The following is a 137103-nucleotide window of genomic DNA, read 5'->3' on the forward strand; positions in this document are numbered from 1 at the left end:
TACATATATTATATATATAACTCTCATGCATGTCATGGTATGTGTGTGTTAAATTGTCTGATATAAACTATATTTATGTAACCTCTTAAAAAACCTATATGTATGTATCCTATCCATACATATACTAATAATGAATGTACAGAGTAGACGCAGATCAAGAGCAAAGAATGTAGGAGACAAGATTAGAAAATCAGAAAACAAGTGATGTGAAAAGGAAACAAGAAAATGGAATGTTTGGTCAATACATTTGGGATGTTTGTGGTTTCCCATGAACAAATTTAATTTGACATTTTCCATCTTCCCCAACAATTTTAATTCAATATACAAACCCCATCATCACCTTTCCATTTTTAGAATCTATCACTTTCCTCACTAATCTCTACCTTCCCGATCGATTCTTCCCTTTTCTATGAATAATAATTACAATGAGCTTGTTTGTGTTTGAGTGATGTGAAAGGTAAGAGTTTTTGGGTCATGCACTCCAATATTTTTTCTCTTCTTACATATTTTCCCCGAGTTTCTTAGATTTCTTATTCCTATATTGTCAATTCTACTCGCACCAGTTGATATACTATAAGAAAGTCTTTAGGTTTGGTTGTTGCTTCTTGTAATGTGAGGAATTGATTAGAGCAAACACATAGATTATTTGGCTAAAAATGTAAGACTTAAAGAATTTGTTAACTGTCCAATCACATTGACTTATGTCTCAATCTCAAAATCACATGTTTCTAGTTAATTGTTATGTCCTCTCACCGGCTCTTTTCAACCCAAGATTCTCTTAGTTACTTTGTCTACGACTCTACGGTGACTGATCTCTAGAACCGCGTGACGTACATAATTATACTCTAATATACACTAAAATATATATATATATATATATAGGAGCTGAATGTGAGGAAAAATGTTCATACTTCGACCAAAGAACACAAATGAAAATGAGAACGTTGCTATTTGAAATAAGAAGTTTTAGTGATTAACTGCACTAACAAAATTAACACCGAAGCACCAGTGGTCTAGTGGTAGAATAGTACCCTGCCACGGTACAGACCCGGGTTCGATTACCGGCTGGTGCAATACTTTTTAAATTACATATTTATGGAGCCATACTATTCAAGCCATTTGGGCTTCAACGGCCCATTTTTCTTTTCAATCCGTAATCACTATCAGTCCCTCGAATATTTGTTGAGAAATTATAGGGTTGTTCAATATGGTAAAACCGAACCGTACCGAACCGAACTGAAATAGACAATATGGTTTGGATATAGTTTGGTATATAACCGATTAAACCGAATAAAATCGATTAAAAATAGAAACATGTAAATATGTATCTATTTTATAACAATACATGAAAATCTATTTGTTATATAAGTTAAATTTGTGTTAATAACTATTACCATAATGTTATAGTAATAAAGAACCTTATATAATTTGTATAACACTTGAAATATAATTAAATAACAATACATCGCAATTCAGACATCTTATTTTCTAAGTTTTTTTTTTTATCTTTTTGCTTTATTTTAGTATTCACTAAATTAATATGAAGATGATAAATTTGATGGAAAATAATTAATGGAAAATTTTCACAACTTTTTTCTTATCTATAAACAAACAGAGTTTCGTGTTCAATCTAAAAAGCAAGACTTTAATGAACACTAAATATGGAATAGTGGAAAAACTTTTTTTTCATGTTTCTGTTTTGTTTCATATTTTTATTTTCAAAATTTCAGGCTCTGATTTTAATTATAGATTTGATGATTTTATTTGATGGTAGAAGCATTTTTACGTTTTTGTTCATTTATTTGAACATGTAATATATTTTTAATAAATGACTGTGTTGACAATATGACTCTAAAATTCATTTTATATGTTCTCAAACTAAATAATTATGTTTTTTGGTATAAAACCGAATAAACCGAAAACCGACGGTATATAAACCGAACCGAACCGAAGTAAATATGGATTTAGAATGGTAGTTATATTTTTCTAACCGAAATACCGAAAACCGAAAAAAAACGAACCTAAACCGAACTGATATCCGGATTGAACACCCCTACTTAAGGTGAACCATTCAATAGTGTTTGAGTATTTGATATTTGATATTTTTTAAAAAAGAAAATAAAATTGAATATCCAAATTAGATTATATTTTTAAAATAAAATAATAAAAATACATAAAAATAGTTACAAAAAATAAATTAATTAATATTGTTAAGTCTTCAGCAAAATATTAAACCCTATACCCTAAATTCTAAACCCTAAATCCTAACTTAAACTTTGGATAAACTCTAAACCGTTAGAAAATCTTAAACCCTAAATCATACATTAAAAACTAAATTTTAATAACACTAAATCCTAAATCCTAATCCCTAAACCCTAAACCCTTGGGTAAACTCTGAACCCTTGGGTAAACTCTGAACCCTTGGAGAAATTATAAACTCTAGGGTTCAATAACCTACAGCTGTACAAGTGCTCTGTAGAACCAAATATCCAAAACAATTTTTAGTGCTTTCCATAAAATTCTACAGCAATAAAATCTAAAGCCACATAAAAAAAATTTACTCATTTTTTTCTAAAACAAAAATTTTAAAACTACCGCTATTACCGATCAGGGTTAAACTATGATATGTTTTTTTCTTAAAGAGGCTTAAATTATGATATGCTGGATTTCAATTATTCCTATCATTTCTTTATCGAATTTTTTTCTGCATTGACAGTTAAACATATACTACCTTTTCATTTATTTATTTCTACATACTCTAGTGGTAAATATGGGGGTTAGACTATGATATGTTTTTTTCTTAAAGAGGCTTAAACTATTATATGCTGGATTTCAATTATTCCTATAATTTCTTTATCGTTTTTTTTGCATTGATAGTTAAACATATACTACCTTTTCATTTATTTATTTCTACATACCCTAGTGGTAAAATTATGCGTTCAACCATATTTACTTATTTGAAATTTTTGAAAAAAACTCTTAACTGAAATTTATAAATAAAAATAGATAATGCTAGTATTATTTTATTTTTTAATTATAATATTTTCAAAAATTCTAAAACTTAAATATGAAGTGCCCGCAAGTATTAAGCACAAAGATACATGTAAAAAAGTTTGACAAAAACTAAATTACCAACTATAATCATATCCACGTAATTTTAAGAAACACGAGTGCTAAGTGAAAGTCACATGCACACACTATCCGAGGTGTAATCACACGATCTCCCTCTCGTGTACCAAATCCGCAAGTACATTATATCAAATTCTTTTGGCATATAAACCATTATTAAACTTCTGATAATCTCCTCAGGTGATTTGAATCCTAGTCTGTACCAGCTATACACTCACTCCATGTAACCGAATATTCCTAAGCCACCTAAGCAGATCCAGCACAATCAATCAAATTTAAGAGCTTTATAGTGTTTTGTTTTGTCATAAAGGGATAATCAAATAGTTTATAATTACATACTTAACAATTATACTACATAAAATGACCTCCAAATACATTCAAGGCATTATCATTTGTCGGTACACCTTCACCGGCATTTGCCGGTTTATCCGGCCCCCCCACGTCAAGACAAACAGCAGCAGTTCCAATGTCCGGCGTTCGGCGGAAGAACTTATAAATAACTTTTCTTCTTTTTTCAATTAAGAGATTAAAGAAAGAAAGATGGAACAAAATAATTAAGTGAGTTTGCTTTGATAAAACTCCAAAAAACAAACGTATAAAATAATCCAAGAAAAAGTGATGGAAGACCTAAGACTACCTCATTACTAAAAATATGGATATATTTCTGTAGAAATCCACGAATGAAAAGAAAGAGAATTTGGACTAATTAAAATTGATTTCCAATAATTTATTTTAGAAAATTAATTATTAATAAAATAGAATTTCATGTTGCAATCTCCATTATTGGTTGTCTCCCTAGTATCCAACATGAGACCCTCCATTGTCTACCATTCACACCCTTTGGCTCACTCTAAAAATCCTTTATATTTATAAAAATATAATCTCACTAAATGTTAATTATCATAGACAAGGCAATTCTTGCTTCTTAAGCTTGCTATCTCGATATTATGGTCTGGCTTTCCACACTGTACCCTTAGTTCATGATCGATGTACTGAATAATAGTGTCTCAACTTGGCTTCCCTGAATAATCATCTTTAAGATATAAATTTTTTTTTACATATCGTACAGATAAATCTTTAGTGTTATTTGGGTTTCAAACTGTTAAACCAATAATGGTTGAGACAAGGAAATTTTAAAAGTAATATTCAAGTGTGGTTAGTTAAAACCAGCAAAAATATGATGTTTCAATGATGCTAGTTCGACGCTAATGCTATGAATAATTATATTGTACATTGCGGATAAATTAAATTTAGAAAGATTACAAATGTTATAATAGCTAATATGAACATTTATATCATAGAGTATTGCATATAAAATTCTAATTATTTTGGTTCGCTTCTATTTTTATACACTATTTATATGAAGAAAAAAACAGTTCTCATTTTTTCTGTTAGGAATGATCTATGTTTAAAATTAATAGCTCGAGTGATTTGATTTTAGTTTATATGTTTTCCTAGTGTTAGTTTAACGCTAAGAATATGAAGCAAGTATAGGTTTGTTTGAGTTGAAACTTGAAAGAGGATCTCACACGCAATTTGCAAATTATTATTATATACTTCTGCTTCGAATATTTATGAAGCATGTATAGATTTGTTTCAGTTGAAAGAGGGTTTCAGACGCAATTTGCAAATTAATATTACATACTTCTGCTGCTTATACTGAATACAATCATTTCTGGATAATTAGATTAAATATTATATGTAGTAATGTAACTGGTGTGAAACTGTGAAGCCAGAAAGACTGATTTATATATTAATTACATTTATACTGTCACCACATATTACAGTTTCTAAACGATATACGTATGATTCAAACTCTAGTAATGGAGAAATAAAGTATTTTACATACAAAGATGATACAATATGGTAGAAAAAATAACTAACTAAAAAGTACTATAGTATATGTGATTGTAAATGATCATTAGCGAACATATAAAATAAGCCGGCCCAAGAAAAAAAGCCATCTCTCTCATCACAATGTTCCTTTTATAAAATCCACCCAAAGACACCAAACTTCACCATCATCATTGCATTTCTTTTTCTTTTTCCTCCATCACCCTTTCCTAGTTCGCTCGTGCACATCTCCGACGATCCCAAGTCTAGAATCATCACTTCTTCCAATCTTTTCAACATCTCTTTAAAAATAATCTTACAAAAAAAACGATACAGAAGAGAACAAAAACAAGAGAATCCTTCTTTCTTTTAAGTACAAGCAACATAATAAATCATCACCTTTCGTCCATGGCAACTTCCGGCAACGGTATAACGACAGGGACAGGTTCACCATGCGGCGCGTGCAAGTTCCTGAGGCGTAAGTGTGCTTCGGATTGTATATTCGCACCTTACTTCTCATCGGAGCAAGGAGCAGCAAGATTCGCAGCTATTCACAAGGTGTTTGGAGCTAGCAACGTCTCTAAGCTCTTGCTCAATGTCCCAATCCATGATCGATGTGAAGCTGTGGTTACCATCGCCTACGAAGCTCAGGCTCGTCTTCATGATCCTGTATATGGATGTGTCTCTCACATCTTCGCTCTCCAACAACAGGTACGTATATCAACTGAGCAATCACTACTAATCCATCAATTTTGTAGTCACTTTGAGGATTTTATATGGTCGTTATTAATTGGTATGATATTAGTGCGTGTAGCTAATTTTTTTTCAAGAAAAGCTTGAGGATAAGTAGCAAATAATTTTTCCATCAAAACCTTTGTTTTCACACTAGTTTTGTTTTGTTTGATACAATAAATTTCATAACCGTTTGAGATTACAATAATATAGTTCATAGGAAAATGTTACAGCCATCAGTTTTTCAATAAATTTATGCCATGACGTTCTTCTTTGTTGCGTTGGCATTGACTGATGACTCGCCAAGATCTAATAAACAACACTAATTAAACTCTGTCCTTTTCATATAGATAGATGCATGTTTAATGACACTAACTCTTTTTATTTTACAAAATAGATGTTTCGGAATTTGGTGATATTCATAAAAGCTTATATAGATAAGCATGTCTCTTATGATTCTTTTGATTATTCTTGGAAAATTAACCATTAGAAATATGTACTACATTACATGAATTTATTTAGAAATATTATTCAAATTTACATATATCTTCATGAAGAATACGCTTTTACTAGTTCGTGTATATGAGTTTTCAACATTTTGAATAGAATTGAATCAACCTTGTTAACACTCAGCGTTTGATTCGGTTATACAAAGGTGGCTTACTTGCAAGCACAAGTCATGCAAATGAAGGCACAGATCGCCGGCCACCAGATGTCAGCCGCCGGAGATCTAAGAAACAGCTCGGAAAGTACTCATCAACAATACATGACGTGGCAACAAACTACTGGCTCTCCTATCGGCAATGCATACTCAACAGCATATAACCATCATCATCAACCTTACTACGGTCACGTAAACCCTAATAATCCGGTCTCGCCACAGAACTCGCTAGAAGAAACTTTCAGCAACACGAGCAGTGACGTCACTACTACAGCTAACGTGCGAGAGACTCAGCAAAGTGGAGGTGGCGTATACGGTCACGGTGGGTTAGGGTTTCACGAAGGATATCCTAACAAAAAAAGATCAGTGAGTTATTGTAATAGTGATTTAGGTGAGCTTCAGGCTTTGGCTCTTAGAATGATGAAGAATTAAGATAAGTTGCTAACTTATGTAGACAGACGTACGGCGAAGAAATGAGATGTTTTTTCCTTTGACAAGAAACAAAAAGATAATGAAACATTGGATGTTCACACATGATATCATCAATAAACATGATTTGGTTGCATCATCAATCTATAACATTTTCTAAACATAAAACCAACAGAATATGTTACTTATAGTTCAATGGTTTCGTTTGTCGATCAATATTGATGTTTCTATTGAATAATGCGAAAGTCACTCTCACGCACGATAATTGCATGTCTTAGATTATCATACGCTTTTGATTAGCCCCCAACATTAATCGAGTAGAATAGATTTAACTGATTGAGGACTACTCAACACTAACCTATTGTTTCTTCCACATGAAAACAACGCAAAGAATGTAATGTTATACGAGTTTAGATAATATATATATATATATATATATTTTATAATGGCCTTCTATTATTGTTCTATGTAGGCAGAACAGAAGTTTATGTCAGTAATAGAGATGCTTCTATTGTTCTATGTAGGCAGAGATTCATCACCATGTATGCGTTTACACAACACACTTATAGAAAATCTATTTTCCAAAAATTATTAGTACAACTTTTACAAAAAAAAAATTATTAGTACATAATTCATTATATATTAGTATTTCTTTTTTGCTCGTTACGAATGTATATGTATTCTGCGTGGATATATAACAGATTTTAACCAGCGTATAATTGTTCACCTTCTTTAACAACAGAAAGTATAAATTTCAACATAAATCACAAAGTATTTGAATATACAAAAATGTACTCCCTCTGTTCTTTGAAGTAAGATTTTTTAAAGCGTTCACCTTATTAAAAATTCAATAAATATTTATAATTTAATTTTTCTTTTACTTTATTATACACCAATGAAATTTAATCAATTCAAATATTTTCATTTAATGTTTTTTAAAAGTATAAAAAGTACCTTAAACATATAGAAAATCTATCTTTGTGGAATAAGTAAAAAATCTAAAACATTTTATTTTCGGGAACGGAGAGATCTAGTAACTTGAGGGTATCGTATTGTGGGTAGTTAAAACCTAAAAAAACATATTCTTATATCTATGAATTGATCTGCGTATGTGCTTGTAATTAAATGTCAACTAACAATTGCTTTTAGCATCTCTATGAAGGCTAAAAGGCATAAGGTCTAAAATATTTTTTTTAAATGACAAAAGTCAACTTTATTTTTCTGTATAAAATCTAAATTTTCAAGGTACGAATAAATAAAGAAGAATAAAACTGATAAACAAATCTCTCTTAAAAAACATTTAAAGAACATAGGAGGGATGAATGTTATGATTGTCTGTCAGAGAAGCAAATCATCAAAATCATTTCATTTATAAATTTATTAATATGATATAAATGGACCACGCAATAATATTACACATTAAGCAAAGATGTTTACCTAACATTAACTAAGCAGCGTCTAGTTAATTATGCTAGGACCAGTCCCCCATACAAATTGTAGTGGCAATATTAGACAAAATGTCCCCTCAATTGCATGCAATCTTCTAAACTAAATTCAATTAATTACCTTTAATCAGTTTTGCTTTGCCAACTCTAATCAATCTCAGCTAGTTCTTACCCAATTCTCCACCAAGAAGCTTCGGTTGTTGTCCACATCTAAAGTCACAAGTTCTCTTTTAGTCTTTTGAGAAAGGACTTTGTGATTTTTAATCTCGAGATAACCTAATCAATGCATTGTAAACGACTTATTTAATACTCGCTCCGTTTTTTATATATGAGGCTTTAGGATTATGCACATAGATTAAAAAACATTTAATTTTCTAAACAAAAACATCATTAATTGTTTACCTAACCACAATTTAACCAATAATAAAATAGAAACTATAATACCATTGGTCATCTACCAATAATTAGTAATAAACTTTACATAGAAAATTGAAAACGTCAAATAATTTGGAACAAAAAAATTCTTCTAAAACGTCAAATATAAAAAAGCGAAGGGAGTACTTTGTCTCTTCTAAAAAGTAAGATTTTCTAAAATGTTCACACTTATTAAAAATTCAATAAATGTTTATAATTTAATTTTTTTTACTTTATTATACACTTTTCAATAACTTTTTACCAATAAAATTTAATCAAATCAAATATTTTCATTTAATGTTTTTTAAAAGTATATAAAGTACCTTAAACATATAGAAAATATATCTTTGTGTAACAAGTAAAAAATCTAAAACATCTTACTTTCGAAAACGGTTGGTGTAGTAAAAGGAAAATAAGTTAAATTAAGCACCTGATCAGTGCATCCTGGTTTATTAGTCTGACAGTTGTGAACAAAGTATAATTTGAGTGTGTGTTTTGTTTAACATTTGGCATGCTAACAATATATTGAGGTAAAATGTCTCAATTTATTACTTTATTGATTACTTACTCATTATCATATCAACATGTTGGTTACTTCGACATTTATGCTAAAGATTGGAAATTTGGATAGTGGAACATCCTAAATTAGGATTCCTAATACATTCACCATTAACAGCTTTTCATATATATATACACAAAAAAATAGTTATCTTGCATGAGTTGATAACAATTAATGTACATAGATCATTGCGAAAGCTAATACTTATAGAGTGAATTCTCGTCGATCTTAAGATATTTTAAAGTATGACATGATCTAGGTGGGATACATGGAACTTGTTTCCAAACCAAATTTCTTATCAAAAGGTTATTAATTACGGTTGTGACTTGTGAGTTATGATTTATGAACAACAATACGTACGGCGATGCCTATTCTTAGTCAAGCCGTTTATGCATGTGTTTGTTTATTATATGATATCCTAACTCTTCGAGCCCATTACCAAAGACCAAATTTATTAACTCTTGCTAATATTATATAGAACAGATCAAAAGAGGGTGGTCAAAGCATGATATCACAACACCACTTAGACATTCATCAAGAAAACGTATATATGTTTAGAATTCATATATACAAGCCAATATGTATTTCGGAAATACATTAAAAATATCGAGAAAAGGAAAAAAAAGCTCATCATCGAGGTTAATTGGCTGTAGAAGAAATGTTATTTTAATTATCAGAGGGCATGTTATTATATTTTTGTGAAATAAAACAACCCTTTAAAAAAAAAGTAACTTCAACATTTTAGTGCGTATATATTTTAGTTCAGTGACGTGTCAATTGACAGGGAATAAACACGAACTGTTGTCATCTTGTAAATTATATGTTCTTTAGAAATTGAAGAAATAGATTGAAACGGCAAGAGTTAACGCATGTGGGCCCGGTAGCTTAAGTACATTCAAAGTCTTTGACTGTGTTGAAATATCACACGTGTGGCCTGGCCTGCTTTGTCATTTGCTATCGGGCCCCACCTCACAATTTCTTTCCTCAGGCCGTGATTAATGAATTAATTTTTGCAAGTTTCTTATTTTTTAATCTGTGCGCTGTAGGCTCACTATTCGTAAAGTAAGCCCATTGCAGTTTTTAAACGGCCCTGTTAGGTAGGTTTACAATACTTTTCTCCATCACTAATGCGAGATAACAAAAGTCACAAAACGCTAGTTCCTTTTTCAGATTGGTCTATATGTTTCACAAAACTTTTATGTGTTTAAACATTGATAACAAATCCCTAATGTGGCATATAACAGTTGGTCAGAAAAGATTCAATCAGATTGGAAATAATAATATAAAAATGTTTTTTGCTAGCAACATGTTTCACAAAACTTTTATGTGTTTAAACATTGACAACAAATCCCTAATGTGGCATATAACAATTAGTGAGAAAAAATTCAACCAGATTGGAAATAATAATATAAAAATGTTTTTTGCTAGCAACATGTTTTCGCATTACTGTGAATTCTGACTAATTTACAGAGTGAGTAGATGTCACGATCACTTTCTTCTCGTTAATAGCATATGTCTTGGCCATTACTATTTATACAATCACATTTTGTAACACATGAAAGTCCTCCATACAGAAATTAACAAGGAAAAAGGGACAAGAAACTGGAAGTCAACAATCTAAATGTGTTTTCAACTCCATTTGAACTAGAGTTCTTACTGATTGTTAAAAATTACAATGACAAAATCCCTGACATACTTATGTTCAAAAAGAGAGGTTACAAAGACAAAATAAAAATAAGGAAGAATCTTATGTATAGCCAAAGATATTATACTACTAGTAGATTAGGATTTGTTTAATAATTTTTTTTTATTTGTTTAAATATTTATTTGTTGCTAATTCTTATTTTTTTGGTTCCAAGAATAGAAAAGGAACAAATGATCAGTCTACAATGCCAAAACAGATTTTCCCCATGGCTTAAGTTGAGCTGCTTGGGGGTTTGCCATTTGTTGTTTCCCAGTAATATATTTGACGATTTGATTCCGATGTAAATTTTATAAAACTATCAAACAGAAACTAAATCGATCAAAAACATTTCATTCATATTAGTTATAAACTTGATATAAATTAAAACTATATATTAATTAATATGCGTCTTGATGTGTTCAACCCTATCTTCACCAAAATCATCACGAATACGAGATGTACCCGAAACTCGCGGATAGAACATCATTGCCGCCATTATGATACTGATTAAAGGTGTTCAAGTGTTGATCTAATTCAGAGTAAGACGTCATGATATTTCTCAGATCGGAGTCGGACTCTGTATCCAAACTTCTATCTTGATGATGTCTATTATGATGACGATGGAGATCTAGAGATTGTTGAAGTTGTTGAAGCTTAGTGTCTCGATAGTAATTAGGGTTTTCTAAGGATGGAGTATCAGTAGTCATCATGCTTTCTGTTGCCTGTTGCTTTAGAATCTCAAGCTGTGCTTGCAAATTCACAACCTACACATTATATATAGCAAACACCAATAATGATTAACAAGTCCATAATATGCATATATATATAATATATTTGATCACTATATGACATTCGCATTTTTCTTATACCCAAAATCAAGATTAGGGTTTATTGAGGAAGTATATTTACTTGTTGTTGGAGGGAAAATATATGAGCAACGCAACCATAGATGGGGTCTTGGAGGCGAGCTTGAGCTTCATAATAGATTGTAATGGCAGCTTCACACCGATCTTCCATGGGAAGTTTAGAGAGCAATTTTGAAGCATTGCTAGCTCCAAAAACTTGGTGAATGGCTGCAAAATGAGATGCTCCTTGATCATGGCAAAAGTATGGGGCAAACACACATCCATATATACATTTCCTTCTTAAGAACTTGCAAGCTCCACATGGAGAGCCAGAGCCAGTCATGGTCTTTTAATGAATGATGATTATAATTGATCTCGAGTAGCTTTAAGAATGGATGAGCACTAGCTTCGGGGAAGTTTTATAAAGACGAAGATAAAGGTGGGTGGGTTTCATATAATAATTTCATATGATATCAAATTGTCTATTTAGTGGCCTACACCTGTCTTGTTCATTATAACTATTTTAATAAAATTTAAAATCGATTAGGATTGAGGAAAGTAGAAAAACTACAATGTTGAAATGATAAATTTCAATTATGATGCATAGATGATAAAGTTTGAAGTTCCAATAATATTTAATTGATATTCAAGAAAAGCTTAACTATAGCTAGTACGAAAGGAAGAAGCTATACACAAAACCAACCACTAATATAGTATGAGTCATATTATATTAATTTTCTTGATCAATCATCTTGCCTTCGTTTCATCTAGATTAATGTTGGATTTGAATATCAACAGCCTTCTACTACTTAAAAAAACTCCTACAGATTTTCTTTAAACATAATCTTGAACTTATAGTTAATCTATTTATGTCTTATGTACTCTGAATATATACAAAACAATTCTTTTGACATAATGCTTTCTTTAATACATTTAATAGGGATGGGGCAATATAAACTTGACTGAAACATTTTAAAAAAATTCAACATATATGGTTTTCTAAACAAAAGTATAATATACCTGATATTTTACCGAATTAAACTAAAGAATTCAGTTGTAGTTTGGTACATTTCTAAAGAACAAAAATTAAAACCGAAATGAAAATCTAAAATACCACTGAACTTCGATTAAAATAATCATCTTACCTTCTAAAAAATCCGAACAAAATGAAAATCATATACCATTGAACATCTAAGGAAATAATCATTTTACCCTATAAATGCAATTCATTATCAAGCAACCCGAATAAGACTGGTTAACGTCTTCATTAATCAATGAAAGTTTTTTTTTTTGTGCATGGGTTATAGCCAATGAGCAAATAAACATATATATTTTTCGGAATGAGCTAACAAATACAGTAGAGACAGCGGAAAAATGTATTGCATGTGAAATATATTCAACTTTTAAATGGGTGCGTCAGGGTTGTCGATCCATATAATACGTGAAGATATTATTTTGGAACATTTTATAATAGATTGGTTGATATGCGATTCTAAATATTTTTAACTAAAAATTAAAAAAATTGTGTCACACTCTAACTGAGCTGTACACATATTTTCAAATTTCACGTCATTCCAGCTCTAGTGATCGGTATGTAACGTTAGAGAGGCACATGGTGTAACGAAAGAACTTAACTTTTTTTATTTTGTTTATTTAGTTTTGTACGTAAAATTTAAAACTTTTATGTTGAACAGATATGGAGAAGAACAAAAACCATCTTATTAAGTCATCTTTCATCTGTATCTTATTAAGATTTAAATGTATGTTATTTGAAAGTTAAGAAAAAATCATAAGATACTGAAAATGATGCTGACATGTTCAAGCATGACAACGGTCAACCCCGACAATATGTGGCCCGTCACACGTATATGGAATTTGGCTGATTTCTTAAGATGATTTGTTTTATACTCTATAATTCAAGCTACACACAAGTGTACCAATATATTATAAATTATAATAGAAAACGTACGATATTTGGCAAAATAAATAAATAATAGAAAACCATATATTTCTGAAGTATTATACCATGGATATCAGCAGCATATATATGTGGCAATATCTAGATTATAAACATACATAGGATTATGATAGAAAATTATACTCAACATATAATAACAAAACATTATGTGCGTATATTAGTGGATTCGTTTGGTGTATTACGTGCAAATGCGCATATAGGCCTTTAAGCAAAAAAAAAAGAACGAAAAAAGGTACGCATATAGGCTTTTCTATCATGTCGATGGGTTCTCAGTGATGTTAGGTACACTTGCTTCTCCTCCCTATTTGATATGTTTATGAGTATCAAACTCAATAATGTATGGATTTGAAACAATGATTACAAATTAAATGGTCTGAGTGTTTTTTTTTACATGGTCTGAGTGTTTTTGTGTTAACGTATCTAAGTAATTCTCCTTCATTTTTTTTGAGGTTTGGATATCCTACAATTTTTATTAAAAATATGAATTTAAACGTCATTAAGAAGTTAGATGATTTGCAATTAATCAAAAATAAGCTTAAATAAACAGAATTTTTTTTGACTAAAGGCTTAATAAACAGAATTATTTCATGCTAAAGAAATGAAAACAAAATATATCTTTTATTGCTAACCTTAAAATGATATATGCACTATAGTATAATGCATGCACTCTCTCTATATATGTAATGCACAATCAATATCTACATATAACTATAAAATACACAAGTTACTAGTTGAAAATTGACTTTGTAATTGATAGACAAGATAGAACGGTGAAAGTGATGTTGTTGGTTTATATATGCGAAATAAGTATTTCCTGTCAAATGAATGTGTTTCAGATCAACTAATATATTATTAATTAAAGGGTTTAGTTTAAAATTGCTTGCTTATAAGAAAATAGTTGTGCGTGTGTACTTTTGTTTAAATGAGAGGCAAAAATTCAAAGTCTAAACCTCAATATAAGGAAATGGTTTGGTTAATGTAATACAATCAATTAAGTTAGTTTTAAGGCAAACAATGGTTGTCCGTTGATAAAGATACTGGAACACAAAAATAAAATAAAAAATAAGATACTGGAACACCTATTTTATTTTATCTCAAGTATACAAAACATCATAGGTGTTCCAATACTTATTTCATGTTCTAAGGTACATGTACATCGAATTTACCTAATTAATTGCCTAGCTGAATGCTAAATCAAAATGAGCCAACGCTACTATTAATTCGTTTCTTTTTTTTTGTCCAAGCAAACTCTACTAAAAATAACGTATTTTCTTAATTATGCAATACTTAAGCTGATGGACTCTACATACTATACTAAGAAACACCCTTCGAAATCTAGTAAATGTAACTACGGAGCAGAGAAAACTTTAAGTGCAACTTCAATTCGAAGAAAAGAGGGGCGTAGCAGGATTATCGGCGCGTACCGTTAACTAACCGCTAGGACGAGCACGTCGGATTCAGTGACATCCACCGTCAACGAGATTTTTCAGTTTGGCTCCTAAAGAGTTATGGGCTTAACTGGGCCTTTTCTTCGTTAGAACTTGGTACTTTGAGGAATAAAACTCAAAGCAAATCCTCTGTTGAGAGGAAAGAAGAACAGAACTTACTGTAACATATAGTACCAGACTACCAAGATCTATCAAACCACTTATAATGTTAGTGTAAAGCACACTTAAGAGAAAATTTTCTAGGCACATATCCATCTGCTAGATATTCTTGAAATCTTGGTTTTCATATTTGCTTCATCTTCTGCTAATTTTCTTCCTACCTTAAACAAGAACTGCTTTCCTTGCTGCTTTAAAAAGGAACTTAAGGTTTGATTTTTTTTTTTTGAGAATATTTAACAAGCACAATCTAAAAAGACGAATATTGTGTTGAAAACAATTGATTTCTAGACATCAAAATATATGAAAAGGATATAATTGATCTAAATCAAAGCCTGTCAGACAAAAAAAGAATAAATCATAAGATATAATGAAAACTAGAAATACCTAACCAAATATCATAATATAATTAGCTCTCGGCTTTCAACTTGATCTCAGCTTTGAGATTACACATCATCAGCTCAAGACTCTTCAACTGTTTCTCAAGTTCTTTAGCCTGAGCTTCATAACCAGATAGTTTCTTCCTCTCCAGGGAAACCTTCTCAAGCTTTTCCCTCAACCATTCCAGCTTAAAACCAGCTTGTGTCAGATCAAGCAAACCCTTGGAAATGTTACTTAGTTCACCCTCGGTGAGCTTCTCAAGAGGACTGTTATATAGTTTCTCGTAGATTCTGAGGAGAATGTTCATGTATGCTGTCTTAAGCTGTGGATCTTGTGGTTGAATATACAATGCTATTTCCGGGTAAGTCTCAAAAATCCACTTTGCTGACTTTACTTGAGAATCACGAACTTGGAAGCCATTGACACAAACGGTCTCCTTCTTCTTTTCGGGTAAGACATGTGGATCTAGTCCACCATGAACAGAGATAGTACCTATGTAGACTTCAATTTTGAGTTTGTCGTTCACAAGAAATTTTTCCTCTTGAAGTTTGGAAAGACTCAAGTCCGTTCTAAAACCCCAGAATGGCTGTCCCTTGTTAAAGATGCGGTCAATAGATTCTGTGGATATATGGAGACATGAACAAAATTAAAAAAAAATCATGTTAGTGAAATTTAAAAAGGGCTTTTAAAAAGACAAATTACTGAAACTTCGGGAACTGTTAACGTCGGATGGGTTGACAACGACGAAGCGAAACGATGTCTGTCTCGACCAACACAAAGGCCGTAAGAGAGGATCTGGAACTTTTAGCCACAGAGACATATTTTTACTAATTTTATCTCCCTTGGGATATACGTAAACAAACCTAGAAAAAATAAAACAAAAGTTAGTTTAAATTAGTCAGTAACATGTGTAGAAAATATCTAATTAAAGCTATTGGCTTGATTCTTGTTTTTACCAGTTGCAGGATCGGGTTGAGAATATTGGAGTCCTAAATATAGTATTCCTTTGGGAGAAGTTGTCTATCTCAAATGAGTAAGTCATCTCATCAGTGTGGTTCGCCATGACTTTCAGAAGCTCTCTCTTAATTTATGGTTTGATACTTTCTTCGAGGGAGGGACTACAATCATATATATATATATATGGTTCCACTTATATTTTGTGTTTATACTTATCACCACGTTGTTCCTAAGCTTGAGGTAGGTAGTATTATATTTTTTGTAAAGCACAATAGTAAACGACATATATTTTGATTAACTCCAAATATATTTTATAGTTATCTCTTTTTTTTTTGTAAATATCAAATCTTTCATAATTAATTAACTAAATTTTGATAAATTTAAATAGTTTAACAAAAGATATACTTAAGCAAACGTAATTTTATTCATTTTAAAGTTATCTAATTCCATTAAAATTCGCAATTTAGTTTCCCCCTCCTATATATATGTAAGGAAGATTTGGCTTACGCATGAATCAATATATCAATCCTTAAAATCAACAAGGATGAGAACACCAAGTTATACTATGGAGATAAACTACTTCTCCCAAAGGAATGCTCCAATACGGTCGAACCTGTTCAGAAGCTACTCGTGCAACTGGTAAAAACTAGAATTAATGTAGATTTATATTCTAAAATTTACGTTTTAAGGTTTTGACCATGTATAGTTTTGTTTGATTTTTTTTTTTTAGGTATGTTACCGTATATCCCAAGGGAAACGGTATTAATACACACATGTCTATGTATCTAGATGTTGCAAATTCGCTCTCACTGTATCAAGGATGGTGGAGACGTGCCAAGTTTCGTTTTGTTATCGTGAACCAATCCAATGTCGCCAGGTCCAAACGTCTAGGTGATAAAAAAAACCCTATCTTTTAATTTCATATATAAATCACAATTATCATGAGAAAATATCAAATTAACTGGTATTCTCAAGAAATTACGTACATATATTGATATTACGTTTATTGTTTTTGTTAATATATCTCTATGGGCAGCAACTTCTTACACCTTCAACAAGACTTGGCCAAACCTGGGTTTCAAAAAGGCCTTGCGCCTTACCAAACTTCAAGAGGAAATGTTTCTTGTGAACGACAAACTTAAAATTGAAGTCTACGTTTATGTATATGATATTATGGGTATACTAGATACACATGTGTTACCTGAAAAGAAGGACACGACCGTGTGTGTCAATGGATTCCAAGTTCTTGATTCTCAAGTCAAGTCAGCAAACATTATTTTTGAGACTTATCCTGAAACAGCATTGTATATTTATCCACAAGATCCACAGCTTAAGACAGCATACATGAACATTCTCCTCAGAATCTACGAGATACTTTACAACAATCCTCTTGAGAAGCTCACGGAAAGTGAGCTAAGTAAAGTTTCCAAGGATTTGCTTGATCTGACACAAGCTGGTTTTAAGCTGGAATGGTTGAGGGAAAAGCTTGAGAAGGCTTCCGTGGAGAGGAAGAAACTCGCTGGTTATGAAGCTCAGGCTCTGGAACTTGGAAAACAGTTGAAGAATCTTGAGCTGATGATGTGTAATCTCAAAGCTGAGATCAAGTTGAAAGCGGAGAGCTAATTATATTATTATAGTTGGGTTTTAATAGCTTTTAGTATATCTTATGATTTCTTCTTTATTGTTTTCCAGGTTTTGATTTAAGATCAATCATAGATCCTAGGTTGTCCCTTCACTGGTTTTAAACCAAGTTTTATTAGATAAATACAATTATTATTCTCTTGTTATAATTAATTATAGCTAGTATAATCAAGAAATATCAAGATTCACGTTTAGCTATCCAGGAATACAAGTTTGGATATTCGAATCACCACTTTTGTTGTGCCTCTTTTTCAGAATTGTTGACTTGTGGTGCAAGGAGTCCGAAATGTTTGTGGACGTGTGTTGAGAATCATTGTCTACCTATTATCTAACAAGAAGTTCTTGGGAAACAATCAAACAAGGATTTGGTGATGACAACACGGCAAAGAATGACAGAAAAAAACATGGATTCAAACTTGTTTGAAAGAAAATAATGATAAGATTAAAAACTAAAACAATGAACTCAAACACTCCCCCAAACTTTCACTAGAAAAACGCAGTTAGTGTTCTGAGAAGCAAGACAAAAAGAATCTCTTTACCAAAAAATCAATGCACTCAAACGGAGAAACTCTATGAGAAGAAGCAGCTTGCTTCCTCTTCAAGGAAACCTCCTCAAGCTTTGGTTTCAGCCAATCCAACTTAAAGCCAGCCTCTTCTAGCTCGCTTAACTCACTTTCAGCGTTTGTTAGTTCAGTCTCAGACAAGCTATGAGGAGCCTTGTCTAGTGTTTCGACGAGGCCGAGGAGAATATTCATGTAAGCTGTCTTCACCTCTTTGATACCTGATCTGATATCTACTGCAACGTCTGGATGCAGTACGAAAATATTGCTAACTGAAACAGCCTGCCAATGATAAAAACATGTAATCATGGTAACAAGATCCAGAGACCAGACTGTATCTTTAAGTGGGTACACCAGAATGAAACTCATTGACTTACCTGTCTATTAAGAACATGGAAACCACGAAAATCTACCATCTCATTCCCAGTTAAATTTCCTTCAGCGACAACTTTAAGTACGTTAATGTAGACTTCAATGGTTAGTTTGTTGTCCTCTAGAAACCCTTCTTCCTGAAGCTTGGTAAGAGGCAACATTCTTTGACTACCCCAGCCTTCGGCCTCAGCGCAGAAGAATCTACGTTCTCCTGTGAATACAGAAAGAAAAATAATATATTTGAACTTTTCTTTTAATCATACAAACCCCTAAATTATGGAAAAAATTATATTTTTTTTTTAAATAATGTTTCAGGTCCCTGAAATCTCAAATCCAGTCATATCAGGTATATAATCACACCAAAGGTTCAGAAACCTAACAGAAGAAATGATCATATCATTACCAGCTGTTCTACGTAGCTCTTTGCCAGATTGATTCAACAAAACCAAGCGATAACTAGCTCGTCTTCTCCATCCAGGTAGCAATGATACAGGATTCACAGCGTGCAGGAAGAGGGACAAGTGATCATCCACCAAATTTCCCTTTGGGTGAATACAAAGAAGCCTAATATATAAAACCTTTTTTTATCAGCTCTAAAATCAAAGACATCTATCTAGACGAGTCGTGTAAGAAAGCTAAAGGACTTTTAATCGTTTTACCATTCGCAGCCGCCGCTTGTGAAAGGATCCGACCGTATCACACCGTTCCTTTCGGAAAAGTTGTCTATCTCCCAACTGAAAGCCTTCTCAGATAACTTCTCCATGTCCTCAAAAAAAAAAAATGGTCTCTCGATTTTACGGTTTAGTGTTTTGAAGTGAGGCAGGACAATGTTAATAGGGTGGAAAAATAAATCTTTACAGTTCCTACTTCATAGGTCAAACGAAACCTAGAAAATATTTCGTAAGATTTTACAATTTATGTCGATATATTCCGTGGATATTTCGGAAATCTTCTATAAAATCATGATAAATAATCATGTTTAAAGATTTTAATTTTGTTTTATAATAAATAATTTTTCATTATTTTAGATAAAATTTAATGTCATTTAAAATTTATAACCACTTTTATAAAATACTGTATCTTTTTTTAATTGATTGAACTATTTTTATTTAATGATATTGTTACGTTACAAGATAAACTACCTACAATTTTGTATTTTCTTAATCTTTGTGCAAAATCCATAAAAAATAACTGTTTAAAAATAAAGTACCATATTAATAAAATAATAAATTCAATACAATAATCAAAATACTTTACTAATTATTTTTTATAAAACATTACGCAAATATTATTACAGATAAAAACACGATTACAAAAAAAATACATATATGATACGAGGAAATACACAAATGCATATGAAACTTGATTTATTTAATATACTTACAAAAATTATCTATTCTATTAAATTCATATCATACAAAAATATGATTATACAAACACAAACATATAAATTATACTAGGCAAAAATTTCAAAAACAAAAAATATACCTGGGTCAATATCTAGTTATCTATTAAAATAGAAGTCATGACTTATTTCATATGTGATATTTCATTTTGGACCATCTATTAGAAAACATCATATTCAATTATTCTATCATTTATTTTTATAATAAATCACAAATATATCTTATTAATATCTTAATAAAATCAACATTATACTATATTTAAGGAGAATTTCAAATTTGTTCACTGTTAATATATGCTAAATTCAAAAATCTGTATTCAAGCCCAATCAATTAAATATAATTAAATATACCAACTTATTTATATATAATATTTTAACTCATTAATCTAATAACTATTTGCAAGATATATAATTATCTTGTAGGCCATTAACTATTTTGTAGGTCACGTCATTAACAATTTTTTTTAATATGTCATGCAATCATAATGTATAATTATTTATACATATGATTGTTTATACTATTCTTAGTTTTATGTTATGCAACCCTAACATATGGTTATTGTTATTATCTTGATGATGTCAAAAAATATCACAACATGTGGTTTTCTTTAGTATTATTAACAATATTTATTAAATTAATATCATTCTTAAACATATATTAGAATTCGTTTATAAACATATAACTAAATTTAAAATATATGCAATAATATATATTTAATAATTATAATCTATCGTATTTTGAAACCATGGTTTTAAAATTTATTGATTTCACCAATAATATATTTGTGAATCACAACAATATTATTTATATAATATTTATAACAAAAAGATCTTAAAATTTCTAAGAATATTATACCTTTAAAAAAATTAAACTTACCACAAAATTACTAAATATTAAAATCCTAAAGATCACTTATATCTCATTTTTGCCAAAACTATAAATACTTGCAAAGAAATATCAAAAATGATATTAAAATGATATTTAAATAGAGTTTATTAAATGTTTTTGATGATTGGAAAAGGTAATGAATACCATCTCTGTATACATCTAAATTATTGTTAGACATAACCAATTACCAGCTCAAATAATATCTAGAGTCTACAACGCATATGCTAAAAAATCGTCAAGTTCTCTCTGGAACGCTGTTCAAACGTTAAACCTAAATCAAAAAATATTTCGACATATAACATAAAATGCAATGATGACAAAAAAAAATTGTAATCTATATAAAAGAGAAAATATAGCATATTTTGTCAGTGAAACAAATGTATTTACAAATATATATGTACTAATATATATAATCAACTAAATGACATTATTTCAATTTTTTTACTTTGATATTCAGATTTTTTCACACAAATTAAGAAAAAAAAATTAATTTTGAATTTTGTCTAACCAAAACATTATTAACTATTCACCTAATCATAATCCAACCAATAGAAAAGTCAACTGAAGAATAGAAAAAGTTATATAGTATAAAAAAAAAATAATTTGGCATTAAAAAATGAAAATGTTATCTAATTTGAAGTGAACAGAATCCTGAAACGTCATATATTAAAATATAGTGAATATGTTTTACGAACAAAAACATTAGAAAATTTTCATGTCTAGAATTATAAAATTACCAGTTATTTATCTAGCATATCAATTTTAATGTTTCACCGTCCAAAACCACGCAACCGACATAACTTACAATTCTTTTAATTCAATTTGAAAAAATGATACGGAGGGAGTATTATTTTATTAACTAGGATTAAACCTATGCACAATATTATTTATATGTTTTGTATGTTGATTTTTTCACATCATAACTTTTTCATTAGTTGGTAATTAACATTAATAAATGTCATGGAATACTAAATTCTAATTGTTTTATTTTATTTATCTCTTTCACTTACCAGATTATTGGAAGTCGATAGTATAAGGGGTTGGTTTGGTGGGAGAGAGACTCTTGAGGCTGAAGAAGAGACGCAATCAAATTACCTATGACAGAACTAGTCATACTGCTCTATATTAATGTAACAACGATTCAATAAGTTTGTTAGAGTCTTGAATCTTCATTTATATTTCAAGAATAAAATAAGAAAGATCGTTCATTAGCATAAAAAGTGACCAGAAACATATAGTAGAGATGACGAAGCTTCCTTCTCTATAGAAGTTATAGTTTGAACTTTGAAGTGAAAATTTATTGAGCTTCTTAATTAAGGAGATTGACACAAAACATAACTGACTTAAAATGCTGAAAAGGTGACGAAGATACAAAAGAGTCAAAGACAATATATCCATCAAGAAAAACACTAAAGCAAAAGAACTCATAGCACTATTGTAGAGTCTTCTAAATGAACTAACAACTTGATATCTATATCAAGCTACCTCGTCGTCGCCCACCAGCAAAAATCCATCAGAAGAGGATTTTTCCTTGCCCTCGTCCAGTTTCACTTTGAGATCAGACACAATCTCCTCAAGATTCTTGAGGTTTTCCTCCAGTTGTTGAACCCTAGACCCATCTGCATCATCTACTTTCTTCTTCTCCAAGGAAACACCCCCAGATTTCGACTTCAGAGTCAGACTATCCATCCTGAAGCTGGAGTCCACCACCTCAAGGTTATTGACCCGTTCCTCGAGTGTTTTGACCCGAGACCCATCATCTTTCGCTTTCTTCCTCTCCAAGAAACACTCATCAATCTTTCTCTTCATCTTGTTTTCTATCTGCTCAAGATTCTTCACACGTTCCTCAAGCTGTATGACCTTATTACCATAGACATCTGCTTTCTTCCTCTCCAAGATAACTCCCTCAAGCTTTGACTTTAGCCAGTCAAGCTTGAAACCCACTTCTTCCAGCTCACTCAACTCGCTCTCAGCTTTGGTCAGCTCAGTCTCTGAGTGGTTATGTGAAGGCTTTCTTATTGTATTGATGAGACCAATGAGGACATTCATGTATGCTGACTTCAGCACTTGGTTCTTTGATTTGAAACCTAGTGCAATGTCTGGATGCTCTGCGAATATCTTCCTCACCAGAGTTACCTGAGAAGCAAGAACCTTAAAACCGTTCATATCCACAGTCTCATGCTTCTCTGGTACCTCTCCGCTTTCTCCGTCAACAGCTTCAATCATATTAATGTAGACCTCAATGATTAGTCTGTCTTTCTCCAAGACACCGTTCTCTTGAAGCTTGCTAAGAGGACATAGCTTTTCGAAGCCCCAGGATGGACCCTTAACATCAAGAACTTGGCATCGTACAACTGTTAGAAAAAAAACAAAAAATAAAGACAAAATTCTTCATCAACCACATGATTATGTATATAGTTTCTGCTTGTTGAAGATTCAAGATGAGTGTAGAAATAATTCTTAAGTTTTTAAATACCACACATTCCTCCTGGTTTACTATCAGTCTACTACAAAAACAAAACTATTTCTTCCCTACTTTCTCCACAGACATTACTACATCCAAGAATCTTGGTTTCTAGTTGTTCTTCAAACATTGCTAATGACAGTTGAGAAAAAAAGAATTAAACATGGAAGAATATAATTCATTACTTTTAGATCTGCAGAGCTCTTTGTCGGATTGATTCAACAGAGTGAAGTAAAAACTAACTTTCCTTTTCCACCCAGTTGGTAGCATGGTTCGATTTGCAACTTGCAGGAACAAAGAAAAGTGATCATGATCAGCAAGATAACCTCCCTTGGGAAAAGCGTTAAGATACCTGAGAGAATTTGAAACAAAATATTAAACGTATACATCATCAATCATCGAGATACAAGGAGGGTTCAACAAATCTAGCTTTAAGTTCTGGTTTACCATTCGCATCCGCCAGCCACGAATGTCTTAGATTGTATTTGTATGCTCGGCTTTTCCGAGTAGTTATCTATCTCAAACCTGAAGCTCGGCTTTTGATTCCACATATTGCTTTCGTAGAGTTTGTTACTTCGAGAAAAAAATATGTTTTTTTAGAAACTATGCTTGAGACTTTCACATTCTCTGTTTATATAATGAAGCAAAAAGATAAGAAAAGGAAACAAATCCTGAAAGCCCTAGCTCGGAAGGAAAACCAAAAAAAAAGGAAGAAGTAAAAGATATACACATATATACTTTTTTGTAACATATATATATACTTTAAAAATAAATACATATATACTATAAAAATAAAGCTCGTCTATGCATATTTTTTTATTAAAATAATATCTATTAATGTAACTTTTATAAGAAAAGCAGTAAGATATATATAACTAGTCGTGGACAGTTTGGTTTTTAATTCAACTTTTTAGTTCTCAAATATAAAATCTGTCCGGTTTCGATTTTTTTTATCTTGATTTTTAATTTGGTTTGGATAATAAAGTTAAAAGCCGAGTATATTCAAGAAATTTTTGGGTCTTGGTCTTATTCTGGGTTTTTGAATAATTTTGGTTAATTTAGTAAATTTTATGGATAATTAGGTTTTTGAAGAAAATATTTGGTAATTAGGGTTTTGCGAATAAAATAACTAGTAATTCAAATGATTTGAATTATTTGAAATATTTCAGATTAAAAGTCAGCAGGATAGTTCTGTTTTTAGGATAATTTGGTTTATAAATATTATTTTAAAAGATTTTATTATTTAAAAACTAAATGTAATTAATATTTTAAAGTATACATTGGTATTTTAAAGTATATCATTACCAGTTGTTCTCCGTCGAACTTTGCCAGAATGATTCAACAAAACAAAGCGATAACTAGCTCGTCTTCTCCATCCAGGTAGAAATGATCCAGGATTCACAGCGTCAAGGAAGAGGGACAAGTGATCATCCACCAACTTTCCCTTTGGCTGAACACAAGACGACACCTAATATATAAAACCTATTTTTATCAGCTCTTAAGTCGAAGACACATCTATCTAGACAAGTCGTGTAAGAAAGCTAAAGATCTCTTATATATTATTGAAACCCATAACAGCAATAAGATGCATATATATATATGAGAAATTCTCTGGATAGTTATTTTCAAGTTTCTGTCACAAAATAACATTCAAAGAAAAAAATGACTAAAAAAAGTTTTATTAAAGGATAAAAATACATTTATATTTTAGGGTTAACTAATATAAACTTAGAATTTAGAGTTAAAGAGCGGAGGTTTTGAGGATGAATTTTCAATTTTTTTTTAAAAAAAAATTAAAATTAAAATTTTCAAAATAAAAAAGAGATATTTTAGTCATTTTCTTCCTAGAGGGATATTTTGTGACAAAAACTTAAAAAAATTTATTTGAGAGAATTTTCTTATATATATTTCTTATATATATAAAATTCCAATCATATATACCTATCGATTTTCTAATCTTTCTAAACAAACCAAATCAATAAATTCAAAACAGTTAAATGCTCAGTGGCATTGTAGTGTAAATAACTTAAAAAATTTAGTTATATATATTTCTTTATATTTTAAATTCATAAACGTTTTTTTTCTATATATCGTATACAAAGCTCTAATTAAATATTTATGTTGAATTTGTTTATATGATATCAAATATTGTCCATACAATAAATGGTTTAATACGCATAAAATCATGAATTACATTGACGAAGTAATATTACAAATATATTATTTAGTACAAATAAAAAAAAATTAAAAAAAAAAAATCGAAAATTAAAACCCGTGCAGATGAAGGTCTAGTTAACATTAATAAATGTCAAGAGTACTAATTAAATTCGAATAGTTTTTATTTTATTTATGTCTATCACCTGCAAAAGTATTGGAACTCGATAGTGTATATGGGGTTTGGTTTGGTAGGAGAGAGACTCTTGAGGCTGAAGAAGAGACGCGATCAAATTACCTATGACAGAACTGATCAATAATTTTTGTTGGTGTCTTGAATATCTTCATTTATATTTCTTGAATGAAATAAGAAAGATCGTTCATTGGCATAGCAGGTGACCAGAAACATAGTAAGATCATGATCCCGAGTGATGATGATGTTAGTTTTATACTATGAGCCTTGAATCAAAAGACAAATATGTTCTTCTCCTTTAACCATTAGCGACCGCGGCTTTGGACTATATGAGATGCTCTCGTAGCTTCCTTCTCTAAGAAGTTATAGTTTGAAATGAAAATATTTTTGAGTTGCTTAAGGAGATTGACCCAAAACATGATTGAACCTAAAACGTCTAAAAACGTGACGCAGATACAAAAGACAATGAAACCATCAGTAAAGCTAGATTTTTTTTATTATAAAGCCGAGTCTATAGAGTCTAGACTATTAGGACTCAGAAAGCAAGAAAAACACTAAAACAAATGAACTCATAGCACTATAGTAGAGTCTTCTAAATGAACTAACAGCTTGATATCTATATCAAGCTACCTCGTCTTCGTCTACCAGCAAAAATCCATCACAAGAGTTTTTTTCCTTCCCCTGGTCCAGTTTCACTTTGAGATCAGACACAATCTCCTCAAGATTCTTGAGGTTTTCCTCCAGTTGTTGAACCCTAGACCCATCTGCATCATCTACTTTCTTCTTCTCCAAGGAAACACCCCCAGATTTCGACTTCAGAGTCAGACTATCCATCCTGAAGCTGGAGTCCACCACCTCAAGGTTATTGACCCGTTCCTCGAGTGTTTTGACCCGAGACCCATCATCTTTCGCTTTCTTCCTCTCCAAGAAACACTCATCAATCTTTCTCTTCATCTTGTTTTCTATCTGCTCAAGATTCTTCACACGTTCCTCAAGCTGTATGACCTTATTACCATAGACATCTGCTTTCTTCCTCTCCAAGATAACTCCCTCAAGCTTTGACTTTAGCCAGTCAAGCTTGAAACCCACTTCTTCCAGCTCACTCAACTCGCTGTCAGCTTTGGTTAGCTCAGCCTCTGAGTGGTTATGTGAAGGCTTGTTTAGTGTATTGGTGAGGCCAATGAGGACATTCATGTATGCTGTCTTCAGCACTTAGTTCTTTGATTTCAAACCTACTGCAGTGTCTGGGTGCTCTGCGAATATCTTCCTCACTAGAGTGACCTGAGAAGCAAGAACCTTAAAACCGTTCATATCCACAGTCTCCTGCATCTCTGGTACATCTCTTCTTTCTCCGTCAACAGCTTCAATCAAATTAATGTAGACCTCAATGATTAGTCTGTCTTTCTCCAAGACACCGTTCTCTTGAAGCTTGCTAAGAGGACATAGCTTTTCGAAGCCCCAGGATGGACCCTTAACATCAAGCACTTGGCATCGTACAACTGTTAGAAAAAAAACAAAAAATAAAGACAAAATTCTTCATCAACCACATGATTATGTATATAGTTTCTGCTTGTTGAAGATTCAAGATGAGTGTAGAAATAATTCTTAAGTTTTTAAATACCACACATTCCTCCTGGTTTACTATCAGTCTACAAAAACAAACTATTTCTTCCCTACTTTCTCAGCAAACATTCTTTTACATCCAAGAGAGTATTGGTTTCTCTCCCTATAGCTTTTTCATATTCGTTTGTAAATTCAAATTACTAGTGACCAGTGTTCTAAAAATCGATCTACCGAAAACAATTTTTAACAAATTGATCTAGGCGGCGGTTAGGAGCCTAGGATAATCCTAAAGAAAGAATATAATTCAAACATTGCTAATGACAGTTGAGAAAAGAAGAATCAAACATGGAAGGATAGTTCATTACTGTGAGATCTGCAGAGCTCTTTGTCGGATTGATTCAATAGAGTGAAGTAAAAACTAACATCCCTTTTCCACCCAGTTGGTAGCATGGTAGGATTTGCAACGTGCAGGTACAAAGAAAAGTGATCAGGATCAAGAAAACGTCCCTTGGGATAAACGTAAAGATACCTGAGAGAATTTGAAACAAAATATTAAACGTATACATCATCAATCTTCGAGATGCAAGGAGGGTGCAACAAATCTAGCTTTAAGTTCTGGTTTTACCATTCGCATCCGCCAGCCACGAATGTCTTAGATAGTATGCTATTCTCTATCTCAAACCTAAAGCTAGGCTTTTGCTTCCACATATTGCTTTCGTCTGTTATTTCGAGAAACAATGTTTTTTTAGAAAACTATGCTTGAGACTTTCACATCCTCTGTTTATATATGAAGCAAAAAAAGAAAAAGAAAAAGAAAAGGGAACAAATCCTGAGAGCCCTAGCTTGGAGGGAATACCAAAAAAAAAAAAAAAAAAAAACATATACATATATATACAGTAAAACCTCTATAAATTAATACTCGATAAATTAATAATCTCTATAAATTAATAAATTTCGTCGGTCCTAACTTGGGTCTGTATAAAATATGACACAAATTGATAAAATAATAAGATAATAATATTTTTAAAACTCCCATGTAAATATATAGTCCCACTAAAATCATAAATTAATAATATATGTCTATATATATTTTATATAAATACAAACTAATTATATTGTTGCTTTTATATTCACAATAAAAATAGTTTTATTTTTCTTAATATTTTAATAATATTTAGTAAAATTATATCGAAAACCACATAACAATTCTATAAAACATAACAATATACACCAAATAAGATAATAAAATAATATGAAAGTCAATTTTCTAAAATTTAAATAATTTATATACGGTAAAATCAAATATTTTCTTATTTTATTAATAAAAATATTTAAAATTTTTAAAAAAATCTAAAAAAGGAAACTTTTGTAAATTAATAAAATTTTAAAGTCCCAACATTATTAATTTATAGAGGTTCTACTGTATTTTTTTTGTAACAAGATATACATATGTATACGTTTTTCACAAAAAAATGATATACATATATACTATAAAAATTGATCTCGCCTAATATATATATATTATTAAAATAATATCTATTAATGTAACTTTTATAGGAAAATTAGTAAGTTATATATATTATTGGTGGTGGGCATTTCGGTTTTCAATTCAGTTAATTCAACTTCTTAGTTCTCAAAATATAAGATCCCTTCCGTTTTGATTTTGTTATGTAGGTTTTCAGTTTGGTTCAGATAACAAAGTTAAAAAACCGACTAATATCCAATTTTTTTTTGGGTCTACTCGATAGTGGTCCAGTTTTGGTTTTCAGATAATTTTGGTTAATTAGGATAAATTTTATGGATAATTCAATTTTGAAAAAAAAATATGGAAAATTGCCAGCAATACCACACTTTTAGTAACACTTTTCATATTTACACTAACCACTTTTACTTTCACTTTTAATGAAGGGTAAAAGCATTTATAACCCTAGGTTAACCAATCTAGACTTAGGATTTAGAATCGAGAGGATTGTGGTAGAGTTTTTGGAATGTGAAATTTAGGATTCTAATAAATATATAAATAAATACTTAAAAAAATTTTAAACTTTTTGAAAAAATAGTTTCAAATAATTTTCGATTTTTAAAAAGAAATTTTAAAAAAAAAATCGGAAAAAATTCAAAAAAATTATAAAAAAGTTTGAATTTGAAAAAGTATAATAAAAATAATATTTTTTATTTATTTAAATAATTATTTATTTATATAGAAAACAAGGGTATAAGAGTCTTTTGCCCCTTAATAAAAAATATATTTTTGAAAATGTCTCTTTAATGATGGTAAACATGAATAATGATAAACATGAAAATTCTCCAAAAAATATCTGGTAATTCGGGTTTTGCAAATAAAATATCATATAATTCAGATAATTTGAGTTGTTTCAGATTAAAAGCCAATAGGACAGTTCTGTTTTTAAGATAATTTGGTTTATAAATATTATTAAGATATTTTATTATTGAAAACTAATATAATTTATATATTTTTAGGTATACAAAGGTATTTTAAAATTTGGATATCCATTCAATTTTTGTTTCGGTACAAGCTTTTTGGTACCAGCTTTTCAGATATATGTAATCCATTTGCATATTTATGAAATTCTAAATGTCAGTTTTGATTACGGTTTGCTTCTTCGATTATTGGGATAACTATGTATTAGTAATGAACATTACTATCTGATTTGAGATAAAAAACCATAATGTTTAAGAAAAGCAAAGAACATTCCAATGACAACTGTCTTTTAGTTTGCAACAAACACACACCAAATAACAACGGTTTCCAATCCGAAAATGAATAGAGCAACAGCAGTGTCTCCAAATTATAAAAAAAGTCTTTCATGCTCAAAGCTTTGAAAGTAAACCAGGCTTGGGTGCTGCTACTACCTCTTTGACCTCACTGTCCTTGGTTTCCAATTCGCATGCTGGATTCGGTGGAACATCCACGGCTGGTGAGCAGTTGAAAAATCCATGTGGCTGTCAAAACCCAAGACATTTTAAGCAATGCTTGCCTTCTTTTTCTTAAGTTTATTGAAAGTTCCAGACAAAGATCTTGACTTACCATTAGTGTGAAACCAATATGTTCAACTGGCATAACCGGCCAATCTTCAAGTCTAGGAACATGTATGATCCCAAACACATACCTGTGAAACCAAAATTCCACATTGATATCACACAATTTTTCTGGTAACTAGTAGTAGTACTGTGTAAGAAGAAGGATACATACCAAAGAACGACGTCAGACTCTTCCAAGGAGCGGTTCTGTTTCACCCATGTGGCGAGACCTTCACCAGAACGTGGGTTTTGGTTTGGGAACTCTCCTCCTGGAAACTTCTCTTCAGGGTCATAACGGGTAACCCAAAGATTATGCTTCAGGAATGCTGCTCTTCTTAGAAACTTGGCCTCGGGTCGAGCTAATGGCAAACAGTTTGAGCCCGGAACAAGTTTGTATCCCGTTAACTGCCCCGTTCTGTTCACTGTCCTTGTGTTCCTTACCTGACAACATATTACAATGAGTAGTTGATAGCAACAAAAAGAAACACTTTTTCTTTGTGTATATTGATGCTATCATATGAGTAGTGGACGAGATCGTGAAAGGTACAGTTGGCTTACAATCCAATGCCGAGCACTAAAAGGGTCACAGTCACGCATCGCCTCTGCCTCAGATCTAAGTAACTTCTCTTCCGCATAAAACGCATTGTTGTGGATATTGTTCTCACCGGGCTCGTCAACTCTGACATTTACCTCAACTACCTACAGATAGAAATACATTCAGCTGACTAAGTCGTCAAATTCACCTGACCACACGTGTTTTTCACGGACTATAGAGAGTTGTAAAATTCATATGCTACCAATCCACTTCTAGAAACCTAGAAAAAAAATCTTTGTAAGAAGCAAAGCAAAGATACCTGATTAAAAGCTTCACCAGGTTTACAGTCAACAGACATATCCATGCGAGCGATAAAGAAATGTTGGTGAACTGGTGCGTACAGCCCAGGAGCAATAGTAGTACCGTACTTTCGAGTTTCTCCTGGCTGTAGCGCTCCTAAACTGAGGATACCAGTAAGTTTTACTTCAGCTTCGATTTTCCCATCCTACAGTCAGACATTCAAGACATTAAAAATGATATTGGTCTTCAATTATCTAGAAAGATGAAACAACACACATCATCGAACAAAGGAAACTCGAGTGGACACTTCAGCACTGTAAATCAATGTCCCCAACTGAACAAACACAATCAGAGTATTAAGGCTTAAGCAATTGTGAGCTCTGCCGCTTTAATCAAGGTTTATTCTTATGCAGAGACATATCATTGCCTTCCCTATAGAAATTAGACGCAAAGATGAGTAAAATCTGCTTTACGCTAGAATGATTAGCCACGTTTTCCACTAACCTGGTAGAAGTGCCAGTAAAATCCATACTCGTAGTTAGCAACAGTACATAAAAAGGAGACAGTTAGCCTCCTGGATCTTCGCACTTCAGCTAATCCTGTTCTCCAGTCCTGATGTTTCCACAAGATCCCATGGTCCTCTTCATGCAAGCATACACAGTTCTCAATTGTTTCAACCCCTCCAGTGAAATTTGTGAAATGAGCATCGAAGTACTTAATAGTTCCGAGACAGTCGCACCCCTATAAAACCAAATTGTTACACACAAACCGAGATATGATTAGATAATGAGAACACATAAATTGATTCCAAACCTTCTTAAGCGAATGTGCGTTTTTTCCAAGACCATCCTCCCCTGCATCAAAAGCATTTTTCCTGTAATGTGGCTCATTCGGATCACCGTAAGGCACAACCATCTCCACAAAACTTAGCCTGTGTGCAACAGGCCTGCGACCTCGACTGCCATCAACATATGCTACCGAATGTATGACTAAACCTTCCCTTGGAGTGAACCCAATACGAAAGTTCCACTGTAAAGAAAACGTTGAGACAACTTCCAAATAAGCTTAAGCATAATCACCTGGTTACAATTAGGCTAATACTGTAAAATTACCTTCTGCCACTCGACAAAGTAACCCCTTACGCGGAAGCTTGGACCTTCAGGCTGAATAATCTGGAGAGGCTTAACATCACTTCTATCAACACCTCCTCTACTCTCACCTGGTGTGTAATTCCTCAGAGGGTCAGGTGGGGGAAGTGGCACAAACTTACGGTCTTCAAACTCGATGACCACCATGTTTTGCATGTCTACAAGTACATAAATGCCCTCAACTGGACGAGCATAGCCATTTTCCATAGGGGAATCACTATCAGTACGACAGTATATAAGAGGCTTTGCAAGCCTACGACTTGGAGCGTCAGCTTCGCTATGATAACCCACACACCTGCACAATAAGTTCAGAGGCAGGCTCAGGGGACAAAGACTACACCTTAATTGACAACTATCAGTAACAATAACAGGAAGTTATTATCATACCAGGGATCAACCATCACTAGATCCATGTCATCAATACCTCTCCTCTTCATTGCCTCAATGAATGGGGGGAAGTCTTTGACAATTGCTTCACATTCAGCATATTCAGCCGCATCCTAAAATAACAAAACTTGAAACTGAGAAACTCATGAACAAGAGTAGCATCTAAATTAACATAAGAGATTAGATTTCTGAAAAGATACCATGGGTGGCTGTACATCAGGTATCACTTCCGAGGAAACTACTCTTCCCCTGTGATGTCCACCTCTAGTCACAGCATGAACCTCGGACAACTCAACAATCCACACACTCGTCTCATTAGACTTCTTGTTGTACACAACAAGTTTTGCTCGCCTTGGAGGAAGCCTCATAGGTATCACAGGTCCAGCTTTAGTTCTTGGAAGTAGTGATGGCTGGAACGGAGGGAAAAAGTAAGCATCTGCCAACGCCACAACATTCTTCTCCGGTTCCACAGACGCTACCTCAATAAAACGCATGCTATCCCTAACCTGACAAAGAGAAACCAAACAGTTTCAGTGATATCAATGACCATATCTTCTGCATCCTGCGTTCTGATGAAAAAAGAACAGAGTCTACGCACCTCAGGGTTAGCACCAGCCGCGCGAACTGTGGCCACAGCAACTGATATTTCTGCAGCGGATAGAGGATCCAAGGGGTGCTTTGTTTCCGTCCTTGGCATTGGCATCACAGAGATTCCTGCATTGGTACAAATAGTGATCACAACGTATATCAATTTCAAAGAGATCATAGAGTAACATAACCTACCATCATCAACAACTCCAGTGAACAACAAAGAACTCATCAATTCAAACAAATAGCCATCCAAGATCAGAACAATGATCAACAACCAGTATCAACCGCAAATGATGAATCTAACCGTCATCAACAATTCGAGTGAACAAGAAGAACTCAACACTCAAACAAATCGCGATCCAAGATCAACGATCAACAATCAACGATCAGTATCAACAGCAAGAGAATGAATCTAATCGCAAGATTCGCTAGATTCGAAAACAGTTATTCACTCTACGATAGCTAGGAGATTTTGATCCTATACCTTTGTTCGCAGGTTTCTTGGCCGTACCAGGCATCGAATCGACGGGGCGGATCACGGATTCCAAACCAAACTTAGAAGAATCTCGCCGATCCTCACCCTCGGACCTTCCGGCAACCGTATCCGCCGCAACGGAGACGAGTTTCGAAGAGCCTCCTCCTCCGTGAGCACAAACCGTCGCCGTTTTCGAAGCTGAGGCCATTGAATAGGGTTCACGAGTTCGCCAAATCCACCAAAGTAAGCCTCAACGCAATCCAATGACATACAGCAAAACCTATCTCTATCCGTCGGCGTGATCTCTCCCCCCCCTTCCCTTCTCTCCACCAGCTTCTCTCTCTTTAGGTATGAGTGTGATCGTACCTTGCCTTTCCCGTGGTGGTGGGAGGAAGAAACAAACTGATGATTCAATTTTGATTTATTTTTTTTCTTTATTTTTTTGTTTTATAGAGTTTTGATTTTGGATGTGGCCGCTAGAGTCCAAGCACGAGGTGACAAGGCATATTCGTGGGCTCCACTTTACTTTTTAACAAGTAAGGATGGACAGCAACATGTTATGAAAAAAGATATCCAACTTTGGATATATCGACGTGGAGGCACTATAGTTCATGTGATTCCTACAATTGCTTTACTCATTTAGCAATTATTATTTTTATATCCGCGGGGATCTCAGACGGTAAATCTAGACTAATCTCCACGAAGCATTTTATCTTGGTACGCACGGTTATAGGCAGGAAGGTGGTCAAGGCGACTAGAACTCAGAACGGGTACTCCAGGTAGAGTTCCATTACCACTAGACCACCTGGAGTTCCATTTAATTACTAATATACGATAAATATTTTTATACTTTAATTTAATTGATAAAACGGGAAGTAACAAACAAAGAAGAAAAATAATATAAGAAATGTAATGGTTGAAGAGATACTATCTTTTCTATATTATTATTATGAGATTTAGTTCCTAAAGTGTCTATTTTCTGTAAGTTATAAGTGTATAGACAGATACATATAGCTGTACAAGTTTGTGCTCAGCCAAAAGAATCAATTACTTATACAGTACAGGTAAATGGAGAATTATGGGGGGGGGGGGGGGGGGGGGGGGGGCATATAAACATTTAAGTATGGAAAAAGTGAATAAAATATTTTTTTCACTATAAGGTTTGTCTTTATTGGCAAAATCACTAAAATGTAGAAAGTAAACAATGTAACAAAATTAAATGTGTAGTTAGCCAAAAAAAAAACAGTTTGACTTTGACGTGTGTTTTACTTGAATTATTTTATTTTCCTATAAAAGATAAACTGATGATGTTATTGGAAACACACAATTTAGGGAAATGTCATTAACCAAGAAATATATTTGACTTGTCTCACCAAATTTTAGACGTATATACATATATATGTATAATTTTATTTTTATTTTGACGTCACATATATGTATAATTATATGTGTAATTTGGACATTCAATATTTATTTTAGTACGAGAACATTCGTATGCTACTATACACAAATATATAACATTATTTAGTGAAAAAACCTTGGTGACTTTGTCACGTATATAAATTACACAAAACTATTCAAAAACTTACGAAGTTGATGATCGACGTGTCTTTAGATATTAATTCAAAATATAGTTAATGTTGTAAAAACAAAAAAAAATGTGAAACCTAAATATAGAGCGGATATAAAATTAATAATTTACGTAAATTTTTATAAAATATATACTTGCAGTATTGATAAATTTTAATATATAAACAGATCGTGGAGTGGACCGCACACAATCCATGCAGACTCGAACCAGCTAAAAAACGCTGTCCACGACTAGTTGAGTTTGCGAGGCTCACAATATTTCGAATATTCTATATGAAAAGATCCGCTCGTGACGACAGAAACAGTCATACTCTCATTTATCCTCAAGAGACCCTTTTATTTCTGCACGTTATCATATTATTGTCTTGAGTGTGAGACACGTCATGTTTATGTACTTGATGAGTTAAAAACAAAACATTTGCTTTTATTCTCTAACCACAAACAAAGCATGTCGTCTTTGGGATTGGTTTGTTTATTCTCTACCCTATCAATGCTCTTTTACTAAAAACAAAACATTTAAAACTCCAACAGAATCTCCACCTAACTTATAGTAAGTTTAAGTCAAGTTACAAAAAACTTATATAGCAAGTTATTTTGCTTTATCCATATATACCCTTAATTGGCTAACAGTCAATGAGACATAGGTTCTTTTGATGTAGACAAAAGGATGAGATCCCTGCAATACAAAGGCATTTGCATGGTGTCTCTAGTTGAATCTGTTTCTTCAGTATTCGCTTACATATTAACTTATTGTTTACGTTTTGAGTGACTAATCTAATGGATTCAAATAACTCCACGGTTGTTACAGATAAAGCTTTAGACGCAACAAAACAACTACACATTTTGCAATAAAAAAAGCTTCACTAGATTTGTAAACTAAAAAATAGTGACATTTGGGTGAAGAATTACAATAAATAAAATTAAAAAGGATCTCTCACATGAAAACACAATCTGATGCAGAAAGAAGAAGAAAAAGAAGCTAATAACATCAACCAAACAATGTGCATGCATGATGGGTATTGTAGAATCAATCCATCGACCTCTTGTTCTTGGTTATAGAGGAAGATAAGAGAGGGCCTTCTTCGCCTATATCACACTATATTCTGGTGATGGGACTAAGTTGAACTTAAACACACAGCAAACTTGACACACATTGCATAGTAACCAGATTGTTGAGTTACCAACTGCGGCTTTTTCAGTTGTGACTGCAGCTGCTGTGATGACTCTGTGTCTAATGATCAGAGGAAGTAGTCTGGTGTTCTTCGAGTAACGTCTGGTTCTCCTCTCCTCGGTGCTGGTTCAAACTGCGCTCACAGTTTTATAAGTTAGTTATTTTCCTTCTAATGCTAATATCGGTAGCACAAAAGACATCTGAGTTTTGAGGCAAGACCTGAATGAAGCTGTGGCTCATGCAGTCATCAACCTCAAGAATCGAAGCCATGTTCCCACAACGGTAACAATAGTTCGGTGCACTGAAGATAGTTACCACCTTTTGCTCCTGTCGACGCAAAAAAAAAAAAACAGTATAAAGTGAGTAAAGAATCTTAAGACTCGCAAGGAACAGAGAACGGATGAGTTGAGTTATTACATGAGCCCAGTTGTATCCATCCATAACAAGCTGATGGGCTCTTGCGATCAGCTTCAAGCCGTTTGAGTGGTTGAACTGTTCGGATATGTCCTATGGAAACAACAATGAAAAGAGTTGAAAGTCAGTTAAACACTTAATATAATAAGGAGAGACAGGAAGAGATTCAGGACCGTTCTGAGATTTGCAGGTTACCTGACCAAATGTATATCCAGCACCACGTGGAGAGATTCCCCAACCACAACGGTCATCAGGATCAGACCATAGTAAGTCACACATCGGCCCTTCATGGGGCACTTCTTGAACTCGATCAAAGTTCCTTATGTTGTCAAGGGTTTCGATGGATGGAGACAATCCACCATGAAGGCAAAATATTTCTGACTCAACCTGCAACGGAATAACATAATGATTTGATTATACTTAAAATAACGTAAAGAAAACACCATCATTTTACTCAGATAAGTCACACATGTAACCTTCCATATATATAAGATCTTCCATTCTTTGCATTATTCAAAATACTAACATCTTGCAATTGATAGCACAATACAAAAGTAATTCTTTAGTTCAAAAGAATATTGCTAGCAGAAGATAAAAGGACTGAGCATCTATATTGAAAGACTACATGACTTAATACTCATGTGAACCCCAACATCATAAGAGGAAAAATCGTTTGAAAAATGATAGGTACTAACCAAGGCTGTCAATGGAAAATAGTCGAAGAGGTCCGTAAAGATTTTCCAAACATTTGCGTTGCCATACCTGCAAGAAAAGCAACCTTTGTTAAACAAGTGCCAAATCTACAAACCAAATAATCAAATGCAATCTAGGTAGAAGTTAATTAAGCACCAAACTCGGACGTGTAAGATAATACAATATAAGAACAATTTTGCAAGCAAGCAATTATAAGCTTGAAGGATTAATAGGCACAGCTAGGACAGGGAGGAAAATAAAATATAAGAAAATTCTCACATACACATGTAGCAACCGCATCTACAAAATAAGGATTTTTTTAAGAAGACTCACTTTCGCAGACATTCATCGTAAAATCCATAGACCTGAGTGATCTGCCAGACAGAAGAAAAAGAAGGAAAGTCTGCGTCAGATAAAAAGTATGATGAAAGAAAAGTACTAACCAAAAAACTAATGCGCACAAAATGTATGTTGCAGAGAATAACAAAATTTTAAGAGAATTGTTTTGTGCCAGCCAAGATTTTCACGATGGATAAAGGTCTGGAGAGACCATGTTGTCCAGTATTTAACCTCAGAAGGAGGATATTAAAGTGGAATCAGAGTAATAAGATCATAAAGCATTACTTTACCTGACGACTTTCATGGTTTCCTCTAAGAATGGTGATTCGCTGAGGATAGCGCATCTTCAAGGCGACTAACAGCTGAAAAGAGGACAAAAAGAAGATACACAATCAACATACTTCTCTTAAATAGGGGAAATAGAAGTCTGGATATATACTCCTCGTACCGTAACAGTTTCAACAGAATAATAACCACGGTCAACGTAGTCTCCCATAAACAAGTAATTGGTGTCAGGACACTGCAAAAGAGAGGAAAATGAATACTCCTAAACTTTAACAGAGAAAAAACTAGCATCCATTGTGCATCTCAGTAAGTTTTAAAGATGTTACCATTCCCCCAATACGGAAAAGCTCAGCAAGGTCATGGAACTGTCCATGAATATCACCGCATATTGTCACAGGGCTTTTCACAGGCTGCATACAAGAAAAAAAAATTAAATGAATTAATTCATGGCTAGTAGCACAGTCTACCACATTGAAAATAGAATCACCAAGAGAGGTGAGAGATGCAAGACCAAGAAACTAACCTGAACGTTGCTTTCATCCATTAAGATCTCCTTGGCTTTCTCGCATAACGATCTAACCTAAAAGAAAAATAAAACAACGCGGCATATTATATTCAACTCTTCAGCTTCCAAAAGAGATACAGGATCACCATTAAACACATGAGTTGAAAATGTATACTTGGCAAATGCAACAAACAGGAAAATCAACCACAGTATGATCAGGTTATTGGTTGTTATGAGCTACTTAAAGGTTGTTTGTTGAGTTGCAATAGCTCTCACACAGTAAGAAAGGGTTTTACTTTCACGTTTCTGTTCATTTTCCCCTAATTGAGAAGACAGTGATGAAGCTAAATGATGCGGAAAAAAAAAAAACAATCTTTATCATCTACATCAAATGAACAGCTCCATAGTCAGAGGAACCCACATCACCAGACACATTAAAACTCATCATCAAAGCTAATTCACGAACCCATCAAACTACGGTGAAAATGAACACCGATGAGAACTTATACACATATGTCAAGATCATTCATTTTCTGGAAAGTCTTCATTTTTATACGCTAACGAAAGCAAAGCGATTCGGAATCAAAACAAAAGAAACCCAGATCCAATCATCGATACAACACAGGCCCATAACAACCAAAAAGTAGAAAACTTTCGTCAAGGGCAAAGGAAAAGGCTATCATCTAAGGGGCACCTGTTGCTCGGAGAGGGGCTTGCACTGCATGAGCTGCGAGATCTGCTCATCAAGATCAATGGTTGCGTCCGTTGGTAGCGAATCCACTCCCATTCTCGTTCCTTCCGTCTCCCCTAAATTTCTACGCTTTTCACCACTTTCTATCTTCTTCTTCTCTCGCTTTGTGTGCAGTTAACGAAGATCGAGTTTTGGGATGGCGCGTGAGAAGAGAAGCGAGTGGTGCTTTTTGTAGACTTCGAGCTGTTTCCTCGGATATTACCATAATACCCCCCCCCCCCCCTTTATTAAAATCGTTACCGATAAGCAATCATAAAACCGGTTATTGGCTTCCGCAATTTTAACTTTTAATTGATTCGAGTAGGGCCGGGCATTTTATCCGATATCCGAACAGACTTGAAAAACCCGAACCTGAATCCGAACCGAAGTAGCAAAATCTCCGAACGGGTTTTGTATTAAATAAGTTTGGGTACTCGAACCCGATCGGATATATCTGAAACCCGAAGTCATCCAAACATATGTATACTTTAATCCAAATCTACATCTTTCATCAATATCTTAGCCGATTTTGGTTTAATTAATATTATATAAAATCAATACCAAATCGCTATTTTTCCTAACCTAAACGTGTGCACATATATATATATATATATATATATACATGAATATGTATATTTTTCTTAAACGTAAGAGATTAAAGCACCATCTCCATCTCTTATCTCTTGTCTTCTCTCTACAAGATCTTTTTTTTTTTAATATTGTTCTTTTCACAATCTATGTAAGGTTTCTCAGAGACATTAATTGTTGCCGTCATCAATGATAACCATCATAACGTCCCTGTAACAACCGGAGCCACCTCGAACCATCTTGTTGTTCTTCATACGAAGGGATAGTTTCCATCTATGAAGCTTCTCTTGTTACTATCGATCATGTTACATAACGAAATCAAATGAAGAAATTTTTTTTTACAAGAATTATGTGGTTTAAATTTATCAAATGCTTTGATTTTTTCGGTTATATCCAAAATACTCAAACCCGAACTAAAAATATTTGAATCCGATCAGAAGTGTAGAAATACCCAACCAGATTTTATACTTCTATACCGAAATATCTGATCATCCAAAATTTCTGATCCGAACCCGAACGGATATCCCCGACCGATAGAGTAGATTCGAGAACAAGGCTTTTGTAGACTCCGAGCTGTTTCCTATCGTTTTACTATAATACCCCCCTTTATTAAAAAAAAATCGTTACCGGTAAGCTAATCATAAAACCGGTTGATGATGGTTCCAGCTCTATTTAACTGATTCGAGAAGAAGGCTCTTGTTTCCTTTTCAGCTATTCATCTTCTTCATTAAAGGGTTTTGCGCTCATCTGTTTCTCTCTTTCTCTCTCCCCGTGATGACGACGAGATCTGATTCCGACGAATGTCTTGCTCAGAACCCACTAACCTCCTCTGAGAAAGCTTCGATTTTTCGAGATGGGTTTTCACAAGAGTCGCTAAAGGCCGTTTCTTTGCCGCCACTAGAGAAGGAGGACTCTGTTCGCGAGATGATGAGCTCAGAGAAGGAAGTAAAGTCTCCTCCTTTGGCTTCTGTTCTTGAGAAAGATGAAGAAACCATCCGTTCGGAATCTGCTGAAGCATCTTTCTCCAAAGAACGCGAGTCTATGGACGTGGATTGTCATGGAGTCTTCTCTGTTCCTGAAACCACCTCTGCGCTTCTTGAAGAAGATGGGATCCTTGAGGAGCGGCAACGGGTCAAAGAAACGTCTGCAGAAGCCGATCAAGTTGGAAATGATGTGCACAAGATGGAGGAAGCTGTTGAGGCTGATGGGTCCGTTGTTTGTATCTCTGAGAAGAAGGGACAAGAAGATTCCGATGTTCAGGCTGACGTGGACACGCTTGCAATGGCTTCTGATGTCCGTATCATCGAAAAGAACGGGAACCACCAGCATCAGAAGGTGGAGAGAGTGAGAGTCAAGGACAACGCTTTCGTTGGGAGATCGGTGAAGATCGATGTGGTTGATGACACTGCGTTGCTCAACGTTGTTCCTTTCTCCAAGAAGGCTAAAGACCATCCTAAGCATAAGAAAAACGGAGGGAAACACATTGTTGGTGAGAAGGGAAATGCTTCAAAGGATGTTGAAGGGAATGAGTTGAGGATAATGTACTCTTTAAGCCAGATGAAGTCGATGAGGTATGCTAACATGGGGAATCAGAAGAAACTATGGTGTGACGTGTACGCCAGGCTGCTGCCTGACCTGGTGAATGAGTACGAAGGTCTAGTAGTTAGCTTGAAGAATCAGAAGAATTCAAAGTCTAACATGAGGGAGAGCGGCATAGGTATTCTCGGGTTGTTTTTATTTTATCTTATCTGCTACGTTGTGTGTGTTATTGCCTGTTCTTGGTTGAACATGTTGAGATAAACGTTAGGTCTAAGAAAAATATGTCACTCCAGTTTTAGATTATTAGCTAACGTATATCACCTTAAGCTATATCTTGATGCATTTTGCGTATGTGTGTGTGTCTCCCTCTCTCTCTGCCTATAGCCAAATGAGTTTTCTTTTTTCAAATGGGTCATCAAAGACAAATCCAGTGACGTCAGGTTTAGTGTCAGTGAGTAATCTTTGAGCAGTAGTTATTCCTAAGTATCTCTGTTTAAACCACTTCAATGTGTTTCATCCTCTCTAGCCGTTTTGATGGCTGTTATCTTGTTTCCTGATATGTTCTTCATTTTCTCATCCTTTTCCAGAAACATGTCGGTTTTGATAGGGGCCTTTTTGATTTCTTTTCTACAGGTCCTGTATCGGCTGTACCAAGACGAAACCGTGTGAATATCTTTGTACATTGAGCCGTCACCTGAACAGTTCTGTCCCTTTGGTCACCAGTTTTCGCTTTTCTTAGACACAATATAAACCGTGTGTATACCTCGGTCATTCTTTCTGTATATAGATTCGTTGGTTCAGATTGTAATAGGGGCATATAGTGAGATTCTTTGACTCAAAGTGACCATAACTCTTTGGCTATAAGTGTACATATGTTCATACATATTCAATAAAAATCAAAACTTTCCAAAGCTAATTCTTCCTTTACAATGAAACTCAAAAGTTGACTTCTTAATTTGCTTCTCCTTGAGAAAATTTAGGCACCAAAGAAGTTATAGATGATTTAACTCTTGAAGAAGTAGGAGAAGAGGAGTACAGTGAAGAGAATGACGATTACAATAGCATTTTGAAACCTGCGTTTGCGGTTGATGGAGAACCTGATTTTGAATCTGGACCACCAGAAGATGGCTTTGAATACTTGAGACGAGTCAGGTGGGAGGCTAAGCGTGTTCCAAATGTAAAAGTAGCCAAGATAGATGAAAGCAAGTACATAACCAAAGAGCAAAGTGTTTACATGCCACAGATACCTGAAATCCCCAAGTGTCCAGAGCACTTATTACCTCTCAAGGAATGGGAAGACTCATTGCTTTCTGACTTCTCACACCTTCGCTCGGTACTTGATGAGACCATGCCATCAAATCAGTCCATAGAAGATGTGCTCATGGAGATATTCAACAAGCGTCTCCACACTGTTCCAGATGAGTCATTTGGTGGGTTGGTTTCAGACATACAAGGAATGGACTCGGTGACGCAAGTATCAAGGTTGAAAAAACGTATAGTTTTGGTTGAGAAGGAGAGCCGGTTAGAGAGGAGTGACTGCAAATGGGTGGTAGCGTTATGTGCATCGGTGGAGACTCCTTTGGATGGTGATACTTGCGCTTGTCTCAGGGCTTTTCTGAGGAAGTGTGCGAGTCTTCGTGCGTTAGAGGTTGAAGATGAACAAGTTATCATCATGGCTAATATGCTCATCACCATCGCAGGCAGATACTTTGGCCAAATGAAGTAAGAGACGAACTTAGTTGACAATTGATGCTATTTACTTTGAATCATTGCATGAGAATATATTATCAAAAAAAATCATTGCATGAGAATAAAATTTATGACTAATTTATTGTTTTAAAAATATAAAATATTATTTTCAACAGCAAAAATATAAAATTATAGATATAATATAATATCCACAAATAAAAAAAATTATGTATTGTTTTTTTTTGTAAACCAGAAAAAAAATTATGTATTGTTAAAAAAATTATGTATAAATCACTTATAACTATGGCCATTATGTATATTGATTAAGGTACTTTATTTCTACATCATACTGCATTATGTATAGAACAATACAAAAGGTTATGTAAGATAGAGAATATATATGCTTGTTTTGAAACGCTCCCAGACACTCTTCTCGAGAACGGTCCTTAACCTTTTCAGCTGTTTCTATAGTTGACTTACCTTTTTTGGATAAGTCCTCTGTTTTTTTTTCCCGGACCTTTTCAAATTATTACTCCTTATAGCATTATCCAGCTCTGTTGCCCTCTTGCCTCTCCACTTTTGCGGGTATCCTTCTCCATCACCGGCAGAGGGCCTCTCACAACCTTCGCCCCCTCCTGCTCCCGAATCTGTAGAGAGCTCAGGACCCCTTATGGTCCTCGTCACCCCCTCTTAGAACCACTGCAGCTGAGTGTAGAGTCGACTTGTACTCTTCTAAGTGCGTCCTCTTGTGCGCCCTCCTTTACGTCCTCGTTGCTACTTACTCCAGACCCCATGTCGCTACCCCCCACACGCTATCCACTTGATTCCTAATGGCTCCCCGTCAGTTTACTGCTGCTGAAAAACGAAAGAACATCATGCCCTCAGACCACGCTTAACGCAAGCGTATCAGAGCCCCCGAGTTCGACACTTCTACACTGATCAAAGAAAATGCTCTCACTGCTATTGGGAGAGTTGTGAAACCAAAAGAACAACCCATTGGAGCCCTCTTCTCTGCACTTCCCCGCAAATGTTCTCTCAAGGGAGGGGTCTCGGGATCTGACTTGGGTCTTCACTGCTTCCAGTTCAGATTCGAGCTCGAGGAAGATCTCCTGAAGGTCCTAGCACAAAGACCCTACCACTACAACCATTGGATAGTTATTCTCCAGAGGTGGGAACCTGTTATCTCCCCGACCTTTCCCTCTCAGATCCCCTTTTGGATACACCTACATGGCCTCCCCCTCTATTACTGGCACCAAAATATGATCTACAACATTGGCCATGACCTAGGGACCCTTGAGGACTACAAGATCACTAAGACTTCCGCTAGAATGTGAATCCTTCTTGATGGGTTAAAACCCCTTACAAAGGAGACTTTTTATCGATTTCTCTTCAGGAGAGGAGATCCCAATTTCACTGGAGTATGAGGACCTGAAGTACCACTACTCCAGTTGTAACATGCTCTCTCATCTCTCAAGATACTGCCCCTTGGCGCCAGCAGAGATTGAACCTTGCCCGTGAATCAAGACCTCCAAAGTCACAACATGCCACTCGTTTTGTTTTTTTTCAAAAAAGCTAACATAAGAAGTGAAATAATAAAAGTTTGATGTGAAGAAAGTTTCAAGGCTGTTAAAATTATAAATTTTTGATTAGAGAAAAAGTACATTTATATGGACTTTACAAATGCTGACAAGAAAATGACTTTACAAATAAGCTAAACTCTCTAAGATCTTGATCGGTTAGTAGACTCGGAAAGTTTAAAAATCTTAAATTTTACCAAATATGTGACGGCCCATATTGTAAAGTTTGGATGGACCTTTTTTGCTTTTGTTTGATGATCAGTTTGGGATTAAACCAAAACTTCAATTTCATTTTCAGATTGAACCGGTCTTGGAAGCAAGCTTTCAAAACGTAGCATCAGTCACCATAGTGCGCTCGAAGAACTCATTCATACCACTGACTTTCAAAGTCATATCTCTTCGGGTCATGCAAAATCAAAATAAAAAAAGTCTACATCACAAAACCTTCAGAAACTAACGCACAAACTAGTTGATACATTGCTAGAGAGCTTCATAGAGTAAACCCCACGAGAGTACGCGAGACCTTAATTCCCTTGAAGCAGCTTTTACTGTTCCAGAAGCATTTGATTGAAATGCCATGTCCCTGAAGACCACACCCACAAACATTCAAAAGAAATAAATTAGAACCGAATCGAAGCACGGAGAGCAGGATGAATCAAATGATGTATATAAAAATGTTCATGTACCGTGTCCTTTGCCAACTCTTCTTAGTTGAGCTACATACTCTGAAATTTTCTTGATTGCCTCCACCTGAAGAAATGTTTATTTTGTTTTCCCGAAAGCTCATATAAGATTCTCTTTGACAGCTTAGAAACCAAAGCATAATCTTTGCCACTAACATAGAACACTAAATCGTTTTACCTGCTCGGTCAGAAACTCGCTCTCAATAAAATCAGCCAAGTGAACATCTCCGTTCTTGGAAGCAACCTGTTGAACACAAATCATTACAAGATCTCAGTCAAACAGGATTTTAAGATGTGATAAAAATAAGAGATGTGGTTTTTACATTGTGGAGGTTTAAGAGCTTCTCATTAACCAGTTTCTCCAGTGACAGAGCCAGCTCCATCCCTGCAACAACATATAAGAGAGCTTTAGGTACAATTTTAGAAACATTGAGACATCACCAGTCTCCCTAAGAGAGGAACATTTTCATGATCTTTAAAAGCTTCTTATCTCTCCAAACTTTTATGAATCATAAATGAGAAGTTCTTTCAAAGTGAGAAATAGCAACGTCTGAGCTTACCATAGAGAGCATCTCCTTTATCAACGTGTTCAAACTCCGAGAGAGGCGCTACAATGAACTGTAACTTAACCTTCCCACCACGTTTGTTCTACAATCGAAGAAACATGTTAGAACCTACTCAACTCCAATACTAAAAAAGCTAAATAACTTTCTCCAAAGGACCTGATACTCCATCAACTTCTCAGCATGCTCTCTTTCTTCCACACTCGATTCCTTAAAGAACCTGAAACCAAAAATGCCTATCGGAGCAAGCATACATGGCGTGATACACATACTAAAGATTGTAGACTCACTTGGCAAGACCTTTGAGCGCGACGTTATCTCTATCCAAGTAAGCATACATGGCGTGATACACATACGAGAGATTGTACTCCACACTACAATACAACAACCACACGATGGATAAACCGTCAGCAGCAGATTCTCCAAGTACTAAATCTTGTAACTAATCCACACGAGCTGAGATTCGAAAACTTACTTGATCTGCTCGTTAATCGCGGATTCGCACTCGTCTGAGTACTTTTGACGAGCGAGCGAGACGTGAGCGCTGGTTGGGACGAGATCGAGCTCCTTCTTAACCTCCTCAAACGGCTGGAAAACGACGCCGCTTAGCTCGTCGGTGGTTGAGTCTTTAGTTGCGCGAACAGAGACGGAGAGATTTTCAGATTTTCCAGAAGAAACTCGAAGGTTCGTGGAGGATAGCAGAGGAGAAACGTCCTTGACTCCGCCATGGAGACTCACGAGCGAGAGAGCAGCGGAAGACGAAGAAACCGTCTTGAGAAGCATTTTTCACTGTTGAGATGCTTTCGCCAGAAAAACTGGACAAGGATGATCTTGATGAAGAAGACCGCGAGTGATGATGATGAGGCTGTGGATGGTTGACACGTGGATGGACACGATTGATACATGCGCGTGGAGAGCTTGTGGTTACTTTATCATCCGTATTCCCGTGAATAGATGAATATCATGGCCCTATTTGTTTTTTTTTTTATTTAATATTGACGCATATTTTTTTTTTTCTTTTATGTGAATTAAGTACTTTCACATGTTTCGTTACCTAATTGACCTACTATGTTTTCCATGACTATTTATAAACAATATTAATCACTTTAACATTTAACATCAGAACTAAAATGTGAAAAATTACTTTGCATATAATAATATAGATGTCATGGATATTTAAAAAATTAAAAAAACTAATGTATGATATAGTAGTAACATATAAATCAATTTTGAAAGAGGTCACATGCATGTTTTCATATATACAATAGATTAAAATTTTAGAGGAAATTCTAACTTTACCTTGATATTACTTTTCCAATTTACATTTAAATGATTATCATTTTAATAAATAACTTATGTTTATTATGAAAATAAAACAAAATTAACTCTCATAAATCATTTATAAATGTTTTTAAAAAAATTTATAAATATTTATAAACTTAACCTCACCCTTTAAAACCCAAATATTATAATATTTTTCGATAAATTGTATTTTTTTTTGATTAGTTGTATCCAACTTAGCGTATTTAAAGAAATTTCTCAAAACTTTATTCGTCTTACAATGGAATATAATTGTGTACTTCCATTGGGATTTAACTAGCTAGTTTCGTGTTGGATATTAACCGGTACTTTTAAGTTTAAACCTTCACTAACTAAAATATAAAATATTTTTATTAGAAAAAACATAGTAAAATCATTTTTCTCGGTGAGATTCCTACACAGTAAAATTTTTTTAAAAAAATATTATTTTTTCTTTCAAATTTATATGAAATAAGTACTAATTATAATATAATATTTGTTAATTCATGCTACCGAAGAAAAAAAAGTTAAAAGACGAACGACATATTAATATTTGTTATTTATATTTATAATTGGTAACATAATACAATTTATTATGCCACAAACACTAACAACAATTAATAATATTATTATTTTTCCTCTCACAAAGGCGTGTATTATGATTCACCTTTAGAATATGGCGATTTTATGGCAATTTTTTTCTCTCGATTCTCAAGATACTCCGCTAGTGATTGGCCCTCTGTCAACCAATCAGAATGGAGATAACATCCGGAAGGAATATTTTCTTGCCGCCCAATGGATTAATTTGGAATTTTTCCAAATCTTCGGAAAAGATTTTTCAAAATACTCGGAAAATAAGGAAGATTTACTTAAATCTTCAAACCATTTCAGTGTTTATCTAGGATTCTTCGTGAATTTAACCTCTTCACAAACATTACAGTGCATAAAGAACAAGAAACTTTTCACAGGAAAATCCTTGTTCTTGCTTCCGATGGATATTAACCTAGCTCAGGTTATGCAGAAGATGTCTTTAGAAGAAGACAAACCGGTGGACTTGAAAGAAGATGATGATGTCAACACGGTGATACGGAGTGCTAGAAGTCTGATCGGTAGGCTACTCAATCCGGAATGTCAGAACATGGCTCGAATGCTAAAAACTATGCCAAGAATATGGAAGATCTATGAAAGGGTTAAGGGTATTTCTCTATCGAAGGAGAGTTCTCAGTTCATCTTTGAACTAGAAACAGATCTACAAACGGTCATGAAGCATGGTTTCTGGACTTTCGATGACTGGGGAATGGTAATGGATAGATGGCAGGAGTTTCCACCTCCAAAATTCCTCCAAACAGCGCCGATCTGGATTCAAATCCACAAGATACCAGTTAACTATTTTTCTTTGAAGACAATGGATGCGATAGCTGATGCGGTGGGGCACGTAAAGACCATTGAATATGATCCAGATAAGCCACATCTACTGGAATATGTCAGAGGTTTGGTGATTGTTGACCTTCAGAATCCATTAAGGGATACCAAATCAGTTAATTTACCAAAGGGCCTCTCTGCAATGGTAGATATTGAGTATGAAAGAGTGCGTAAGAAGTGTTTCCAGTGTATGCGACTCTCGCATGAGAAACAGAAATGTCCTCTTCTCAAGAGTGCACGTAACAGAGGAGGTCAAAGCTCAGAACGGCACCCTGAGGAAGTGGTCCCAATTGTTCATCGTCAACACTGCAAGAATGTGGTAGAAACGATCATGCCGATGCTCGCACCAACGGTCCCACCAGGTTTCAGAGCTCCGTTAAACATTTTTGCCCCCAAGGTTTTTGAACAGATGCAGTTGTACATGAACTGTACTGATCCAGAGGAGAGGAGGATACGTGAATTCCGGATGAAGCAAGCTCTGGCTGACCTGGAGAGAAACCCATCTGCTCAACGCTCGTACCTGCGACTTGAAAATCCCCCCAACGTCTCGACGGCTCTAAACACAGACAAAGGAGACGTCTATTACCAAAGAGATTCTAGTCAAAATGAGAGAGTAGCAATGAATGAGTCTGTCGGGTTGATGGATCATCTTGTGACTGATAAGGAATTTCAGATGGTCGGTTCACAAACCCAAATAAGCCCAAAGCTAGCCCCTTTGCAGCTAAGAAAAGGAGAGGAGAGCTCGGAACCGGTAAAGAGGGGTGTTGATCAGCACAACCTAAATGTCATACAAGGAACAGTTGATGAGGACTCGGGAGACTTCAATCCAGTTCCTCACAATAAGAGCTTTGCTATAGGTTATGGTGAGACTTCGTCATCAAAATCAAAGGCCGGTTCTACAAGGAAGAGGCAATCAACGTGGACTAGAAAAAAAAACTCTCAGAGTGCTAAGCGTCAATCGGAGAGGATGGATAATACGGGTAATGAAGAGAAGGACAGCGAGAGTAACTCAAAGAGGAAGGCGAGGTTTCTTCTAAAATTTCCAAAAACTCAAACGGTTTGATGGTTCACCAGAAACCATCCAGTTCTCAATGACGACGCTCAGTTGGAACTGTCGGGGTTTGAGGAGCAACCTGACAGTTCGACGCCTTGAGGAAATGTGTCGTGAGCATTTCCCGGACTTCTTGTTTCTCCTAGAGACTAAAAACTCTAGTAGTCACGTGTCAAGTTTTCAAAGTTCCTTGGGTTATGACCATTGCTTTATGGTGGATCCATTGGGACTTAGTGGTGGTTTGGCGTTGTTTTGGAAGAATAGTTATGAAGTTGAGATATTATCTTCATCGAACCGGATCATTGATGCGAAGGTGAAGATTGGGTCCTTAGCCTTTTATATGTATTTTGTTTACGGAGATCCTGTCCGTCAGCGAAGACAAGAGGTTTGGAACAGACTGGCTGATATTGGAGTACAGAGAAATGGTGGCTGGTTTCTTGTTGGAGATTTCAACGAGATTATGAATAATGAAGAGAAGCTGGGTGGACCTGCATGGCAGGAAAGTTCTTTCTATCCTTTCCGTTCCATGGTTAGAGACTGCCGGATTAAAGAGATACCTAGCTCTGGAAATAGGCTATCGTGGGCCGGTACCAGAGAAATCATGACGAGTGGTGTAAAAGAAAATTTTTGGGTTCAATGCCGGCTTGACAGGGCATTTGGAAATGCCGAATGGTTCAGACTCTTCCCAAGAACTCATTCAACATATCTGGAAAAGTTAGGATCAGATCATCGACCTATCATCACGAGTTTGGCAAAAAGCATTCAAGGACGCACTGGGCGGTTCTGTTTTGATACAAGATGGTGTGCTAAACCGGAAGTTATGGAAATCATCAGGAAAGGATGGGATAGAAATGTCTCAGGAGTGGCTGGGAAGGTCTCGGAACGTATCAAATCATGCCGCAAAGCCTTATCTCGATGGAAGAGAAACGCTACTTGCAACTCCAAGAAGCGCATTCATGAACTCAGGAGAGCCATTGAACATGAGGAGGCCAAACAATTTCCAGACAATGGACTGGTGATGTCGTGGAAGATAGAGCTGGAAAAAGCATATAAAGAGGAGGAAACCTATTGGAAGGAGAAAAGCAAGAACACATGGCTCAAAGCAGGAGACAAGAACACTAAGGTCTTCCATGGGTGGGCTCAATCGAGAAAGATGAAAAACAGAGTATCCTCTCTTATGGACACGGATGGGAATGAGCATTTCGATGAGGAAAGAAAGGGTGACATTGCGGTGAACTATTTCACGAACCTTTTCAAATCATCCAACCCGAGGAGTACAGAGGAGTTACTAGAGGGTTTTGAAGCGAAAGTTTCTGAACGTATGAACCAAACTCTCACGGGTCCAGTCACGACAGGAGAAATTAAAAAAGCGGTTAAAGCAGTCAAAGGAGATAGCTCGCCAGGTGCTGATGGAATGACCGGTAAATTTTTCCAAAATTATTGGAACATCACTGGACCGCAAATAATAAAAGAGGTCAAGGAATTTTTTGCGGGAGGTGATCTTGCTCCGGATTGGAACTTCACACAAATTTGCCTGCTCCCAAAAAAGCCAAACCCGAACCTTATGACATACCTGAGACCTATAAGCTTGTGCTCGGTGGTCTACAAAATGATCTCCAACATCCTTTGTGCTCGTCTCAAGACAATTCTACCACATCTGGTGTCCCCGACCCAAGGAGCTTTCGTTGCTGGCAGGTTGATTTCTGATAATCTCTTACTAGCTCACGAGATGATTCATGGACTGCGTACTAATCCTAACTGCAAGGAGGAGTATATTGCAATTAAAACCGACATGTCTAAAGCCTACGACAGGGTTGAATGGGATTTCCTGGAGGTTTTCTTCGGTAAAATGGGTTTCAGCGACACATGGATACAGTGGATCATGAAGTGTATCCGCTCAGTCTCTTACACGGTTCTCCTGAACGGACAAACTCATGGTCATATCAAACCAGAACGGGGAATACGTCAAGGAGATCCTCTCTCACCTTTCCTGTTCATTTTGTGTATCGAGGCTCTGGTACATGTCATGCACAGAGCGGAGATCAGAGGAGACTTACAAGGGATGAAATTATCAAAGAAGTGTCCTGCAGTGCAACATCTACTTTTCGCTGACGACAGCTTATTCTTGTGTAGAGCATTTCTTCCTGAGATCGCAAACTTTCTACATTGTCTCAAGTTGTATGGTGATTCTTCAGGACAAGTCATCAATTTTCAGAAGTCTGCGATCACCTTTGGGGCTGATATAGATGCGGTAACAAGAAGAGTTATAGCTGAGCTGTGTGGGATTGAGAATGAAGGAGGGGATGGTAAATATCTGGGCCTCCCAGAGTGTTTTAGTGGCTCCAAACAGAAATTCCTAGCTTTTATTGGTGAGAAACTTAACAAAAGAATCAATGGCTGGTTTGCTAAGAAGCTCTCTCATGGCGGGAAAGAAGTTCTTTTAAAATCTATTGCCATGGCGTTGCCAGTTTACGCCATGTCATGTTTCCGTCTTACAAAACATCATTGCCGGAAAATTATGAGCGCCATGTCAAGTTACTGGTGGGATGCATGTAATGACAAACGGAAAATCCATTGGATCGCATGGGAGAAAATGTGCTTGTCAAAGGAGAATGGTGGTCTCGGTTTTAAAGACATTGAGCTCTTTTACCAGGCTTTACTTGCCAAACAAGCTTGGCGCCTTTTCAACAATCCCGATAGCCTTTTGGCGCAGGTGTATAAGGGGAGGTACTACTCATCGTCTGACTTCTTAGAATGTGGGAAAGGCTATCGGCCATCTTATGCCTGGAGGAGTATACTATATGGTAGAGATCTTCTCAAAAAGGGGTTGATACAATCGATTGGTAATGGTGCATCTATGCGGATCTGGTCAGAAAAATGGATTATGGATTCATGTCCAAGGCAACCAGTTAACAAGGAGATCAACATTGATGTGAATCAAAGGGTTAGTTCTTTGATCAATCCAAATGGTGAATGGGACATTAATATTTTGAACGAGCTCTTTCCAGTTAATGAAGTTGCAAGGATTGTCAAGATCCAACCGGGGAGAGTTGAGGATATGAAGATTTGGTCCCTCACAGATCATGGTGCATACTCGGTTAAAAGTGGATATTGGTTGGCAGTAAACAACTTTCAAAATGTTGGAAACTCTCGGCCTGTTATGGAGCAGGAGATCATTGAAGTGAAAAAGAAAGTCTGGAAAATCAAAACGCTTCCCAAGATTAGAACGTTCCTGTGGAGAGCTGTTTCAGGCGCTTTGGCTGTTGCAGACAGACTGAGAAAGAGAGGTATCATTTTGGATACAGTTTGCACACTATGCAATAGTAACACTGAGTCCATAAATCATATTCTTTTCCAATGTCTGCCGGCGCTCGAGATTCTTCAATCAGTTAATTTTCCGCCTGATCCCTCATCCATACGAAGTCTTTGTCAAATCATAAAGCTGGCCTTGGAGATGATGTCTGATGTAACAATATCAGAGACCAATCGGAGAGCTATTCCTTGGTTGCTATGGGCAATTTGGAAAAATCGCAACTCCATCATCTATGCTGGGACTCAAATTTCTGTGGAGGTTCTAACTCATCAAGCTGTTGAGGAAGCTACAATTTGGACGGAGGTAAACAACTCTGCTACGACTCTATCCTCCCTTTCTCCGGCTTTGGTTATTGCACCTCGTTGGTCCCCTCCAAGGACTGGCTTTGTCAAATGCAATGTCAATGCGAACTGGAGAAACTCATCGTCTCTGTATGGCGGAGCATGGATAACTAGAGATCACGAAGGTACAGTACTACACCATGCTAGAGATGCTTTCACAGGTGTTCCGAATAGGCTAACGGCAGAGCTGCGCTGCATTGTTTGGTCCATGAAAAGTCAAATCGATCTGGGGCATCACGAGGTGATCTTTGCCATTGATAATAAAGAGGCATTCGCAGCTCTTGCAAATGTAGCAGCTTGGCCGCGATATAGATCATCACTCGAGCAAATTATGGTTTTGAAAACGAGGTTTAGAACGACAAGTTTTGAACAAGAATCTGAGAGATCCAGTTCCATAGTGAGAGATATAGCAAGGAGTGTACTACGAGATGGCAGGTTCCAGTCATATTTAGCACTGGGCGGTCCGGCTTGGCTTCATAACTGGATTTAAGATGAGGCACACACCAACATCTGATAAATCTTTCCCTTAAGATTTTATATTGGTTTGAGTTGTTATCTTGTTTTGGTTTTTGTCTTCTTTACTTATCCCTTGTATTTCTTGATACTTTCTCTTTATTGAGTTGAGACATTTAAAAAAAAAAAAAATCAGTTAAGATCTTCTAAAATACCCAAAGCCATTTTTATAATATTTTTTAATTGACTAAAGTTTAGTAAGTAGCGGACATACAATCTAATACGACACCACAAAACCGACACGCAATGCAGCACCATCTACAAACAAAAAAAAATAAGTTACGTAAATTTGGATTAAATAAAATTTCGACCGTGTAAAAAACATAACATCGTATCATATGTTTTGGTTGTCCACATGTTTTTATAAAAACTTTTTCTTCCAATTCAACAAATGTTAGAAGTCTTTTAAAATTAAAGTCAATAGTAAGTAGCCGACATACAATCTAATACGACACCACAAAACCGACACGCTACTTTAAAAAAACGAGGAGTAAGAAAAAACGGCACGCAATCCTTAAAAAGGAAGGAAGAACAAAAAAAAAAAAAAAAAAGGTTTTCATATCTCTCCACCTCTCTTTTCTCCTCCTTATTGATTCTATCGCTCTCTTGCTCTCATAGACGTATCTCTCTTCCGATCCAAAAAGGTAACCCAAAATCGAAATTTAGGGTTTTTCTCCACCCTTGATTTGATTTCTCCTATTCGTTCTTAGATTCTCTTGACCAGTTTCTGAGGTTATAGGGTTTGCAATTGTTCTCTGTGTTAGCGTGATTCCTTTGGCATTAGTGTTTGTTCATATTCCCCTTTCATACTTTGTCCTCGTTGGATTATTCTATTCTCACAAAGTCTCTTCCTTTTTAGGGATTCGATTATGGTTTCTTCTTAGCTATTATTAATCTGTTGAACCCATCTCGTGATTTTGCAGGATTTTTGATAAAGGAGCAACCTTTGAAGGATTTGAACTTTGTTTTGTTTGCTTGCTTGCTGGGTTTGTTTGAAACATTATGAGTGAATCATGGGCTGACGTGGTTGACTCAGAGAACAACACTGCCTCTGGGTCTACTACTCAAAACTCTCACAACACTGCCTCTGGGTCTACTAAACCGTCACGACCTGCTTATGTTCCTCCACATCTAAGGAACAAGCAACCATCTTCCGACCCTGTTCCTCCACTTCCAGCTAATGATCGTGTTGGCTATAACGGTCCACCTTCCGCCTCTCGTTGGGCTCCTCCTGGTGGTTACAGGGCTGATGCAGGTCGTCCACGAGGAACTGGCGGTGGCTGGAACAACAGGAGTGGAGGGTGGGACCGTAGGGAGCGCGAAGTCAACCCCTTTGAGAACGCTGACGCTGAGCCTGAGCCTGCGTTTACTGAGCTGGACAACACTGGGATTAACTTTGATGCTTACGAAGATATCCCGATTGAGACTAGTGGGGATAATGTGCCTCCTTCTGTCAACACGTTCGCGGAGATTGATCTAGGGGAGGCTTTGAATCTGAACATCAGGAGGTGCAAGTACGTGAAGCCGACGCCCGTGCAGAGGCACGCGATCCCTATATTGCTTGCCGGGAGGGATTTGATGGCGTGTGCTCAGACGGGGTCTGGGAAGACGGCTGCGTTTTGTTTTCCGATAATTAGTGGGATCATGAAGGATCAGCATGTGTTGCAGAGACCACGTGGCTCAAGGACTGTTTACCCTCTTGCGGTTATTCTATCGCCGACGAGGGAGTTAGCAAGTCAGGTTTGGTGTTCTCTTCAAACGTTAAGACTCTATTCACTTTGATGAAAAGTCAGTTTCTTATATCTCATTTTGTGTGGTTTGGCAGATACATGATGAAGCTAAAAAGTTCTCTTACCAAACTGGTGTGAAGGTTGTTGTTGCTTATGGAGGAACACCTATTAACCAGCAGGTATGTTAACAAGTAAATAGTTTTGTTTTTCTGTTTTATATGCTGTCTCTTAGACTTGTTGTTTGGGTTTTGGAAGTGTGTTTTATTTTAAGAGCATCTCCACTGGTTCTAATTTCACTCTAAAATAGTTTTTATCATTCTGTTTTTACTCTATAATAGAGTGAAAAATGAGTTTACTCTATATATAGAATAATTTTTTTTTTTTTTATCACTCTATTTATCCAAATAGAGCACCATTGGAATATAGGCTATTTATAGCTAAACTCCTTAAGGAGTTACTCTATTTTAAAAGAAACAAATGGAGTAATGGTCTAAGGCTACTCACCTTTTGTTAAGTAAGCCGTGTTGGTTTTGGAGTTAGCAAGTTTTTGGCTTGAAAAGAATTTATCAATATATGACATGCAGAAGTATTGGGAGATTTTTCATTGATGTGTGTTTTGGTCTGTTTTGTTGATCTTGTGTCTTGTTGTTTTTTGCAGCTACGGGAACTTGAGAGGGGAGTCGATATTCTTGTGGCGACTCCTGGTAGACTAAATGATTTGCTCGAGAGAGCTAGAGTCTCTATGCAGATGATTAGATTCTTAGCTCTTGATGAGGCCGATAGGATGCTGGACATGGGTTTTGAGCCACAGATTAGGAAGATTGTCGAACAAATGGACATGCCTCCGCGTGGTGTTAGACAGACGCTTTTGTTTAGTGCTACTTTTCCAAGAGAGATTCAGGTTTGGTTTACTTGTCTCACCTTCTTGTTGGTTGAATGTTTCTGCTTTTGCATATTCATTTGAAAATCTGAAAAAATTGCATATTTGTTTCTTGTGCAGAGACTCGCAGCTGACTTCTTAGCAAATTATATATTCTTGGCTGTGGGTAGAGTAGGTTCAAGTACTGACTTAATTGTCCAAAGGGTTGAGTTTGTCCTTGACTCTGACAAGAGAAGTCATCTCATGGACCTGCTTCATGCTCAGAGAGAGAATGGCATCCAAGGCAAGGTAAAAAAATGATGCTCCTCTTTTCTTCAGCTGCTCTGGTATCAAACTTCTGATGATTATTTTATCTTCCATAATTACAGCAAGCCCTGACCTTAGTCTTTGTGGAGACAAAGAGGGGAGCCGACTCTTTGGAAAATTGGCTGTGCATCAATGGGTTTCCAGCAACCTCCATTCACGGTGACAGATCACAGCAGGTTTGTTATAAACTCTTTGGTCCTCATTTTCAATTTTCTATTGGCTAGAATCTTTACTAAGCTTTGTTGTGTGTTTTATGCATTTGAAGGAAAGAGAAGTGGCGCTGAAGTCATTCAAGAGCGGGAGAACGCCGATTCTGGTCGCAACAGACGTGGCAGCGCGTGGTCTCGACATTCCCCACGTGGCTCACGTTGTGAACTTCGATCTACCGAACGACATTGACGACTACGTCCACCGTATTGGACGAACAGGACGCGCTGGCAAATCAGGACTAGCGACTGCCTTCTTCAACGACGGCAACACCTCGATGGCTAGATCTCTCTCTGAGCTGATGCAAGAAGCTAACCAGGAAGTCCCTGCGTGGCTCTCGCGGTATGCGTCGCGTTCCTCCTTTGGTGGTGGTAAGAACAAGCGGTCTGGTGGTCGGTTTGGTGGCCGTGACTTTAGAAGGGAAGGTTCTTACAGTAGAGGAGGAGGTGGTGGTGGTTACTATGGTGGTGGAGGAGGAGGAGGCTATGGCGGTGGATATGGAGCTCCAAGTGGTGGATATGGTGGAGAAACTCCAAGTGCGTGGGACTGAAGTGCTTAATGTTTTTTTGTTTTGTTTTGGTCTATAAACTTTTGACTATTTATTTGTCTTCTACATTCCCAAAGAGAGAGTATGTATTGCCCCTTACACTTATGAGATGGATGAATATATATATATATAACTAAGGTTGCTGTTTAGGTGCTTTTGATCTTTGTAGGCTTTTTTAAGAGTGTCCAAAGCATAGCTGTCCAGTTTCACAGTTTTGTCTCCAATTTTTTTATCATGTTCTTGGATCTGAAACATGGTCTGAAGGTGAAATTAATTGATGCTCTTGTTCTGCTGGTGTGTACTAGGTTCACTTTTATCTTAAGAGATCCAAAGAGTAGATAAAAGACCAGTGGAGATGGTATTGGTTCACCAACCATTACATAACAGAAACAGAGCTTTTTGTTATTTACATACAAAAACCCTTTTAGACAACAACAAAAAACAAAACATGTCTCCTTTTTCACTTATCAACGACGTCCATGTTCCTGTCCCATATAACCAGCAGTTCCATGCTCATGTGTCCTCTCAGGAGGATCACCAATAACTATGTTCGTTGTAGTCTTTGCAATCTCAGCTATAGTCTCGCCAATAGCCCCAAGCACTCCACCCGCTCCAGCCCCTTGTTCTTGGGCATATCTCTCGTTCCTTCTCCCTCCTCCTCCGTAGAACTCCTCCTCCCCGACATCTCTGGAGACTCCTCCTTGTGCTCCATATCCGAAGACATCTTCCTCACTCTCTCTTCCTCTTCCGTACTCCTCCCTGACGTCTCTCCTCTCTGCTCCGGAGAAGCCTTTTGGTCCATACCCAAAGACATCTTCCTCGGTACTCCCTCTTTCTCCTTTGTACTCCTCTTGAAACCCTCCCCTTGGTTCCGTGACATAACCTCGTCCCTTCTCTTCCTCACCTCCCTCAAAACAAAACAAAAAAACAAAGTTGCTTGAGCCACACGTAACAACATAATGATACTAAACAAACCCAAAAAACAAAGTTCCTTGAGCCACACGAAACAAAATTGTGATACTACTAAACAAACCCAAAAACCAAAGTTTCTTGAGCCACAAGTAACAACATAATGATACTAAACAAACCCAAAAAACATAGTTCCTTGAGCCACACGTAACAACATAATGATACTCATAATGGGTCTAGTTCAAGTTGTGGGAAGTACCTGGTGCATCTCTTGGTCTCTGTGTTGAGCTTCCTCTTTCTTCCTCGCTGTGTACCCAACCACCGTATCAGCAGCCACTGCAGCTTTCTCCTTAGTCAAGTCCACCGCCTTAGAACCAACTTCCGCCGCCTTATGCCCTGCGTAACCAACCGCTCCTTCCACAGTACCAGCGACCGCTTTGGTCCCTTGCACCACTTTCTCCGTGGTGAAATGCGCCGCTGTCCACCCAACCGTACCAGCTTTCTCGGCCGCCACTCCAGTGTAATGCGCAGCTCCTTTGCCTCCTTCCACCACCGTCTCTTTTGCATACTCAGCCGCTTCTTTGCTCATTTCCACCGCTTCACCAGCCTTCTGAACTGTATAGTCTTTGGCTTTTGCCGTCACTGAAACCGTCTGTTCTTTGGCTTCTTGTCCTTTCTGAGCAGTAAGGTTCCCAGTCTCCTTCCCTTTCTCGGTTACATACTGAGAAGCTCTCTGAGCTTTCTCAGCCGCTATGTCCTTAGCTTCAACAGCTTTCTGAAGAGTGTAGTCTTTGGCTCTTGCAGCTTTCTCAGCCGCAATGTCCTTGGCTTCAACAGCTTTCTGTAAAGCCAAGTCTTTGGCTCTTGCAGCCTGCTCAGCCGCCGTGATGCCCGTTTCTCTTCCTTTCTCAGTTGCATACTTAGCCTTCTCAGCCGCCGTGTCTTTAGCTTCAGCAGCTTTCTGTAAAGCCATGTCTTTGGCTCTTGCAGCTTGTTCAGCTGTCATGTTTGCTGTTTCTTTTGCTTTCTCAGTTGCATATTGAGAAGCTCTCCGAGCCTTCTCAGCCGCAGTCTCTTTGGCTTCACCAGCTTTCTCCATAGTGTAATCTTTGGCTCTTGCAGCTTGTTCCTTCGCCTCTTGCTCTTTTTGAGCCCCCATGTGTCCAGCTTCCCTTGCCTTCTCCCTCGCGTAATCAGAAGCTCTCTGACTCTCCTCACTTGCCGTGTCCTTCACGTCTCCTCCCTTCTCCATAGTGTAATCTTTAGCTCTACCAGCTTGCCCTTTTTGAGCCCCCATGTGTCCAGCTTCCCTTGCCTTCTCCCTCGCGTAATCAGAAGCTCTCTGAGTCTTCTCACTTGCCGTGTCCTTCACGTCTCCTCCCTTCTCCATAGTGTAGTCTTTGGCTCTTGCAGCTTGTTCTTTAGCCTCTTGCCCTCTTTGAGCCCCCACGTGTCCAGCTTCCCTTGCCTTCTCCCTCGCGTAATCAGAAGCTCTCTGAGTCTTCTCACTTGCCGTGTCTTGCACGCTTCCTCCTTTCTCAGTCCCACCGTGAGTAACATGGACACCACACTCTCTTCCTCTTCCCTCCACTTGTTGTCCTCCTTGTCCGCCACGGCTCAAACCCTCCTTAGCCTTGTTATACCTCTCCTCCGCTGCTCGTACCGTATCCATCGACTTCTGCTGAGCATTGGCTCTAAACCCTTGAATATCCTCTAGGGTTGCCCTCTCTTGCTCCTCCTCCTCCTTCTTTCCCGTTCCTTCCTTATCACCACTATGCACAACGAACTTCCCAACGGTGTGAGGCATCTTAGTCATCTTCATCTTCGTCTCCCCTTCTCCTTCGTTCCCTTTGTCCGAGAGCGACACAAAGTGTGTCGTCGTCTCCTGCTGCCTCTGCGTGTCGGAGTCTTTGCCTTTCTCGGCTATTGACTCGAAATGACTCGTCATCTTCGGGACTCTATCTTTCTCCACTTGAACTTCTCTTTCCTTCACCACGTTCTCTCTTCTTGCTTGCTCTGACGCCATTGTAATTACTACAAGATTTATGATTTAGATTGTTTTGTTCTTTTTTAATCTCTAATGATTCTTATGGAGCTTTATCTTTCTTGCTTTTATAATACAGGAACCACTTAAAACCTAAAAGAAAATATTACGGGCGGTGTGTGACGTGTTGAGAAGGCTATTGCAAACGTGTAAGAACATATAATGACTCAGCTTTGTGTGAAGAGATCAACTTTAATGTTTACTAAGCCAATCATCTCGGTTTTCCACACGTGTCGTTCCGTACTATTACACGTGGTGGTATAGGAGAGCTTCTTGCCGTCTTGCCTTACCGTTCTCACCGGTTAATTTTATCTGAACTCTTCGGATCGGTCGGTTACAACTACGAGAACCAGGCTCTTTTAGTTATCAAGTAGGCCCATTTGTTTCTTGTAGGCCCAATAGTCAGCCGAATAACTTGGAAAATCCCTACAGAGCATTTGAGTCTCTTTTGTTACATTTCACGTAGTTCTTGTGCATGCATAGTCACGTTGGTATCTAAAACGTTATTTCATTCAAGAATCAAGCGACCCAACTCAAGATTAACTAAAAAAAATATAGGTAGTTATTGAGTAACTAATACATTGGTAAAATAAAGGTAGATAGGTTTCAAGAGAAAAGTTTAGAGTAAAAGAGTATGTTCCAAGTATCAGGTAAACCAGGAAGACACCAATGGCTACAGTCATTCCCAGGATGGTTCCCACTGAAAGCAGAAGGATGAGCATCTTTACGAAGCTGAGACAGACCGGTTATGTCGAGCCAGTGGACCGGTTTCTTCAATCTCATCATCACTTTGGCTAAAACTACCCAAGCCATTGGTATCCCTCCTGGATACTTCCTCCCGTAGAATGGCTGTGTTTGACTCTTACATGTCTTCATTGGTTCTCCCCAATCCTTCCCCCTGCAAACAAATGTATTAATGCCTAGGTAATGTTTTAAAATAGCATAACCATAATGACCTAAATGAGGTTTGGTATCAAAATATTATCAAGTTAATAACTAACAATTGCTTAGCATTAAACATCACAAGACCTTTGTGAAACTAAACCAATTAACAAAAGAATATCAGATTTGATGTGAATAAACGTGAATCAAATACAAAAAGAACAAATGAACTTAAGAGGGTAAACACAAGTAAGACAAATAATCGTTTCAAATTGACTATGTGAATGAATAAATTACAATTTTTAAAATTCGTATATATTAATACAAGTTCAAAATCCAATATTCACTATCTATTAGAAAAACTTCTTCATCTACTAAAATTAACTTTTCATAGTCCTTAAAATATATTGTATTGATGCATTGAGATTTTACTCACTTTCATAAGCAACAAGATTAACCGAATAAAGAAGTTTTTTTATTAATTTACTTACTCGTAGTGAGTAGGAGAAACGCCATTGAAGAAGACTTTGGTCTTAGACGGATCGACAAAAGCATTAACCCATCGAGACCAAGTGGTCATACCTTTGTAATAAGCGACCAGCCTGTTCATGTCTTTGTACAGTCTCTTCCCATCTTCCATGTAATCCCACCTGGTCCACACAAACACACACGTAGACGTCATCATCAAATGCGTAAAAAAATTCTCAAAAAAACAAAAACAAAGCAAAAGAAAGTGTACGGCTGGATGTGACCGGTGTGTGTCCACCAATGCCAACTGTTGAAAACCAAGACGTCCATGCCTCTCCACAATCTGCCTTGTTTAATGGAATCCAGCTTAAGCACTCTCCCAACTTTCTCAGAATCTAAATCCACTAAGAACTGCGTTCTGTATAGCTTCAACGTCACTCCATATTCCTGCGACCGTACCACTTTTCTAATCATTTTCACTAAATAAAATACATAAAATACAATTTCAACCTTATTGTATTTTCGCCCATGACTCAAATGATTACTAAATAATCGGACATATCTTTTGCGTGGCTCATGATCATAAGTTCATAGCATGACATGATATTCGGAGGCGCTCTCTTTTTGAGAAATAAGCCACTAATCACGTTTCATCTCTTAAATGCTGTGCTCATTCTGTTGTAATGAGTAATGACCACTACTATTTTTAAAACAAGAATGAATAAAAAGCTTTAGCAAAGCTCATGATAACATAATATTTATATCAAATCAAAAGAGACAAAGAAACAGAAACTTTAACCCATTTCCTTTATATAATTTACTTTATCCTAATTAAACGTTAGGAAAAACTTTCCGCACTATAAAGCTGAAAAACAAATTAACTTCTACATAAAAGAATCATACCTCAATTAATATTATACTGTACTATTTTAAATGGATAAGTATTTTAGTAAACAAAACGACGGAGGATTCGCCCTAGCTCGTCTCTCCCTGCCACGGAAATCGAGGCGCCGTTTCTCCTTAGCTTCGTCGACGCCGGCAGCGACCTAGCTCGCCGGCGTCGTCTTCGTCCGTCTCCCTTGATGTCTCGTTTCAACTCTGCTTCTCTTTCCATCGCCGCTGCTGTTCCGTTCATCTCTGCCGTGACTGCTGCTCCGTTCGTCTCTGACGCGACTGCCGCGTTGTTCGTCTCCACCATTACTACTACTGTTTCAAATCGTTTGGGTTCAAGCGTGCTCCTAAAGTCCACCGTCTCTTATGCTGTCCGCTTATCTGGGGATTCCCGGAAAGCAATGTCAAGCGGGTTCTCCGCTCCTCGTATTCCTTGCCGCTGCTCCTCCGTTCTGCGTGTTCCTTGGTGCTGTGGCTCCTACTCCTGGTGCGTCAGATCTGTAACTCAAGGCTCTGTGTTTGTAGATCCTCGCTGGAAACCGCCTCCTCTTCCATCCAAACCTTTTCCATTTCATTTCTCCACCGGTGCTGCGAAGACATCTGCTATCGACGAGACCCGCCATTGTGGCGAAGTACTTAAGCTATCTCCGACCTGTCCCGCCAGATGTGCTGACTGCTCCGGTTCACCGCCTGATGCTCCCCCGTTCTCAATCGTTGGCCATTTGGATGCCGCCGGCGACTTTCCACAACCGTATACAACCGTTCGTTGGCTTGTCTTTGGATTGCTAATGATAAGTTTTTGGGCCAGACTCACTATGATACTGCTGATATTATCAGCTCACGGCTTAGCTCAGGTAAACACAGTTCAAAAATGGACATGGTTGCATTGATTTTGGCTAAGTCGCAAAGGATTTCCGGTGGATTCATTGGTCCCTTTAAATTGCGCATAATGATATATCTTTTAGTTATGAAGTGTTTTCCGTTGGATTCGTCGGGAACATCTTGGTTGCTTGTTCTACCCTCCTCTCATAAGGAGTGGATCTCATACCTTCTTTCAATGAAAGGATACACTTTCTCAGTTCTATTGCTGAGTTCTGGCTTTAGTTTCTCTACCGGTCTGTCTTCTTGTGTAGCGGTCTCTACGGGACCTGAAGAGGCAACCGAGATTACTTTTGGGTTTCTCGTAGGTGAGAGCTGGCTTTCAACGTCACATTATGTGACTATCTTTCAGCTGGACGTGAAGGTTTTATCGACGCATTCAAGATTCGTCTCGAATTCGCTGTCAACTTTTTATGAAGGGTTATCTCATTTAGCTTATGTTGTTTATCTTTTTAATCAAAGAGGATGTTTAATTCCCTCTAGTTATTGTACTCGTGAAAGTTAATGATTAATGAAAACAAGTTGTGTTAAAAAAAAAAAAGTATTTTAGTAAATTTTTAATTAGACGAAAAAAATATAATTAAAAATGAACAAACCTCGAAGGTGAGTGAAGCGAGACCCTTTTGGCGAAGAAGAGTGTAACGAGCATTAGGAACCCAAGCATGAATTAGACAAGCTAGAGACTGCCACATGTTTGTGCTTAGTGAATCTCCAACGAACATTATCTTCTTCCCTTTCATCTTCCTCAAGAAATACAACCCATTGAATCTGACAAATACAAGTTTGATATTGAATCAATATGAATCAAAACCAAAACGTAGAATTAAAGAATGTAAGAAGAGTGTAGTACCTGGGGAGAGAACAAGAAGATGGCTGCCATCGATACTTAAGGTAAAGATTGTCGGGACGACCATACTTCTTGCAGTTAAACTGTGGATCTATGAACGGACATTTATAAGGATCGTAAAGTGGATACTTTACGTCATAAACCCAACTCCCTTTAAACCAGTTGCATCGCCCAGAACGTAGCTCTCTTCTTACTGCTTCAGAACTATTGTTGCTGCTTGCGTTGGTGTAAGCAGAGACTGTGGAGAGACATAGGAGAAAGAAGAAGAAGAAGAAAAAGAAGAAAGAACTGTTCTCTTGGGATGAGAAACCCATTTTCTCTCAATTTTCTTTGATCTGAGAGTGAGTGATTGGTGTGGGAAGGGTGTCTTAGGCAGTATTGTTATATAATAGTCCAAACCCCAAAAGAGAGAAAGAAAGAAAGTGAGAAAGATTGATTGTACACGTCACATGGGAAGGGGGAACAAGAAACAAGTACTAGGTACGTTCCAGCATTTTTACTGATGGAAATCTATTTTCACAATAATTTAGATATTTTGTTTTAGCTGTAAGAAAAGTTGAAATTTCATATTTGTAACTGGATCGCAGGCAGTATGTTACGTATATATTTTTACTTCAAACGTTTACTGTTTAGACAAAGCAAAAACTGACACGTACATGATATCGAGAGTGTAAATATAACTTCTTGAAATTTACATGTACATACATTTAGGTAATGGATGCAAAAGAACGAAAAATGGAATATAACTTCTTGAAATTTAGTTCTTGAGAGCGACTTTGACTTTACACCGTTTTATACGTACGTGTATATACAATACATATGGGACCGATTTTGACTTTACACCGTTTGAAGAGCCATGTATTCTCCAATGTACTATTTAAACATTCGGTAATATAATCGTAATAATTGTTGTAATACCCATTGGAATAATGAACAAAGAATGTGTATACATTCGTGCCTAAACAAAATTCTTATAAATCTTTTTGCAGATATATTATATAACTTTCATATGATGCAAGAGTGTGAATACATGTGGAGACAACCGAAAAGTATCTGCACAACTTCTCATCATCATCTTTTCGCCGGTGATTATGGAAAATTTCTTCTACTTTTTCATACATTATGGTGATTAAATGTAAGAAATGAATATCGGTGGATCTAGATGAAATAGTATATGAATAAATAACAAGATTGAATAGTATTTCTATGAGACGTGTTGAAAACGAGAAGTCATAGGCCCAGGACGAACTCATGAAAGTGAAATTGTATAATAGTTTTATAATACAAAAAGATGATTTTACAATGATCCATAAAATAAAAAATAGTGAGTGGTTCTTTTAGACTCTCCATGCGACCCCAACTATGCACATGATCTTGAATGAGTAGTATCTCCAGCAGATAATCTCTGGGCTCATAGCACTTGAAAGTTCTTGAATCGATGAAGAAATAACCTGATATTCATCGGATTCTTGACGCACTACAAAATGTAGACGCACCTACGAGATAAAATAATTGTTTGTTATCTTTAATCATTTGATTCTATGTTTAGTATTCTTGACTTTTTGTATTCTATATTTAATGAGTTGTGTTTTTACTCCATTTTACTTCCATATCTAGTCGAAATTGAACGGTTATTATATATTTTGGTATATTTAAAATGTTTGTGTGTTTTACAGATTCTATATTCGTTTGTCAGAAAGAAAGAAAAACGTGACTAAACAAGATTTTAAAATTTTAAAGAATTTTGCTGTATAAATAAAATAGAAATTAATCTATCCATTACAAAGATTGATCGATTTAGTCATCAATGTCAACAATCTGTCCAAGACACTAAGACAGGGGGATTTCCACTTTTTTTTTTGTCAGTGTTGATTTCCACATTTAAAATGTAAAAGGTAAAAGAGATGATTTGTCCAAGCCACCAGTTTCTAGAGGATTTTACAAAAGGCATATATCATCATTTCTCTTAAATATAAAAAGCCTACCATAATCATCATTCAACAAATTATTATTTTTTTCCATAATCATCATTCAACAAATTATTATTTTTTTCATTTTAACAAAAAAAAAATTATTTTTACATAAAAACTTTTGGAATTTAACTCTGCTTGCTTTGGCTACATCGCTAAATGAGTAAATGTTCAGAAGATGTCAAGAAATGCAAGCTTGGTTATTATCACTTTATATTTGGATCCATGACAAATGATAAAAAAAGTAGACAGTGTCTGAAGACAGTAATGAGGTTTCAAATTACAAACAAAAGACAGTGTCTGAGACATGCATCAGGATGATGCAATACACTCTAACGGTCAAACCAGAGTACAACATACACAATAAACGACCTGGGTTCGAAGGCACCCCACTACGGTTAAATCATTAGGTGGCCACCCGGGCCCACCCTGCTACTTCTGGGGTGGAAATGACGTGGCTGCTGCGGGCCTCGAAGGATGTCTGGGCCCCAGACTAGGACCCTCGGTTAACATAACAAAAAAAAAAAAAAAAAAAAAAAAACATACACAATAATGATACATGAAACAGAGGAACTCTACATTTCACTATTTATTCACCGCAAGTTCAGTTGTTCTTGAAACATGTTTGTCCAGTTACGCTGCAGCGTGTGCACACAAATCAGTTCAGTGCATCAAGAACAAAAAAGCCAAACCCAATATTCTGATAGGATGTGTAGGAGGAATTTTAGCCTCAGCAGCACTAGTAGCAATCTATAAAAGGAAAAACTCAAATAGTAAAGCGACCAAAACAGATGATGTCCAGTGATCAATAACCACTATGCGTATAGATAGAATACCTCATATGCTTTCAAGACTAATCAGCAGCCTCTTTCCTCTCATCCCCTAAGTCCTGATTTGAATTCCTCAAGATAGCTGTAATTGTCAATTCTCCTGCCAAAAAGAACCAAACAAATCTTCAGAAACATATAACTTTAATCTTTAAATGGGCATTGTTAGATGCTCATACAATCAAGAACCCTTTTTGATTAAAAAAAATCTAAATTCAGTACAAGAGACATGAACAGTTTTTACCGAGACAACAACATCGTCAAGGTGTGTAACAGTTTTTACCGAGACAACAACATCGTCAAGGTGTGTAGCATGTTAGAACCCAAACTAAAGACGTCAATGGAAGATGGTTGATGTCTCTGTTACATCTTTCCCACTAGCAGATTTCTCATCCCCTCCACCAATATGAAAGCAGCAAACACAAGCAATAATATAAGCAAAAGAATCAAAGGAAACAAAAACAAAAACAAAAAGCAAGTAAAGAAATCATTTAGGCAGAAAACAAGAAAGCAAGAAAGACAATGATTTTTAGGGAAAAAAAACGAAAGGGAAAACTGCTTTATTCCGAGATTGATTATGAGTAACTAAGTGATAATAAGTGTCAATCAAATAAATCATAACGTCTCTAACGATCATCGATCAATGACAGGGCGATATGTTCTATACGTTTTCACAAATTACACATAGTTTTTCATTAACAATCAAGTAATATAGAATTTCCCCTGAAAATCTTGAATAAAACAAATTTTATGATGAGAAAAAAAAAAGCAAATGAGGCATTGAGTTTTTTTTAGAAAACTTGGAAATACGAGAGAGAGAGAGAGAGAAACTATTTTATTACTAGATTGATTATGAGAAGTAAATGATCAAACGTGTTTACAAAGAAAAAACAATCTCTAACAATCAACTAATGACAGGATGTAATGTTCTATATGTTTTCGCAAATCTCACTATCAATCAAATAATATAGAGTTTTCCCCCTCAAAGTTTGAAAGTTTTTTTAAAAAAATTTGTAGTGAAAACAATGCTTTGACAAAAAAAATTACTTTACAAATCAGTTTATGGGTTAGTAAAACGTTTTGTTACTATTATAAAAAAAAGTTCAAGAAGCTTGTGGTTAGTATAGAATTTCATACCTTGCTAATCAGTTTCTGATGAAGAAAAGACGTCGGGTGAGAGCATAATCAGACAATGGTCGTTGTGTTGTTGTTTCTGTGATAAAATCAGATCGAAGACTCTGTTTCCATGGGAATTCAAGCATTGTCTTTCTCAACTCTCTGCCTCTAATTGTAATGAGTTCTTCACTGCTTTGTTCTCCTTCTATTTATTTACAAAAAATTATGCCGTTGCATTCAATAAATTATAGCCGTTTTGCATTCAATAAATTATAGCCGTTTGCCTAATAAATATTAGTTTTATTGAATTTACTTTTAGTGGACCAAAATAATTTATTATTTTTAACCCATTGTAAAAATGTTGAAACACCTCACGGTGAAAACATATTTCACTCTATCGTACTTGTATTGTAAATCCTCGTTAAAATCCAAAAAAAAATTCCGATTTAAAAAAAGCTATGATGTTTAGTTGTTTACTAAAGTCTAAACATATTGGAGTAGAACAAAGTTGTTCTTCACTTTAAAACCTTAGTTATTATTTCGTTAATAACAGATTAGCCTCTATTTTTACTCATTTAGTTCTTTCACCCTTTAATAGGAAAAGCTCAAAAACATTAGCCAGAAATTATCATATTCATAAGAAAGCGTACGGAGGATTCAGAGAGATTTAACACATCGTAGAATAAATATTACATAGCAGAGATAGATAGATTTTAGAGAATGGTACAAAGCCGGTTTACTTCACATTCCTTACCCGGTATTCTGCATACCGGCGGCTATACCCTTCATGGTGAGGATAACAGTGTCTTCAAGTCCAGGTGCGTACTCACTCTTAGGATTCAGCTTAACTAGCTCAGCCGCTGGTTTACTAGACTCCATGTAGTCCTTAGACAAGTGTGGCCTCACTTTGACGTGGAAGCTCGGGTCACGTATCTGCTTGAGAGTATAGGCTTGGCACACGTTCAACGTCGTGATGTATGGGTCACGCAGCTGCAGCCTTTGCCTCAAGTAAGGATCACCTTCAAGAATGTCCTTGTGACCAGCCACCTAGTCAAGGCAAAAAAAAAAAAAATCATAAAACCGAACCAAGATTAAGAACCTGTCTGAACGTCTAAGTCATACCTGGAGGAGGAGGCGTCTTGTCTCTTGGTAGTTGACACGAAGCTGTTCACCAAAGGGTTGAAGCTCTTCAGAGACGAGGAGACGGTCGTAGAGAGCAGCGATCCCAGGGTCTCCTTTGGCGAAAACCATTTCGACTAGATCGATTGTGACGCGGAAGAAAGGCCACTGGTTGTACATCTCTTTCAGCATGTTGAGATTCTTGGCGTCTTTCTGGATCACGCGTTTGAACGCTGATCCAAAGCCTAGCCAGACCGGCAAGTGAAACCTTGTCTGAGTCCAGGCAAAGATCCATGGGATTGCACGTAGAGATTCAATGCCTCCGCTTGGTTTTCGCTTTGATGGTCTGCTTCCTATGTTCATCCTTCCATACTCAAGCTCAGGTGTTGCCTGTAACACAAGTAGAGTTGGTTAAAGAAAAAAACAAAAAGTAAGGACAAGTGTAGCCTGCCGATTCGGTTCTCTCTGTTAGTTCGGTTCAACATAAATCTTACCGAATTAACCAAAAATAAATTTCGGTTTGGTTTTTGGTTTTTGAAATCCTACCTAATTTTTTTTATTTTGGTTAGATCATTTTGTTAAAATTCCAGATAATTTTGGTTATTTTTGATTAGTTTGGTTCGAAATTTGGTTAGTTTGGTTCGAAATTTGGTTAGTTCGGTTCGGGGTTTTTGGTATGGTGTGGTAATATTTTCTAAAGAAAACCGAAGTAAACTGAACCGAAGACCGAATTTTTAAAAACCTACCGAATCGAACCAAACTCCTGACCAAAATAACCAAACTTAACCAAAAAATTTGGATAAGTTCTTTTGGTTAATTTTGGTTATTTCGGTTTGGGTTTTGGCTTGGTGCGGCTATATATTTATTTAAGAAAACCGAACTAAGTGATTGCCAAAACCGAACCAAAAACCGAATTTCTTTTTAACCTACCAAATCAAACCGAACTCCTAACCGAACAAACTATAAAGTTGGTTCGGTTCGGCCGGTTCAGACAAAAATAATCACGCCTAGTAAGTGTGTAAGGTTAAAGAACTTACCAGACGGAAGTACTCAACGAAACGAGGCTCCTTGAAGACAACAGACCGATACTCTTCAGTAGCAATCACAGCCATCTCATCCATAAGAACACGCCACTCAGGCTTAGGAGAAACAGGCGGATTCATCCCATGCTCAAGCGTAGCAGCAGTGAAACGCTGAAGCGTCCTGAAACACAAATGCTCCTCTCCAAAAGACTGCTCAATAACTTCCCCCTGAACCGTCACCCTAAGCTGCCCGTGGATCGTATCCGGCGGCTGAGACAAGATAGCGAGATGCGTCGGCCCGCCTCCTCTCCCAACAGTCCCACCTCTCCCGTGAAACATAGTCAGCTTCACTCCGTACTCTTTGGCCACCTTCACCAGCTCCTCTTGCGTCTTGTACAGCTGCCACGCCGCGGATAAACGTCCCGCGTCTTTGCCTGAGTCTGAGTACCCGATCATGACTTCTTGCTTGCCGTTGATTCGGTTCCTGTACCATTCTATGGAGAAGAGACGCGCGACCGAAGCAGGAGCGTTTTCTAAATCGGCTAGCTTCTCGAACAAGGGGACGACTCTGAGAGGATGAGTGATTCCACATTCACGTTGTAATAGCTCGACAGCGAGGACGTCTGATGGAGCAGTGGCCATCGAGATGATGTACGCGCCGAAGCTATCGTGAGGAAGCTCGGAGATGACTTTGAACGTGTCCAACACGTCAGCAATCTCCTCGGTTTTGGGAAGGTCGTGTCCGAAGAGGGGGCGTTTCCCGCTCAGCTCGGATAAGAGCCACTCTTGTCTTTTGTCCTCCGACCATTCTTTGTAAGATCCTATGCCCAAGTGCTGCGTGATCGCGTCTAAAACATCGGTGTGTCTGTCGGATTCTTGACGGATGTCGAGCTTCACAAGGGCGAGTCCGAAGGTAGACACTTGGCGCAAGAAGTCTAGCAGGCTTCCATCGGCTATAGGTCTGTCTCCACAGTCGCATAGCGACCTGTAGCAAAGCTCAAGCGGCTCCAAGAACTGGTCCACACTGGTGAAGACAGAGTCTTCAGGAATGTCTGAGACTCCGCTTGACAAGAGCTGACGCGCACGCTCGCGCGTGTTGTAGAGTTTGTCCCTAACGTCTCCGAGTATAGCTCTGTATGGCTCATTTGAAGGGATTTGTTTCCAAAACTCTACAAAAACAGAACACACATCAAACATTTCATATTATAAGTAGTTTACGAAAATTTTGTTTTTTTTTTCATATTTGTAGGTAACTTTTAATTTTATTGAATATAGTTTGACCAATCAAATAATAGACTTATTTTTGATTGGTTTAAAATACTTAATTTATATATCAATTTACTACTCCATATTATAATTAATTTAAGAGAAATTTGTTTGTTTTAAAATATAAGAAGTTTTCATATTGTAGGTAATTAACTTTTACTTCTATTGAATATGGTATGAGCAATCAAATAATATAAGACTTATTTTTGATTTGTGACTTAATTTATATATTAATTTATACTTTTTTAAAAAAATAGTAATAACTTTCTTAATGTTTCTTAATTTATATGTTAATGTTTCTTAATGTTTTTTTTGGTTAATGTTTTGTGCATTTAACAGAGGGAGTATAACAAACTGTTAGAAGAAGCTTGAGAGAAGGTTTAACACACACATACCTATATAGTGTTTGGCATCTCTTTTGGCACACCTTTGAACTTCTGCACGTACACGAAGTTCTTCATTGCAACGCCACATGGACATCTGCAAACAAAACCAAAAATTAAGATCAATGCTACTAACATAAGATCTTCAACTGTCACTTTCCATTATTACCTCAAACATGAGATCTTCAATCTGGGAGAAGTAGAGATTAGCAGCCATCATTCTAGCTAGTAAGCATACATCTCTTGTAACTTCAGGAGTCACTCGAGGGTTTCCTGTGGTGAGATTAAGACATGTTTAGTAATTTAAAACCAGTTCATGTTTTCAAGAGGACAAAGAAGTAATAAGAGTGTATAGGTACCATCACGGTCTCCACCCATCCAAGAAGAGAACTGAATGAGAGGTGCATTGTAGGGAACACGCTCGTTGATTCCAATGTTCTTCAAAGCAGTGTCAACACGTCTCAGGAATTTAGGAACTCCTTTCCAGATTGTCTCGTGGAAGTAGCTCATCCCTGCTCTCATCTCATCTTGTGGTGTAGGCGGAGTTCTTCTGATCTCATCCGTGCGGAAAGCAGCTTGAATCTGGTTGCAACAAAACACAGAGTTTTAGTAATAAAAAGAGTTCTTTGTTTGTTTATGTATACAAAGTGAAATTGTTAAACCAAATCAAAACGAATGAAACTACAAAAAAATACATTTATAGTGTTTTTTTTTTAATCCAAACTGATAAAGTTAATATAGAAAAATAATAATGTCCCAATGTAAACTAATTTTTTCTTAAAGATAAAAAGAACATCATATTTAAAATTCTTAAAACTCTTTAGTTTCATGTAATAAAAAGAGTTCTTTGTTTGTATATGTATTACACCTCTCGTTGAAGAGCTTCATCGAGTTCTTGTTTATCATCAGGAGTAATGTCTTTTGCATATAGCTGTGTCAAGCAATCACGAATCCTAGAAACATTCAAAAACAAAACACATCAGTGAAACAAAGACACAAGAAACCAATAATGGCTGTGACTCAGAACAAACCTTCCAAACTTTTGGAGCAAAGACCGGCGAACAGATTGAGTAGGATGAGCAGTTAAGACCAAGTCAAGAGTCTGGTTCTTGAGAGCATCAAAGACCTCTTCAGGAGTCTTGTTAAGCTGCAACAGCCTCTTGAGAGTCTCTTCAATATCGGATTCAGTTGTTGCGGATGCCTCATCAGCGAAGTCACCTTTCTTAAGCTTCTTGATCCTGCGCCTGTATGCAATCTGGACTTCCTCGGCCAAGTTAGCCAAGCTAAGCATGTTGGAGAATGACTTCGTGACAACGATTGAGTCTCCTGGGTCCAGAGACGTCAGCATGTTTCCGAGCTCCTCTAGCTTAGCAGTGTTGCGGTTCCCGTCGTAATCAGCGGCTACCTCGTAGCACTCTTGAACCTTTTAGACAAAAATACACAAAAACATTGTCTGAGTCAGAACGTTAAAGTATAAACAACCTCAGTGTGTCTCATTACTAATCTGCTAGATTTCACCATAAAGGTTTGACCTTTTGAGATAGCTTAAGCAGGAACAACAAACCCACATGAACAAACCTAAATATATCTCAAAGTTCAAATTTTTAAGACAGAACTCAGTGTGTCTGATGCAGATTGTGTCTGTGTCTGATCTACCTCATTTCACTAAAAGGTTTGGACTTTTGGGATGGTTTAAGCAGCAAACAAACAAACCCACATGAACAAACCTAAATGTATCTCAGAGTTCAAATTTTTAAGACAGAACTCAGCGTGTCTGATGCAGAGTGTGTCTGTGTCTGATCTACCTCATTTCACTAAAAGGTTTGGACTTTTGGGATGGTTTAAGGAGAAACAATAAACCCATGTTGTGATTTTTGATGGGTTGACCTAAATGCATCTCAAAGTTCAGATTTTTAAGACAAAACTCTATGCCCTGTTTTAAGACAAAACTCAGTTTCTTTGATGCAGAGTGTGTCTGATCTGCCTGATTTCACCAAAAGGTTTGAACTTTTGGGATAGTTTAAGGAGAAACAACAAACCCATGTCGTGAATTTTTGATGAGCTAACCTAAATGTATAAAGTTCAGATTTTTAAGACAGAACTCTATGCTCTGTTTCGTAGATAACAAGTTGAGAAAAGAGTGAGGATGAGAGAAGGAAACGTACGAATTCTCTGACTTCTTCGCCATGCAAATCCTGGAGAATATCGAGAAACCGATCCAGCAAGAGAGCATCGTACTCCACAAGCTTGTCGTCTTCAGAGACCTTAGCAGGAGCAATAAGCCTGAGCTGAGCATCTATGGAACCCATCTTCTTCAAACTTCCCGTGGCCATGGTTGATGGTTATCCTCTCTCTCTCTCTCTCTCTCACACACACACCTTTTTAATATCAAACCTAATAAAGAAACCCCTTTAATCTCCCCGGATGTTTCTAGATTGATACAATCGGCGAAAATTGAGGAGTATCAAACCCGATAATGCTGGAAGTGAAACAAGTCAAATAAAAAAAGATTCGGTTTTTTAATTAATTAGGGATAATGAGGAGATTAAAAATAACAAGAAAAGCAAAACGAGTGGCGTAGTAGAGTGGGAGTATCCCGTGGAACAAGTTTGAGAAGAGAGAGAAAAAAAAAGAACGAGAAGTTTCTTTCACGAGGAAGACAATGGAAAGAGAAGAGTCATGTGATCAAAGTTTCAGTGTTTTTGTTTTTTTTGGTTTTCTAAAAAGAGTTTGAAGCCTTGGAAAAATCTCAGTAGAGAAAGCTAGTCCACTCGATATGAATTGGTAGTTATAGCGTATTTATAGCCGAAACTTTTCTCTTCCTTTTTTTTCTCGTATAAAAATCTATTTAATTTTTTTTGTCAGTTATTTTTTTTTGTCAATATTTAATTTCACTATATGATTACAATGTTTTCCAGCATATAATAATATTTCCACAGCTATATATTCCTTCCATTTCATAAAAAAAATTCCTTTTTCATTTTTCTACATACTTTATGGTTTAAATATCTAACACAGTTTTAAAGCATAGTGTTTAACTCATTCGACCATAACTGCATTTGTAGACCAGATTTTACCTTTTGTAAAATACTTCTAACTTCTTCTTTTTTTGTTATTCGTTGAGTGACGAGTCGAATTTTAGTCCGTAATTAACTTGGATAATCAAAAGGTAAAAAGGTGTGTTATCGGGTTTTTCTTCCTCTCTTCAAATCATGCATGCAAGAAATAAATAAACTAGACAAAGTTTATCATGCAAGTTATCTGAACTAAAATTTGATTTAACCATTAACAAGAAAAAATCATTTAATTAAATTAGGTAGAAGTATTTTATAAAATAAATAAGATCTTGTCTACAAAAATGTAGTTCTAAGTGTGTTCTTCCCGAGGCCGACCGGATCAGCCGATAGAGTTTATCAAAAAAAAAAGTAGTTCTAGTTGAATGAGTTAAAACTCGGATTAAGAGCTTACTAGATCTTGACCCGCACGGGTAGTGCGGGTTTTCTTTAATACTAAAATATTTTTGATTATACAATAAAATATATCAATAAATTAATATAATTTGGTGTTATATATTATGTAGTTTTATAATAATATTTGTGTGGAGTATAATATTATTACTATAAAATTTATAAATTTTGTATTTTTGTAATAAAATTTATTTTAAAAACATTATTATGTAACAATAATTTACATAATTTTTATTTTATTTTTAAATTTGAAATATATAAAAAATTAAATTTAGTTGAATCTACATAATAGAGAATTTGGTATAAAGTGATTAATAAAACCAATTTAGTATAAATGTTTAAATAATAAATTGAATTGGTTTTTAACTCAAAGAATACACAGACGTTAATAACAGTACACTAAAATCTTATGTATACGATATGAATAAAGATTAAATGTTTCATCTATGAAGGGATGTGTAATTAATTATATTACATGGTAAAAGCATTTAAAAGTATTACTTCTAAGTTGTCTAAATTAAAACAAAATTACTAATGAAATAAGTCATAATTTATGTGCTGAATAGATAATATATTTTCATTTTTAAATTATAAATAGAAATGAATATTTCTTTTAAAAACATTTTTAAAATATTTTTAAATTTGTGATATTAATTTAATATAATACTTTTCAATTAAATTTGATCCTTAACTAAGAATATTTTCAAATTAAAATTTTGTACATGGTTTAAATTATTACATGTGAACTATATAACATTGTTTTTTAAACAAAATATTATATTAAATAATTAGTAATATGGTAAATATTACAATTACTCATGTAAAAAAATAGTTATGTGTGTAAAATAAAACTAATCACCCGCACGGTTTTGCGGGTCAAGATCTAGTTTTCAATTTTAAATTAGAAATAGAAATGAATAATTCTTTTTAAAAACATTTTATATAACATTTCCTAAATATAATTTTGAAAATTAAATCAATTTAAAATTGTTATTATCATTAAAATATTATTAACAGTATTTTATATAATTATTAATTTTTCTTTACAGTCAAAACTAAATTATTATTTTTTGTAATCAACTAACTAAAATTTAGTTTATAGTTATATTTTTTGATAATTAAAATTTTAATTAACTAATCTCTAAAATATATTTTAAAAATTTTAATTAACTAATTTAAGATAAACACTCATTTTAACTACTAAAATCTAGTCATATATCATATATTATGGGTTTTAAATTCTGGAGGTTGATTATCAGTTGATCATATATGTACATAATGTCTAAGAAGCGATTATAAACTAAAGCCGACTGATTTGATGGTTCTTTACAGGTGAAATGCTTCAAATCATCGAGGTGGATCATCACTTGATCATATATATATGATGCGTAAGTGACTAAAAGAAACTAAAACAGAGGTTTTAAGGTTCATTTCATGTGAAAACATAATTAATTAAATTATAGTAACCGGTTCAGAATTGGAACTATGCGATAATGTATTAGTCTAAGGACTGGTTTGATAATGGTTTATATTACCAACATTGATTTCACATATTTAATTGAATAAGGAAGCAAATATACGTTTGTTAACCCACCGTATTATTAGGCGTGGATGGGAATATTTGGAGTGATATAGTTAGGCATATTATTGAGTTATTCTTGGGACCTTTAGGTTCACCAACCAATAGAAAATTGTCATTTTAAATCTAGTATCTTTTAATTAAGGAAACCAAATAACTTGGCAAATTATATTATTTTTTCAAAATAAAATTTAAAAATAAATAAAAATAATATATAAAAAACGAATTCAAATAAAAAAAAATGTTGTCAGCAAAACACTAAACCCTAAACTCTAATACTAAACCCTAAACTCAAATCCTAAACCCTAAATCCTTGGGTAAACCCTAAATCCTTGGGTAAACCCCTAAACCCTTGGAAAAACACTAAACATGTTGTCAACAAAACACTAAACCCTAAACTCTAATCCTAAACCCTAAACCCTTGGGAAAACCTTAAACCCTTGGGTAAACCCTAAACCCTTGGGTAAACCCTAAACCCTTAGGTAAACCCTAAACCCTTGGAAAAACACTAAACATTTGGATAAATTCTAAATTATAAATCTTAAACACTAAACTCTAAATCTTAAAAATAAATATTTTTTTTTAAATAATATTTTTTTAGAACTATTGTTATTTTTATTTATTTAATTTTTTATTTTTTATTTTAAAAGCATAATATAATTTGGCAAGTTATTTTGTTTCCTTAATTAAAAAATACTAGATCTAAAATGACAATTTTCTATTGGTAATGAATAAATAATAACTGATTTCTAGTGATAGTCTATTTTAAAAAATTACACATGAAATAAAGTCGTGACTTCTGTTTTAATATATTAGATTCAAACTTTGTTAGGCAGTCGTTGTGAAGTCTAATCTGAAAAAAAAAAAAACACAATGTGGTGGTCGAACCGGACAGTGATGCAGCCAATGAGTATGATAATTCAGACATCGATTACATTGCTAGTTCTTTCTCTTCTGCACCTCACGTCGCAAGATGTGGCATCACTGGCATGCTACGTGACACGATTTTGCGGATTCTTATCTCTATGATTAAGTGGGCTAGAATGGACCTAGTTTCTTTTGAGATATAAATAGTTTTTGACGTGAGTTTTTCACATCGCCATCTCTATGCTATTTTGAAAATGGCCGTAAGAAAAAATGCAAATTTAATAACGTACGTCGGCCGTCATTACGAAATTAGGAACGGGACCAAACTGCATGGTACGGTCATGATGACACTAAAGTGGACTCGTGAGAGTCACCAATTCGACTTTTTTCTTGTTTTGGCTTCTTTTAATATATCACGAAACCATAACATGTTCAATTGTCTTTATGTTTTCTTTTATCTTAAGTTTTTGTACGAAAGTATCTAAGGAAATATGAAAGTTCGTAAATCATAATCACTGATTACGGGCAGCTATGGAATATGCCAAAGGATATGCTGATTTGTTTCATATTTAGAAGAAAAAGTTAAATAGTTTTTTTTTTTATTCTCTTGCTTTAATCTGTAAGATAAACAGATGAAATCAGTATAGCTATGTGAGAAAACATTTTTATTTTTATGAAAGCAAGTAGGAGAATTTTTCAGAAATAAAAAAAGTAGGAGAATAAAAAGGCATTCGAAGTAAACACTATTGGCAGTAATGAGTTTCAGAAAACAAAGGTATATAGTCAGGACCGGCATGGACCAAGTATAACGAAACATTTGCTTTGGATCCCCAAAAATTTTGAATTTTTTTTTTAGAAACATAGACCCTAAATTTGTAAAAAATTTAAATCTTTAAATTGTTGAAATTTTTAATAAATCGTTAAAAACTTTCAAAATTTTATGGCCGGCCGTAGGGGTGGGCGTTCGGGTACCCGTTCGGGTTTGGATCTGATATTTCAGATTTTCGGATTATTTTGGTATAGAGGTGTAGAACCTGTTCGGGTATTTTTGTACTTCGGGTCAGGTTCGGGTATTTTCAGTTAGGTTATTTTGGATCGGGTTCGGATATTTAGATTTTGAAGAAAAAAATTTAAAATTTTCATTCCTCAAATTTCATGTATTAAAAAATATAACTTTTACTTAACTAATTTTCTATTTTAAATAGATTGAATGGTTAATAGATTTGGAGATAACATTTTAAAATTAGAAAGACATTAATTTGGTTATTGTTTTTAAATTTTGGGTGTAACTTTTTGTTAATTCTTGAAATAAAAAGTTTGACATGCATTTTAAGTGAGTAGGAAATCATTTTCTCCGTAATTGTATGTATATCATATGAACTTAAAGTATGTGTAGTATCAATATAAATATTTTATATAAAATGAGAGATGTAAACTAGAAATATAAGGTTAATTATACATTTGTTCGGTTATCTTCGGATATCCATTCGGGTTCGGATATTACCCATTCGGGTTCGGGAATCCAATCTCTCCTAATTCAATACCCGTTCAGGTATTTTGCTACTTCGGTTCGGATTTCGGTTCGGATTTCAGTTCGGATTTTTCGGATCGGGTTCGGGTGCGACTTCAGATATCGGGTAAAATACCCACCCCTAGCCGGCCGTGTATACAGTGAAAAGAAGATAAATCCCCAAGAATTGTGGAATGAGCCAGAAATATAACACAGCTATTTTTGACCAAAGACTATAGGCGTACCAAGTCTATTAGATCATCTTTATCCCAAGTTTTTAAAGGGGTTTTACAAAAAAAAAGATAGTGGTGGACCCCATAATTCAGCTAAAGTCGGTAACAAAATTAACCAAATAAAGACCGAATTTTGTTGATTTTATGTACTATTCACGGGTCCCACTGACACGTGGCGGCCCGTGATTGGTCTCCGGACAAAAAAACAAAAAAAAATAATTAAGAAACTCTAAAACTCACTTTAGCGATAATCATGCTCTTACGGTCTTATCATAAGTTTTCTGTCCCGTTTTTTTTTTCCTTTATTTGATTCTCGAATCTAAGAACAAATGGCCAACCAAAGATTCCCAAGGATATAAAATAGAATCGTTCAAAAGCCTTATCATATCAGTTTATTTTATCAAAGACCTTATCGTATCAAATTTTAATGATAAGCCCCTTTGAATTTGTTTTACCCAATGTATCCATGATGGGTTTGATTGGTAGAGGTTGTAACTTTGAATTTTTTGCTTTAAGATTTAAGCCGTAGATTTTGTGGCTTTAGCTTTAAATTTTATTGCTGTAGGTTTATTTCAAAGTTTTAAAAGCACTAAACCTAAAATTGTAGAAAAATTGATTTCTAGAGCCATTATATTTCTTTTTAAAGATTTTGGGCTCTAGCTTTAGTTTTTATTAATAAAACTTGATTGCTTTAATTTTATTGCTCTAGAGAGAATTATGGATGTGTAGAGCACTCACAGCCAACACCAATCACTCCCTAAATTTGTTGAAAATAAATAATATTTATAGATTATGCAATAGAATATATTTGGAATTATACATAGAGATATAATCTGTAAAATTCGAATACAACCATTTATGTCAAATTTTTCTAATAGAACTTTGAATATTTTTACACCAAGAAAAAAAAATTTGAATATATTTTATTTTCTATGTTCAATTTTTTTCCCTTTTTATGAAGTGTGCGCAATATATGATTGTATAATCAAATAAACACACATCAAACTATTATTATTAAAGGTTTTGAGCTTTAGAAAATGTGAAAGGGCAATGCAAAAGAACCTTTTAACTCTTCAAGAGTCGGACGAAAGAAACAAACAGAATCAATAGACCAATATCCAAGTTTCTATCGCAGATATGAGGTGTATATATCAAAGAAATTTGTTCTCATTTAGTTCTATAATTTAACTCTATCCATTATAAAAAGCCACGTCGAATATATAGTTTGTTCTTTTGTCACTCTCTCACATTGTATATATTGTAAGTGATACTTTATAAACTGACAGAGAAGCAACAATATCCGTATCAAGAAGATTCGTACTTACGCATATATTATTTTGCATGATTCAGTCACGTCTTCTAGATGAACTCGAACCACATGTTCTCTGTTCTGCGATTTTATTTTCGTCAGTGGTAGCATCATAATATTCATCAACTATTACTAGTATTCATGAAATCATTAGTGACATTACTATAGTATATAGTATGAAATGAATAAAAGCATAACTTTTTTATCTGAAAATGAAATTTGAGATAGTGGTGGGAAACTGAGAATATATGCTGCCTGTTATACGGATATTCCTTGCATAATTATGTATCAATACGTGCATACTAAAAATAATGTGTGTACTTAGCAAAAAAAAAAAAAATAATAATAATAATGTGTGTATGTATGTATGTATATATGATAAAACTGACTTCCACCATGTTTTTTTTGTAAGTTAACCTTCCACCATGTTACTATAATTTTTTCTACGACTAACCATGCATGGTATATATGTAGTCACGAGTCGAATAAACAAAAATATACATAACGCTACTATAGTAATTTACGGACACGAGTTCGCATTTAGTTAGCCAATGTATATAGTTGTAACTTTTACCAAAAAAAAAAAAGTATATAGTTGTAGAAAATAAAAGTGTGACTAAAATGATATTTTTGGAGATTATGATTGTACCGACCAAATAAAACGTCCTATGACAAGCCAAAAGGTCAAAGCAGTCAATCTCGAGTGGTCCAAGGTAACAAGTAGAGGTCTGTTGGCACGAAGCTTCCTAAAAAGTGAAAGACCTTAATTTGCAAAGAATATATTTCAGAAAAGTTACAGGTAGATTAATTGTTTTTGTAGGTAGTGAACTTTTTATATTATAAAATCACGTTAATTGGACCTAAACCTACCACATCTTTCAAAGATCAGTTGATTCTTTAATAAATACTGACAATTGGAAGTATCAACCTACTAGTAGTTTGGAAATTAACATAACGATAAAAGATGACAAAGAAATAAGGATCACACAAACGTGTGATTACTTTTGTGACTAGTGACAAATGGGAAGTATAATTAGTATAATACGAGTAAAAAATAAGAGGGAAATCAGTTTTTTTTAGAGCAAAAAAATGGCAACTATGTCTCTTTAGACTAATTTATACTACTTTATGTTCTATTAGACTATTTTTTTTCCAAAACGGCAGTAATGCCCTTAAAATTGTAATTTTTTTAAAAAGATATATATTGAGTTCGACAAGGGGGATCGATCGATCCCACTTTACAAGTTATAGTGGATCGATCGATCCCGATCATTATTCAGAACAAAAAAACGCGAAATATATACTGATCGACCTAGTCCATTTCACTCGATCGGCGAAGGTCGATTTACACAGATCGACCGATCTGTAAGAATAGATCGATCGATCCCGTGCCGAGGAAAGAATTCCAAATCGATTTTTTTGGTTTTGTATGATTATATCCGGATTGATTCCCACTTGATTTGAACCGACCAAGCATGATTTCAACTCTTTAAACTCGATTTCTCTGGGATGAAAGTGAATATTCTCAAATATTCTCAAATATTCTCAAATATTTGAATTTCTAAAAATAGGAATTTGAATTTCTAAAAATAGGACACGCCTCTTCAAGAATATTCCATCGACAACAACCAGTAGCACCCCTTTGAATTTGAATTTCTAAAAATAGGAATGAAAGTGAATATTCTCAAATCGATTTGTCGCTTTTTTTGTTCCTTTTTCGTTTTTTTTTTAAATCGATTTTTTTAAAAAATATAAAAGTGAATATTCTCAAATATTTTGTTTCCATATTTTAAGGAACTGATTTCTTATCCGTAGAATACAACTAATATGTAGAAATTTCAGTTTCTACAGTTTTTTAGAATTATAGTAATGTTTAGAATTTGATTTCTACATGTTTTAGATTTATAGTAAATCTGTAGAAGTCGGTTTCTACATGTTTTAGAATTAGATTAATGTGTAGATTTTGATTTCTAAGAATTTTAGAATGGTAGGTTAAGCGCGGAATGTGTATTTTACATATTTGTAGAATACTCCTATTTACGTAGATCACGTATTCTAAACATTGTAGATTCAATGAAAAAAGTAGATTTCGTTTTCTACTTCGTAGAATGTCATTTCTACTTTTTTAGAACATAATCTGAAATTTATAATTTTAACTTTTTTATAACTGGAAAATATACCTTTAAGTTCATATAGGTATTTTAACAAATGTTACTATTTTTCCAAAATTTTTTTGTTTGTAAAACTATTTATTAAAATTATTTTCATAAATATTAAAGAGTATTATAGAAAAATATGACATAAAATATAAATTAGTTTAAAGAAACATAGTTACTATTAGTTACTATTTTTTTTGCTCTAAAATACAGTTTTCCCAAAATAAAAAGTGACGATGAAAGCAAAAAGAAACTTATTTATTGTCAATATAAGAAACAGATAGTAAAGTAAGGCTCAATAAATCCCGAGTGAACAGGCGAGGCTTATGTCAGTTTAGCCTATGTAAAGTGCACCCAACTAAGCCCAATATGAAAAGCTGATTGGGTTAAGTAAATAAGAAAATGCTGAGGTGTATCGGGCCCGTATAAGAAAATGAAATATGAGCCTTTTTGGCAAATGGCAACTCGTAATATGCACTGAGCTATTTTTTCCTCACCCTACATTTCTATTCTTTAGAAATTTTTCAAAAAATCTCAATGATAATTTTGAGTTATGAAGAAAATTCTAAATCAAAATTTTCGATATTGTATAATGATTTTATATTCACTATCTGTAGATTTTGCTGAATGCCATCTTTGGATCTAGAAACGTACATTAGGCCACAATTCGTTTTCTTACGTTTGCAATTCCTCCTTAAATATACCGGATGATATTTTATAATCGGTTAAAGTATACAATTATTTGTCACTGTGGTGTCAATTGACCGGTGCAGTCTAAATTTTTTGTCTTTCTTTTCGTGACATAGACTCGATGAATATGTGCAATACTGTTAAAGAGTATGTGCAATACTGCGAAAATATTCCGACTATGAAGAATCCGATGGTTGAGCTAAAAATCCACTGCCGTATAATGCTGCTCTACACGGAGTCCATTCAGGCTAGGCGATGTGACTGGTTCTTCAAACCTCCCTTGGTGATAAAAGATTACAGTTTGTGTTGTTGTCTTCCCTGCCAGATCCAACAACTCAGGTACGGATCTGTATATGTTTTCACGGAGGTCCAAAGCTTCATAAGAATAGTATCTTCGACTGGCCTGCCATTTGTTTATCACCTCGGAGGCAACATAGGAGCACTTTCGATTTTTCTTGATATTTATGCTGGGTTTTGGCCAGAGAAAGAAGTGCTCATACTTTCAGTGATTGCTTTTACAACTACAAGCTCAAGCACTCCATTGATTCATAGTCGTCGTAAGCTTGCTTTAGTCAACCCGTTAAACTTAACCACCATGGAAAAGTTTATTCAAACTTCCTCTCGCTCGGGTCGAGAGAGATCTTTCTCCACATCCTCCTTTTCACAGGAGAGAATTATTCCATCAAAATTCCTCTTTGTAAGAGGTGACCTTACCCCGGTAACCAAAACCGGGAAAACTTACCAATTTCCTAGCCGTTTGCTATCTTATGTGAAGGTTCACTTGGAGCCGGTAGATGCAACAACTCTTGTTCAGATGAGGGTTGAGGTTTCGGATGGTGTTGCGACGTTACTTGATATTGTGACTAATCATTTGTTATTTGAAGATTTGGAGATGTGGTTTGAGCTTTTATTAGATTGGATCACAAGTGGCAATTTCTGTATCTCTCATAATGTTTTATCAAACTTTTCGAAGTTTATGTCTCTATCTTTGTTTACCCTTGAACTTTATGTCGGGGTTTTTGCACATCATGGGTTGTACGATGTTGCTAATAGTCTTGTAATCGTTTAAATTTAGTAATGAAAGACATTGGTGCACAAAAAAAAAAAAAAGACTCGATGAATGTGTAGTCAACATTTATATTGCAGAAACCGAATAAACTTTAATTTTTGTCTTCCACTTATTTTAAAAACGCGCACCCATGCAACCCCTAACTTCGATCATCGGAGCACAAACTAAACACCTGCTATCATGTGAACGTATAGTACATCAAACCAGTTTACAACTTCTTAACCGAATCTAAAATCGAAATTGATTCCGGTTAGAGTGATGAATTGACAAAAAAGGAAAGATACAATAATGAAAAATTGGGGTGGGTGGGAGAAGACAGGGGAATCACTATCAACAAAAAGAGAAGCAGAGAAAAGATTTGTGGGGGCAAACAACTAGTGCATAAGTGTGCCTTTGAGACTGTGACATTTTTGGCAACTCATGCGTGAAGATGTTTCTTGCCCATTGTTTCTTCTTTGAACATGATTTAAGATATGTATCATCTATATATTTTTAGGGTTTTTTTGCGTCTATCAATGTAACTTTTCCAAACCAAGTGGTGCTCCACATATAGTAATATAGGTTGTCATATTGATCGAAGACAAACTCAAGACACTGACCAGAACATGGTTAATAACTTTCTCTGTGATTTTTCATGTAAATTGGAAACCAGAACTATTAGGTACCTATTTCAACAGTTTAGTAGTAGTGTGGTATTATGCTGTCATACAACACACAACATGAATATGTTAGTAATGGGTTAATGACAAAACAAGATAAATGTTTGTTACATTTTCTAGTTATTTTCTATGTATATTGTATACTATATATACAAAGTAACTTGGACATTCTTTTTAACAAAAATAAAACACAGACATTCGATGGAATTCGTAATCTAGTGGTTTTATTAGTATCGTCAATTGTGACAGTATGGATTCAAGTCTACTACAATGTGTGCCTGAGGTGTAAATGATAAAAAAAAAGTAATTTAGACACATGTAATGTAAGCAAATTATGATGATGGGAGGTTGGATAAAACGTTATAACATTAGAAACATATAAGTGTACAATATGTCTGAATGCAAATAATTTTAAATACTTAAACAATCATAAAATAAAAAATATGGCATACAACTTTAATTGGGCTATGAATTCCATTTGATTATAGTTGGAATTGGAAGCGCCAACAACTAAGGTCCGATATATTGTTAATTTCGTTCTTTCCAGATTTTAATTTCACTGTGCATGCAATTTGGGTTATTTGATAATGAGCTCCCACCAGACTTATGTTATGTGAGTTTACAAGATATTCATTACCGAAAAGCTTCTCTAAAAACATACCCGTACAAATGGAAATAGTGGCATTGTAAGAAAAAGAGAGCTACGTTTAAAGCAACCATTGAAAGAACCGTACACTGTCACTAGATGACAACCAAAATTTTCAATCTAAAAGTGATAAAAACCCTAGAAAACCTCAGGCAATGCCGATGCCACCTAATTTCTTATACAGACTTTTGGAAAGATGTAATGGAATCTTAAACAGTACCCAATCTATGAATTTGTATAATTACTATAGACGCATAGTGTACCTTTACATATACCTTTTTAAACTTGACATCTTTCTTTCTTTTTCTTATGATCTTCTAAATTTTCTCGAGGGAGCAGAGCAATTTTGTTTATACTTTTACCTTATAAAATGTTGATTTAGTTCCACAATATAAATGGAAATATCAGCTAATTCATCATTGACCCAATTCTAGTATGTTACACACTGTACACACACACGCATAAACACATATATCTTGTTAAGAGAGTAAAAGCACGGAGTAGTTATTGACTTCTTGTTGTTTTTCTGTTAAATTCTAGAAAGATTTTCTCAGCATATCTTTCCTCTAATTTACATGCGAAGTTTATTAACTAATAATATGAAGATAAATAAGATAGTGATAAGAAACCTAGAATGAGGATAAAGGTTTTCTTGTTGTATTAAGGTTTTCTTGTTGTATTAACATGTGAAGGCCATGCCTTATATACAGACTCGAGAGCTTACATGTTTTACCTAGTTACACGACTCAATACGGAACGTAAAATGTATGGGCCATAGGCCCAATACCCCTCCTCAAGATGGAGTACACAAGTTACAAACACCCATCTTAACAAGAAAAGCTTCAAATTCTTTGCGCCCGAGCGCTTTGGTCATTATATCTGCAAGCTGTGACTTGGTGGAGACATGCTTCGTCTGTAAGACTCCTTTGATTATTTCATCTCGTATAAAATGACAGTCCATACCTATTTGTTTCGTCCGAACATGAAAAACAGGATTGGCTGTCAAGTGAATGGCTGAGAGACTGTCTGAATATAGAGTGATTGCAGAGATACAGTCGACGCCTAGTGCAGGCAGTAGATTACGAAGCCAAAGGATTTCAGTTAAAGTGTCAGCCATGGCCCTATATTCTGTCTCAGCAGAAGAACGAGAGACAACATTTTGTTTCATCGTTTTCCATGATAATGGCGAACCTCCAAGTTGAATAAACCAACCAGTAAGAGAGCGCCGTGTAAGTGGACACCTGCCCCAGTCAGCGTCGCACCAAGCCGTTAGAATCAGATGAGCATGGGCTCGTAGAAGTATCCCTTGTCTCGGACCCTGTTTCAGGTATCGAACAACCCTTAAGGCGGCATCCCAGTGTTCTGATTTCGGTGAGTTCATGAACTGAGACAGAATATGAATAACATAAGACAAGTCTGGTCTTGTTACTCCGAGGTAAATAAGCTTGCCAATGAGGCGACGATACCACGTAGGGTTCTGTAGTGTTTCGCCGTCGGCACGAGCTAGCTGATGATGTTGTAAAGTGGGAACTTTGCTGGTTTGACTCCCAGTAGTCTCGTTTCCGTGATGATGTCAAGAGCGTATTTCCGTTGACACATGTATATCCCTGATGGATTTCGAGCAATTTCTATCCCCAAGAAGTAGCGTAAGATTCCAAGATCCTTCATGTGGAAACAAGTACTCAGGTATGACTTAAATTCGGTTATGTAAGAGACCTTGCTTCCAGTAATGGGATGATGTCAAGAGCGTATTTCCGTTGACACATGTATTTCCCTGATGGATTTCGAGCAATTTCTATCCCCAAGAAGTAGCGTAAGATTCCAAGATCCTTCATGTGGAAACAAGTACTCATGTATGACTTAAATTCGGTTATGTAAGAGACCTTGCTTCCAGTAATAATCAGATCGTCCACGTAGACGAGGATTACCAAGGTCATATCTACATTTTGAAATGTAAACAGAGAGTGATCGAAGTCGTTTTGCTGAAAACCATACTCTTTCAAAGCAGTAGCGAGTTTTGCGTACCAGCATCTTGGAGCTTGCTTCAAACCATAAAGCGACTTTCGTAATCTGCATACCTTTGAATTGTCAGCAGTTCGAAACCCTGGTGGGAATTTCATATAAATTTCTTCGTCAAGATCTCCGTGAAGAAAAGCGTTGTGAACATCCATTTGGTGTATCTCCCAATCACGAGAAGCTGCTTGTTGAAGAAATGCTCGAACCGTAATCATCTTTGCGACCGGAGCGAAAGTCTCATTGAAGTCCTCTCATTCGGTCTGGTGATTTCCCAGTACTACCAGACGTGCTTTATATCTGACCAGTTTCCCTTCAGCATTAAATTTCAAGCGAAACACCCATTTACAGCAGAGTGCTTTCTTTCCCGGTGGTAATACTTCAACAGTCCAAGTACCGCTCTCTTCACAAGCATCGATTTCTTCTCGTACGGCTAGGCACCAGTGCTCATCGAGTACAACTTCCTCATAATTTCGAGGCTCATATCCTTTTGTGATGGCCATCACGTATGTTTGATACTTAGGAGAAAAACTTTGACTCGAAAAAAATTATCAAGCGGATAAGGCGTTGCAGACGGAGGTGGCGAGTGAAGTAATGTCTCTGCAAGCTTCGTAGGTGGTCATTTGGTGCAATGTCCGCGCCCAAGTATTTCAGGTGGTGGAGTATCAATATTAACACCATTCTCATCAGGTAGAACTGCAGCTTCTTCTGAGTTCAAAACAACATATGTAGTGTTTGCAGGTGGTAATATGCTCTTGCTAGGAAAAGAACCAGGAGGAGTGGCGACAATTATCGCGGGTGGTGCAGCTGGAGTTGTCTCCGATGGAGCTTCTGGTTCCGAGGATGATGGGGAAGGAGCAGGCTCAGCAAACAAGTCATCATCGCTGATAGATACTGAGACATCTTGTACAACCGGTGATTCAGGCTCGACAGGAGAAACTTGATCAAGATACAGAAACTCTATTTCACTAAATATAACATCTCGTGACACAGACACGACTCCAGTGTCAATATTGTACACTCTCCAGCCTTTTTGAGTAAAAGGATAACCAAGAAATATTGATCGATTGCTTCGAGTTGCGAACTTATCACCTCTATGTTTCTTATTGTGGACATATCAAAGTGAACCAAACACACGAAGATGGTTCAGAGGAGGAGGTCTTTTGTAAACAAGTTAAAAAGGTGTTTTGCCATGAAGAACCGCAACAGGAGTTCTATTTATCAGATACCCAGCTGTAAGCGTGCAGTAGCCCCAAAATTCAACCGGAAGACCCGACTGAAACCGTAATGCGTGAGCGACATTCAAAATATGGCGATGTTTTCGCTCAACTCTCCCGTTCTGTTGCGGAGTTCCTACACAGGAGGTCTCATGCACAATTCCATTTTGTGCAAAGAAACCAGAGAGACAAGTGAATTCTGATCCATTATCACTTCGTATGATTTTCACTTTGGTCAAAAATTGTCTTTCCACGAGCGCAAGAAATTTTTTCAAATGAGTTGGAGCTTCTTTCTTATTTGGAAGAAGATAAATCCAGACTGCACGACTGAAGTCGTCTACAATGGTAAGAAAATAACAATCCCCGCACATAGAAGTAGTGCGATAAGGGCCCCAGAGGTCGCAGTGAATCATTTCGAAAGCAAAACTTGTCTTATTAATGCTTAAAGGAAATGACTCTCGTGCTTTCTTAGCACGTATACAAATGTCACACTTTTTAGGTTCAAAAACAAGATTACTAAAATCAGAAAGCTTCAACAACTCCAATGCTTTAGAAGATGGGTGACCTAGGCGACGGTGCCAATCAGTGATCGCCAAACAACTGCTCTGCTGTACCGTTCCGACAGTTTTCACTCCTCTAAATAAATACAGTCAATTCCTCTGCCTACCCGCTCCAATCAGCATCTCAGTAATGTGTTCCTGAATAACACAAATCTGATCAGTCATTTGAACTAAACAACCATTATCGCGAGTGAGCTGAGACACATATATCAAATGGCAGTCAAGACCATCTACAAAATAGACTTCTCTGAGTCGTAGAGAAGAACCCATAGGAACACAACCGTGTTTAGTAGAAGTAGTGAAACAGCCATCAAGTAGTTTAATCATGACCGGAGACATCTCATAAATGTTTATTAGAAATTCCAGAGTACATGTCATGTGATTAGAAGCTCCAGAATCAATGATCCAAGATTCAAAGAATTTCTTACCGGAAGGACGTTCATGAGATGTGTTTTTGCGTTCGTCAAGCATGTGCACCAATGTCTTCCACTGAGCATCACTTAAACCACTGATACCAATTATGTCTGCATTCGTCAGTGTGTGGGACTGCACGGGAGAAGCCGAGACAGTCAGACCATGAGCGTTCGGACTTATGATTGCAGCGTGATTGGCTACCCAATGCGAGGAAAGCCGAGACAGTCATTACCCCGACCGGTTCTTGTGTATCGCGATGAGGAGGACTGTTTCTGACGTGATCTCTCTTCCCACCAATCAGGATACCCAATGCGACGAAAGCAGGTCTCTTCAGTATGCCCACTCTTGCCGCAGTCAGTACACACAGCTCCATGTCCTCTGTTTTGTTGAACACTTCGTGATCTGGATGTAGTTTACACCGCGAAACTAACATCCAGATCACAAAATGTTTACACTTCGTGAGCTGCACCAGTGACTTAGATTCTTCATCTTGAGTCAGCGTGTTATACGCTTCTTCGAGAGAAGGCAAGGGAACCCGAGACAGAAGTGCAGATTTTACAGCTCCGTACTCTGTTTCATCCAGTCTCATAAGAAACTGGTGCAGCTTGTCTTCTTCTCTCTCCTTTCGTACTTCTTCCATTGTTTTGGCTTTCTGATAATCAGCCAGACTTCTCCACAGCTGATTGAGTTTCCTATAGTAAGCATCGATTGCCAACCCTTTCTGTCGACATGTCGCCAACTCTGTTTTGAGTCGTCGGACTCTCTGTCCGTTCTTCACTCCAAATCCCTTTTGGATATGTGTCCAAAGCTCTTGAGAGTCATCAATGTGCGACATCGACGAGGACACATTTTCATCGACGGTTAGTTTCATCCATGAAACAACAAGGGCGTTGTTCGCTGACCAGTCTTCATAATCTGGAGAATCCTCGAGAGGTTGAGGTATACTTCCATCAGCAAAGCCGGATTTCTTTCTTGCTTTCAACGCCAAACGGATATTGGTCGCCCATTCATCATAGTTAGGGCCACACAACGAAGGCTTGGAGTTCAAGTTTCCAGGGTTATCTCCAGACGTCAAATCATACGGAGATATCGTACGTCAAGGTTTCGAGACAGAAGACACGAGAGATGATTCTGTTCCATTCATCGCAGAAGTTGCAGAGAAACGAGGTTTAAGAATCGAACCGCTAGAAAATCTTGTGGTAGTTTAGATTTTCAAAGCTCTGATACCATGATTAGAAACCTAGAATGAGGTTAAAGTTTTTCTTGTTGTATTAACATGTGAAGGCCACGCCTTATATACAGACTCGAGAGCTTACATGTTTTACCTAGTTACACGACTCAATACGGAACGTACCAATGTATGGGCCATAGGCCCAATAGATAGATACAACGAATACATGCTAAAACGCTGAAAACAATATTAAAATACACTTATCGTAAACACTTCAATTTGACAGATTGGGAAATAATTGTGTATATATATATGCCAACACAAGTCTCATAAACACATCACATGCTCTCTCTTTTATTCCCTTCCCGCTTCTCTTCGCCTTCAGTCGATCACATTGTTAAGTAATTTTAGTTTCCTTTAGTTATCAAGAGTTAAAGAACGTCAATACATTATTGATGATGAACAAACCTTCAATTGTTTTGACTAGACATTATATACCTTAGAAAATTTTGTCAGATTATATACCTTAGAAACTATGCTCGGCAACACTATATATACCATAGAGAATAATACTTACACTTTCATAAAAATACTTAAGTATACATATGTAGAGTGTTACTACTTACAACTTACCACATAATTTAATGTGCGACTCTGAAAATATTTTTTCTCAACATTGACTCTCAAATAAATTAGTTTATGTATGATATGTTTCCATTCTTAGACGAGTCTTCTTTAGAATTCTATTAAATAAATTGATTATATGACGTATTTTTATAAGGGCAAAGGGTTTTCAATTTACTTGTGAATGTGAAGGTTTGAAATATAAAAATGTGGGGGCGCAGAAATTTGAGGAACAGGTGATCCCAAGTTTTCTTCTTTGACGTCAGCTAATCTCGTACTTTCTTACTTTCAAATCATTACAACTCAGAATTTTAAAATCATCCTTGCTGTAAACAATGATTACAGAAACAAGTAATTTATCATCTTAGATTATTTGATTTTAAAATATAGGTTGCAAACTGGCTGAACCAAATCAAAATTTGGTTATGATTTATTCAGCTTCAGTTGTACCACTATTAAGTACTTAATGCTAAATACGTATAGCCAATTCGCCATGTGTATATAAGTATACTAATTTTCTATTATAGATAGTGATTAGTTTTGATGGACTATGATAAAAGATACCATATGTAACTTAGTCACATAGTCTAGTCTAATTAATGTAAAAGATGAAGAAGATATGTCGAATAAAAAAGGATAGGTAAAATAGAGTAGTTAGTGAGTAATAACCTATTTACCTAGTCTTCATGAACCAATAAGACCATCTTTAACCCTAACACACCCCATATGGAGTGCTTAATGATTATTTAAATAATTAATTGTACTTTACATGTACTAAAGAACTCAAGTTAAGAAAATAGTAGAATGTGTGCTCCGATGGTAGGTGTTTAATTAGGGGTTCTTAATTAACTTTTTTAAAAATTATTTAAAATTATTTATTATATCAAACATATGAAAAGATAATTTAAAACATATATTTGAAAATAAAAACATAACAACAAAGATTAGTAAATAAACGAGAATAATTTGAAAAAACATTCGGAACTTAACTGTTGTCTGCATCCTCTCCAAATTTACTCCATAAATGTTCAACCAAATCAGCTTTGAGTTGTTCATGCATTGACCTATCACGGATTCTAGTTCGAACACCTATCATATTGACGAGATTTCTAGGCATATTTGAGGAAAAATCGAGATTGACATGTGAACTTCCGGTTTCTTCTCCTTGTTGGAATCCTGAAACATCAAATTGAGTATATCCATCTCGTTCGTCTTATACTATCATATTATGGAGTATGATACATGCTCTCATAATCTTCCCAATTTGGGCTTTATCCCAAAAAAGTGCAGGGTTTTTAACAATGGCAAAGCGAGCTTGCAAGACTCCAAAAGCACGCTCGACATCTTTTCGGACAGCTTCTTGATGTTTAGCAAATAAAGCCGCTTTCGGTCCTTGAGGTAATGCAATAGATTGGATAAAAGTTTTCCATTTTGGATAAATACCGTCGGTCAGATAGTAAGCCAAATGATACTATTTTCCATTGACAGAGAAAGTGACTTGCGGAGCTTGACCATTTATTATGTCATCAAAAACAGGTGAGCGATCAAGAACATTGATATCATTTAAGGTAACTGGAGGTCCAAAAAACGCATGTCATATCCATAGATCATACGAAGCCACCGCTTCCAAAACGGTTGTGGGGTTTCCCGAACCTCGTGAATATTGCCCTTTCCAAGCGGTGGGACAATTCTTCCACTCCCAATGCATACAATCGATGCTTCCTATCATCCCGGGAAATCCACGAAACTCACCAATATCAAGTAGACGTTGAAGATCAGCCGATGTTGGTCTTCTTAGGTACTCATCGCCGAATAAATATATTATTCCTTCCACAAAATGTTCGACACATGACCGAGTAGTAGTTTCACCGAGCCTGAGGTATTCGTCAACCGCATCAGCCGCAGTACCATATGCCAAGACACGAATGGCTGCTGTACATTTTTGAAGTGCAGAGAGACCTTGCCTTCCGAGACCATCTCGTTTTTGTCGAAAGAATTCCATTTCATTGGAGAGTCGATCAACAATTTTCATGAACAATGGTTTGTTCATTCTAAATCGTCAGCAAAAAAGATTATCAGTGTATGTTAGTTTTTCACTGAAATAATCATTCCACAGACGAAGATTGCCCGCTTCACGGTTTCTTTCAATATAGGCTCATTTTTTTCTTTGTTTTCTTGCTTCTTCTTGATGACCAATGGTAAAATTCTCAAATGTTTGATCAAAATATTGATCAAAATGTTAATCAAAATATTCATCAAATGCATCATCAAGTGAATCTTCAAAATTGTTTTGAGAAGAAGATGCCATGAGAAAGAGAAGGTGAAAAGGTGTTTAAAAAACTTAGTGATAAAACGACGATCTTGTTTTGTGATAAAAAGAAGACTTGTGATGTTGAGGAATCGTGAAAATGAAAAGAAGAAAAAGAGTTGTGATGTTGAGGAATGATGATGATGATACAAAGAAAGAGAGTTCTGATGTTGAGGAACTTTGAAAATGATACAAAGAAAGAGAGATGTGATCTTGAGCAATCGTGAATACAATGTTAGAGAGAAGCAACTACTTTATAATACAAGTCTCCTAAAACTTATACAAGTCCGTGACATACAAGACAAAAAGACTCGTGACTTGATACAACCAAATATTATAAAAGTTTGTGACACAATGGAACAAAACAACAACACTCGTGACTTGAAACAACGAAACAACAAGACTCGTGCCACACTGAACATGTAACAAGACTCCAAGAACATGTGACTTCCACTCTTCCAATATTGCACTCTTTTACTCTTTCCCTCTTTGTCTCTTTCACATGAAACACAGTACAATAACAACAACAAATATTAAGAAGAAGTTCCATATGTGACTTAAGCAAGCAACGAGAACAAGCAACACAAACTCCACAACACAAACACAGAACAATACCAACACAAGCAAAAAGAACAAGCAAATATAAACTTAAATGCTTCTTGAGTTGAGTTAAACTTAAACTTAAACTTAAACATATCAGTCGAACAAGACAAACAAACCGAGACGAAATCTATGGAGACATCAACTTATTCATGAGTTGAGTCTTAAACGCTTCTTCAACATCCGTTAGTGGTCCTTGTTTAGTAATGAGACCGTCGAGTAACTTCATCTTATACAGCCTTGATTTCAAAGCCAAATCTTGCTGCTTAATGTTTCACATTGTCTGAAACTCAGACAGTTCCTTCCCATCACTCATTGTCTTCTTAGAACGAGCCTTTGCTGCCTTAACACCCGGGGGATGAGTTATTGCTTCATCATCGTCACCGGAATCCACTTCAGTTGCTTTCGAGTTTGCTGAATGTGAAACATACCCACACTTCCTCTTTTTGGAGCCTCCATCATTTTTAGCAGTAGACAGCTCGCACTACTTCTGGACATTACGCAACTCTTTCCAAGCATGCTCAAGGGTGAATTTTTTATTATGGTTAGTGAAGAAGATCTGGTGGGCTAGTTTGAGCACATCATTCTCGTTTTGACCACTGGTTTTCTCTCTGTTCGCAGCTTCGTATGCGCCACAAAACTTGCAAACTTGGTCATTGATCTTCTGCCAGCGATTCTTACAGTGTGCTGGCTCTCTCTTTTCACAGCCACCAACAGAGGGACTAGCATTGTAGTACGCAGCTATTCTTTTCCAGAATGCATTAAGCCTTTGCTCATTCCCTACTATTGCATCTTTGCTCGTGTTTAACCACGAGCTAATGAGCAGAACATCATCTCCTGGCGACCACGTCCTTCTTTCTTTACGAGAGGCTTGGTTGTCTTCACCGAAGTTTGAAGGCTCAGTGCCTTGAGTGCCATAGAAGGGAACTTGCGCTTCAGATAGTGAAACACTTTGTTGACTGCTAAGCAGTTCAACAAAGTTTGAAGGCTCAATAAATGGATTAAATTCCATCTCGGAAGTGAAAGAAGAGAGAATTAACATATAGGAATCTGTTTGAGATAGAAGAGAAAGAAGAAGTTTTAAAGCAGTTTTGGAGTTGGCATATATCTAACTTCTATTTATTATCCTTTCACAACCATAATCAAACACAAAGCAAATCATTTATTATCGACAATTCAAACTAAAGCTAGTCATTTAACTACAGCAAGTCATTTAACAACCTACCGCAACCAAAAGCAATTCCCTTTTCATTACCAACATCAATGCAACCACACCAAATACATTAACTACCTAACCCAACCAATGCAAACAGACCAAGCTTTCAATGACTAAAAAATATTAAAAATTTACCTCTTTTTCTCCGGTGAATGCACTCCTTTGCTTGCAAACGATCATGTAGTTGTAGTCATCTTCTTTAACGAACCTTCATCCATGGAGCTCATGACACAGACAAACAGAAACCAAAACAACAATGAGAAACATACCTCAAGAGACAAACAAACAGATACAAAACTAATTCAGGATACTTGATTCAATTCAGACCAGAAGCTAAATGATATAGTAGAACTCTTAAACAATTTCAGACAACATCCATTCATGACACTCGATTCAATTCAGACCAGAAGCTAAATGATATAGTGGAACTCTTAAACAATTTCAGACAACATCCATTCATGACACTCGATTCGGTTGATACTATCTCGATTCAATTTCATCCATTTTTAAACAATTCAGACAACAACCATTTGACAGATCAAAGAGGGTTGAAGTTTTACCTGTCTTCATTGTAGACGTCTTGTTTGACGAACCTTCGTCTCTAGCTCCGACCATCTGAAGAAACAAAGACAGACAAATCTTGAGGCAGGAACAAACACAACAAACTAATAAAAATATCAAAGGTCGATTCACACTTAAATGGCAACATCCATAGCTTTACCTTTCTTTTGTTGACGTAGAGGAGAGATCCGAGCCTGAGAGAGGAGATCGACACCGCGAGACGCCGAGAGAGAGAGATGGAGGAGCTTCATCCTCGGGGTGATTCTTCATCCTCGAGGAGATCGACACCGCGAGACGCCGAGAAAGAGAGATGGAGGAGCTTCATCCTCGGAGAGATCGACACCGCGAGACGCCGAGAGATTCATCGCAGAGTCATCGAGTAGAGAGAGAGACGAGGACAGATGCATGCGCATGTTTCTCAACGAGGCGTCGAGGAGGCGAGATAGACGAGGAGAGAACATCGTCGATCATAACGGAGGCTTCGGGGAGAGCGACAGAGACGAGGCGACATCACCGTCGATTGATCACGGAGGCTTCGAGGAGAGCGAGAGATACAAGGAGACATCATCGTCTATTGCTCACGGAGCCGTCGAGGAGAGATCGATTTCGTCGAGAAGAGGAGAAGATTGAAGGCGGAGTCGTCGAGAGAGATACAGAAGAAACACTTGTGTTTCGTGAGAGAGATATAGAAAGGGACGCGAACTCGCATCATGCCAACACGTGTCCCATTAGCATCGTTTCCTCTCCAATTAATTCATTTTCCTTTTTTTAAAATAAAAAAAATCACTAAAGAACCTACTAAGCATCTGCGTTAAAGATGGTCTAAGGGACCTACGTGCTCCTCTACTTTACCTATCTTGCTCAATTATATTATCGTTATATTATTATTATATTGCATATCATTACCACAAGGACTAGTGTCTTAATCTATCATTAAATTAGCTAGGCTTTAATTGGATTTTAGAGGACATTACTGTGCATGCAATGTATTTCGGAGAAAAAAACAAGAGCCCTAATTAGAGAGTATATTTAGGCATTTAATGACAAATTCGTATTGACACTGGTTTTGACCTCTACGACAAAACTGAAAGGTCAAGAAAAAGAACACCTTCTTTTTTTTCTTATTAAATTATGTTTGGTAATATTTTACACTTATATTATAAATACCAAATATGTATTATAAATACGTATCTGCTGATTAAATTTCACTTATTTTGAAATTGTTTGTGAAAACTTATTAGGAAATTCACTTATTATTATTAAAATTCAAATTGCGTGACTATACGAAGATGGATGATCAAAAATTGTAATTTAGTGGTTTATATTTATAATATTGGTATGTACAGAAAATTAATTTTATAAGCATAAACAATCTAATTTATTTGAAACTATGACATACAATTTACATTGAAAAAGAAAACATATTTATGAAGGAGAATCTAGATTTGAAAAACCTATTTCAAGTTGATGGCAACAGAAAAGAGTGAACCCTACAAGGCATATTGAATAAACAACACTCTCTATCAACAACAAAAAATCGGTTCTAGAGAATCGAGCAAGTTGCCATTTAAAAAACGTATACAATAGACGAAAATGATTAAAATCATAACGAAAGAACCCAAACTCTAATCCTGAAATTCATGGTAAATATTTTATTGCTACATTACCATGAATTGATTATTCGTTAATAATTCGTTGGGAAGAGAAACATATAGAGCAAATAAAAACAAATGTATGAGAGAGATGAAGAAAGAACGCAAAGTTTGGAAGGGGCCCTTAACAATAACATGTCCTCTAACGTCAACAATACATTATTCTTCATTACTACTATTACTTTCACCCTCTCATCACATCACTCAACCTTTCATTTTTCTTACATCACATCACTCAACCTTTCATTTTTCTTATTACCTAATTCATCATATCCATATTAAAACACAATACGATCCCTTAACATCTCTCTTTCTCTCTAGACTCAACAAGATCATATATCATGTCGTCTCCTGGAGATAGAGGAAAGAACTTTATGGAATCATCAGGATCAGAGACACCGGTAACACCAAGCCGTTACGAGTCACAGAAGAGACGCGACTGGAACACTTTCGGACAGTACTTGAAGAACCAGAGACCGCCCGTGCCGATGTCTCACTGCAGCTGCAACCACGTGCTTGATTTCCTCAGGTACTTAGACCAGTTCGGTAAGACAAAGGTGCACGTGTTTGGCTGTATGTTCTACGGCCAGCCTGAGCCACCAGCTCCTTGCACGTGCCCTCTCAGACAAGCTTGGGGAAGTCTTGACGCTTTGATCGGACGGCTGAGAGCGGCTTATGAGGAAAACGGTGGATCTCCGGAAACAAACCCTTTCGCTACTGGAGCAATAAGGGTTTATCTGAGGGAGGTTAGGGAGTGTCAGGCTAAGGCTAGAGGGATTCCTTACAAGAAGAAAAAGAATAAGAAGCCAGCGACGGAGATGAGTGGTGGAAGAGACGACTCTTCTTCCTCCTCCTCCTCCTTCAACTTCTCTTGAAAGACTTTATGGTAATATATTTCTCCAGTAACTACGCTTTTATTTGATTGAATATGTGCCTTTAGATTCATTTACATATATACAAAGATCTTGTTTCTTGATCTTTGTACTAGATGTTTATGAATGTGTGGTTTCACGAACTAGGACATATTCACCCCAAATTTTTTGTTTATATTGTAGAATGGTCTGTATATCAAAACCCTAATTAGATAAGTAGGTCGGATTTTGATTTTTGAGAAAGCCCTGATCAGATATATAATATATAATCGTATTAATGTTGGGTTCCAATCAAGGGACAGATAGTGATTAGATCTTAGGTTTTGAATGGATGTAGAATTGTTTTTATATGACTTATTTTAAAACATTTAGCTATTTCATTGAAAACATGTTTTAGTTTTGGAATGGTAAATACAGGAAAATTTCTAGTTTCTGCAGATCATATATTTTGAATCAACGATTCATTAGGTTTTGAAAACATCAGTTTGAAAAAGGATTACAGTTGCACTCAATGTGTGGAAATAATAGATTCTTTAAGTTATCCTAGAGATCCACTCATTCGAGATCTAGTAAACATTTGACTATCCAAAGATGGATTCTTTCTTGATCAACCCCACACACATATCTCCGTGTTTGAAGACAGAGAGAGAAAGAGGGAGGGGGGGAGGGGTATACACACATTTTTACTACTGTTGTTTATTCAAGAAAGTAATGATTGGCTCTTAGAATGCTTCTCTTTAAAAAGATTCGTATAGATTTTGTTCCCCATTGATGATCAAGAAAGAAATTGATTGAAACTTTTCCTCCTCATTTTATAACCTAAATAAATCGATTAATAGTTGAGATTCCATGTTTGTTCTTAAAGGTTAATAAGGTTATCTCAGAATAGAAGTTTATACACATATAATACTTTATTGATCATCATGATTTTCATTATTGCTATGTGGGTCTTAGGAAAAATTATCTCACTATATACAATCCAACCAAATCTTCAACATATTCATTTCAATCAAATCCAAAATAGAATTCAACAATTGTAGTTTAGGATCTCAGATTTTAGAGCTTGGATTTTGATATATTAGTTAGAGCTCTCTTTTTACTCACGAACATTTGTAGTAGTTCAAAAAAATGTTCGAAAAAAAAAACATTTGTAGTAGTTGTGCCTTTGTATTTTCTGAGATATTAGATTTTCTGGGACAGTATTTTTCTCTTTGAAATACACCTGAACCGTTTTTTTCTCTTTGATCTCAGATATAATTTTAACAGTAGGTAATATAAATATATACTTTGCTCAATCATCTTTATGAGTCTTCCTTTAGGGTCTTTGTCACCATTAGCTTTGGAAAAGCTTGAAAGTTTGTTTGTCCCCCGCAAAACTTTATGGATTTTGTTCGATGATACAATATATAACATATGTGATATATTACACACACCACCTATTGCAGCGAATGCCTGTCAAAAAGCTTTTGTAACATATCTATGGTGAGCTACAACAATAGTTAAAGAGCCTAACACGGCCAGATTAAGAGATAATTGAGAATGTCGTGATGTTGTTAGAATTTCATATAAACCTTTATAGCCTTGGCCTGTAAATAGACCTTTATGAAAGGAATACATATCTTGAATCATTTGGCATAAAAATATGAGTTATATTCAGATATAAGTTTTATTTTTATAGCACAAAGAAGCATGATCTAGCATAGTTATAATCTAAAGTTGCATTAATATTAGTCTTTCATGCATCTGAATATCTAGCTAAGCTGATCACATTAAATTACGATATATAATTAATTAGTGAATAATGCTGATATAATTGAGATTGCCAGGATTAATAACATCTCAGAGATGGATCAAATGTAAAAGAGGCCTCAAATCTACCTACTACTGATGATCAAGAAGTGAAACTGAAATGTTATCTTCAACATATCTTCGGATCTCTTCATCCACTCCTTCACTTCCGTAGCTATCGATCGGTTATGTATTTCCAGAAGCTATATTCTCTTATTAAGCTCATTTGAATAAGTGTATAGATTATACAGTGTAAACAAGTTTGTTTTGTACTTCTATGCAGCGTACTTCTTGTCTTACGTAAGTCAAACATATTACAATGAGATAATGGCGGAATAGCCTGATCATTGTTGGTAATGCAATTAAGTCCAAATGAAGATAAGAAAAACAAGTTTGTTTTAAAATGTTACTAGATCTCGATCCGCGCAACCGCGCGAATTTTTGTTTTCATTTATTTTTATATAAATATTTTGTTTTCAATTCTAAATTGGTATATATTATAATATATATGTGTATATCAAATTTTAAAACATAATAAGTTTACTGTATATTTTTTCATTGAATAGATTGTTTCAAACTTTCACATGTATCTGTATCTTCTTCTATATATATATTTTCGGATTATTATTTCATTATTAAAATTGTAACTATATATATAAAGATTAGTAAAATATTGTTTTATTGTCATATTCAAAGATATTGTAACATTTCACAAATTTAGAAAGTTTTTGAAAAATTAAACTTTTCGCTTCATAGATTTATATTATCGAGTAAATAATTAAACATTTAGTTTTTGTTTAATTTTAAAAATAAACTATATAGTTTAAAATTTGTTTTCATTGATTTAAAGTAGTAAAGATTAATCATTGTTAAATAATAAGATTTTTGTTATTAAATTTTTTTTTTTTTTATAATTTTAAAAGTTAACATCGACAAATATTTAGATATTTAGCATATAGAGGTATAGTATTACAACATTAAATTATATCTATTTAATTTATACTATCTATAAATCCAATAGATCATCTATTGTTTAAATCCAATTATTGATAGTCCCATAAAAATTTCTGTTAGACCCAAAATTTAAATGATAATATTAGATATTAAATGTAACATGACTTTCTAGGAATATGTCCATTAGGTCCATTTTTAAAAAAAAATCACACATGAATCAAAGTTTTGACTTCTGTTTTAATATATAAAATTTAACAGTAATATATATACCAAAACAGCATATGTACCGTTAATTTGTATTCATTATCCCCAAAAACACAATGTTACAATATTGGTAGGCAAAGTTATTAAACAAAACAAAATTTTGGTAGGGAAAATTCTTAAACAAAACCACAAATTGGCAGGGCAGTTTTTGTGTAAATCCAGTTGGTGTATTAATTTATTGGTATCCTCAACAACTGAAGGGCCATAAGATTCTACTTTTTGGAGTTCTAAATATGAATATACGTGTATGTATATATTGTATATGTGTATATAGTTGTGGGGTCTACTAAATAGTGTAGAACTCTTATCTAAAAGTAGTTTTAAAAACAAAATTTTTAGAATCTTTGGATAGACATACATATATACAATATATATATATATATTCATATTTAGAATTCTAATGGGTAGAACCTCCATTAGAGATGCTGTAAAGAGTATAAAGTTTTGCTACGCTGTAAATTAAGAAATCATTAGAGGAATATTTGATTGGACTATGTGCGAGTATGAGTATGAATAAAAGGTTTTGATATGGGCTGTAAAATTTAGAAATCATTAGAGGAGAAATATTTAATAATGTTGTTGTCATATAATCTTCATGGGCCTAATAAGGATAACTTCAAAACAGGGCCATGAACTCTCTCCCGTTGCTTTGTTTGTGAAATTCCCAGCTTCTCACAAGTCACCTGTCAATGTCATGACCTAATCTGATGAGCTAACATTCAACTAACCAAATTAAAACTTATTTGGATTCTTTTCTGTTATGAAACTAAGCCAGAAATGCACAGCAGCTGAATAATCGTTGGAAGCATTCAATGATGGCGTTTCAATAAGGAACCAGAGTCGTTGCATTAGATTCGGGTCGAGCCCACAAGAGACATGTGAAGTTTCTGAAAACTGCATCGTTACAAAGACGTACAGGTCAATGAGGTCATCATTAGATAGATTGTGAGGAGGGACTTGAAAGCAAAACGACATGCAAGGCAACGTCGTGAGACTGAGACAGGATGTGTGTACTTTGAAGAGAAATGACTAGTTAGGGAAAGAAAACCTCCACTTCAATTCACGTCACCACTTATGAGTTATGACTTATCTACTTCCACGGCACTCTCATTTTCGACCGCTTCTTTATTTTTCCAATCCTCATTATTTTCTTTTTAAATTAATAATATTATTTTCTTTCGGTCATAAAATTCAAAACCCGGGCCGAGGCCCACCATAGCTTCCACTAATTTATCTACTTTTTCAGGCACCATGCAAATGAATTAAATACGATTTACTTTACTTTACTTTTTTTTCTTTTCTTCATTTGGTTCCTTGTAAATTAAATTGAATTACGTCTTCTAATAGACATATTTTGTAAATACTTGTTGCTTAGTTGTTTCGTCGTGTTAACAAGAGCGAACAATTCTACCCAAAAAGAAAGAGCGAACATAATCTCAAATCGGTGAAAACGTATTTCTACATGAGATGAACGCGAATTAGCCCAATAATAAGTTTACGCACAAATAAGTTGATTTAAAAAGTATTAGCTTTAGGAAATCAATATTGATTCGGTTTTATGTTAATTTCCGTCAATGATATGATATGTAGGTATTATTTGCTGTGAATCACTTTCGGTGTAAGAAAAGGTGAGAGAGAGAAAAAATTTCTTATCGTTTTATTACAAACTGATAAATGTATCATATACAATAATCTCTTATTCATATCTCTTCTTCTGGCATAAAACTTTGATGTGTATATAGTAATAGACTAATAATAGATCCTCGTCAAGTCATCATTCATTACAAATGTGATCTCTTTCTCCACAAATAACATACATCCTTCGTCTTTTTTCTATATCTAGTGTTTCATCTCGTAGCAGACGTTTTAAATATAACAATGTGTTTGAATTAGAATCATGGCTGTTGTTAGTTTTCAAAGTATAATGTATGTTGTTTAGAGAAGTGAAACATTATTTTCTTTCTAATATCATGTGGTTATAAAGAAGCACAAATATGACATGAAATAACACCATTGTAACATTATCATCTTGTTAGCTTAGGGTTAAATGTTTTATCAAATTAATATTTTGATGATGTAAGGGTTTGAATGAAACGCAGCACAAATGAGAATAAATATCGTTTTTATAATACAGAACAAAAGTTATATATTAAAATTACAAATAAATTGCATGTATTAATGATAGTGTTAAAAATTTTAATCTGCAAAAAAAAAAAAGAGTTGAACAATTGATATGCATTAATTTTTCAAAATTATTTTTGTTTATATTAATTATGTTTTGGTTTGTCTCTTATGTTTTATCTGCATTTTTTTGAATTTGCACTACATTCCAAGCCTTAATTAAATAACGGCAGTTACATGTCAAATTCCTGTCCGAAATGATCTCGAGAAGGGATTATACCACTTTTCATTATAGTACTCTTTTATTTCAAAAAAAAATAAATTATAGCACTCTTTAGTGAATTGTTATTCTTTGTCGAAAAAAAAATCTTGATATATCAGAATAGGTAATATGGATGGATAATCTGGATAGAGATGACAGATGGTGAAACAAACATCCCAAACAATATGTCTAACAAATCCCTTATATAAATCTTGTAGGAGTACATAATAACTTCGCGTAATATGATTGGGATTATACATCTCGTACACGTGTTTTCGTATATCCCCTATATATTATTTGAGAAGCATTATAATTCTTTTTGTAACCACATGTCATCATTAGAATAGAATAATTCTTAGAATCATTAGAGAAATATGTTGGTCCATCTAATTATATAATAAGTTTTTTATTAAACTAACAATAAATTCATCATTAATGTACTTTATTATTTCCTTAAATAAAATTTACGGAATTGCCTAATGTGGCTAACGTATATATGGCAATTAATGATTTTGAATAATAAAGATTTGATAAAAATAGTGTATCTTCTATCATATTTGTTTAATTTTAAATTATTAAATAAATTAAACAACTACAATAACCATATAATAAAAATTTAGATTTTTATGTATATGTTATATTTTGAATTTTTACAAAAGGATATAAATTACTAAAATTGTTAAAAGTCTCACATTCAAATTTTATGATCTATGGTTTAAAATTTTTGTTATGACAAAATACAAATGATTAAAAAAATTATATAAGTAAAAAGTCTAATTTAATTAATTATTAAGATTAATATATATATTATATATATATATATATATCGTTTTAAATTAAACTACAAACATATAAAATACAATATTTTAGTTTCAAAATTTACTATGAACAATTTTTTTGATAAAAGTTTTGAACGATCATTGACAACTTATTTTTTAAAAAACTTATAAATTACTAAAAATATTAATCCCACATTAAAAATTTTGTTATCAGTAATTTAAATTTTTTTCTATAAAAGACACAAATGATCAAAAAAACTATATGAGTAGAAATCATCATTTAATAGACATTGATATTAAAAATATACTAAAATATATTATCTATGTTAGTATCATTTAAATTTAATTACATATCCTATCAAATATAAAAAAAATATTTTTTTGATTAATAAATTTGATTTGTATGTTCGCACCAATTTAATTATATATTTAATAGTTACTGACTTTTAATTATTTAATATATATTTATTATTTCATAATATGTAAAAATATTTAATACATAAAATAATTTACATATATAATGTTGATTCCGCGCAAGGCGCGGATTTTAACCTAGTAGTTATTTATTTCTGCTACTCTAAGAATTCCGATGGAGTATTTTACCAAAATAAAGAAGTCTGATGGAGTATTTTACCATCCATTTTCCACGTTTGTCCATTTTCATGATTTCATGCGTGCTAATTAAAAGGTAATTTAAGTATCCGATACAAATAATGACTAATTATTAAAATGATAATCCTACGAGTTTGTTTTACCAGGTATGACTGTATGAAATTCTGATAAAGTGATTTATATTAAACTTATATTTTATGGTTTTTCCGACTTGCATTGTGTGAACAACCTTTAGTGTGAAGACAAAAGTGATTTATTTTAAATTTATAGTTTATTGTTTCTCCGAGTTGCATTGTTGTTAGTCTCAACAAAATTTAAATGATGAAATATTGTTGCTCTAAAATTTTCTTTTTATTATTTTAATTTATACAAAGCCAATTAGATATGGGCATCGATTAAAAATACAAAAAAAAGACATCCAATATTCATGAAGTGACAAAGCAAATACAAATCATAAAAATGTTAATTCAGAAAAATGAGGACAGATCTTATATACTTCTGAAACTCTGAATATCTGATCCATGGCCATCTCTATCTATAACTCCTAATCACATTTATGTACCTCACTAGGTCCTTACACCATCTTAGTTACCTGTGACGATGCATTCAAACATGATCTGATAAATTTTTTTTTTAATTGGTTTTCAAATATATATTTTTTCAGAAATGGAATCCATCAACTTTCTAAAAACTTTTAACACATCGTATTTGTTTTAACAACTAACACATCGTATATATACTCCTTTTTTTTTGGTAATAATGTTAAAATTATATATATATATATATATATATATATATATATATATACATATATATATATATATACATATATATATATACATATATTATTTCATTATGCTAGATGTTTTGGCTAAAAACACAGGCTAAAAACACAGCCCACAACTGTATTTTTCTTCAGAATCGTATAACTAAAATAAAATATTAATAGCAAAAATTTATAAAATATCTTTCAATTTGAATAGACGGAATACTTTTTAGGAGAAACCATCCCCGTGCAAAGGGGAAAAGTTGCTAAACGTTTGTCTTGCTATTAAATCCAGACTACCCTAATCTTCGAATGCATTAATGTATACATCAATATGACAAACTAGGCTGCTGTATGCAGTTAGTGTTCGTTGAGTATCACTTATTTAGTTTTTAAGATAATATAATATTGCATTAACTATATAGTCCACGGATACACAATTTAGTGCAGCCAGTTAATAAGCATGGGCAAAGAGCATGTATATATGTCGGTGGATTTATATAATACATAAAATCTAGTCGTGTTTATATGTCGACGCATGTGTTATCACAAGTATGTGTGTGTGTGTGTGTGTGTGTGTGTGTGTGTGTGTGTGTGTTTTTGTGACCGGCAAGATGAGTAGGCGAGAGATAATGCGTGCCCTACAAAACTTAATTTTCTCACTTTCTAAAGCAGAAAGAAAAAAAACGAAAATCAATTTTAGTTGCAAGCCACTTACTCACTGTTGCTTTCGTGATTATGCTCATTGAATAATCCAATAAACTTTAAAATTTTATTAAAAAACGTTAACAATATTCTAAAATAAGAAATGTGTTTCACCCACTGATCGACATCGTTTCCTTTGTAATTTCTAGTTAACCGGTTATTTTACTTTTTTGATTTACCTTGTAAACCAAGCTGATGCCCGGTTTATACTGGTTTTGCATCGTTTCCTCTGAAATTTCTATCTACGTTAGCAACATTTAAAACTTTTTTTTTTTAAGTACAAGTTACTGAAAAATTAGTTCATATACAAACACAAAAGTCTATTCATACATATGCAAATATTTTCAACCGAATCAATCCACTATTCTCAGATCAACATTTTTTCTTTAAACGGGAAATGAGTTAAACTTAATTACTTATATATTACTAGTCATTTTCCATGTATTTAACTTTTTAAATAGTTGGGTAGAAATTTAATTCCTCTTTCTTCTTCCCACAACACGTATTATCAGCGAACAAAACAAGAGATGCAGAGGCAAAGGCAGTGCCAGCTCCTCAGATATTCACGGTCCAATACGAAATACAAAACTTAAACCCCTAAATAATATATAAAAAGAAAATGTCGATAAAAAACTCAAGTTTATAATAAGAAAATTACAATATCCTCAAAACTAAAAAAAACTTATCAGTTATTAAATATAGATGTTCTTGCATTTTTTCCTGCAAAATTATTCATCAAACTTTAGTAATCAAGGTTCTTGATCATATCTTTTTCAATCGACAACATAGTCAAACCATTTAATCTTTCTTGTGACATAATTGACCGTAAGTAAGACTTTATCAACTTCAGCTTCGAGAAGCTTCTTTCGGCTGAGTCAACCGAAACCAGGATTGTAAACATTACTAGATAGGCAATCCATATATTTGGATAACCCTTCTTGTATCTTCTCAAAAAATTTAGTACCTCAGCACTCTTCTTGATAATTATTCAAAATCAGTTATTTTTTTTTATTGTCTGTCATAATTTTTTTGTCTTTTAATCTACTCATATTTAATAACACAGAATATATAAAATTTAATTATTTTTGTATGTTAGTGATGTCTCACAACTTTCTTTACTTATCGTCTATATACACATAACAAATTGTCAAATTGATATATTTATAAGTAATAAAAAAAAAATACCCAGGACCTCGTAGTCCAGTGGTACTACCTCCTTGAGAAGGGGAGGTCGGATATTCGACTCGCGGGGAGGGGGAGGCGTGCCCAGGACCTCATGTGGGTACAGGCAAAGGCTGGCGCCGGGCCTAGGTGGGGGGCCGCAAGATCAACACCTGGTTAATCAAAAAAAAAAAAATTGAAAAAAATAGACCCTAAAATTTTGACAAAAATCGTAGGCCCCATACATTTGTATCGAATGTTTTGGTTCAAGCCCGGGCCTGGGCAAAGGAGGTTTGGTAATATTCTCAAGTAAAGTAAATACATGTTAGATACATGCACCTATAAGGGACAAATGCAGGTTGTTCTTTAGAGAAAAAAATATATCCAATTCAAGTGGGAACATTAAGGGATAGAGAACGATAGGCTGATTTTGACTCTTAATACTTTGATGATATATCTAATCTTTGCGATGCTTTAGAACAATTGTCAAGTTACGGCGCCAATTCGGCAATTCCGTAATATATATTGCAAAAGTTGTTGCACCACCATTTTCACGATATAAACTCTACATGCAACACTTGAATTTGAAATCATAGATCATATATTTTTTAATATTCGTTTAAAATGTCAAAATGTCGAGCGGTGATATATTTGCTCTACCATAACCATTTCATCTTTTTTGTTCTTTTCTAGAAAAAACTATTCCATAGAAATTCACGCATATAATATAGGTTTCTGAGGAGTACTCTTGCATTAATTTGTGGATGCAAGGGGGCGGGGGGGGGGGGGGGGGGGGGGGGGTGATCAACATTGGTTTTATTCTACTAATATAAACGTTAGATGACTAACATTGGATGGTGGCAGTTTGGTTGGATCAACCATTAAAAGATTTTGATGTATCGAGAATATGAGAGTTCCGGAATAAATATTGGCCGTAGATAAAATTGTGTTAACAATGATGCTAATTTATTAATTTCACAGAACATAAAAATATATTATAAGCTTTGTAAAACATTTAAAACGAGCTTAAATAATTCTGACACAATGCATATACCATAAAGAGTGGATGCATATGCACAGTTACAGTGAATACATGTACCCGTACTTATATATTCGAGAAAATCAAGATTTTCAAAATCTTTGAATCGGATAATAAAATAGTACCCTACATTTGTTTTTGTTTTTCTTTATAGAACATTACATGTTACTAGGGTTAAGGTTTCTCCGGATAATATAGTGCGCATGATACAAACAATCTTTACTCTTCTAGACTTTTTAAAATGTGCCATACAAACTTTTGATTGAAACAATCCATTATCTACTATTTAAGGCAATATATTATTATGAGATCACTTGTTCATCCCTAGGTAGTCAGACCAAAATAAGACTGGACTATCTTATCTTTATTATCCAAACACCCAATTTTATAATAATAAGCAAATCAGAAACACATGATTCTAAAAGTTTTATTATTTAGTATATGAAATTTGAACAGTACACTCAATTGTTGTTAAATCAAATTTCATTTGATATATTTTTCTTATCAATCTTTATGTAATTTTCGACTTCCATCAAAATCCACTATGCATGAACACATTAAAGGGTAAGATCATCCATCGTAGAACAAAGTACACATCCAGCACCCAGTGGAATACCAAAACAAAACATAAATAGAGACAAGCAAAAAAGCAAAAGAAAATTGAATGATCTATTTTTAGATCCTTTGCCCATAACACACACCAAAGAGACATTTATTATAAAAAAAAAAACTAAGAGAGAGAGAGGAAAGTCACTATGTCAGCATCACGTGTATGTCTCTCTCTCTCTCTCCTCCCAAACACAACTCTCTTCTTCTACTTCTTGTCTAAATCTTGAACTCAAAACTAAAACATCTCCAAGATTTGCTCTCATGGCTTCCACCACCACCACCACTCTCTGCGACCTCCCTGACGTCATCTTATCCACCATCTCCGCTCTCGTCACCGACTCACGAGCCCGCAACTCCCTCTCCCTCGTCTCCCACAAGTTCCTCGCCCTCGAGAGATCCACCCGCTCCCACCTCACTCTCCGCGGCAACGCGCGTGACCTCCACCTCCTCCCCGGCTGCTTCCGATCCATCTCCCACCTCGATCTCTCCTTCCTCTCCCCGTGGGGCCACTCCCTCCTCACCTCCCTCCCCGTCGATCACCAGCCCCTCCTCGCTCTCCGCCTCCACCTCTGCTTCCCTTCCGTCGACGCCCTCACCGTCTACTCTCGCTCCCCGACCTCCCTCGAGCTTCTCCTCCCTCAGTGGCCGAGGATTCGCCACGTCAAGCTTATCCGTTGGCACCAGAGACCTTCTCAGATCCCTCAGGGCGACGACTTCGTTCCCATCTTCGAGCACTGTGGTCTCCTCGAGTCTTTGGATCTCTCTGCTTTCTACCACTGGACGGAAGACTTGCCTCCCGTTCTCCAGCGTTACGCTGACGTGGCGGCGAGGCTCACTCGCTTGGATATATTAACGGCGTCGTTTACTGAGGGATACAAGTCGAGCGAGATCGTTGATATTACCAAAGCTTGTCCTAATCTTCGAGACTTCCGTGTTGCTTGCACGTTTGATCCGAGATACTTCGAGTTTGTCGGTGACGAGACTCTCTCCGCCGTGTCTGCCAACTGTCCCAAGCTTACTCTTCTCCACATGGTGGACACAGCTTCGCTGGCAAGTCCTAGAGCGGTTCTAGGTAACCTGGTCTCTAAATTTTGAGAATTATAAACAATTAATATAAAGATTATAAATTTAGATTTTAGTTTATGTAATTTTTTTAAAAAAAATTAGAGGTTATAGACAATTTAGTAAGTTTTTAATAATTTTTTTTTTTGTAAATTTACATGATTTTGTTTATGTAAATTATTTTTTGAACTTTAGAGGTTATAGATAGTTTCATAAGTTTCTAATCATATTTTTTTTTGTAAATTTAGAGAATTTTGTTTGTGTAAATTATTTAAAAAAATTTAGCGGCTATATGTTTAATGTTTTACTTGGCTGTGTACGTGCAGGTAATGACTCTGGAGATTCAGCAATCACGGCGGCGACGCTGATGGAGGTTTTCTCAGCTCTACCGCATCTAGAGGAGCTTGTGCTTGACGTTGGTAAGAACGTGAAACTTAGCGGTGTAGCTTTAGAGGCTTTAAACACCAAATGCAAGAAGCTAAGATCTTTGAAGCTAGGACTGTTCGAAGGGGTTTGCTCCGCCACAGATTGGGGGAAGCTTGACGGTGTGGCGTTATGCGGAGGGTTATTGTCGCTGTCTTTAAAAAACTCTGCCGATTTGGGTGATATGGGTTTGGTTGCTATAGGGAAAGGATGTTGTAAGCTGAGTAAGTTTGAGATTCAAGGGTGTGAGAATGTGACAGTGAAAGGGCTTAGAACTATGGTTTCACTGCTTAGGAAGACATTGACTGATGTTAGAATCTCTTGCTGTAAGAATCTAGATGCAACAGCTTCTTTAAAGGCGGTTGAGCCTATCTATGATAGGATCAAGAAGCTGCATATTGATTGTGTTTGGTCTGGTTCAGAGGAGGAAGGTGGAGAAAGGGTGGAAACAAGTGAGACTAATGATGATAATGATGATGATGGTGATGATTATGAGAGGAGTCAGAAGAGGTGCAAGTACTCATCAGAGGATGTGAATGGGTTCTGTTCTGAAGATAGAGTGTGGGAGAAACTTGAGTATCTGTCTTTATGGATCAGTGTTGGTGAGTTTCTAACACCACTACCTCTGACAGGACTAGATGACTGTCCTAACTTGGAAGAGATTAGGATCAAGATAGAAGGAGACTGCAGAGGTAGACGCAGGCCTTCTGAGCCAGAGCTAGGCTTAAGCTGTCTAGCTCTCTATCCAAAGCTCTCAAAGATGCAGCTAGACTGCGGCGACACAATCGGTTTCGCCTTGACCGCGCCACCTATGCAGATGGATCTGAGCTTGTGGGAGAGGTTCTTCTTGACTGGAATAGGAAATTTGAGCTTGAGCGAGCTAGATTATTGGCCACCGCAGGATAGAGATGTTAACCAGAGGAGTCTTTCTCTTCCTGGTGCAGGTTTGTTGCAAGAGTGCTTAACTCTGAGGAAGCTTTTTATTCATGGAACAGCTCATGAGCATTTCATGAATTTTTTGTTGAGGATCCCAAACTTGAGAGATGTGCAGCTTAGAGAAGACTATTATCCAGCTCCTGAGAATGATATGAGCACTGAGATGAGAGTTGGTTCTTGTAGTAGATTTGAGGATCAGTTGAACAGCCGCATCATCATTGACTGATACTAAACAGCGAGTTATTTCACACTATTATTATATTTATGTATTAGCTTCAAGAACTAGTCATTTGTTTTACTTCGAATGTTATGTATGTTTTTGTAAAAGGAAAGATCAAAGATATGATGTATGCATTTGCAATGATGAATATTTTCAGAAATGGTATATCCATTTTTTTATGTTGAAACTCAATGAACACAGAAACAAATATTACAAGATATTTTATTTAGACAGAAACAAATATTGCAATGATGAATAATTCAGAAATGGTAAAATCCATTTTTTAAAACTCAAAGAACACAGAAGCAAATATTACACAAGACATTTTATTCAGACAAAGAACAAGAAGATAACACAGGTTCAGGGAAGAGACTTCTCGCAGGTTGCTAGATACGTCAGTATCTCTTCACAGCTTGGTCTTTGCTCTGGTTCTTCAGACCAACAAGCTACACAATAAAACAAAGACTACAACATAAGCTTATGTTTTATAGTAAAAAAGTGTTTGAAGGGTTGTAGTTTCTGAGGGGTTACACTAACCTTCAATAAGATTAGCTAATGGTCCTTCGGGTATATCTAGCCGGGCTCCCTTTGCAACGATGTTAAGAACCTGAAAACAAAAGTTAGATTGGTTGTTTTGATTTAGTAACCAAGTGTTGTTATTGTTCAACCAACATACTTTTGCTTGTGGTACTCCTTCCCATGGCTTGGTTAGAGTGCATAGCTCCCACATTATAACACCAAAGCTATAGATATCGCTTTTTTCCGACAAGGGCTCATTGCGGAAAGCTTCAGGAGCAACCCATTCTGGTGTTCCTGCAGGTACAATGTCATTGAGTGTTGTTCCTTCCATCATTACTGAGAGACCAAAGTCACATATCTTGACTGTCCCATCATTGCATAACAGGCAGTTTCCACTCTTTAGATCTCTGTGGACTATCCCCATCCCATGGATGCACATTAAACCCCTTGGAACACACATAGAGACTCAAATGATTACAAAACTCTCCTGATTATGTTTCTAAGTTTTAATATTCAATATACCTGCATATGTCATGCAATATATTTATCTTCTCACGCCAGCTTAAGTTCTTGATTTCATCAGTCCAATGGAGCAAATGATACAAGGAACCTTTATCCACATACTCTGTGACCAGTGCTAACTGAGGAGGCTTTACGCAGACTCCATGAAACAGAATAACTACAAAAGTCCAGATATGATTTTGTTACTTCTGGACAAGTAATCAAAGGCAAACAAAAAGGAGATGATGATGGTGGTTACCATTGGGATGTTGAAGACGGCTGAACATAAGAGAAGACAAGAAGGAGAGAGAGGTCAGAAGACAAGTTTTAGACAACATAAAAAGACTAAAATGATATAAAATACCTAAGAATGAATATCTCATTGCAGAAGTCTTTGATGTTCTCAACTGTGACTGCTTGATCTTTAAAGATCTTGACCGCAACTTCTGTTTCATTCCAAGTGCCACAAAAGACTTTTGCAGAACAACCTTGATGGTGGAGATCAACAAAAATTAAGAGTGAGTTTGCTGGATTTCAAAGTGCTAACAGACCCATATCCAAGTCTTTACCTCTTCCAACACGAGTCCCAAGTTCCAAAGTGGAGAAATCTATGATGCATTCTTCATTTGGTAACAAAGGTTTGTTCTGGAACATTGGCGATGCTAGTACTTCATTCCAGATGTGGATATCATTGCTCTCAGTGCTGTCATTATCACCTTGCTCTTTTGAGAAGAGAGTCTGTATCAAGTATTCATTTACATCTCCCACTGACCTGTAATACCATATATAGACACAGTCACACATCAAACATATGCTGTCTGCTGAAAGCATATTGTCTTAACAAACTGATGAAACAACAAAAAAAGGTTTGAAAATCAATATGAAACCCTTTTTAGTTTTGGGTAACTGAGAAGTTCTTAGAGAAACTTGTACATATCACTTACCTTGCACGGTCTATTCGGTTCATAGGGCTATTTGGCTCCAATGGTGAATGACAAGAGCATTTCCCAGCAACTGAAATAGGAGCCAGTATTTCCACAGAATTGATCATAACCACAACAGACATATGATTTTGTGAGTCGACAGTAGCAGAAGAGTTCAGATTACTAGGACAACCCTGATCAAGAAAATAAACAAATAATGTCAAATTCTCAGAACCGGTGTGGAAAATGGGAATGATGCAGTGAAGTGATCACACTTCTACCCAGTGCTTACCTTTACAAGTTTGCTTTTAAGCTTAACAGCATCAGCTAGAACTTTAAACAAGATGGCTTGAGCATGGCAAGAGCCATGACTGATCTGTCCTAGTAGTGGAAAACCATAACTTCCAAGTGGTTGTCTAGTTTTTGAAGTACTCCTTGAAGCTGCTAGTTTATAAAAATCTCTCGCCTGCGAAAAGAAGAAAAATATTTTAACTAATAATGTGACTAATCGGTAAGTAAACATGCGCTAAAACGTTTGTCTTCTTAACCAGAAAACATCCCTTTTATATTGAGATTAAACAAAAATGTAGCAATATTAAACATATTTGGTTTTATTTAAGTTTAATTATCTGAACCAAACCAACCTGAATAGCAGAATTCGTATTCATAATCAAATTTTTATTGCATGAGCCACAGTTAGTGGCACAAGCAAATGTGATGATATATATTTTATTTGGTATTCTTACCAGATCACCAATGATCTTAACAGCTTTGGCTGGATTCGAGCGTACTAGAACAATGGCCAACTTCTTTAGCCTCTTAATCTTGTTATCTTTGTCCAAATCTACAACAATCACATCAGCTTTTAGACCTTCATCACCTAAAGCACGAAGTTCCTCCAGTGTAGGAATGCTTTTAAAAAGGTTAAATCTATCATCCTGTTGAAAATCCAAATACATAATCAAGTTAATGAAATGAGACTTGAGAAAGAAGTTAACAGACAAGAACAACATCGACCTAAAGATAGCTTACCAGGATCACAGAGTAAAAACCATTTGGGATGGGTTCAGAAAACGAGCCAGTACTCCAAAGAATGTTTGATGCTCCATAACATGACATCTCATGTATAACACCATTTCTTGGCAATTCTTCATTACTACAATGTAATCCAACAGAAGCTAAACTGGGAGTCTCTAAAACTTCTGACGGCCTTGGAGTTGGAATTGGAGATTCTGATTCTGATTCTGATTCTGATGGTACATCATCATTTACTGCATCTTCTGTTCCCGTCTGGCTCAGGTTTTCATTTCTTGCCATCTCTCTCAGGTCTAAAATCACATAAAGCTTCTCAACCATATGGCTCACTCAAGAAAAGACTAACAAAAATATTGAGAATCAAACTTCTAGTACCTGCAGCTTGGTCCTCGAGGTCCTCTAACCTGCACATGAGAATGGTATAGTAGCAAAGTAAAAATTAAAGAAAATACGAAACTATACAAAAAATTGCGTTTTGAGTACTTCCATTTTGATATCTACACGTTCCAGTTACAAATTAGTTGCATTTACTTTTTATTTTATTTTATCCACTGTGTAACCAATAAATGGATTTTTGATTGTTCAAGGATTCTCAAAACTGGATTCAAACTATTCACACTAATGGGCTTTGGGAACAAAACTCAAAAGAAAAGCAGACAAACATTAAACTTAACGTGTAAGAATCTGTCACCATTTGCAAAAGAAGTACATTAGTTACTCTTACGTTATTTCTGATCCTTCCGTGGCTCCTCGGCGACATTTGCAGCAGTTCGATCCCATTATAGCCCTTAGTGAAAAAAATTCCAAAAACCTGCATATGTTTTTAACTCAATACTAGTCCTAACACAAAACACCATCAAACTTAAAACCAATAAAAAGACTGATCCAGACACACAAGAAACCGTAAAATCAAACGATTAAAATTTCAGGAGCAAGAAAATAATCAACTTTATCTGAGAAACTCATAGCAAGTAAGTCAACTACATGTGAGTGTGACATGAATTTTTCTCTGGTTCTACCAATTTTCTGTCAAAATCTTTAACAAATAGATTCTTGTTCCTCAAACTCTTATTTAGATTCCTCAAATTTGTCGTTGTACCATTTCTCTGTCAAAATCTTCAATTTAATGATTTTACATATTAAAAATTAACGACAGTTTAACTATCTTAAAAATTAAATTAAGAATGATCAATCCAAGAATCATGGTACCTCAATGTAGATTATTATATCAACACGGTAATAATTGCCGATGATCAATTTTTTTTTGACAACGTCGTTTTTATTTAGAGCTTTACTCTGAACTGGATTTTTTTTTTTTACAAAACATTTTATCACGAGCTTCTTCAATTTATATAGTATTTGCTTAAAATAAATATGCTAACGTATCTATTAATTAAGAAATAATATCCTATTGTATCTAATAATTGTGAAATCCAATTAATATATCTATTAATATATTGTATTTATTAAATACTAATCAATTTTCTAAGTATATTAAAATGACAGAGTATATCTTAATGATGTACTTTTCAATGAGTCTAGCATTTTCTATTTTTACTTTTATGTAAAATAGAAGATTTGATAATTATCCATTATATACTAAAAGAGGACTTCGTAGGAATAATTTTATTAAATGTCTTCTAATCTATTTTACACTTTATATATGTTTGTTCTAATTATACTTACAAAATTGGAAGATATATTTTCACTTTTTGGTCTAAATTTTTTATCTTATAATAATAACAATTTCGAAAATTAAGTTACTTATTTTTATATCATTTTTGGCATCTTTTTATTTTCATATCTTGATATTCTTAATTTCTTTATATAATCAAATTGTTTTGTTGTTACCATTTGTAATTTTTTTCTTAGGATAATTACATTAATTTACTTTGTCTTTTTATAGGTAAGAAAAATATGTGTCTGATTATATGTGCTTGGTTGTTATGTTTCTTAAAATGATTACATTCAATTAAATTGTCAAATTTTAGTCAATTTTTTTTTTACCATGTTTCCAATGTTACTTTTGGCTTTGTCTGAGAGACATTCCTTTAGGATAAACCAGCTGTCATTCACCGGATGATGGGTCTTCCTCTGTTCTCATGGCTTAGAGCTTTAATGATATCACTTCCATTCACTAGAGCTTTAACATCCCAAATCGTATCTAGACCCAGTTCATGAATCATGTCTTGAATTGCTAGATAGATTTCTTGTTTCTTAACAAGATCATCCTTATGCAGCAATAGTAGTGACATTAAGAAAGCAACACACCATAAGTGATGTAGAGAGGATATTTAGAATAAGTCTTTAACATCTGGAAGAATCAAACCAGTGATTACTCTTGTAGTCGGTTTGATGGTTTTGAGGAGGAAACATATTATTGTTACATGTGTTTTGTTTGCATTCCAAAACTTTGTGTCATATCAACTGACTATTTTAATGACGACATTGAGAACCTTACTCGTATGTCTTATAATCTCTAAGCACTTAATTTACCTAATTGTTAAATTTTAGTTCCCTAGTTGCATGGAAATGCTAGTCTCAAGCTCTGTTTCTATTCTGCGCATCACTTCTAGATTCCATAGTGCACACAAAAACAAAAGATTCCATAGAGTCTGTTGAGGTCTATTAATAACGAATTGGAATCATATTGTTTATCTTATGGCCTGAGTCTACGAGGGCAAAAGCTTTATCCATTTGCTGCTAAAGCTGCATGTAATGGGGTTTCTCTACCATGTAGTAACAACAATCATAACACATATATCAATATAAAAATAACTTGCGTTGTTTTTTCATCACACACAAGAGCTTCTTTTATTTTTGATTAACATGAAACATAGACAAATCCAGTTTAGAATTCAGGTTCCGGTTCTTCTTCAACTGGAGCAATGACCCACTCACCATTTTCATCCTTGATCATTCCTTTGTTCTTCTCCACCCACCAAGAACCTGGCACTAAACACTCATCTTTCAAGAACTCACATGATTTGTTCACCAATGCAATACTTCTCTTCACCATCAGTTTAAACTCCCCTTTCTTCCCATTCCATCCTGCAACCACATGAAGCATTGCCTGCACACGTATGAAGAAAAAAAAAAAAAATGTTGGTAAGATGTATTGCAGTTTTTTTTTTCCAATGACGACTACGAGGTTCTGGACCTGCCCGTACATTTCCCTATGGAGAGGCCCAAATCATTTTAAATTCAAGGAGACTCTTCTTAAGAGGACTTAAACCAATGATTTTTTTTAGATATCTACTAGATAATTTAACATTTATATCCACCAGGCCAACTCCTCTTTGGTACTCTGTATTACAGTTAGAAGTGAAAGAACTTCTCACCTGAAGATTGTGCCAGTCACCTGGATTCCTTGAGTCCTTTAGGTAAGGTGACTTCTTTGTATCGATCACAAAGTTGGTTCCTATATCAACATACCCCAAGAGTCCTCCAGGATATCTAGTTAAGAGATCAATAGTGTTCCTTACATGGAGGATCTTCAAGTTCTTGTGACGCGTTACTTCATCCTTGAACTCCTTGTTACCCACTTGTGGACAACCAAACACGATCCCAGTGACCGGAACATCATCACTGGAAGCGTTCTCAGCTATGTCATAAGCGGCGAGAACAGCCTCTGTGGCTCCCAAGCTATGTCCAGTCAACACAATACTCGGCTTCTCGTCCTTATACTTCAATAGAAGCTCCTTCATCTTAGTTAACAACTGTAGCCGTAGACTCATCTTAGTGAACTTCGATTCAGCGTGATCAGAAGTGTAGATTGTGAGCCACCCGAGCATCACCTTACACCCTTCTTCATCTTCACTGTCGCTACCATGAGTACTAAGAGTTTCAACTACCTTAGAACCAGAACCGTTCTGTACCGGTCCGGTCAGCAACGGGTCAGCTGAAGTAGGCCTAGCCCCCAAAACATTGATCCACTCATAGTTCCTACTCGTCCCTCTCAAAGCCACGTAGATCTCACGGCGTCCTAAGGACTTGCTCCGTTCATCAGACGTCACAGCGATGTAACCGAACCAGTTAGACTCACGGTCCCAAGAATCACGTGACTGTGAGCGGAGAAGCAAACCTTCGGGGAGAGAGACACGAGCCGTGGCGTAGAGGAAGCTTGTGACTTGGTAGTCAGAAGCGTTTTCGAGCATTACCTTGTCGAAGAAGGAAGACTTGCCGTAACGGCTGGCTCCACAGTACTTTGAGTTCTGGTCGTTGACGAAAGCGTCGTAAGTGGCTTGACAAAAGTCGCCGCAACGGAGAATGAGTTGGCGAAGTGATTGGTCTAGTGGGTCTAGGAGAGTGTCCCAGTTCTTGGAGCCTAAGAGCTCTTCCCATGGTGTTGCTGCAGCCATTGGAGTTGTGTGAGAAGATAGTAAGCGACTATTGTGGGTATAAAAAGGATAACACTTAACTTTAATAAGTGGTGGTGGATGGTGATCATGATGGTATGTGAGACCTACATGAAATATCCACTCGATATTAGAATATTGATGAATTTTAAAAGGTGTGAGAATATTATTGGCATATATACTCCAAAGACCAAAAAAAAAAACAAAACCAAAAAGTCATTTACGATTCACAGTCTTACGTGTCATTCTCAAACCTCAATCATGCAGAAGCGAAGAAAATTCAACCAAATTTTGTACTCCTGTTGAAACTTTATATAAGTTTAACCGTTGGTGAGTCATTTACATGTGACATTAAAAACTGTACCACCATGTCCTACTGCACCTCTAAATGTATACGATGATCTATATAAACATCCATGAATTATAAAGGTTTGGGAATATGAATAGCAAATATAGTAGTCTCACCACTGTTCAAAACTTTCATATCATTAACGACCATGCATCCAAAAGAGAACAAGAACAATCAAATCAAACCAAACCAAAGATTATTAGTCAAACTTGTCTTCGTTGTTACGTATTAGAAACATGGGAAAACCCCATGTTTAATTTACAAAATAATAGTTCCATATTTGTGAAAAAAAAACAAAAGAATTGGGAATTTACAAAATAATAGTTCCATATTATGTCAAAAGTACTGAACTTTAGTAGTTAAACGCTGCGTTTTAACATGTTTGCTTGCTAGACTCTCTCACTTGTTGTCAGAGTTGTGGATGGACTCATCAGTTTTGTGCATGCATACCTTATATATGATATCAAAGGATCAAACTTTTGTTTGTTTCTTTGTTAAAACGCTGCGTTTTAAGATGTTGCTAGACTCTCTCTCACTTGTTTTGATGGTAGTTATTGTGAGAGTTGTGGATTGTGTATAGACTTGTGATTGGTGCGTTGTTGTGTGTTGGCTTCTTAAGTAGAGTGAGTGAGTGAGAGAGTGAACATGGACTCGTGTATCATGATGTCAAAAGTATTGAACTTTGGTAGTTAAACGCTGCGTTTAAGATTGTTTGCTAGACTCTCTCACTTGATTTATCATATTACTCAATAAAGTTCTGATTCTTATCATGTGTTACTCTGTTTAAACTGGCAGATTGTTCGTGGTACTTTAGCTCTACCACACTCTGTTAAAAAGGTACAAGAAACGCCTCTCTAATCCCTGATAGTAATCAGCTCTTTATGTGATATGAAGAAATGATCTTACTTGTTCAGGATGTGAAAGTGGCTTTCTTTGCCGAGGGTTCTGATGCAGAGGATGCAAAGGCTGCAGGAGCTGATGTCGTCGGTGGTCTTGAATTTCATTAGATCTCTTCTTAACAAGAACACTTTCATAAGCAGATGAGCTTTCCTGAGGATGCTTTGCGAGAGAATGTTGGTGCATTTATGAACGCTCTTTTGCTGGCTAAGCCTGCCGGATTGAAAAAGAGTAATAACTCCATATCAAGCTTATAATTTTGTATAGAGAGATCTTTGATTGGATAAGCTGAGTTGCTTACTCTTTTTGCTTTTTATGCAGCTTCAAAATATGCTGGTTATGTGAATGCATTCCACTTGTGCAGTACGGTAAGCTTTTGAATCAAAGCCAATGTCGAAACATTTTTAGACTCTATTTAAGCGTAACATAAACCGTTTTTAATGGTTCTCTATGCAGATGGGAAAGGGTTAATCCTGTATCGATACAGTCGTTGTCTAGAGCAGCGGATCACTATACCAAATTGCAGCTCAAGTTAGCAGTAGCCTCAAAAAGGATAAAGGCTTGTTGGAGAGTACCGAATTGGATTTTGTTGTTTGAGAGCATATAAAACGAGGGGAGTGTGCACAATTCTGCTTGATACAATCTGTCTCTCATGTCATTTCATAATAATATGAGAATGTTTTTGCTACTCATCAAACATCACTCATTGATTCATTTTTTTGTGTGTCCGTTATAAAATATGATATGGATCTTGCACATGTTAAGGCCCCTGCAAGCATCATAAGATTCTTCAATAAGTGTGTATAAACGTTTCAAGTTTTATGTATAAGTTTCCAACGTCTAGATAAGTCGCATGTCTAATATCTTCCTTAAAATTAAAATATAGAAAGATTTTAAAATTCATTCACTATCTTATTAGTAAACATTCATTTAAGTCAATTTAATATGTGAATAGTCATCTTTTTATTCATTTAAGTAACCAATCAAAAGCTGACACAAACGTATATTGAGAGAATACAAACTGTGTGTTAACATCATCATCTGATAGTGGAAGCCACCGCATGAGCCCACTGTTTCAAATGATCTTTCAACTCAACTTCTTTCACCTCAGGCACAGCTGGAACTTTCCACTTTATCGCCGGCGTTATATGCCTCTTCCCTTTTCTCCCTCCACAATGATCCCATGCTTCTGACAAATATGGTCTGTTTATGTTGCTTATGTCTTCTTCTTCCTCTGTTACGTCACCTACTCCATCATCTTTCTTCACTAACCTTTGCAATCCAGGAAGAATCGAGACCAGCTCTGAATCTCTTTGGTCTTCCTCGGAGAAGACAAAACCAAGATCAATAAACCCTTTAAGCTCCTCGAACTCCAAATCCGACATACTCTTTCCCCTTCTCGTTCTTCTTCTTACATCGTTCTGCTTCTTCTTCCTTTGTTCTTCCTTCTCTGACTTTTCAGAAAGTACTCTGTCTCTTTCCGCAGTTGAGAACTCGTTGACTTCTTTACCGGAGAGAATCGTCTGGAGCTTCGTCGGCGATGCTTTAACGGCTAAGACCGATCTAGGAGATGAGAAGAAACCATCTGATGATGAAACAGAACTCGTCATCATCATCATCATCATCGTCTCATCACTCATAGCCCTCTTTACAAGAAAATTCTTCACATCTTGATCTTCTTTATCTTCCGTTTTCTCTGGAACTTCTTCATTGAGTTTCATAGAGTCTTTGTCTTTCTTGAAGACCAGTCTCTCCGACCAGTTGTGCTCGAACAGTTTCAAGAACTCCTCTCCAGCCATTTTTATTTGTTTTTTTAAACCTTCTTTGGTGTATTTGGAGGAGTTAGATGGAGTTAGGTATTTATGCTTCCATATAATTACGTGTGGGCCTTTATCGTCGACACACTTATCACACTACTAACAGTGCACCTAATGACCTAAAAAGTCAAACACATACATCATTAGTTTTTTGTTAATCATTTAATTTTGTATTTATCTATTACACAATTTCAATTTGGTCATTGATTACATTTGATCCTCTTTAGCCTCCACTTTGAAAGTCTATGATCTAATTCAAATTAAAGTATATGTATATATAATAAATATTTCAATAGTGTATATTTTAATATGCATATATTTTCATTTTGGCTCTTCGAATGTTCGAATATCTTTAGACGTGTGTGACGCGGAAGGGGAGCGTGACTAAAAGACGTGTGAATAAACAGGAAAAACATAAATTTATAATAGTAATTGGCCACTTTGTTCATATTTAACATGTGGTAAGACATTTCAATCGTATACCTAAAAGAGACCAACCTATGTGACATTAATATTAAAATCTCAACCACAAAACCAAACAGAATCAAGAGTTGTTGATTAGTCGTATCGTATATATATGTAATACTCGACTCGGTTCATACTTCATAGTCGTTATCCTTACAAAAAATGAAAACCATATCTATCATCAGATATTGTTTTGTGAATAATATTATAAACCCAAAACATCACTAGAGAGAAAAGAAATCCATGGAAACTATGCGCATAAGCAAACTCTGTTACATGAACCTCCACAATGAGCATAAGATAATTAGGATTCGGACATGTCCAAGTACAACAGCGCCAAGGTCTCCCAAGCATCATTGTCAATCTGAAAACACAAAAGATGATGGCATGCATGAGAGGATTTACCGCTTTCATCTTCTCCTCATATTTGGCGACTTTATCTCCCGAGCTGTAAGTAGCTTTGAAAAAAAAAACCAAGATAAGTAATCTAGTTCGAGGCGTAGATAAAAGAGTACAAAATCTCTCTCTCTCTCCTCTCCTTACCTGCGCCGAATCACGTTATCATTATCACACCTCGACTTACGAGATACCTGACAATAGAATTTCCTCCTACAATCATAAAAGCAAAAAAAACTTAGGTCTACTCTCCAAATGCAACACCTGAGAAAGAGGGAAAGAGGGGTAACCGATGGGATTGGGAGCTGAGGAGGAGGAGGAGGAGGAGGAGGAGGAACAGAAAGCACGTCCTTGACGAACACGGTAAGCCTGCGAACATAAATTTGGTCAATCAGAAGATAGATCGCGCAAATAACAAACACAAAACAGAACATAGCTATCTGATTGATTCTCGAGATTTACCTTCGCAACCAAAGATCTCAGGTTCGGCATCATGGTCGTGTCGGGGCAATTAGGTTTCTTCTATTGTTCATAATGTTCCTTTCGCTACTCTTCCTTTAAATATCTAGTTTCGTTCTATGGGGCCCAAGTCAACATAATTAATGATGATGTTTGTTATAAATATTTTTTATTATTTACATTTCTTAAACATAACGACCTTCGTTTTCTTGTTTCAAATCGATCAGCTTCGAACTCTTAATAACTCAATTTCTATTATAAAACCCATATCAGACCCAAACCGTTTGACCCATCAGCTATCCATTCGGCTCATTCGCTAATGACTTTTAGGCGAATGAAAGTTTACATTCATCTAGAAATTTTTACCCTTAGAAACACATTTTGTGTTTACAATTTCACTCAGAGACACATTATGTTACAACACACTTTTTTATGCTAGGTTTAATAATATAACCCCAAACCTTTAGTTAACTAGAAAACTCAACTAATCAATCTTGGTCATCTTTAGTTAACTAGAAAACTCACCCAACTAACCAATCTTGGTAACCAATACAAAACCGATTCCTTATTTTGATTTAATCTTTTATAAAATTTTACTACTCGGCTTATTTTGATTTCTAACTTTGCTTCTTCTTCTTTGTTTTAGCACTGATTGAATTAACTTCCAAAGAAACCAAAAGCGGTGTACACCCATAAAGGTTTTAGGAATGGAAACTTCCCAACAATAACATAAAGATAGAGAGAAAATTCATAAAACATAAAGAAGGCAATGATGTAAGTAGACACCTAACCACAAGAAACATAAGCAAGGAGACGTTCATTCCGGTACGTCTACGCTCCAGCTTCACTCTCAATCTGTCGTAACATCCATGACGGACCACCACAAGCAATATAGGAGTGGTAAGTTGGTAACGCTGCTCAGCAGTAACATCCTTGAGCACAGTGATGAAAACTCCAGTTTGGAAGATTCAGGAACATGACTCTTGCCTGATCACAAGAAATTTCTAACTTTTGCTTTGAAAAATCAAATATCCGATGTTGTGGTTAGTTGTTTAATTTGTTAATTTAGTAATTAGTTTCAGTTATAATAATGGGAGAATAGGTCATCTTTAGACTTAGGAAACTTTTCTTCCACTTTTCCCATTTCCCTTCTTCTAGGATTTGTTTATGTACTTCTATTTAAACTAATGAAAAGCCAAAGAGAGGCAAGAAGGAATTGCCCAAAAGTTTGTGTGTTTTATGTTTCTCTTTAAACTTGTTCTAGAGCTGTGATTCGACGAGGTCACATCTATCACCAAACACCTTAAGCCTAACACTTAACATTATCTAAAACCCTAGTTTAGTTTCAAAATAACTTAGCTAAAAAAAATACAAACCTTCAAAGACATTCTTCAAAAAATATAGAGTTTAAACCCCTAATTTGCCAATAACCTTTATTCTCCTTGAAGCAAGACAAGCGCAAGGCATAGCTTTTGCTGAGACCTAAACGACCAAAGCTGCAACTCATCACCTTGTTTAAACTTATTAGCTTTAACCACATGGTTCCATTGATACGCCAAGTAATACAACGAACTAGTCTTCCCTGTCTCATGACTTCTTCTCATCTTCAGCTCCCATACTTTTAACTTAGGATCGATAACTTCCACTGTTAAACCTCCTTCTTTATCCCCTTTTACCCGGTTTTCTATCTTCTCCTTCTCATCAGACGTCATGAAACTATGTGTCAAAAGGCTACTCATGGGTATAGATAAATGCGACTGACCTTTGTCCACGTCCGTTGTAGTCAACGTCCTCTTGGTTATCAGCGTCTCTTCTGTGCCTCCCATCTTCGTTATCGTTTCCTTAAGCTTTCCGGTCAGCTCCACGACGACACGAAGAGAACGACGTTTTTTTAAGGGCATGAGCTTTTCTTCCACACCAACATCTCCATTCGCCATTGTTGTATTATTAGTTCATGAAGAGATATTGTCGAGTTTTAAATTACCGTATATTGCATGCTTTAAAAAGAAAGAAAAATACGGATTTCAAGTTTTTTTTTTTTTAATGTATATCTGATCTATTAAAAATACATAAATCTAACAAATGCTTAATTATCCTTCAATAACAAATGCTATAATTACCGCAAAGAGATAATTCCTTCCCAATATAATTTTTTTTACTGTATTAATTTCTCTAGAAAAACCATAGAAAGCGTAAGAAACTTGATAGAGGTTTTGAAGAGTTCCTGCTTCACCTGCCATATAAGTTGAAAACGAATCATATGAAGGCTATCAAATTAAAGAAGTTGGAGCAGAGTAGAGAAAGGGTAGCGAGATTGGCTTACTTTGATACTATCATCAGTCAGTGAGGCTGAAGATGAATATTTGTGTTACTAGTTGCTCAAAGTTGAAGACAAGTAGAAGTTCCAAAACACAGAACCCATTGACATGAAAGCTACACGAGCTTGAAGCGGTACTACCCTGTAATATTTCAACTTTCATCAGATCACTAATATAGAATGCCAAGATACAAAATGAGAGAAGAGTAAGAGAGAGAGAGAGCCATACCAGAAGTTAAGTATGCTAACAGGAACCCAGAAGCGAAACCCTGCAAAAATGCCAACAAGTATAAATATATAAATGTATGTGCAAATGGTGAAAGTTTTTAACACTGTTTGATTGGTATATAACCGTAAAGGAGCGTTGGAAGAGCATCTTTCTGATACTTGTTTCCAAGCTCAGAGATTTTTCCCAGCCACAAGTTGTTCCAAGCGAATATAACAGCGATCACAGATGGACCGAGGATCACTTGGTTAAGCAGAACCTAACAAAGGGATCGATAAGATACAAATAAATAAATAAAACTCGAGCAATACAACATGTTCTAAGTAAAGAGTTAAACATAAGGCTAGAAAACAATAGTTACTTTAAGCACTATGTTCGTCGCGGTTGGTTTCGGCAAAGAACGGTCAAGGTACTGATACCATGCATAAGAACCAGGGCCGTACAAGAGAAACCCGTAAGTACTCATCCGTAGTGCACGAACCCAATCATGTTCTGAGAAAAGGTTCCACAGTTCCTCCTAAGGGGAAAGATACAATCACACACGTTTTAGCTTCAAACAAGAGGCAAGTTAGAGCAAATGTTTTTTCTCCCAACACGAAAACTTTATTACAAGATACTGTCACTAATCAGACATCCTTACTAATGATTCTGCTTCCACTCCAGTTATCATTAAATCAAACTAGACTAGAGACAAGATATAATCACAAAATGTTTAGACAAAACAATGCAAGAACAAAACTTTATTACAAGATACTGTCACTGACTCACTAATCACTAACCAAACAAAACATCTTCAGACAAGATTTATCAGTAAATCAAAGTAGAGACAAGATTTAATCAAAACATCTTCAGACAAGACCAGTTTCAACAATGTAAGAAAAGCAAAACTCACTTATAAAACACTAAAGATTCAGCTTAATTTCGATGTATCACTAAAACTCAAAAAAAAAAAGAGAGAAACTTTATTCAGACAAACCTGGTCTGGTTTATCAGAAGACGATGATTGCTTAAGAGCGGCGGCTCTCTTCTTCCACCTCCCTGATAATTGAGCGATTGTGTCACCGGTGAAAGTGAGCGCGCCGGCCGTAACAGCTTGCTTTAACGGAAACTGATAACCGGCGGCGTCTCTGCTCACGTCGACGGAATCAGACGATCCGGACTTCCGCTGATTGCGCCTATCGCCGGAAGAGTTGTTCTTCTTCCTCCGATGATTGAAGCCGTTCAATCCCCAGAAACCACCCAATGCGTCCATTACAAAATGATTCCTTTTCGTTCTGAAACAGAGAGTCTTTTTCCCCTAATCTTTAAAGGAGTCAAAGCTCAAAATGACTCCTCTCGCTCTCTCTCTCCTGGCCATTTGTTTTTCGGTTCGGTTTAGAATTGTTGAATTTTGGTTCGGTTCGATTCGGTCTATATGTCTACTCTCGCAAAGATTGCTAAACGACGACGTTTGCGTGCAAGTGTAATCGTGGTTTTTGACTTTTGGTTAGATTTATTCGGTTAGATTCGGTCTATATAGGTTTAATCGTGGCTTTTAATTAATTTTCAAGGTCTTGCAAGCGGTACGGACTCAACTCGAGCGTTTACCTTCGGAAGAAAATAAAATAATAATTTTCCCTCCTTTTATAATTTTTCTATCTCCCTTTTTTTCTTTTTTTTTTTTTTGTCGGCTTCTATCTCCCTATACGTTCATCATTTTTGCTTCAACACCTTTCGAATTTCGGGATTCTGAATGTTATCGTTCCTTAGAACAAAAATTAGTTTCGTATCGTCGTGGACAGAGATACTCTGGTTCTGCAACACACTCCATTCAAACGATTCAAGTTTAAACATACAAAGAATGTAGATTGGTTCATTTCATTATTGTTCATGTGTTGAGCTGGTTTGATCTTCTCACATGTTTAAAGAACTGTACACTGTTTTGACATGCGTCTTTATTTGATATTTTTGTCTGAATGTGTGAATCAAATCCTACCTCGACAAGAATCTAATAAGAAGGCAGACAAGAAGCTTTATGAAACCACCCTCTTTGATCTTTCGTTCTTGATTCAAGAAAACAAGTCTGTGTAGAGTTTTGGGGGAGTCATTTGGTCACTCTTTCGTTTATGTAATCACAAAAAAATTCATCTAAAAAATAAGAATGATCCATTAACCCCATCTTACAAGACAAGACAAAAGAGTCAAAAGGATACTGGATAAGCTTTAGAAGAAAACCGATTAAATCCATATACTGTACCTCTTAATTATCATGGCTCCCTTGTTATGGAACAACATGAAAAAAAACTGCAGAAGATGATAGAAACGCCAAAAAAAAAACTTATATAATTATGTTTCTGAAACACTTTTGGTCTTTGAGTCTTTAGACTTGGCATATCCGTTGAAGAAGCTTTCTGTTTAGTTAGTTGAACATCCTCATAAAATTGTTTGCATATGCCATTGGCTTCACATCCGGGTGAGGCTGTGTAATCACAAAAAATATCAGAATACTTTTCTTATGTGTCTAAAACAGCAACAATGATCCAGAAGCTAGCACTACACTCACCACTGCTGAGAATGTAACAATGTTTGGCTTCATATCTGGAGCTTCAAATCGAATGAATGCTCCCTTGTTACCCATCTGCAACAAACAAACACAATATAAGTTCATGTTTTAAGTAAGAATCTAATCTGAAAAGGAGAGCTTGTGAGTTTACCTGGTCACAGTAGTTTGGCGCAGAGAAGACAGTGATGAGCTTACCATCATGATCAACCTCGTATCCTTCATCCTTTACTTCATGTGACCTTACCACCAAATCTTCCACATTAAAAAAAAACATTAGTCAATACAAGAATCAATTAGTAAACTCCACCATATATAAAAGGAAACTACACTAACCTAGATTGTTGTCTTCCAAAAACCTCTTCGTTACATCACCACCAAACGACAAACCAACTCCTCTCTTGCTTGGGCCTCTTCCAGGGAGTGGTTGAGGATCACTCCACAACAGCTCACACATCAATCCTGAAACACACATTCAACAAGATTAGATAAGAGTCATAAGACCTTACCAATGATTTTGTTTGTAATGATGATGAAGCGTACCTTCCTCTGGTGGCTCACAGAATCGGTCAATGGCTCTGATGTCTGAGAGCTTCACGCCATCAACACTGAAGAGGCCTCCATGGACCACAAATATCTTCTCGTTTATAACATGAGCCAACGGTAGATAACAGAACACTTCGGCAAAGAGATCCACGAATTTTTCACTCAGCTTGGACCGAACCTCACCCTCAAAGCCATAGATTTTGTTCATGCTCTTGCTCTCATGGTTCCCCCTCGCTAGATATATGGCTGCAAGTTAAGCAAAAAGCAATTATAAGAACTTGAACATCGAAGAAGTAGTATCACAAGTGTTGAGAGCAGTTAGAAGAACTTACATGAGGGAGACATGCATTTGAATGCAAAGAGAGTGAGGATAATCTCAACTGAGAAGGATCCTCTATCCACAAAATCACCATTAAACAAGTAGGGATTCTCCTCAGAAGGGAGGCCGTTGAGCTCAAATATATTCAGAAGATCATAAAACTGCAAAAAATAAAATAAAGTGTCAAAGGCACAGACAAATACAACACACTACACAGACCTTGCTACCTCAGATTCATACGAGAGAAAGAAAGTATGTGAGGAGAGTGGATGAAACCAAAGCCTACCTGACCATGAACATCACCGCAGACTGTGAAATGCTTGCCGTTAGGTACACTGATATCAACCAGAGAAGGCAGTGCTTGCAAGATTTGCCTTGTCTTTAAGACAATCTGGTAAGCATACCTGCAAAAGATTATGCATGCAAATTATAAACAGATGAACAATGTGTTAATTAAGTTTAAACTCTACGCCAGCAATACACACCTTTTATGTAATGTTTTTTGGTTCTTGAAGTCCTCCATCATCTGCTTCACAAACTCCAACGTAACTTCCTCTCCTTCAATTCTAGCACCAGAGTACTGCGGCTCAACCTCTACAATGAAATTGAAAGAGGAACATCAATAGATTGATAAACGAATAAAACATTTATAACTAATCAAATTTAGCAGAAGAGGCAAGCCAACTCCAATCCTGTTGATATGGTTTTGATCAATATCATTCAACTATTCAATCCAAGAAAGGAAACACATGCAGGCTTTTGATATGCATGAAGTAGATTCACATTTGATCCTAGGATGAGGATTTTTTTAACCAGGGAAAAGACACTACTACCACTACCACTGAAGCTACCCCACCAATATGTCCCTAATACCACCGAAACCAACACCATGAGTATCTCAGTTGTGGCAAATCCTCGGACAGCCACCACCATCACTGCTGCAACAACTGCTGCTAAAGCCGTTTTGGTGGGCAAGAATGATGATGATCTGGGTTTGTTCCCTATTAATGTGACAATAGGGAGAAAGATTGTATTACTAGTCTAAAGCTACACTCAACCATTTGTCAAACTACTGGAATCAAACGCATTTTCACAACAAGAGAGGAAAGAACAAACAGCAAGCTATAAGTCAACAGACAAAATCAAGATGGAGAATACCTATTGTGTGGTAGTCAATGGACTCAGCGACGGAGCGCCTTTCGGAGACAGGTGCAGAGATTGCTTCTTCAAATTTCATTTTCATCACTGCTTTCTCACATTCTTTTAGCTTTCTTGCAGCGTCAGGGTCATTAGGACAAATCCTTTTCACCTAGAATATAAATAAAGATCCCTATGTCAGCATACAGTACACACAAATCTCTCTTTAACAGACACAGAGTCCACAATCAAATTAGATTTTCACAGATCACTATCAAACTACTAGGATCTTATCACTTGATCATCACACCAAAACATCAACTCACAGATTAAGTAAGACAAGAACTAAACAAGAAGCTTAACAATAACCTGTTGGAAGTCCTTTAAGGCATCCTTGAATTTTCCCATGGCTAGATACGCAGCACCACGTCTGTAATAGCCCTGTGAATGATTCAGTTATATAATCAGCAAACAAAGCAGAATGCAAGTTAGAATAAGAATTGAGCAGAGCATATATTGTCATAAGATGATGGTACCTTGGAGTATTTTGGATCAATTTCAATGGCCTTTGATGCATCCTGTATCGCACTTCCATATTCCTCCAGCTTTGTGTGAGCAAACGCACGGTTTGCCCAATACACAGCGTTGTTCCCATTGAGTTCTATAGCTTTTGTATACAGATCAATAGCATTGGAGAACTTGTGACCTGCAAGTAACTAGCAATACTTAGCTAGCTGCTCAACACTGATTCCAACAGATTATGTTGGTGTTTTAATCAAAAGTAGTAAACCTTTAAAAGCTTCATTGGCCTGATTCTTCATCTCCTCGGCCCGTGAAACATCAGAGTTCTCATTCTTAGTCTCCATGTTATCTCGATTTTGTCGTCTTAGTTATCCAGTGAAGCCAGAACTGATTCACAAAAACAAAAAGAAGATGGAGGTTAGTTAAGATTCTATCTCGTCATGCACAAGCAGCTTAGCTTGCATGCTGAACAATAATCACAATCAGCTACACAAATTCAATTAACTTCTACTTAACAAGGGAGCTAGTCTAAGAGCTTCAAAGATTGCAAAGTTCAAAACTTTTTTTTCTAATCACAATACATCAATTGACTTAAGACACATGTCGTAGCAGGAAGTGAACTCATTTCAGACAAAACTCATTCGTACACACCAATCAAGTAGAGAAAAAGCACAAAGAACCAAATCCAGATAAGAACAACACGGTTTGAATAGCATAAAGCTGCGAGCTTTCATGTTCTGTCGTCATTTTCTCAACATCCCAAGGCTTCACTTACAGAAAAATTCAACGAAAAGATCTATTACAGGCCAGATAAGATACAAAGCAAAACAGGACAAGAACTGAAGGAAGCCAAGATGTGTTTTGTCGGAAAATCGCAGAAGCCCAATTAAACTAGAAGGTAGATTTATAAATATACCTGAGAAAGGCTCAAACTTGGCGACAGCGGGAGAGGAAGAGGTTTAAGAGAAGCAGCGAGCGAGCGAGGAACCCTAGATTGGTCAAAAGAGTTTATGGAGCTTTGAATCTACTACGAGAGAGAGAGAGAGAGGGGTTTTTGGAAAATAATTAGTATTAACTTTCCCACTTAACTAATTTACCAGTAAATATTTTTTAAGACCAAGAGATGACGTATGTCTAAAAAAACATTTAAAAAAATTCATATATGGAAAATGAGAAAAAAAAAAATATACGGCCAATATCATCGTTGGTGGGCCGTAGAAGCTTTTGTCTTTTGGGCTTAGTTTTGGATATTTGGATTGGGTTTAGATTGGTTTTTGATTTTCCAGAAAATAATTTTTGATGTATATAGATTTTTTTTATTATTTATAGAATTTTCGTTCTTAGTTCTAAATCGGTTAAATACCTATATTTTTTTTATTATTTTAAGCATCATTCAGTTCGGTATTTTGTTTCTGTTTTGCTCAAAATTTATTAATTTATTCGAAACTATATAAAATAATTAAACAATTTCATACAATCTATTTATTTTCCATTGAAGTATTTCTCTACACAATCTATACACAAATATACCAACACGTTGAAAAACAAGAAAGCAAAGAGCAATGTTTCTTGATTCGCAATCATTTTTTTTTTTTTCTGAAAAAAGGCTTTTGATTCGCAATCTTCCATCTTAGTGCTTCTTTGTTTCTCTTTCAGCCTAAGATAAAACACAAAAGTAATAAAGTTAAAATCGAAAATATGTATTGGATTATATATAATGAAAAAAAAAAGAACCAGAGTACTATATACCGCTTTGATTGCTTTCTCAACGGAATCCCATCCAAACCGGTCAACATAATCTTGAACCGATTTTCTAGCATCAAGACTCATCATCTGTAGAACTCTTCTCTGTTCATCTGTATAATTCGTTCCCCCTCCAACGTTCATTCCAATCTTAGCGTATTTTCTCACAAAATTGGAGTAGATGTAAGCTGCACCACTGAACATTGGTAACACCAACCACATACAGAACAAAAGCTTTATGTATGGCCAAAATGGTAGCCTGCAAAATGGCAAAAAATTATTAATAATTTTGTTTTTAGTCTTAATATTTTTATACGCATGTATGAATTCGTGTATCATTATTATTACCAGGCAAGGATTCTCCAAAATGATAGCTCGAATATTGTAATTAAAGAGTAGATTATCCAATATGTAAGCCATTGTTGATCATCTAACATCGTTGGACTCTCTATTGCTCGTAACGATGCATACCTTCACATTCATTAAGTTAATTAATTATATGGATATAAACCATAATTGAACGTTTAATTAATTTTTGGTTTTCGCTTACAAAGGATAGAGAAGCATAACTCCAGGCCTGCATGCACCAAAAACATGAAGATGTTTTAAGAATTTGACAAATTAATCTCGAGTTTTAAAAAAACAATCTTATGAGAGAAGGTTTTGAATAAAAAACCTACCCAATTAGAGCATCAAAACGTTTTGCAATCACAATAATTACGCCCATCTCGTCTTTAAAGATCTTTTCTTCTCGTTTATCTCTTTGAACAAACGTCTTTAGCACTATGGCGTTGGATATATACACACAAAAGTTCGATTTGTTCAAGCAAGAATATTTCTGTAAGTAAAGGTAAATGGCCAGGTAAAGAATCTCTAGTCCATTGATAGGTTCCATGAACCTACTTCTTCTATGCTCCAAGAAACCAAAAAAAATAAGAGTAATTTTGGGTAAGTAGGGAAATCTAGAGTCTTGGGTTTAGTATAACACACTTTAAATTATATTGGTCACATCCAATATTTTTTTTAAACGAGATTCTTTTCTTGGTGGACATGAATTAGTCATCAAGAACTTAAGCATTAATTACTGATACCAGACGTATTACAAAATTTGATAATCATATTTGGTCTGCAACTTTGTGAAATTTGGGTAATTCACTTGTCTACTCTGGAGTCTTATATAATCTCTTTTTCTTCACATGCATGGACATAGACTGTTTCATTACATTTAGTAATGATCACTAATTATCGTTTTGTTTGATAGTTTTTTTTTTGTCACTGAGCTAGTAAAATTAACATTTATACCATCTATCTTTCTTACACAAATATATATATTTTCTTTTCATAAGTAGTTTTATATTTGATAAATAAACGAGCTAGTAAATAGTCACACAATATGAAATTATTTTGTTTCACACAATATGAAATTATGTTGTGCGGACAGAATGAGAGGGGAATATATCTGTTTTACAAGGATGACCAGTGATTATTAGATGGAGAATGATTTCAAACAACCAGGTATTTCTTACAGCCTTCTAATTATAATTTTCATATGCTTAGAAATTCAGAGACCAATTATTCTCAGTTTTCCTATGGGTTAGATTGAGATTATCAATAAGTTAGCATCAGTCGTAATATTATAGATCAATAAGAAGAAGAACCTTGGATAAAAGAGAAACTTGGGATAGAGGTTTCCTAAACATGCTGTCTCCTCATAACCATGAACACTAACTCAATTCTCGTTAATGCAATTTCTGACATTATTAGTGAGCCATTTAAAGAGATATCTATTCATTGGTTGGTAGAACTTGGGGTTTGAAATTTGAATGCACGGAGACCATCTTGCAATATTTACTCCACGAGTTTATTACAGTAACACCACAACGCACCATTCCTCTCATGTACTGTACTGCCCCTTTAATGCTAGTATATCTTAATGTTTGGTCTTTATCTATCTCATGGACTTGTCTTTTTGT

At 35.5% G+C, this 137103-nt stretch overlaps 23 protein-coding genes, 2 long non-coding RNA genes and 1 pseudogene across 30 annotated transcripts; 7 read left to right on the forward strand and 19 right to left on the reverse strand.

Annotated features, from left to right (window-relative positions):
• The first annotated feature begins 3082 nt into the window (after window positions 1–3082).
• On the forward strand, window positions 3083–7080 carry LOC106450317 (LOB domain-containing protein 16-like). Its single transcript, XM_013891962.3, has 2 exons — window positions 3083–5673; window positions 6350–7080. The coding sequence occupies exons 1-2, from the start codon at window positions 5371–5373 to the stop codon at window positions 6785–6787; spliced, it is 741 nt and encodes a 246-aa protein (XP_013747416.2). The 5' UTR covers window positions 3083–5370; the 3' UTR covers window positions 6788–7080.
• Window positions 7081–11165: 4085 nt separating this feature from the next.
• On the reverse strand, window positions 11166–12229 carry LOC106394667 (LOB domain-containing protein 17-like). The gene is made up of 2 exons (XM_013835232.3): window positions 11796–12229; window positions 11166–11650 (listed from the first exon to the last, which is right to left on the reverse strand). The coding sequence occupies exons 1-2, from the start codon at window positions 12072–12074 to the stop codon at window positions 11330–11332; spliced, it is 600 nt and encodes a 199-aa protein (XP_013690686.1). The 5' UTR covers window positions 12075–12229; the 3' UTR covers window positions 11166–11329.
• A 2908-nt stretch (window positions 12230–15137) lies between these two features.
• On the reverse strand, window positions 15138–16946 carry LOC106394146 (MATH domain and coiled-coil domain-containing protein At2g42465). The gene is made up of 3 exons (XM_022700522.2): window positions 16651–16946; window positions 16397–16557; window positions 15138–16312 (listed from the first exon to the last, which is right to left on the reverse strand). The coding sequence occupies exons 1-3, from the start codon at window positions 16755–16757 to the stop codon at window positions 15723–15725; spliced, it is 858 nt and encodes a 285-aa protein (XP_022556243.1). The 5' UTR covers window positions 16758–16946; the 3' UTR covers window positions 15138–15722.
• A 184-nt stretch (window positions 16947–17130) lies between these two features.
• LOC106396032 (MATH domain and coiled-coil domain-containing protein At2g42465-like) lies at window positions 17131–18406 on the forward strand. Its single transcript, XM_013836327.3, has 3 exons — window positions 17131–17290; window positions 17382–17542; window positions 17688–18406. Exons 1-3 carry the CDS (start codon window positions 17196–17198, stop codon window positions 18272–18274), a joined length of 843 nt encoding a protein of 280 aa, XP_013691781.1. The 5' UTR covers window positions 17131–17195; the 3' UTR covers window positions 18275–18406.
• A 211-nt stretch (window positions 18407–18617) lies between these two features.
• LOC106395983 (MATH domain and coiled-coil domain-containing protein At2g42460) lies at window positions 18618–20390 on the reverse strand. Its single transcript, XM_013836286.3, has 4 exons — window positions 19884–20390; window positions 19628–19788; window positions 19230–19435; window positions 18618–19134 (listed from the first exon to the last, which is right to left on the reverse strand). The coding sequence occupies exons 1-4, from the start codon at window positions 19985–19987 to the stop codon at window positions 18793–18795; spliced, it is 813 nt and encodes a 270-aa protein (XP_013691740.1). The 5' UTR covers window positions 19988–20390; the 3' UTR covers window positions 18618–18792.
• Window positions 20391–21132: 742 nt separating this feature from the next.
• LOC106395707 (MATH domain and coiled-coil domain-containing protein At2g42480) lies at window positions 21133–24648 on the reverse strand. Its single transcript, XM_013836090.3, has 3 exons — window positions 24430–24648; window positions 24168–24334; window positions 21133–23872 (listed from the first exon to the last, which is right to left on the reverse strand). The coding sequence occupies exons 1-3, from the start codon at window positions 24531–24533 to the stop codon at window positions 22995–22997; spliced, it is 1149 nt and encodes a 382-aa protein (XP_013691544.1). The 5' UTR covers window positions 24534–24648; the 3' UTR covers window positions 21133–22994.
• A 193-nt stretch (window positions 24649–24841) lies between these two features.
• On the reverse strand, window positions 24842–29106 carry LOC106395708 (annotated as a pseudogene).
• Window positions 29107–30563: 1457 nt separating this feature from the next.
• LOC106391724 (copper methylamine oxidase) lies at window positions 30564–34797 on the reverse strand. Its single transcript, XM_013832425.3, has 12 exons — window positions 34380–34797; window positions 33903–34018; window positions 33505–33810; window positions 33305–33417; window positions 32882–33212; window positions 32583–32798; window positions 32274–32510; window positions 31789–31974; window positions 31493–31633; window positions 31107–31375; window positions 30942–31023; window positions 30564–30856 (listed from the first exon to the last, which is right to left on the reverse strand). Exons 1-12 carry the CDS (start codon window positions 34576–34578, stop codon window positions 30725–30727), a joined length of 2328 nt encoding a protein of 775 aa, XP_013687879.1. The 5' UTR covers window positions 34579–34797; the 3' UTR covers window positions 30564–30724.
• A 2004-nt stretch (window positions 34798–36801) lies between these two features.
• LOC106391723 (serine/threonine-protein phosphatase PP2A-3 catalytic subunit) lies at window positions 36802–40296 on the reverse strand. Its single transcript, XM_013832423.3, has 11 exons — window positions 40062–40296; window positions 39386–39442; window positions 39189–39272; window positions 39026–39097; window positions 38868–38939; window positions 38572–38612; window positions 38241–38307; window positions 37741–37932; window positions 37549–37638; window positions 37351–37458; window positions 36802–37264 (listed from the first exon to the last, which is right to left on the reverse strand). The coding sequence occupies exons 1-11, from the start codon at window positions 40152–40154 to the stop codon at window positions 37199–37201; spliced, it is 942 nt and encodes a 313-aa protein (XP_013687877.1). The 5' UTR covers window positions 40155–40296; the 3' UTR covers window positions 36802–37198.
• A 112-nt stretch (window positions 40297–40408) lies between these two features.
• On the forward strand, window positions 40409–44373 carry LOC106392403. Its single transcript, XM_048755235.1, has 2 exons — window positions 40409–42402; window positions 43205–44373. The coding sequence occupies exons 1-2, from the start codon at window positions 41460–41462 to the stop codon at window positions 43948–43950; spliced, it is 1689 nt and encodes a 562-aa protein (XP_048611192.1). The 5' UTR covers window positions 40409–41459; the 3' UTR covers window positions 43951–44373.
• A 1467-nt stretch (window positions 44374–45840) lies between these two features.
• LOC106391722 (ferritin-4, chloroplastic) lies at window positions 45841–47669 on the reverse strand. Its single transcript, XM_013832422.2, has 8 exons — window positions 47212–47669; window positions 47027–47110; window positions 46896–46956; window positions 46734–46821; window positions 46497–46558; window positions 46352–46417; window positions 46177–46240; window positions 45841–46073 (listed from the first exon to the last, which is right to left on the reverse strand). The coding sequence occupies exons 1-8, from the start codon at window positions 47517–47519 to the stop codon at window positions 46036–46038; spliced, it is 771 nt and encodes a 256-aa protein (XP_013687876.1). The 5' UTR covers window positions 47520–47669; the 3' UTR covers window positions 45841–46035.
• Window positions 47670–55160: 7491 nt separating this feature from the next.
• Window positions 55161–58494, forward strand: LOC106391721 (DEAD-box ATP-dependent RNA helicase 37). Of its 2 annotated transcripts, none has more exons than XM_013832421.3 (7): window positions 55161–55319; window positions 55599–56415; window positions 56501–56584; window positions 57064–57306; window positions 57406–57573; window positions 57654–57767; window positions 57857–58494. In XM_013832421.3, exons 2-7 carry the CDS (start codon window positions 55678–55680, stop codon window positions 58346–58348), a joined length of 1839 nt encoding a protein of 612 aa, XP_013687875.1. In that variant the 5' UTR covers window positions 55161–55319; window positions 55599–55677; the 3' UTR covers window positions 58349–58494. The 2 variants fall into 2 exon arrangements, with proteins under 2 accessions (XP_013687875.1, XP_048611194.1); XM_048755237.1 differs by having other exon boundaries at window positions 55289–55407.
• Window positions 58495–58677: 183 nt separating this feature from the next.
• Window positions 58678–61349, reverse strand: LOC106391719 (embryonic protein DC-8-like). Of its 2 annotated transcripts, none has more exons than XM_022701569.2 (2): window positions 59514–61349; window positions 58678–59249 (listed from the first exon to the last, which is right to left on the reverse strand). In XM_022701569.2, the coding sequence occupies exons 1-2, from the start codon at window positions 61278–61280 to the stop codon at window positions 58920–58922; spliced, it is 2097 nt and encodes a 698-aa protein (XP_022557290.1). In that variant the 5' UTR covers window positions 61281–61349; the 3' UTR covers window positions 58678–58919. The 2 variants fall into 2 exon arrangements, with proteins under 2 accessions (XP_022557290.1, XP_013687874.1); XM_013832420.3 differs by having other exon boundaries at window positions 58678–59253; window positions 59514–61346.
• A 437-nt stretch (window positions 61350–61786) lies between these two features.
• Window positions 61787–65627, reverse strand: LOC106392278 (protein trichome birefringence-like 39). The gene is made up of 5 exons (XM_013833088.3): window positions 65269–65627; window positions 65015–65186; window positions 62920–63095; window positions 62672–62830; window positions 61787–62196 (listed from the first exon to the last, which is right to left on the reverse strand). The coding sequence occupies exons 1-5, from the start codon at window positions 65577–65579 to the stop codon at window positions 61905–61907; spliced, it is 1110 nt and encodes a 369-aa protein (XP_013688542.1). The 5' UTR covers window positions 65580–65627; the 3' UTR covers window positions 61787–61904.
• A 4165-nt stretch (window positions 65628–69792) lies between these two features.
• LOC106391718 (phosphoenolpyruvate carboxylase 2-like) lies at window positions 69793–75781 on the reverse strand. Its single transcript, XM_048755236.1, has 9 exons — window positions 75134–75781; window positions 74000–74391; window positions 73837–73921; window positions 73328–73550; window positions 73138–73241; window positions 72981–73065; window positions 71335–72488; window positions 70301–70687; window positions 69793–70225 (listed from the first exon to the last, which is right to left on the reverse strand). Exons 1-9 carry the CDS (start codon window positions 75299–75301, stop codon window positions 69929–69931), a joined length of 2895 nt encoding a protein of 964 aa, XP_048611193.1. The 5' UTR covers window positions 75302–75781; the 3' UTR covers window positions 69793–69928.
• Window positions 75782–95702: 19921 nt separating this feature from the next.
• Window positions 95703–98944, reverse strand: LOC111205112. Its single transcript, XR_002657528.2, has 3 exons — window positions 97998–98944; window positions 97412–97891; window positions 95703–95955 (listed from the first exon to the last, which is right to left on the reverse strand). It is a non-coding gene; the product is annotated as an uncharacterized LOC111205112 (long non-coding RNA).
• Window positions 98945–99658: 714 nt separating this feature from the next.
• On the forward strand, window positions 99659–102448 carry LOC106391717 (protein LIGHT-DEPENDENT SHORT HYPOCOTYLS 10). Its single transcript, XM_013832418.3, has 2 exons — window positions 99659–100375; window positions 102188–102448. The coding sequence occupies exon 1, from the start codon at window positions 99831–99833 to the stop codon at window positions 100362–100364; it is 534 nt and encodes a 177-aa protein (XP_013687872.2). The 5' UTR covers window positions 99659–99830; the 3' UTR covers window positions 100365–100375; window positions 102188–102448.
• Window positions 102449–111505: 9057 nt separating this feature from the next.
• Window positions 111506–114249, forward strand: LOC106391716 (F-box protein MAX2-like). The gene is made up of 2 exons (XM_013832417.3): window positions 111506–112493; window positions 112810–114249. The coding sequence occupies exons 1-2, from the start codon at window positions 111683–111685 to the stop codon at window positions 114066–114068; spliced, it is 2070 nt and encodes a 689-aa protein (XP_013687871.1). The 5' UTR covers window positions 111506–111682; the 3' UTR covers window positions 114069–114249.
• A 144-nt stretch (window positions 114250–114393) lies between these two features.
• LOC106394143 (serine/threonine-protein kinase CTR1-like) lies at window positions 114394–117416 on the reverse strand. The gene is made up of 11 exons (XM_048756097.1): window positions 117038–117416; window positions 116620–116943; window positions 116298–116471; window positions 116025–116199; window positions 115652–115903; window positions 115447–115570; window positions 115342–115361; window positions 115104–115260; window positions 114739–115027; window positions 114600–114669; window positions 114394–114508 (listed from the first exon to the last, which is right to left on the reverse strand). The coding sequence occupies exons 1-11, from the start codon at window positions 117359–117361 to the stop codon at window positions 114423–114425; spliced, it is 1995 nt and encodes a 664-aa protein (XP_048612054.1). The 5' UTR covers window positions 117362–117416; the 3' UTR covers window positions 114394–114422.
• A 2361-nt stretch (window positions 117417–119777) lies between these two features.
• LOC106391713 (phospholipase A1-IIdelta) lies at window positions 119778–121519 on the reverse strand. The gene is made up of 2 exons (XM_013832415.3): window positions 120382–121519; window positions 119778–120113 (listed from the first exon to the last, which is right to left on the reverse strand). Exons 1-2 carry the CDS (start codon window positions 121399–121401, stop codon window positions 119892–119894), a joined length of 1242 nt encoding a protein of 413 aa, XP_013687869.1. The 5' UTR covers window positions 121402–121519; the 3' UTR covers window positions 119778–119891.
• A 180-nt stretch (window positions 121520–121699) lies between these two features.
• On the forward strand, window positions 121700–123413 carry LOC111211977. Its single transcript, XR_002662801.2, has 3 exons — window positions 121700–122875; window positions 122966–123012; window positions 123101–123413. It is a non-coding gene; the product is annotated as an uncharacterized LOC111211977 (long non-coding RNA).
• Window positions 123414–123588: 175 nt separating this feature from the next.
• Window positions 123589–124767, reverse strand: LOC111211976. The gene has a single exon (XM_048755238.1). The coding sequence runs from the start codon at window positions 124441–124443 to the stop codon at window positions 123682–123684; it is 762 nt and encodes a 253-aa protein (XP_048611195.1). The 5' UTR covers window positions 124444–124767; the 3' UTR covers window positions 123589–123681.
• A 2447-nt stretch (window positions 124768–127214) lies between these two features.
• Window positions 127215–127718, reverse strand: LOC111211988 (B3 domain-containing protein At3g25182-like). The gene has a single exon (XM_022713348.1). The coding sequence runs from the start codon at window positions 127716–127718 to the stop codon at window positions 127215–127217; it is 504 nt and encodes a 167-aa protein (XP_022569069.1).
• Window positions 127719–127825: 107 nt separating this feature from the next.
• Window positions 127826–129668, reverse strand: LOC106391712 (protein SYM1-like). Of its 2 annotated transcripts, XM_013832413.3 has the most exons (6): window positions 129301–129668; window positions 128686–128841; window positions 128451–128583; window positions 128328–128367; window positions 128105–128240; window positions 127826–128014 (listed from the first exon to the last, which is right to left on the reverse strand). In XM_013832413.3, the coding sequence occupies exons 1-5, from the start codon at window positions 129574–129576 to the stop codon at window positions 128153–128155; spliced, it is 693 nt and encodes a 230-aa protein (XP_013687867.1). In that variant the 5' UTR covers window positions 129577–129668; the 3' UTR covers window positions 127826–128014; window positions 128105–128152. The 2 variants fall into 2 exon arrangements, with proteins under 2 accessions (XP_013687867.1, XP_048611196.1); XM_048755239.1 differs by lacking the exon at window positions 127826–128014 and having other exon boundaries at window positions 128099–128240; window positions 129301–129645.
• Window positions 129669–130446: 778 nt separating this feature from the next.
• LOC111211983 (serine/threonine-protein phosphatase 5) lies at window positions 130447–134490 on the reverse strand. Of its 3 annotated transcripts, none has more exons than XM_013832411.3 (14): window positions 134304–134490; window positions 133656–133774; window positions 133402–133571; window positions 133235–133306; window positions 132887–133037; window positions 132562–132729; window positions 132214–132322; window positions 132015–132132; window positions 131742–131889; window positions 131407–131655; window positions 131200–131325; window positions 131018–131118; window positions 130867–130941; window positions 130447–130782 (listed from the first exon to the last, which is right to left on the reverse strand). In XM_013832411.3, the coding sequence occupies exons 2-14, from the start codon at window positions 133729–133731 to the stop codon at window positions 130723–130725; spliced, it is 1623 nt and encodes a 540-aa protein (XP_013687865.1). In that variant the 5' UTR covers window positions 133732–133774; window positions 134304–134490; the 3' UTR covers window positions 130447–130722. The 3 variants fall into 3 exon arrangements, with proteins under 3 accessions (XP_013687865.1, XP_013687864.1, XP_022569062.1); XM_013832410.3 differs by having other exon boundaries at window positions 132559–132729; XM_022713341.2 differs by lacking the exon at window positions 132562–132729 and having other exon boundaries at window positions 134304–134489.
• A 324-nt stretch (window positions 134491–134814) lies between these two features.
• LOC106394819 (HVA22-like protein f) lies at window positions 134815–136040 on the reverse strand. The gene is made up of 5 exons (XM_013835372.3): window positions 135811–136040; window positions 135681–135707; window positions 135479–135601; window positions 135137–135389; window positions 134815–135044 (listed from the first exon to the last, which is right to left on the reverse strand). Exons 1-5 carry the CDS (start codon window positions 136023–136025, stop codon window positions 135018–135020), a joined length of 645 nt encoding a protein of 214 aa, XP_013690826.2. The 5' UTR covers window positions 136026–136040; the 3' UTR covers window positions 134815–135017.
• Window positions 136041–137103: the final 1063 nt, after the last annotated feature.

Source organism: Brassica napus, chromosome C4, assembly GCF_020379485.1.
Source record: "Brassica napus cultivar Da-Ae chromosome C4, Da-Ae, whole genome shotgun sequence".
NCBI lineage: Eukaryota > Viridiplantae > Streptophyta > Magnoliopsida > Brassicales > Brassicaceae > Brassica > Brassica napus.

Bases quoted from the DNA above. Each gene is read 5' to 3' on its own strand.
- LOC106394819 (XM_013835372.3), bottom strand. From the start codon at position 136,025: ATGGAACCTATCAATGGACTAGAGATTCTTTACCTGGCCATTTACCTT. The intron at 135,602-135,680 runs GTAAGCGAAAAC...ATGAATGTGAAG, and splicing joins GTTATGCTTCTCTATCCTTT to GTATGCATCGTTACGAGCAA. The intron at 135,045-135,136 runs GTATATAGTACT...GTTTTATCTTAG, and splicing joins TTGAGAAAGCAATCAAAGCG to GCTGAAAGAGAAACAAAGAA.
- LOC106391713 (XM_013832415.3), bottom strand. From the start codon at position 121,401: ATGGCTGCAGCAACACCATGGGAAGAGCTCTTAGGCTCCAAGAACTGG. The intron at 120,114-120,381 runs GTGAGAAGTTCT...ATACGTGTGCAG, and splicing joins GTGACTGGCACAATCTTCAG to GCAATGCTTCATGTGGTTGC.
- LOC106391716 (XM_013832417.3), top strand. From the start codon at position 111,683: ATGGCTTCCACCACCACCACCACTCTCTGCGACCTCCCTGACGTCATC. The intron at 112,494-112,809 runs GTAACCTGGTCT...GTGTACGTGCAG, and splicing joins AAGTCCTAGAGCGGTTCTAG to GTAATGACTCTGGAGATTCA.
- LOC111211988 (XM_022713348.1), bottom strand. From the start codon at position 127,718: ATGGCGAATGGAGATGTTGGTGTGGAAGAAAAGCTCATGCCCTTAAAA.
- LOC111211983 (XM_013832410.3), bottom strand. From the start codon at position 133,731: ATGGAGACTAAGAATGAGAACTCTGATGTTTCACGGGCCGAGGAGATG. The intron at 132,133-132,213 runs GTGTGTATTGCT...AATCTTTTGCAG, and splicing joins CAAAAAACATTACATAAAAG to GTATGCTTACCAGATTGTCT. The intron at 131,656-131,741 runs GTAAGTTCTTCT...CTTAACTTGCAG, and splicing joins CAAATGCATGTCTCCCTCAT to CCATATATCTAGCGAGGGGG.
- LOC106394143 (XM_048756097.1), bottom strand. From the start codon at position 117,361: ATGGTTGAGAAGCTTTATGTGATTTTAGACCTGAGAGAGATGGCAAGA. The intron at 116,472-116,619 runs TAAAACCAAATA...TTCTTTTCGCAG, and splicing joins TTCAGATAATTAAACTTAAA to GCGAGAGATTTTTATAAACT. The intron at 114,670-114,738 runs GTATGTTGGTTG...TTTTGTTTTCAG, and splicing joins AAGGAGTACCACAAGCAAAA to GTTCTTAACATCGTTGCAAA.
- LOC106394667 (XM_013835232.3), bottom strand. From the start codon at position 12,074: ATGACTGGCTCTGGCTCTCCATGTGGAGCTTGCAAGTTCTTAAGAAGG. The intron at 11,651-11,795 runs GTAAATATACTT...TATAATGTGTAG, and splicing joins TATTTTCCCTCCAACAACAA to GTTGTGAATTTGCAAGCACA.
- LOC106391719 (XM_013832420.3), bottom strand. From the start codon at position 61,280: ATGGCGTCAGAGCAAGCAAGAAGAGAGAACGTGGTGAAGGAAAGAGAA. The intron at 59,254-59,513 runs GTACTTCCCACA...TTTTGTTTTGAG, and splicing joins GAGACCAAGAGATGCACCAG to GGAGGTGAGGAAGAGAAGGG.
- LOC106391724 (XM_013832425.3), bottom strand. From the start codon at position 34,578: ATGGCCTCAGCTTCGAAAACGGCGACGGTTTGTGCTCACGGAGGAGGA. The intron at 33,213-33,304 runs GTATGATAATAA...CTTATTGTGCAG, and splicing joins CTAGTGATGGTTGATCCCTG to GTGTGTGGGTTATCATAGCG. The intron at 32,799-32,881 runs GTAATTTTACAG...TTTTCTTTACAG, and splicing joins ACTTTGTCGAGTGGCAGAAG to TGGAACTTTCGTATTGGGTT.
- LOC111211976 (XM_048755238.1), bottom strand. From the start codon at position 124,443: ATGGCTGGAGAGGAGTTCTTGAAACTGTTCGAGCACAACTGGTCGGAG.
- LOC106391718 (XM_048755236.1), bottom strand. From the start codon at position 75,301: ATGGCCACGGGAAGTTTGAAGAAGATGGGTTCCATAGATGCTCAGCTC. The intron at 73,922-73,999 runs GTTTGTTCTGAG...GAATGTTTCTAG, and splicing joins TTGCTCCAAAAGTTTGGAAG to GATTCGTGATTGCTTGACAC. The intron at 73,066-73,137 runs GTAATAATGGAA...TTTTGTTTGCAG, and splicing joins TTGAAGATCTCATGTTTGAG to ATGTCCATGTGGCGTTGCAA.
- LOC106391717 (XM_013832418.3), top strand. From the start codon at position 99,831: ATGTCGTCTCCTGGAGATAGAGGAAAGAACTTTATGGAATCATCAGGA.
- LOC106391721 (XM_013832421.3), top strand. From the start codon at position 55,678: ATGAGTGAATCATGGGCTGACGTGGTTGACTCAGAGAACAACACTGCC. The intron at 57,307-57,405 runs GTTTGGTTTACT...TTTCTTGTGCAG, and splicing joins CTTTTCCAAGAGAGATTCAG to AGACTCGCAGCTGACTTCTT. The intron at 57,768-57,856 runs GTTTGTTATAAA...ATGCATTTGAAG, and splicing joins ACGGTGACAGATCACAGCAG to GAAAGAGAAGTGGCGCTGAA.
- LOC106391712 (XM_013832413.3), bottom strand. From the start codon at position 129,576: ATGGACGCATTGGGTGGTTTCTGGGGATTGAACGGCTTCAATCATCGG. The intron at 128,842-129,300 runs GTTTGTCTGAAT...CTTTCCCCTTAG, and splicing joins CTTCTGATAAACCAGACCAG to GAGGAACTGTGGAACCTTTT. The intron at 128,368-128,450 runs GTTATATACCAA...GCATTTTTGCAG, and splicing joins TCTTCCAACGCTCCTTTACG to GGTTTCGCTTCTGGGTTCCT.
- LOC106392278 (XM_013833088.3), bottom strand. From the start codon at position 65,579: ATGGGTTTCTCATCCCAAGAGAACAGTTCTTTCTTCTTTTTCTTCTTC. The intron at 65,187-65,268 runs GTACTACACTCT...TGTATTTGTCAG, and splicing joins TCTTCTTGTTCTCTCCCCAG to ATTCAATGGGTTGTATTTCT. The intron at 62,831-62,919 runs GTACACTTTCTT...TGTGTGGACCAG, and splicing joins CACACCGGTCACATCCAGCC to GTGGGATTACATGGAAGATG.
- LOC106391722 (XM_013832422.2), bottom strand. From the start codon at position 47,519: ATGCTTCTCAAGACGGTTTCTTCGTCTTCCGCTGCTCTCTCGCTCGTG. The intron at 46,418-46,496 runs GTAAAAACCACA...TGTGTTCAACAG, and splicing joins AGCTCTTAAACCTCCACAAT to GTTGCTTCCAAGAACGGAGA. The intron at 46,074-46,176 runs GTACATGAACAT...TGTGGTCTTCAG, and splicing joins AAGAGTTGGCAAAGGACACG to GGACATGGCATTTCAATCAA.
- LOC106392403 (XM_048755235.1), top strand. From the start codon at position 41,460: ATGACGACGAGATCTGATTCCGACGAATGTCTTGCTCAGAACCCACTA. The intron at 42,403-43,204 runs GTATTCTCGGGT...GAGAAAATTTAG, and splicing joins CATGAGGGAGAGCGGCATAG to GCACCAAAGAAGTTATAGAT.
- LOC106450317 (XM_013891962.3), top strand. From the start codon at position 5,371: ATGGCAACTTCCGGCAACGGTATAACGACAGGGACAGGTTCACCATGC. The intron at 5,674-6,349 runs GTACGTATATCA...GGTTATACAAAG, and splicing joins TCTTCGCTCTCCAACAACAG to GTGGCTTACTTGCAAGCACA.
- LOC106394146 (XM_022700522.2), bottom strand. From the start codon at position 16,757: ATGGCGAACCACACTGATGAGATGACTTACTCATTTGAGATAGACAAC. The intron at 16,558-16,650 runs GTAAAAACAAGA...TATTTTTTCTAG, and splicing joins TCAACCCGATCCTGCAACTG to GTTTGTTTACGTATATCCCA. The intron at 16,313-16,396 runs GTAATTTGTCTT...ATATATCCACAG, and splicing joins TAACAGTTCCCGAAGTTTCA to AATCTATTGACCGCATCTTT.
- LOC106395707 (XM_013836090.3), bottom strand. From the start codon at position 24,533: ATGTGGAATCAAAAGCCGAGCTTCAGGTTTGAGATAGATAACTACTCG. The intron at 24,335-24,429 runs GTAAACCAGAAC...AAATTCTCTCAG, and splicing joins GTGGCTGGCGGATGCGAATG to GTATCTTAACGCTTTTCCCA. The intron at 23,873-24,167 runs GTAATGAATTAT...TTTTTCTAACAG, and splicing joins AGAGCTCTGCAGATCTAAAA to TTGTACGATGCCAAGTTCTT.
- LOC106395983 (XM_013836286.3), bottom strand. From the start codon at position 19,987: ATGGAGAAGTTATCTGAGAAGGCTTTCAGTTGGGAGATAGACAACTTT. The intron at 19,436-19,627 runs GTAATGATATGA...CTGTATTCACAG, and splicing joins AGAGCTACGTAGAACAGCTG to GAGAACGTAGATTCTTCTGC. The intron at 19,135-19,229 runs GTAAGTCAATGA...TATCATTGGCAG, and splicing joins TCCATGTTCTTAATAGACAG to GCTGTTTCAGTTAGCAATAT.
- LOC106396032 (XM_013836327.3), top strand. From the start codon at position 17,196: ATGAGAACACCAAGTTATACTATGGAGATAAACTACTTCTCCCAAAGG. The intron at 17,291-17,381 runs GTAAAAACTAGA...TTTTTTTTTTAG, and splicing joins AGAAGCTACTCGTGCAACTG to GTATGTTACCGTATATCCCA. The intron at 17,543-17,687 runs GTGATAAAAAAA...CTCTATGGGCAG, and splicing joins CGCCAGGTCCAAACGTCTAG to CAACTTCTTACACCTTCAAC.
- LOC106391723 (XM_013832423.3), bottom strand. From the start codon at position 40,154: ATGGGAGTGGATTCGCTACCAACGGACGCAACCATTGATCTTGATGAG. The intron at 39,273-39,385 runs GTTAGTTTCTTG...TCTTGTATGCAG, and splicing joins TGGATGAAAGCAACGTTCAG to CCTGTGAAAAGCCCTGTGAC. The intron at 37,933-38,240 runs GTTAGTACCTAT...ATTCCGTTGCAG, and splicing joins ATTTTCCATTGACAGCCTTG to GTTGAGTCAGAAATATTTTG.